At 43.1% G+C, this 144179-nt stretch overlaps 2 protein-coding genes across 2 annotated transcripts in view; one reads left to right on the forward strand and one right to left on the reverse strand.

The window, feature by feature from the left end:
- The first annotated feature begins 522 nt into the window (after nucleotides 1-522).
- On the forward strand, nucleotides 523-112351 carry LOC126248090 (succinyl-CoA:3-ketoacid coenzyme A transferase 1, mitochondrial). Its single transcript, XM_049948756.1, has 11 exons — nucleotides 523-708; nucleotides 37202-37310; nucleotides 46769-46995; nucleotides 51916-52172; nucleotides 66123-66291; nucleotides 68782-68899; nucleotides 69058-69277; nucleotides 69498-69573; nucleotides 71123-71293; nucleotides 99390-99583; nucleotides 111962-112351. The coding sequence occupies exons 1-10, from the start codon at nucleotides 607-609 to the stop codon at nucleotides 99546-99548; spliced, it is 1608 nt and encodes a 535-aa protein (XP_049804713.1). The 5' UTR covers nucleotides 523-606; the 3' UTR covers nucleotides 99549-99583; nucleotides 111962-112351.
- A 30402-nt stretch (nucleotides 112352-142753) lies between these two features.
- Nucleotides 142754-144179, reverse strand: part of LOC126248091 (ATP-binding cassette sub-family G member 5) — a 157958-nt gene continuing 156532 nt past the window's right edge. Inside the window, exon 11 of the mRNA XM_049948757.1 lies at nucleotides 142754-144179. This exon is cut by the window's right edge and continues 808 nt beyond it. The gene's annotated coding sequence lies outside the window, so the exon portion shown is untranslated.

Consider the following 144179-nt stretch of genomic DNA (forward strand, 5'->3'; position numbering starts at 1 on the left):
ATTTGGACATGAGCTTCTCGAGAGAAGTATATAAAGCTCCGCCAGTTAAAGGTCAAATTCAGCTCAAGGGTAATGAAGGAAACCAGTATCTATGATGTTTGTGCATATATCAGCGATAAACAGGGGATTCAGACCACTTTACCTGCTTTGTCCTCCACACTCAGAAATGTGTAGAATTAGTCAGAGAAGATAATGAGAACTGGAACACTTTTCTCATGAAAAGTTAGTTGTTATTTGGGATGAATATAGGCAACTACGCTTTTAGTTGTAGGGTATATTTTCGAAACCTTTTTTGTAAAGTACACTGTAGGTCCTAAAATTGCATAACTGTCGCAGGTATTTCGACAAAACATGAAAATTGTGGGAACTTACACGACTTTAAAAATTTCAGTGACAAAGAATTTCAAATTTCGCGCGAAATGAATCAAACAGTTTCTTGTCCTCAAGGTGAATTTAAGCTTTCGCTGTCTGCCACCAGGATGTGCTATGAACTTCAGGCGCGAGGACAGCCGAGTGCAACCGATCGGCTCACCCGATTGGCATGAAGATTTGCTGTCTATAGACGCAGCTGTGTTTGCAGCGTAGTGTGGGTCGGTAGTGCTGTATATGAATGTTTTGACTTCGGAAATGTTGTTTGTTACAAAATCTGTGGTGGAATTTGTTGTTACTTCCGCCCGAAAGAAGTTACTCATTTGCTGCACGACAAAGGTAATGTATTCACACGATTTTCCAGTTTAGTGTCGGTAAATAATGTTATTGGCATTCGTACATAAATACCAGTGAACATACCTCAACTCAAGGAAACTATAACGCCGGTTTAATTGAATATTGCTTAGTTTTACATTGCTGTGAAATTATTTGGGTGTATCGAAAACTGTCCCTTTATTTTGCAAGTAATACTAGGTACTGCTGAACAGGTTGTAGTGGTTATGTAACAATTGTTGTTGCTTACCACATTGGTGGTGGGATTCTAGTTTTTTCTTTTTTTAAAATCCGTGTATGTTTATAAATAGCTGTTTTTATATGTAAAAGAAGAAAGCTAAAATTCATATAGTGTTTTTTCACAACCATACTGAAGCTGAGACGCTTGAAAATATGTGCGCGTAATTAATAATGTGTGTGTGTGTTTTATCTATATATATTTCTAACTGCATTTTCAGTTTTGTTCGTTTAGAAGCAGGCCTGTCTTGTTAAGGACAAATTACAGCAGATGATTATATGTATTTATCAGATGTAGAAATTGTTTTTCGAGACCACAGTCGGTCTGAACGGATTTTTACACTCGGGCCTTGTATTTCCGTTGGGAACTCATATGCATTATGTAGATAAATATAACCACAACAATATTGTAAATTGAAATCAGGCGTACAGATCAACAACAAATAACTACAATACAATTTCAGGAACATAAGGTATCTACATAAATAAGTTTTCGATTTATACATATTTTTTATTCATTAGTTGCTACTTTAGGAATTATACTGCCCCACCTGGTAACAGCAATTGTTACTTTAGACAGTAAATATGGAATCAAATAACAGAGCCTCTTGCTCTATTATTTTCGACCGCGCCAACTGTTTTTCGCAACAAACCAGCCTTTATCTGAACAGTATTGAGAAATAAGGTACCATGGAATAAGTCATACGAAAATGAACATAACAACGAACGTTATCACAACAACCATAGTAAAATGAATGGTGTTGTGTAGTAACTCACCACAGCTTAGGAAGTGATATATGTAGCATGAACTTTAGACGCCATCGTCGTGGTGTACTCCCACGACCATAGCCTCGTCAGTTCATGTTACTTGCAGTATGCAGACTGTAATAAAATAATCAGTGAATTGGAAAAAATTGGTACCTTAAATTTAATCTTCAATATATTATCTCTTCCTCACCATGTATATGATGGCTTTGTCATTAAGTCTATTCCTTACCTATAGCATTGTTTCAGTTGTTGGAAGTGCCTTCTGAGCATTATCACATTCTATATTTTATGACTCAGGATAGTATTGCAGTTGTTACAGCAATGGACTTACAGTTCTGACAAGTGATGTTAGAATCCCATGATTAGTAAACAGTATGATACTGTGGCCTCAGCCCAGTGTCATCAACACAACGGAGAGACGAGCATCAACAAATGACCTGTGGACACTGTCACTAACAACCCCGAAGTTTAATCAAAACAAAGACTAACAAAGTAATTGTATCACCATGGGAATAGATTTTTAATGGCTTTTTTCGTTATCATCACATTGCATTATGTTAAAGACCTGAAAATATCATACCATGCAGGAAGAAGAAGAGGTTTCTCACGTGCGACATAATTATTGTCTTTCCTTCATTATTTTGCCTAACATTTATCCCACCTAGTTCAGGCAAATTTTATTATTTTAACTTATTGGCTGGATGCCTTCCTGGTACCACAGTCGTCAAGGGAACCTAAGGGAGGGAAGTTATGTACACTGTCTCTATATAACACAATCATTGTTCTTTGAATTATTGTGTTTTAACTGTTTTGAGATGGAATTTGACGAACAGTCCAGGTATCAGTCCATTGTCTGTTCAAAACTAGACTATGGGTGTTTCCTTTATGCATCTGCACATCCGCTCCTCTTCTGGTGTCTCAATACTATCCACCATCATGGCATCCGTTTGGAAACTAGCGCATTTTACAGTATTCCGGTTGAGAGTCTGTATGTCAAAGCTGCCACTGTCATACCGCCATGACTTTCTGCTTGGCAGATACGCGTGCCGTTTGTCTGCCATGCTTGGCCACCCATCCTACACCTCCGCCTTCGATGACTCCTTTGACCACCAGTCTAGGATGTGTCCCTCTTCTGTGTTACCTCCTGGAGCTAGTTTTCGCCTCTTTCTCCGGCACTGTAACTTCACACTATGTGCCACTTTCCCGATCGGTGTTTATCTTTCACCACCTTGGCTTTGTGCGGCAGCCCGTGTTCACCTTGGCCTTCATTCACTTCCTAAATACACTACTCCAACATGGAACTTCACGATAGTACTTTTGTGTATACTGATGTCTCTCAGACTGACCTTGGTGTCAGGTATGCCTTTGCCATTGACACCACTGTTTTTCAGTATCGGCTTCTGGACTGCTGCTCAGTATTTACAGCAGAGTTCTTCTTCTTGTATCAGGCCATGCAGTACATCCGGTGGCACAGGCTTTTCAGTTGCATCATCTACTCCGACACTCTGTGTCCTTAGGAGCCTCAGTGTGCCGTGCACGTCCAACCCTTAGTGCAACGGGTCCAGGGGAGCTATCACTTGATCATTTTTGATGAAGCCACTGTGATGTTTATGTGGGTTCCTGGTCACGTCGGTCTGATGGAAAACGAGGCTCCTGACGCTGCTCTCAAGGCTGCAGTCCTCGTACCTCAGCCCACTAGTTCTTATGTTCCCTCAAATGATCTCTGTGTTGCCATGTCAGCAGCTGGTGTTGCTTTGGCATCACTGCTGGTCCTCCCTTCATGGGTACAAGCTCCAGGTTATTAAGCCTCTCCCAGTGGCTTGAATGATCCTACCACTTTGTGCTCATTGCGCCGAACCTTTGACAGTCCACCATTTCCTGATGGAATGCCCTTTTTTAACCACTCACATTCTCATTTGTGTTTGCCATCTGCATTATCAGCTGTATCAGCTAATGATGCATGCGCTGTTGACTGCTTTTTACTTTTTATCCATTTTGAGAATGTGGCGAAGGCCATTTAATTTTTAGTCCAGGGCCTCCATTTCTCTATGGCGTATTTTATAGACCTTTCTCCACATCTCTGTTTTTATCTGTCTTCTCATCTGTCAGTTCGGATTAATGTGTAGTCATTTTTAACTCCTCTCTTTGTCTTCATGTTCTACAGTTCTGACAGCGGCCATTATGATCCTAGTTGTTTTTGCATCCTAAAACAAACAAGCACTGTTTTAGATTAACACGAGAAGAAAATTTGATATGTGTGTGAATTTACATGGAGTATATCAAAGGGCACGTTACTCTGTTAGCAATTAGTCCCCATCTGGTGACGCGACATTTGTTGCAACGGGCTATTCCACCTAATGTGCATCACTTCTCATACAGCTTTTGCGATCTACTACAGCTCTCAACGGACCAGCCTTCTTGAACGATGTCTTCAAGGATGTCTCGATCGCCTCCACTCTTGGAGCATCGAAACCGGCTTCCGTTTTTCTCCCAGTAAGACCGTTTGTGTTAATTTTTGGCAACGTAAGGAGTTTCTTCCACCCTCCTTACATCTAGGACCTGTCAACCTTCGTTTTCAGATGTCGCTAAATTCGTGGGTCTTATGTTTGACAGAAAACTGTGCTGGTCCTCCCACGTTTCCTATCTTTCGGCTCGCTGTTTGCAATCCCTCAACACCCTCCGTGTCCTGAATGGTACCTCCTGGGGAGCGGACTGAGTGGTCCTTCTCCGCCTCTATCGCGCCTTAGTGCGCTCGAAATTGGACTATGGAAGCATAGTCTACTCCTCTGCTTGGCCGTCTATTCTTCGGCGTCTCGACTCTATCCACCACCGTGGATTACGTTTAGTGTCTGGAGCTCTTTACACCAGCCCTGTGGAAAGCCTTTATGCTGAGACTGCTGAACCTCCGCTGTCCAATCGGCAAGCAGTCCTTCTGAGTCGTTATGCTAGCCATCTGTCTTCCATGCCTGCTAATCCGGCCCATGACATTTTTTTCGACGCCTCGTTGGATGTAGGGTATGCAGGCCACCCTTCCTCCCTACTACCACCGGGAGTCCACTTCAGTCAACTGCTCCATTCTCTTTCCTTCCGCTTTCCTAAAACCTTCTTGACAACTTGGGGTACAGCACCGCCTTGGCTCCATCCCCGGATCTGCCTGCTCTGTGACCTTTGTCGATTTCCCAAGGATGGTACCCTTTCACTTGTCTATCGTCGGGCATTTGCTGCTCTATGTGCACAAATGACGGAAGCCACATTTATTTACACCGATGGCTCGAAAACATCGTTAGGTGTAGGGAGTGCCTATATTGTTGGCGACACCCCAAATCACTTTTGGCTTCCCGACCAGTGTTCGGTTTATACTGTGGAGCTTTACGCTGTTCTCCAGGCTGTCCACTACATCCGCCGCCATCAGCGGATACAGTACGTTATCTGCTCGGATTCTCTCAGCTCTCTCCTCAGTCTCCAAGCTCTTTACCCTGTGCACCCTCTGGTCCACCGGATTCAGGACTGTCTGCGCTTGCTCCACCTGGGGTCGTCTCAGTGGTGTTCCTCTGGCTCCCGGGATATGTTGGTATCTGTGGAAATGAGGCAGCTGATATAGCAGCCAAGGCTGCCGTCTCTCTTCTTCGGCCAGATATTCAATCGATTCCCTTCGCCGATCTATGGAGCGTTTTATGTTGTCGTGTTGGTTTTTTATGGCACGCACATTGGTCGATGCTTCCCCATAATAAATTGCAGGACGTGAAAGCTCTTCCTTGTGCTCGGATCTCTTCCTCCCGAATGCGTCGTCGGGAGGAGGTAATTTTAACTAGACTCCGGATAGGGCACTGTCTTTTTAGCCATCGACATCTTTTAAGCGGCGATCCTCCCCCACTCTGTCCCCACTGCTCTCAGCTGTGGACGGTAAGACACCTTTTAATTGAGTGCCCCTATTTTACTCCGTTACGTGCCCGTCTACAGCTGTCGCCTGATATATCGCCGATTTTAGCAGATGACATACGCTCGGCCGATCGCGTTCTCGAGTTTATTAGTGCCAGTGAAATGACGTCAGTCATTTGAAGCTTTTTTTGGGAACAACCAACCCCTTTCTGTAGTGGATTTTTAAGCCTTCCTTCTGCTTTTAGTTCTCCAATTTTATGACTTTCGTTCCCATTGCTGCTGGGTTCCATTTTCGGTTTTTTACTGTTTCCTAAGTCACGGACCGGGCGCTAATGACCGTAGCAGTTTTGCGCCCTAAAACCAAACCAAAACAAACAAACAAACAAACTCTGGTCCACCAGATTCCGGACTGCCTCCACTTGCTCCACTGGGGGGATGTCTTGGTGGCATTGTTGTGGCGTAACAAGCTAGTCACGCCACACTGAGGAGGAAGCCGAAAGGCACGCGTACACACACGCCGACTGGCGTCAAGTCTGGAACAGGATAAGTTATGACTGCTATAAAGAAAATACGTAGCTTTGGAATATACTTAACTTTTATAGCTTCCTTTGGTACATCTCTCTTGACTATACAAATGAGACTCGTAAGATACATGAACTGTTACAATTGGCGCCTTGCTAAGTCGTAGCCATTAACTTAGCTGAAGGCTATTCTAACTGTCTCTTGGCAAATGAGAGCAAAGGCTTCGTCAGTATAGTCGCTAGCAACGTCGTCGTACAACTGGGGCGAGTTCTCGTACGTCTCTCGAGACCTGCCGTGTGGTGGCGCTCGGTCTGCGATCACACAGTGGCGACACGCGGGTCCGACATGTACTAATGGACCGCGGCCGATTTAAGCTACCACCTAGCAAGTGTGGTGTCTGTCAGTGACACCACAGGCATTCCTCTGGATCCCAGGCCACGTTTGTATCCGCGAAAATGAGTCAGCCAATATAGTGGCCAAGGCTGCAGTCTCTCTTCCTTGGCCCGCTGTTCGCATGGTTCCCTTAGCCGATCTACAGTGTTTTATGTCATCATGTTCCTCTTATGGCACGCACATTGGTCTACACTTCCCAATAATAAATTACGGGACGTAAAACCCCTTCCATTTGCTTGGACCTCTTCCTTCTGACCTCGTCGTCGGGAGGAGGTAATTATAACTAGACTCTGGATAGGGCACACTGTCTTTTTAGCCATTGGCATCTTTTAAGTGGCGATCCTCCTCCACTTTGTCCCCACTGCTCTCAACCGTGGATGGTGAGACACCTTTTGCTTCAGTGCCCCTATTTTAATTCGCTATGCGCCCGTTTACAGCTGTTGCCTGATTTATCTTCTCTTTTAGCAGATGACATGTGCTCAGCCAATGATGTCCTAGAGTTTATAAGTGTCAGTGAGATGACATCGGTCATTTGACACTCTTTTTTGGGGAAAACAACCCCCGCCTTCAATGGTAGTTTTTATGATTTCCTCCTATTTTTAGTTTCCCTCCTTCGTGAGTTTCGCTCCCATTGCTGCTGATTTCCCTTTCGGTTTTTTACCCTTCGCTAAGCCACAGAATGGGCACTTATGACTGTAGCAGTTTTGCGCCCTAAAACCATAAAAAAAATATATATATATATATTGGACCATGGGGGGAGGGTATACAGAAAACAATTTTGGAATCTAGTGGATGCAATGGTGTGAAACAATTTGCGTCCATGACGTGCAAAAGGCTTCTTTAAAAGCTGACCAGTGAAAACGATTGTACTTCTATTTCTGCATTTGTAATGTTCAAGTGCAGATGTTTTGTAGAAGACCTACTGTAATTGCTGTGAGTGAGTTAAAACGCCATGTACCATATGATGCAGACTACATTTGGCAAATAGAGATAGATACACCTTGATCCAGAATCAAACCCTTGACCCAAAACGTGATCCACTGCACCAACTGCATGTTGCTGTGCCCATATGCTGGCAGAGTTAGTTACCATACATGTGATCAGTGTTGCCAGATTACCAATGTTAGATGTCCATTTACTACTGGAAATATGTGTAGGACAAAATTTTATGAGAGACATTTTTGTATTGCTAGTACATGAGGAATCAAGCTGCAAAGTCAAAGTGTGCGAATTTTTCTTCTCCCAGGACAGATGATGTCTGCCTACACTACAATACTACATCAGCATATGCTGTTGAGCACCAGTTACAGAGATCCGTTCAGAATCCACAACACTGGGACCAGAAACATGGCTTCAAATTCTCTCAATTAAAAATATGAGTTACGCATTTCTGTAGGCTCATAATAGCCCATGCTCACACTGAGTGCTACCTACATAGTAAGTTACTAGAAATGCCTAAATAATACTACTTTGTGGGTCTTCTTCTAGACAGTAAACTAACGTAGTTTCCACATGTATACCAAACTAAAATAAACTTTATGATGCTCAATGTAGTGCAGTTCCTGTGTAGCACCAAATGGAGAGCAGATTGCACTATTCTCGCATAATTTTACAAGTCAGTAGTTCTGTCGTGCCTGTACTACGGGGGTACGTTGAATACAGATCTGCCACTCTGTTGGTATTACGCTTACTCAGCTGTGTCAACTGCAGTGGTGTGAGGCTAAAGACTGAGCTTATTGTTTGAGCCCCATCAACAGTCTTCTAGCAGAGGCTAAGAATCTGGTGACAACAATTACTTGCAAATTGTGCTGTATCAATTCTCTGTACACCCTATTATCCAGTTGTTTTCACCACTCTCAGTATAGGCTGTTTACAAATCAGCCCAGAGCAGGCAAACTGCCTTGGGCATGACTGTAAGCTCTGAGAAACGATCTCCAAATTCCTCTGCTGGTATTTGCAATATTATCTCTTCCTGCTGCACATTCATGGCAGCCTGTGGTACGTCTAGACCTGCTCCACAGGCCAAAGGAGAACACACATCCAACAACATTCCCTGTCCCCCCTGCGGGTCTGGGGTAAGAATAGGCCCGAGGTAATCCTGCCTGTCGTAAGAGGCGACTAAAAGGAGTTTCAACCGTTTCGGCCTTCCATGTGATGGTCCCCCTTGGGGTTTGACCTCCATTTTTCAAAATTCTACAGAAGTACGAGCCTTTTGGGGAAGGACACCTTACGTGGTGTACCACTGGTCCTAAGTGCACTAAGACCTTGGCACTCAGCATTGCACCGGCGTTGTAACCATACCCACTATTCCTCAAATTGGGCCTAAACGCCTGATGGGTTGTCCAAGTTACGCCCATAGTGCATCTCCATCTGCACCAGCGATCATGATGGACTTTCCATGGCACCAGAAATCCAGCACGGTAGCCAGCCCGTTGTGGTGGGGTCGTCATGTACCCTCTAGGTTGTAGCCCCCTGACAACACAGGGATCGTACTGCCGATACCTGAGCTGCACCCTCCCCACGTCGGCCAAGGAGTAGATGCCCGTCTCCTTGGGGCATCAGGACTCCTGGCAATGGTCATCCTGCCAGGTGGCCCTTGCTGCGGCTGGGTGGCGCCCGTGGGGAGAGCCCCTGGTCGGAGTGGGTGGTATCGGGGCGGACGTTTCGCAGATGAAACGTCAACACGTATCAGGTCGCTCTGCGGCCGAGTCTTTCAAAAGAAAAGGTACCGTTTCTAGTTCTGGTTCTCCTGCCCTTTCCCCCTTGGCCACTCCATGGGAGGAGGGACAGGCCCGCCGGCTTGGGTCGAAGTACTTCCCCCGCTATTTGGTCTGTTCTCGAACCGATGGGGGGACATTCGCCACCTCCAAGCCCATGTTCTTTGTTCAGCACATTGAGGACATCTTCGGGGAAATCGAGGCTCTCGGCAAGATGCGTTCAGGGTCGGTTCTTATCAGGACCACCTCCGCCACACAGTCGGTGGCGCTCCAAGCGTGCGACCGCCTAGGGGACATCCCAGTATCCATTGTCCCACATCTGGCACTAAATAGAACGCAGGGGGTTATTTTTCATCGTGACCTCCTGCTACAATCTGATGAGGAGCTCAGGGCCAACCTGGAGCGCCGAGGCGTGCATTTCGTCCGGCGAGTCCAGCGCGGCCCCAAAGACCGTCGCATCGACACCGGGGCCTTTATCCTCGCCTTCAAGGGGGACGTTCTCCCGGAGAAGGTAAAGGTGATGTGCTACCGGTGCGACGTGCGACCTTACGTCCCGCCTCCTATGCGGTGTTTTAGGTGTTTGTGCTTTGGGCACATGTCGTCACGGTGTGAGGCTGAGCCCCTTTGTGGCGATTGTGGACGTCCTCTTCGTGAGGAACATACATGCACCCCACCACCTCGGTGCATTAATTGTCCTGGCGTCCACTCGCCTAGATCCTCAGACTGCCCCGCATATCAGAAGGAGAAGAAGATACAAGAAATCAAAACTTGGGATCGGCTCTCTTATTCTGAGGCCAGGAAGAAGTATGACCACCTCCATCCCGTGCCATTGACCACTTCGTTTGCCTCAGTTGTGTCCACTCCTTCCGCGGTATCCTCACCCCTATCCTGTTCCCCCTCCGCCTCCTCCGCCCATCAGGGGGCTCTGCCTCCGCCTCCCAAATCCCTCCCTTCCAAATCCTCCTCCCCTGTGGCCCCCACCCCTTCTGCCCCAGGGGCCACCCTTCCTCCTCCTCCTGCCCCCACGCCACCTGAGAAGCGATCCTCTTCTCAGGCGTCCATCGGGGAAACGTTCCGGACCCCAGCTTCCGAGGTCCGGCGTTCCAAAACGGACCCCGTGCGTGAGGACCTTCTTCGGGTCCAGCCCACCATCCCTGTGCCTCCTCGGCCTTCCAAGAAGGCCTCCAAGAAGTAGTCTCTATCCCCCTCTCCACCCCGGCGCATTTCGTCTGACGCTCCATCCGTGAGTCGCTGCTCCCGGCCGTCCTCAATTTCGCCGGGACGCTCTGCTGCCAGGCGCTCAGCTGGCCTTTCGTCGGCAAACGATGCTGCCCCTCCTACACAACCAGGGACAGCGGCCGCAGCTGGCGACGAGTCGATGTAACCGGATCCGCCTCCCGTCGGTTGTAGCGTTGTTCCCTCGCAACCTGGACCTCCGCGGCCGTCGAGGTGACCAGCTCTTTCCCCGTCTCGTTCTTCCAACTTTTTGACTAGCGATGGCGTTGTTTCATTGGAACATAAGAGGTATTCGATCTAATCGGGAGGAATTAAAACTGCTCCACCGCCTGCACTGTCCGCTCGTCCTTGGTCTCCAGGAAACCAAGTTGCGCCCGACTGACCGTATTGCCTTTACCCACTATACCTCGGAGCGGTATGACCTCACCCCTGTGGACGGTGTCCCAGCTCATGGTGGGGTCATGTTGCTCATTCGGGACGATGTCTATTACCATCTCATCCCATTGACCACTCCACTCCAAGCAATAGCTGTCCGCATTACTCTTTCTGCTTTTACTTTTTCAGTTTGTACCATCTACACTCCACCGTCATCTGCTGTTAGTCGGGCTGACATGATGCACCTGATCGTTCAGCTTCCCCTGCCGTTTTTATTGTTTGGCGACTTCAATGCCCATCATCCCCTTTGGGGCTCTCCTGCATCCTGTCAAAGAGGCTCACTCTTGGCGGATGTCTTCAACCATCTCAATCTTGTCTGCCTCAATACTGGCGCCCCGACTTTCCTCTCGGACTCTACTCATACCTACTCCCACTTGGACCTCTCGATCTGTTCTACCACTCTTGCCCGTCGGTTCGAGTGGTATGTCCTTTCTGACATCTATTCGAGCGACCACTTCCCCTGTGTCGTTCGTCTCCTGCACCACACCCCATCCCCACGTCCTTCGAGCTGGAACATACTGAAAGCTGACTGGGGACTTTACTCCTCCCTGGCGACCTTTCCGGACCACGATTTTCCCAGTTGTGACAGTCAGGTCGAATACCTCACGGCTGTTATCATCAATGCTGCCGAACGTTCCATTCCTCGTACTACTTCTTCTTCACGTCGCGTTTCCGTCCCCTGGTGGAACGAGGCTTGTAGGGACACTATCCGTGCTCGACGACATGCTTTACGCAACTTTCGCCGCCAACCTACGTTGGCGAATTGTACAAATTGTATTGAATACAAACGACTCCGAGCGCAATGCCGTAGAGTCATCAAAGAAAGCAAAAAAGCTTGTTGGGCCTCTTTCACCAGCTCCTTTAACAGTTTTACTCCCTCTTCTGTCGTTTGGGGTGGCCTGCGCCGGCTGTCGGGCATTAAGGCCCACTCCTCGGTACCTGGCCTGACCTCAGGTAATGAGGTCCTTGTTGATCCTGTGGCTGTCTCCAACGCCTTTGGCCGCTTTTTCGCGGAGGTTTCAAGCTCCGCCCATTATCATCCTGCCTTCCTTCCCAGGAAAGAGGCAGAAGAGGCTCGGCGACCTTCCTTCCACTCGCTGAATCTGGAAACTTATAATGCCCCCTTTACTATGCAGGAACTCGAACGTGCACTTGCACTGTCCCGGTCCTCTGCTCTGGGGCCAGATGCCATTCACGTTCAGATGCTGGCACACCTTTCTCCGGCGGGCAAAAGCTTCCTTCTTCGTACCTACAATCGCGTCTGGACTGAAGGTCAAGTCCCCATGCGTTGGCGTGACGCCGTTGTTGTTCCTATACCCAAACCTGGGAAGGATAGACACCTTCCTTCTAGTTACCGCCCCATTTCTCTTACAAGCTGTGTCTGTAAGGTGATGGAGCGCATGGTTAATGCTCGGTTAGTCTGGATTCTTGAATCTCGACGGCTACTTACTAATGTCCAATGCGGCTTTCGTCGCCGCCGCTCCGCTGTTGACCACCTTGTGACCTTGTCGACATTCATCATGAACAACTTTTTGCGAAGGCGCCAAACGGTAGCCGTGTTCTTCGACTTGGAGAAGGCTTATGATACCTGTTGGAGAGGAGGTATCCTCCGCACTATGCACAGGTCGGGCTTACGCGATCGCCTGCCCCTTTTTATTGATTCCTTTTTAACGGATCGAAAGTTTAGGGTACGTGTGGGTTCCGTATTGTCCGACGTCTTCCTCCAGGAGAACGGAGTGCCTCAGGGCTCCGTCTTGAGCGTAGCCCTTTTTGCCATCGCGATCAATCCAATTATGGATTGCATTCCACCTAATGTCTCAGGCTCTCTCTTTGTCGATGACTTCGCGATCTACTGCAGTGCCCAGAGAACATGCCTCCTGGAGCGCTGCCTTCAGCGTTGTCTAGACAGCCTCTACTCATGGAGCGTGGCAAATGGCTTCCGGTTCTCTGAAGAGAAGACGGTTTGTATCAACTTTTGGCGATATAAAGCGTTCCTTCCGCCATCCTTACATCTCGGTCCCATTGTTCTCCCATTCGTGGACACAACTAAGTTTCTAGGGCTCACGTTGGACAGGAAACTGTGTTGGTCTCCACATGTCTCTTATTTGGCGGCCCGTTGTACACGTTCCCTTAATGTCCTCAAGAGTTCTTAGCGGTTCATCTTGGGGAGCGGATCGCACTGTCCTGCTTCGCTTGTATCGGTCCATAGTCCGATCAAAGCTGGATTATGGGAGCTTCGTCTACTCGTCCGCTCGGCCATCCCTCTTACGCCGGCTCAACTCCATCCACCATCGGGGGATACGTCTTGCGACCGGAGCCTTCTACACTAGTCCTGTCGAGAGTCTTTATGCTGAAGCTGCCGAGTTACCATTGATCTACCGGCGCGACGTACTGCTGTGTCGGTATGCCTGCCGGCTGTTGTCAATGCCCGACGACCCCTCTTACAAGTCCTTCTTCGACGATTCTCTCGAGCGTCAGTACGGGTTGTATGTGTCTGCCCTGCTGCCCCTCGGAGTCCGCTTCCGTCGCCTGCTTCGACAATTGGATTTTGCCCTCCCTACCACCTTCAGAGAGGGTGAAAGCCCGACACCACCTTGGCTCCAGGCTCCGGTTCGTATTTATCTTGACCTCAGCTCACTCCCGAAGGAGGGTACTCCGGCTGCAGTGTATTGCTCACGGTTTGTCGAACTTCATGCTCGACTTGCCGGTCACACCTTTATTTACACCGATGGCTCCAAAACTGACGATGGTGTCGGCTGTGCCTTTGTCGTCGGGGCCGCCACCTTTAAATACCGGCTCCTCGACCAATGTTCCAGCTTTACGGCCGAGCTTTTTGCTCTCCATCAGGCCGTTCAGTATGCCCGCTGCCACCGCCATTCATCGTATGTACTCTGCTCTGACTCACTCAGTGCTCTTCAGAGCCTTGGAGCTCCCTATCCGGTCCATCCCTTGATTCAACGGATACAGCAGTCCCTCCATTCTTTCGCTGATAATGGTGGTTCTGTCAGCTTTCTGTGGGTTCCCAGACATGTAGGAGTGCCTGGGAATGAGGCTGCGGATGCTGCAGCCAAGGCTACAGTCCTCCTGCCTCGGCCAGCCTCCCATTGTGTCCCGTCATCTGACGTTCGTGGGGATGTATGTAAGAGACTTGTGTCGTTGTGGTGGGATGCTTGGTCATCCCTCCAAGGAAACAAGCTCCGGGCAGTAAAACCGCTCCCAACTGCTTGGACAACATCCTCCCGACCATCTCGGCGCGAGGAGGTCTTTCTGACCAGGTTGCGGATTGGGCATTGCCGGTTTAGCCACCGCTACCTGCTCTCCGGTGACCCAGCCCCGCAGTGCCCTTGTGGTCAGGCATTAACAGTGCGCCATGTTTTATTGTCGTGTCCCCGTTTTAGTCAATTTCGTGTTGTCCTGTCCCTGCCATCTACTTTACCGGATGTTTTAGCTGATGACGCTCGAGCAGCTGCTCGTATTCTGCGTTTTATAACTTTAACTGGCTTGTCCAAAGACATTTAACCTTTTTACTTATTTTATCTGCATATTTGTCAGGTCCTTCTGGTGTCCCCCCATCCCCTTGAGTTTTACCAGATTCCATGTGCTCTCACAACAGTGACTGGGCGCTAATGACCTCAGCAGTTGAGCGCCCTTAAACCCAAAAAAAAAAAAAAAAAAAAAAAAAAAAATTTCCCTGTGTTGTTGTTGTTCTGCAGCAAGGGGGCACATCTCTTTTGTGAGTATGTACTTGCACAGCACTATTTCCCTGTCTATGCTCAAAGTCTGTCCTCCTGCTGTTCTCATTTTTCTTGTCTGGCTTTCCACTGTCTGGTCTTCTTGGAGCTAATCGTGTTTGGATTTGCTTTATGATTTTGGACATCCTTTTCTTTCCTCTCTTCTGACACTTTATACAACTTTTAACACTCACTATATGACCCCCAATGTTGGGTTTGACCTACCATTCTTGTTCCAGACCCCTCTTTGTTTCAACCCACATCATACTGAATCCACCTCCCAGGAGGTCTGCAGCTCTTTGTGGGTACTTGTTTGGTGGGCATGGGTCCCCAAGCTAGTGCAGCATTTATTCTTTTCTGGACTGCTTTACCTTCCCCTTCCTTCTCGTTACCTGTCCTCCTTCCTTCTCCTTTGCTCCCTTCTGATTCCCTCTCTTGGTGTTCTTCTTTATGTCGACCCGGCTATCCTCATGACTTTTCTTCATCTTGCATTTTTGGTTGGTTTCTTTTCCTCCTCCTTTTTCGTTTTTCTTTTTTGGTCCCCCTCAGGGGTTTGACTTCCACCTCTACATTTGAAATCTGTGGTGTGAGCCAGGTGGGGAAGAATTCCCTCCCTAGCATCTTTGGCATGGGTTCCTCTCAACCCCTCCTCCTCCTCCTCCTCTCCCTTTTGCCTGTCCCCTCCCTCCCCACCATAGCCCTTTCACCTCCTTGCTATGTCACCAGCTTGGTAGCGCCAGTCTGTGTGGTGGGGCTGTTAGGTACCCATCTGACAGAGCGTGCCCCCCCCCCCTCACACCACAGGGATCACACCCCCAACACCACAGGGATCACACTGCTGGTACCTCCACAGTGAATGTCTTGTGCATGCCTAGGAGTGGTTGCCCATCCTTTCAGGGCATCTGAACTCCCTGCAGTGACCATCCTGCCAGGCGACTGTTGCTGGGTGTCACCCACAAGGCGAGCCCGTTAGGAGTGGGTGGTACCAGGGTGGACATTTGGCACATGAAATGTGTTAAACTCTCTGGCTGCTCTTATGTGGCCACTTCTATTCCTCGACATAGTTCTGCCTCAGTTTCTGTTTCTGCCTTCGTGGCCTTACCCTCCTTGGCTACCCCATGGGAGGAGAGCCAGACTGCTGGCTTGGGGCGAAACCCTTTCCACATTTCCTGGTCTGTACCAGGACCAACGAGGAAACTTTTGCTGCCACCAAACCCCTTTTCTTTGTGGAACATATTGAGGACAAGTTTGGTGAAGTTGAGCCGTTAAGCAAGATGAGACCTGGCTCTCTCCTTATAAAGACAACTTCTGCCAGCCAGCCAGCCTCCCTCTGTGCCTGCGATTGTTTAGGAGACATCCCCATGCCTATTGCTCCTCACAAGTTACTCAATATGACACAGGGTGTAATTTTTCATAGGGACCTTCTCCTCCAGTCCTACAATTAACCTAGGGCTAATCTGGAACGACGTGGCATCCATTTCATCCTGTGTGTCCAGATAGGCCCTAAGGACAATCGTGTGGACACTGGCACATTCATCCTGGCATTTTAGGGAGATCCCCATCCTGAGAAGCTCAAGGTAATAATGTAAAAATGCGCCGTGAAACCATACATTCCACCTCCCATGCGTTGCTTCTGTTGCCTCAAGTTCACCCACATGTCCTCGCGATGGGATGCCACTCCCATCTGTGGTGACTGTAGCCACCATCTTCATGTGGGAAGCCCCTGCACCCCACCACCTAACTATGTAAACTGCTCTGGTCTCCATTCTCTCCACTCACCAGTGTATCCAGTATATATAAAGGAAAAAAAAAGAATTCAGCGAATAATGATCCGTGACCGTCTCGGCTACTTTGAGGCCTCTAAGAAGTTTGACAGACTTCACACTATAAATCTCTCCTCTACCTTTGCCCCAGTTAAGTCTTGCCCTCCTCACCCGTTCCACTTACCCCCTTCCTGGCCCCCTTCCCTTTCCTCACCCTCAGTGGCTCCTGTTCCTTACCCTCCTCCTCCTCCTCCTCCTCCTCCTCCTCCTCCTCCTCCTCGGCCAGGGAAGACATCCCCTTCTGTGACTGTTGCTAAGGATGGGGTTCCCTCTTGGAACACCCCTCCCCATTGTTCTCAGGACAGGAAGCTTGCACTCTCAGTTCGGAGAAGATACCTGCGTTCAGAGGGCCCCAAAGCCCCTCGCGCTCTGTCCAATCTCAACGTCATGGCCACCTATTCCCTTACCAATAAAGCCTCCTCCCTCCCCCCAAGGGAGAAGAAGAAGAAGAAGAAGAAGAAGAAGAAGTAGAAGTCAAAGGTTGGCACTTCCCCGGGGGACTTCACCCCCTCCTTCTCATCCCGAATCACCCCCTGTAGGTCCGGAGCTTAGAATAGGACCGAGGTGTCCCTGCCTGTCGTAAGAGGTGACTAAAAGGAGTCTCTCACTTTTTGGCCCTGTAATTTCAGGTCCCATTTTATGGTTTGAACTGCCACTTTCCAAGTTATATGGAAGTGTGGGCCATATGGGGAAGGATGCCTTACGTGGTGCATGAGTTATCCATGGTGCCCTTAGATTCGACATCCTGAACCTCTTGTCATGGCTTTGCATCTCCACCTGCAATTCAATGATTTGGGCGAGGACACTTTCTGGGGTATGTCATCTTATTCTGTTGCCTCCTGTCCCCTTTCTTCCCCATGACAATATTGGATTTCTCTGCACCCAATATCCAGCAATAGCTAGTCTGTTGTGGTGGGGCCATTATGTAACCATTTGGTGGTAGCCTCCCTGACAACACAGAGATCGCACTGCTGATGCCTGAGCTGTAAACTCCCCACATATGCCAAGGAGTAGATGCCTGTCTTCCTGGGGCATCAGGACTCCCAGCAATGGCCATCATGCCTGGTGGTCTTTGCTGTGGCTGGGTGGCACCAGAGGGGAAAGCACCTGATTGGAGTGGGTGGTATCAGGCCGAATGACCCGCAGTGAGCAGACTGTGCGTACTCTTGCTGGTGACTGTACAGCGCCAGCAGTCTCTAAACAGGGCAAGATCAAGAACAATGCTGACAGATATGACCCGAAATCGTTTCCCTCCCTCGCTATACCATGGGAGGAACGTAGGGCTACAGAAAGAAGAGAGCCATATTTGCCTTGGTATTTAGTCTGTAGCAGAATGGACGGGGACTCCTTTCTACCTACGAAGCCTCAATTTTTTGTTGAACATCTTGAGGATAAGTTTGGGGAAGTGACAGCACTGTCCAAGATGAGAAGTGGTGCAGTCTTGATTCAGACGGCATCCCTAGCCCAGTCCTGGGTGATATTCCTGTTTCAGTCACTCACCGTAAAAGCCTCAACATGGTCCAGGAGACTATTTTCCATTGCAACCTCCTCTTGCAGTCTAATGACGCGCTCCACGACAATCTAGAAGGCATGGTGTTCATTTCATCCGGTGCATTTACAGGAGACCCAAAGACAACAGGCTTGCTACCAGTGCCTTCATTTTCACCTTTGAGGGTGATTCATTGCCTGAAAAGGTGTAACAATGACGTTTGTGTAACAGTGCCTTTTGCTACAGCTAAGACATCATCCACTGTAGCCCTCAGGGCTGCTTGACTACACCTGCTTCCCTAATGGTCGAGGCCCCCTCACACACACACACACACACACACACACACACACACACACACACACACACGGTCGGGGGTATTGACTCCATCCCCAACATCAATCCCCAACTCCCTGCCAGAGAAACAACACTCTCCTCCCCCCAGGGGACCCACAGTCCCTTTCGTGGGTACGTGTGTGGCACGCACAGGGACCTGAGCTATTGCATTCTCCTTCCTTTTTCCAGGCTGCATTACGATTCCTGTTCCTCTCCTTCCCAGTCTTTGCTCCTTTCTCCCTGCCCACCTTCTTTCCCTCTTGGTGGACTTCTTTATATCGACCTGGCTATCCTCCCATCTTTGTTTTAGTATGTGCTATTGTTTAGTTTCCTGTTTCCATCTCCTTTTCAACATTTTTTAGTCCCCTTGGGGTTTGACCTCCATTTCCAACATTTTTTGTTCAGTGTGAGCCATTTTGGGATGAACTCCCAACCTAGTTTCCTCTCCCCCTCCCCTCCCCTTTCCCTTGCACCCTGGCCCCCTTCATGTTAGGTCACCAGCACGGTAGCGAGTCTGCGTGGTGGGGCTGTTAAGTACCCACTTGGATGAGCCCCCTGACAACACAGGGATCACACTGCTAGTACCTGAGCTGTTAATGCCTTGTGCATGCCAAGGAGTCGATGCTCATCACTTAGGGGCATCAGAACTCCCGGCAGTGGCTGCCATGCTAGATGGCCCTTTCTGTGGCTGGGTGGCGCCCACGGGGTGAGCCACTGGTCGGAGTGGGTGGTACTAGGGCGGACACCTTGCACGTGACGCAACAGAGGCTTCAACATCCCGGCCATTCTGTGGCCGTCTCTAAGAGTGATAGTAGACATGACACTCTTTCTGATCCTTCGGCCTTCCCCTCCCTGGCCACCCTCTGGGAAGAGGGTCAAGTTCTCCAGCTTGGGTTGAAGCCTTTCCTTCTACATATGCATATATACTCTGCTAACCACCAAGCGGTGTGTGGCAGAGGGCACAATTCGTGCCAAAGTCATATTCTCCCCCCCCCCTCCCCCCCTCCTCTGTTCCACTCTCACTCTCGGATCGCGTGAGGGAAAAAAGACTGCCTGAATGCCTCAGTACGAGCTCTTATTTCCCTTATCTTTGAATGGTGATCATTGCGTGATTTGAAAGTTGTTGGTAATAATATGTGCTCTACATCCTCGGTGAAGATTGGATTTCAGAATTTAGTGAGCAGCCCCTTCTGTTTAGCGTGCCATCTATCAGCTAGAGTGTCCCACTTCAAACTTTCTATGAGATTTGTAATGCTCTAGTGAAGGCTAAATGTACCAGTCACGAATCTTGCTGCTCTTCTTTTAGCCTTCTCAATCTCTTGAATCAGACCCAACTGGTAAGGGTCCCACACAGACAAACAGTACTCAAAGACTGGACTAACTAACGTATTGTAAGCTATTTCCTTTGTTGAAGGACTGCATCACTTCAGGATTCTACCAATAAACCGCAATCTAGAGTTCGCCTTATCCGTTACTTGTGTAATCTGATCATTCCATTTGAGATCATTTTGAATAGTCACACCCAGGTACTTTAGACATTGCTGCTTCCAAAGACTGGGCATTTATTTTGTACTCGTACATTAATTGGGATTTTTGGCTTGTTATACGCAGAAGGTTACACTTACTAATATTGAGAGATAACTGCCAGTCATTACACTGCGCATTTATTTTCTGTAAAGCCTCACTGATTTGTTCACAACTTTCGTGTGATACTACTTTCCTGTAGACTAAGACATCATCGGCAAACAGTATAAGGCCGCTGTCAATACCATCAACCAGATCATTTATGTAAATCGTAAAAAGCAGAGGACCTATTATGCTGCCCTGGGGCACGCCTGAAGTTATGCTTGTTTCTGTTGAAGTCACCCCGTTCAGGACGACATACAGTGCGAAACTGAGTCGAATGCCTTTCGAAAGTCGAGAAATATGGCATCAACCTGGGAGCCGGTATCTAGAGTCTGTTGTACATCATGCACAAAGAGGGCCAGCTGTGTCTCGCATGACCACTGTATCCTAAAACTATGCTGGTTTCTACAGGTGAGCTTCTCAGAGTCTAGAAAGATCATTATGTCTGAACACAAAATATGTCCCATGATTCCACAACAAATCGATGTCAGTGAAATTGGCCGGTAATTATGTGCATCCGATTTTCTACCCTTTTTATAGATTACTATGACCTGGGCCTTCTTCAAGTCCCGTGGAACTTTCCACTGTTCCAATGATCTCTGACAGATGATAGATAAGAATGGTGCTATATTTGTAGCATAGTCAACATAAAATCTTATGGGGATACTGTCTGGGCCAGATGCCTACATGGAGTCTAAGGATCTTAACTGTTTTACAATCCCAGATACACTAAACACTATGTCAGCCATCCTTTTGTTTGTTCGATAATTGAAAGGGGGAATGGTGCTGCAGGCCTCTACCGTAAAAGAGTTTTTGAAGGCTAGGTTTAGAATTTCGGCCTTCTGTTTATCATCATCAGTTACATTACCCGTGCTGTCAGCAAGAGAAGGTATTGAATTATGTGTAGCGTTCATAGATTTTACGTATGACCAAAATTTTTTGGGGTTATTTTTAGAATCTGCAGATAAAATATTGCTTTCAAATTTGTTGAAAGAAACTCTCATTGTCGTTCTGACAGCTGCTTTCATTTCGCATAATTTCTGTTTGTCGGCGGGGCAGTGACTACGTTTAAAACGACTGTGCAAAATTCTCTGCTTTCTCGGCAACTTCCTAATATGTTTTTTGTACAAAGGTGGATCCTTTCCCTCACCTATACTTTTGCTAGGCACATACTTCTCTAGCATAGGGTGGATAATACCTTTAAATTACGGGCAAAGATGCTCAATATCTTTGTGTCCAGTGTCCCGTTGTGACTATGAAGATATTCATTAATGACACTTTTATTTGCTTTCCCAAACAAGAAAACTCTATGCTGTTTTTTTCCAACTTCCTCTGACATAGAAGCCATGACGACATTATAGTCGCCAATTCCCTCGGTACCTGGTTTGTACCAGGACAGATGGCGATAGTTTTGCCACAACCAAGCCTTTATTTTTCGTGGAGATGATTGAAGATGAGTATGGTGAAGTGGAATCCATGAGTAAAATGGTGTCCAGTTCTTTGCTCATAAAGACATCTTCTGCTGCCCAATCTGAAGCCCTGTGTGCTTGTGACCATCTCGGTGACATCCCAGTCTCTGTTGCACCCTACCAATCTTTGAACTCAGTTCAGGGTATCATTTTCCACAGAGATCTTCTCCAAACTGACGAGGAGCTCCGTGCAAACCTTGAGCGGCAAGGAGTCCGATATATCTGCCATGTACAGCGAGGCCCTAAAAACAGTCGCACCGATACAGGTGCCTTTATCCTGCCCTTTGAGGGGGATACCCTCCAGGAGAAGGTAAAGGTGATGGTGTATCAGTGTGATGTAAAACCTTACATTCCACCACTGATGAGATGCTTTAAATGCTTACGGTTTGGACACGTCTTCCCACTGCACCAATGATCCCCTCTGCGGTGACTGTGGGTGCCCCTTCCATGAGAGGAGTTACTGTGCTCGCCCGCCAGTGTGCGTCAGTTGTAATGTGCAGCATCCTCCACACTCGCTAGCATGCCCGGTGTATGTGAAAAAACGACGGATTCAAGAGTACGAGACTTTGGATTGACTTACCTACACCGAGGCTTGTCGAAAGTTTGACCGGCTCCATCCCGTGCCTCTAACTTCTACTTTTGCTTCAGTTATGTCCATTCTCCCTCCTCCTCTTCCAAGCCCTGCCCAATTCGCTCCACACCTTCACCCTCACCCTCACTCTCCCACTACCCCTCCCCATCAGTACCCATACTCACCCCTTCGGGTGCTGCTCCCCCTCCCCCACTGGAGAAGCGCTCCCCATCTTCGGCAGCTGCTGGTACTGGAGCTCCCTCCCGGGACTTCTCTTCCTGGCACCCCCCTGAAAGGCAATCTGCAGCTCCACATCGGCCGTGCGACCCGCGGCCGGTGGGTGCCAAGTTTGCCAGGCATAATTCCGTGCCCGACCTCGCTGCAATCTGTCCTTCTCTTCCTTCACAAGAGAAGAAGCAGAAACACAAGAACAAGGGCAAGGCCCCTCTAGTACCCACTTCTCCAGCCAATGAACCAACAGAGTCTGACCCCACCTATATGGACATTACCCCATCCTTATCAGTGACAGATGGCAACTCGGCGGTGTGACTGGCTCCGGTCCGTTCGCTTCCCATTTGGACTCCAGCTTGAGAATCCTCCAGTGGAATTGTAATGGCTATTTGCGTCACCTCCCAAAGTTGCAGCCCCTTCTTTCCTCCTACTCTGCTGCATGCATTGCTCTCCAGGAGACCTATTTTGTCAGTTCTTACTTACACACCCTTCATGGGTTCCACACTTTCTGTCGAAACCGAATTGGCCCCTTGTGGGCTTATGGTGGTGTTTGCCCCTTGGTCCGCAAGGACATTGTTAGTAAATGGGTTTCCCTCCATACCACTCTGGAAGCAATTGCTGTCAGGGTCCATCTGGCCACTCCAATCACAATCTTTAATCTCTACCTCCCGCCTGACAGACTGCACACAACCCTTGCCCTAACAACCCTTCTTCAACAACTCCCTTCTCCCTTCCTACTTCTCGTGGACTTTAATGCCCACAACCCTCTTTGGGGTAGTCACACGACTACTGCCTTGGGCAGGACAGTTGAAGCTGTTCTGGCAGGGCTTGACCTCTGTCTCCTAAACACTGGCACTCCCACGTACTTTAGTGTGGCACATGGCACTTTCTCTGCCATTGACGTCTTCATCAGCAGTCCTGGCCTTCTTCAATCCATTCATTGGGATGTCCACGATGACTTATGTGACAGCGATCATTACCAGATTGTTTTGACCTTCCTTCAGTATATCTTGCTCTGTCACCCTCCCGGGTGGGCCTTCTCTAAAGCTGTTTGGGGTGCCTTCTCTGCTACCATCCCCCGTTCTACCACACACTAGTATTGATGAGTTTACACAAACTTTGACTGCTGCCATTCTTTCCGCAGCTGTTTCAGCCATCTCTTCTTTCTCGGGTCCCCCCGCCCGTCGGAAAATGGACCCTTGGTGGGCTCTGTAAATTGCTGCAGCCATAAAAGACCGCCACTGTGCTCTTCAATGCTTCAAGCGGCACCCTTCTACTGCTCTCCTTCTGGTCTTCAGACTGTCCCGTGCCCAAGTCCGTTACCTAATCAAATTTCAGAAATGGATTTGCTGGGAACGATATGTGGCTGCCATAGGACTGCACACACCCTCTTTACAAGTTTGGGTGTAACTCAGGCGAATTTTTGGCCATTGTCCTCCAACCGGCATTGCAGGAATTTCTGTGCATGGTGTTGTCCTTACCCATGTGGACTTTGTTGCAGAGCAGTTCGCTCAACACTTTGCTCAAGCCTCTGCATCGACTCAGTATCCGCTCACGTTCCTCCTCCTGAAAGAGCACTTGGAACGACTGCCTTTGTCTTTAGTTTCTCGCTGCTTGGAGCCTTATAATGCCCCATTTAGCGAGTGGGAATTCGCCAGTGCCCTCGCCCTTTGTCCCGACACGATTCCGGGACCAGATCGGATACATAACCAAATGCTCCAACAGTTATCGGTGGCTGGCCACCATCATATTCTGACCCTTTTCAACCATCTGTGGAGTGAGGGGATATTTCCTACCCAGTGGCAGGAAAGCATTGTTAATTCAATGCTAAAGCCTGGGAAGCCACCTCTTCAGTTGGATAGCTACCATCCAATTAACCTTACCAACACCCTCTGCAAGCTCCTTGAATGCCTGGTGAGTCGGCAGCTGTTTTGGATCCTTGAATTGCGCGACCTTTTGTCATCGACTCAAGGTGGTTTTCGCTGTGACCGCTCTACGGTGGATAACTTAGTCCACCTGGAGTCTGCTATCCCGTTGGCTTTTGCCCATCAGCAACACCTCATTGCAGTCTTCTTTGACCTCCATAAAGCTTATGACACCACCTGGCGGCACCACATCCTCACCACCTTTCACCAATGGGGCCTTCGTGGTGCTCTGCCCATTTTTATCTGTAACTTTCTGTCTTGTCACTCTTACCGGGTCCAAGTTGGTTCCTCCTACAGCACTTCCCATCGGCAAGAAAATGGGGTTCCACAGGGTTCCATGCTGAGCGTGCCTGTCTTTCTCGTTACCATTAATGGACTGGTGGTGGCTGCTGGGCTGACAGTATGCTGACGATTTTTGTATCTACTTCACTTCCTCCGTCATGGGCGCTCCAGAATGCCATCTACAGGGGGCAATCTACCGGGTGCAATCTTGCACTCTATTCCATGGCTTTCAGTTTTTGGAGGCAAAGTCGCGTGCCATGCATTTCTGCCGTCACCGTACAGTCCATCCCAATCCGGACCTGCTGCTCGATGGCCAATCCCTCAAGGTGGTGGACACCCATCGTTTCTTGAGTCTGGTCTTTGTTGTCCAGTTGACATGACTCCCTCATCTTCACCAGCTGAAGAGGACATGCTGGTTGCATCTCAATGTTCTTAGATGTCTGTGCAATACCACCTGGGCTGCAGACAGCTCTATTCTCTTGTGGTTGTACAAAGTGCTGATCCAGTCCTGTTTAGACTACGGGAGCCCTGTCTATGGCTCTGCGTCACCTTCGACATTGCAGATACTAGACCCCATCCACCATTGTGGGGTACAACTTGCAACTGGTGCCTTCTGGACTAGCCCCGTGATTAGTCTTCTCACAGAGGTGGGGATTCTACCGCTGTGAATTTTGTGCCAACAGCAGCTGATATCTTATGCGCTCCGCATTCACTACACCCCAAAGCACCCTAATTATGGTCTCCTTTATCCAGACATGGAAATTAACATCTTGCGGTGGCGGCCACATGTGGGCTTACCATGACTACCTGCATTCAGTCGCTCTTTTCTGAGCTGCAGCACTTCCCTTTACTGCCTCGTTTCTCCACTCACACACGTACCTGTTCGTGGAGCGTCTCTTTGCCACAGCTCTGTCTTGATCTCTCCATCAATTCAAAGGATTCTATCCCTCAAGAGGACCTTCGCCACCAATTCTACTGTCTCCTCAGTTCATTCCAGGGTTTGGAAGTGATGTTTACTGATGGCTCCATGGCTCTATGGTTGCTGGTCACACTGGTTATGCTTACACCTATGCGAGACACACGGAACTTCATTCCTTGCCAGATGGCTGTAGTGTTTTTACTGCAGAATTGGTAGTCATCTTTCGCGCACTATACCATGTCCGCTTCTACTAAGGACTGTCCTTCACTATCTGTATTGAGTCCTTGAGCAGTTTTCAAGCTATCGGCCAATGCTTCCCTCGCCACACGTTGGTTATAGCTATCCAGGACTACCTTTCTCTCCTTGATCAATGTGGATGCTCAGTGGTTTTCATTTGGACCCCAGGCCATGTTGGGATCCCTGCAATTAACTTGCCAATCAACTGGCTACTAACAGGCCATCTCTTGCTAGCATTCTGGAAATAGACCTTCACTTGTCATTACATTGTCAGGTTTTGGGACTTTGGAATGCAGAATGGCACACTCATTCTTCGCCAAACAAGCTCAGGGCGATAAAGGATTCTACAACTATGTGGCGGTCCTCCTTGTGGGCCTCTCGTAAAGCCTCTGTCATCCTTTGCCGGCTCTGCATCAGCCATACTTGGCTGACTCACCGTTATCTCCTCTGTCATGATGACCCCCCTCTCTGTTGTTGTGGATCAATGTTGACTGTGGTTCACCTCTTACTGGACTGTCCTGACTTAGCTGCTCTGTGACGGACTTTTAGCTTTCCTGACTCGTTACCCCTGGTGTTAGATGACAATGCCTCAGCGGCTGATATAGTTTTACGATTTCTTTGTGATTGGGGTTTTTAGTGCTTTATTTAAGGGTGAGACCTCCAACCTTATCGGTGGGTGGAGGGGATGGCAGGCTGTCTTGCTCTCCCCTTCGCCCTGACTGGACTGGCTTCGACTGGGCCTCTGCCTTCCCACTCCTTTCTATATGGGGGTCTGTTTTATCTCTAATGTGTATCTTGTCTACCTGTGCTTCTTCCTTCATGCCCCTGTCATTAGTCACTTTCTTTCCCTCCTCTCTTCTTTTGCCTTCTTCCTTCCGTCTCTGTTAATAATTTGTAATTTTATGGTCATTGTAGTTCCCTCTTATAGTGTGAGGTTTTATCGGTTTTAGTTATTCCAAGGTCGGAGGGACTGATGACCATGTAGTTTGGTCCCTTTCTCCAATCCAACCAACCACAACACTCTACTCCAATGTCTCCCACCAGGTTGGGGTCCCTTGAGATGCACTCGTGCCAAGATTCTGCTGATCTACACCTGGACACCAGCCAGTGGCTGAAGAAGCCACAGGTTGCTGGTTGTAGAGCTTGAAGTTCCTGATCTGTCCCTGTAAGTAGGGCAGATAATCTGTCGCAGAAATCAGTCATCTGAGTAGAAGAGGAACAAAAGAATACCTCCAAGACAGAGGAGATTCCAGTGGTCCCATTTCGCTGAAACCCACATGTTCCACCTCAGTACCCAAGACGGAGGTCCTGGTGGCCCCTGTGGCACCGGATTCCACCACATGATCTGATTTAGAACCAATATGTATTGTATCCTTGCTACCAGTGGCAGCAGGTGACCGTAGGGCACGACTTGCCTCCTTTGTCTCTTCACATCCTGCACAGGATACCAATAGCCTGATGTCCAGTAAAACTGTAGTGGTTTTTTTCCACCACTTGGCTTGAGCTACCTCATGTCTAATGTGTTTCCCCTGCTTTCTGCAATGACCTCCAGGAAACTTGGTTCCCACCATTTATGAAGCCCTATCCAGTGTGGCTATCAGAACTACTTTAAGAATGAAGCAGACTATGAAATAGTGTCAGGCAGAGTTAGCATGTACATTCTGGACTCTGTGTACAGCAGAACACATGCTCTCAGTGCGATTTTAGAGGCTGTGGCTGTTTGTGTGAGGATGTCTCTGAACTTTACTGTTTGTAAGTATGTACGTATGTATGTATCTCTCTCACATTAGTTGAGTATCTCAGACTGCATTGTCTGCATTGTTTCTTAAGAGTCCCCCCACTCTTCCTCATTTTTGGTGACTTCAATGCCCACACCCTTTTGTAGGGTGGAACTGTGACCATAGGCCATGGTAAAGGTATCAAAACGTTGCTCACAGAGCTTGAACTTTCTCGTGAATGCTAGTACTCGCCCCCTCCCCCCATACACTTCAGTGTATCATATGGATCGTATTTGACCATTGGACTTTCCATATGCATCCCTGGTCCTGTCCCCTTCACCCATTTGAAAGTTCATGATGACCTGTGTGACTGATTATTTTCCGATCATCCTGTCCCTCCTTCACACTTAGCATCATCCCCCTTCAGGTCTGGGGGTTAGAATAGGCCGGCAGTATTCCTGCCTATCCTAAGAGGCAACTACAAGGAGTCACATGTTTTGGCCTTTATGTGATGGTCCCCTGTAGGGTTTGACCTCAATTTTTCAAAATTTTCCCAAAGAGCAAGCCAATTGGGTAAGGGTACCTTACATGGTGCATCATGTCCATTGTGCATTGATATCTGTAGCCCACTTTCTCATCGTCGCATTGCAGTCCTGCCCATTCTCCATCTCCTGGGTGAGGAGACCTTCCTGGGTGCGTTTTCCACCATGCACTATGCAGTGTCACTTCTTCTTTGCACCTCATATCCCGCATGGTAGCCAGTCCGTTGTGGTGGGGCCGCCATGTACCCTGTTGGGTGTAGCCCCCTGACCACACAGGGATCGCTCTGCTGATGCCTGCGCCATAAATACCCTATGTATGCCAAGGTTTGGATGCTCATTCCTCTGGGGCATCGGGACTCCCGGCAATGGCCATCCTGCCAGGTGGCCTTTGCTGCGGCTGGGTGGCACCCGTGGGGAGGGCCGCTGGTCGGAGTGCGTGGCATCAGGGCGGATAACACGCCATGAAGCGTAGTGCGTCATCTCTTGCTGGTGGTCCGCCACCAGCAGTCTCTAAGTGGGCAAAGTCTAGTTATAATGCTAAAAAATATGACCCCAAATTGTTCCCCTCTGTGGCCACACCGTGGGAGCAATGCCAGGCTAAGGAAGGCAGTGAAGCTTATTCACCTCAGTACCTCGAATGTACAAGAGTTGATGGGGAATCTTTCATGTCCATGAAGCCTCAGTTTTTTGTGGAGCATTTGGAGGACAAGTTGGAGTAGGTGGAGGGCTTGTCCAAAATGAGATCTAGGTCAGTTTTGATAAAAACAGCACCCTCTGCCCAGTCACGGGCATTACTCGCTTGTGACAAGTAGGGTGATATTTCTGTTGCCATCACACCCCATAAGAGCTTAAATATGGTCCAGGGTATTATATTCCGCAGGTACCTTCTTTTGAAGTCTGACAACAAGCTGTGTGCCAATTTAGAGCGGCGAACCTTCTGGGGAACCTGCCAGGTCTGTCTGAGTGGGCCCTTATTTCCCTAGCTGCTCATGGGACCGAGAGGGAACCCTCGAAATCGTCATCTTCTCCTCCCAGTGGGAAGGGTGTATCACCTGGGAGTTTTCACACCCATTCATCCAAAAGAATGAGAGAGGCTAGTCCTCCTGATATAAGAATACTTTGGACTGCAGTAAAAGGGCTCACAGAGTCATGAACAACAATGTGTTTCTGGTGATAAAGGGGACATTTGAAAAAGTGTCTCCCTTTTATATCCATAAGGGCTTGGAAAGCCTTGCTGGAACATTAAAATCTATAAAAAGATTCTGTAATGGCTCATTGCTGGCGAAACTAACAAGTCAAAGCAGGTAGACCTTCTTAAGAAATTGCAGAAACTGGGTGACTATGATATCATTGTTGAGATGCACACCTCTCTCAACTCCAGTGAGGGCGTTGTCACATGCACATATATGATGGACACAGACGTAGAAGAACTGACGCAAGAATGCGCATCCCAGGGAATAGTTGATGTGGAGCAACGAACGCGCAGAAATAATGGAGCAACTGAAAAGACTGCTTTGTCATATCTGCATCAAGTGCTCTGGGAACCACCCAGTCTGGAACTGAGACTGCCATGTTTTTGCTGAAGAATGCAGAATACAGGAGATAAAAATGACCAAGCGGATCCCCTATGCCGAAGCCGAAAAAGAATATAAGGCAATGAAAGACCTTATCCTTGCCATCTCATATTCTTCCATGGTGCAGACACTTATTCCCAAGGCGGACGCTTCAACACAGACGATGCCTAGTGTGCCTGTATCCACCACAAGCACCTGTACTTGCACATGTACATGTCAAGGGAAAAAGAGTAAGGACAAAGCAATCCAGGCAGCTGCACCAGGAAAGACTGATAACAGTTCCTCAGCGAGCATCCAGAAGGTTCAAGAAAAGCAGAGTGCCTCTCAATGCCCCCTTTGCTCCTCATCCTCAAAGGGACAGGGTGCAGGGAAAGGCTCACGATGTTTGGGTCAAAAGCTGTCCCGAGTGCCATCAGACGTCATTCTTTCCCATCTGACTTATGAGGAGGATGCCTTGGATCCAGGCAGCTCCCCCACTCCCCCTTGCTCTTAAAGTACTTCACCTCCCCAGTGCAAAGATAGGGGTAAATTAAACCACACCAATGACATAGCTTCCATACTACAGTGGAACATGAATGGGTTCAGGATTCATGTGGAGGAACTGAAACACCTAGCACAGGCATGTCCCTTGTGCTTTTGTTTACAAGAAACTCTCTTTAAAGATACAGATGTCCCTGTGCTACAGGGATATACGCTATACCACAAGGATTACCTATTGGGGGAATGAGAGGTGTTGCAGTGTTTGTCACTAATGCACACCACTCCTCCTCTCCCCCCTTGGCTACTGACCTGCGAGCAGTTGCCGTTCAAATTCATTTGTGTCGAAGGATCACTGTTTGCTCACTGTATGTACTTCCGCAAGATGCTCTAGACTCTGAAGCTCTCACGGATCTTAACACACAACTCCCATGACTGTTCCTCCTCCTGGAGGACTTCAATGCCCATCATGCCATGTTGGGCTCGACCAATACTTGCCCTCGGGATTGGGTTTTGGAGGGCCTCATGACGTCTCATGAGCTGTGCATCCTCAACACGGGTACTCGCACACATTTCTCTACTGCTACTGGGTCAATCTCAGCCATCGACATCTCTTTTGTTCTCCCGCCCTCACTGATTGTTCAGTGGGAGGTCACTGACAACTTTCATTCCAGTGACCACTTCCCCGTCCACCTTACCTGCTAAATGGCTCACCACCTGAAGTTAAGCCCCAAAATGGATGGTCAGCAGGGCTAACTGGATGCGGTTCAGCCAGCTGGCTGTGTTCAAACACTGCGACAGCATCTGAAAATGGGTGGACCGCATCACGAGTGATCCATCCCACAGTCCTCAGGTCATCGTAGGTGGACAGGTGAGTGCCGTTCCACAATCAGGGAAAGGTGTGCAGCTCTTCGACATTTTAAATGCCGACCAACAGCAGACAACCTTAGGGTCTTTTGAGTTGCGAGGGCCAAGGCACGATGCGTCGTTATTGAGAGTAAGAAAAGGTTATGGCAAGCATTCCTGGACTATATCAATCTTTCCACTTCTTTTATAAAAGTATGGGAAGCCATCCCGAGGATTTATGGTAAACAGAGCCGTTTACCGATAGTAGTAGTGCTGAAACAAGGGTGCCTCCAAACAACACCAAGAGACATTGCTCAGATGCTGGCCGAACATTTTGGACAAACTGCTGCCAATGCAAACCAGCATCTGGCGTTTAATCGCTCTCATGCGACTGTAGAGAGGGAAGAGTTGGACTTCAAGTCCAACAGTTCTGAGGCCTACAACTCCCCTTTCTCCATGTGGGAGGTTGCATTGGCACTGACTGAGATCCGTGACACTGCACCCGGTCACAACCAAATCTGCTGCTGCATGCTTTGAAATTTGCCAGCAACATCAAAGGAAATCCTTCTCGAATGTTTTAATCTAATATGGCAGACAGGTGAGTTCCCCAACTCATGGAGGGAGGCAGCTCTAATTCCTCTCCTCAAACCAGGAAAGGACTGCACATGTCCCAGTAGTTATCGGATTATCACCTTAATGAGCTGTTACGAAAGACCCTGGAGCGAATGGTTAACCATCATCTAGTCTGGATGTTAGAGACCAGGCAACTCCTTAGCCACTCTCATTGTGTATTCCGAAGATTTTGGCCCACTTTCGACAATCTGATTCTTGTAGAGGCGGCTGTTCAGCAGCTTTTCCTCTGTAAGCATCACTGTGTAGGCATATAGTCTTAGATATCAGTAAGTCATACGATACTACTTGGAGACACCGTATTCTTCCACAACTGCACCAATGGGGCTTTCATGTCCACCTCTCCATCTTCATACGGTCTTTCTGTCAGCGTTTGTGTGTGTGTGTGTGTGTGCGCGAGAGCGCGCGCTCGTGTGTGCGCGCGCGTGTGCATTTTAATCATTCTCGTCGTCTTTTTAATTTGCCTGCCTTGAATATGGGGGACACCATCCTACAATTTAGAGACAGTGCAGTTTCTGGGCCTCATTTTTGACTCCCAGAAGGCACTGATCATCATGAAGTGCCTTAGCCACAGGTCTTGGAGAGCGGACAGGGCGCGTCTCCTTTAGTTTTATCGGGCTTTTGTGTGTTCGCGGCTGGTCTATGGTTGCACGGTGTATGGGTCAGTGAAACCCTCTTACTTGTGGATCGTTGACGCTGTCCATCATGAGGGGATTTGGCTGGCCACGGGTACTTATCGGACAAGTCCCATACGTAGCATCTGTGCTGAGGTGGGGGAACTGCCGCTTACCATCTGGCACCAGCTCCTCGTGGTGCATCAAGTGTATAAGTTCCTTGCACCTCCAACTTCACCTGCACACCATACTGCTGCTCGTCCACCTCTGGAATGCCTTTTTTCCAACCATCCACAAGCCGCAGTGTCATATGGGATCCGCATGCAGTATGTGCTGGAGTCATTGTGGAGCCAGTATGACCTCAACCATCTGCCACCCTGGTTACTGGAGAGACCCAGAGTGATTTTAGATTTGGTGCAGTACAGGAGAGATAGCACTCCTGTTTCTGTTTTTAATGTGATATCCTCTGATATTTTATCTGAGTGCCACAATCATATAGTTGTTTTTACAGATGGGTCTAAGCACGGGCACTCTGTTGGTTGCTCTGTCATTTTCCCGGATGGTGTTCTCAAGGTCAGACTGCCTCCAGAATTTACCGTCTATGACGCAGAATTATATGTGATATTGCGAGCACTGGAGCAGATGAGATGTTCTCCCGGTGTTAGAATTCTCATCTGCTCAGATTCTCTGAGCGCCCTTTACTCTCTCAAACGTTTATACACAGCTGATACAGTAACCCAGAATATCCAGGATGCCCTCCTACAACTACGACGACTGGGGTAGGAGGTGTCTTTCTGCTGGGCACCTGGGCATGTTGGAATTGCAAGAAATGAAAAGGCAGATCAAGCAGCCAAGGAGGTGTGTTGTGATCCTCTGGTATTTCAGTGTGCTATCCCTGTGCATGCTATCACCTCACTGTTGAGGTACAAAGTCATGTGTCGATGGGAATACGAGTGGCTGGGAGTGAGCAATAACAAGCTCCATGTTGTCAAGACCACAACTCTGCCATGGAGTACTTCCTTCCAACCACATCGGTGGTACGAGGTCCTTCTTATTTGTCTTCGCGTAGGCCACAGCCCTATGACACATGGGTTCTTACTCCGGCGAGAGGACCCTCCAATGTGTGGTGCTTGGGGCGTGCAGATCATGGTGCACCACATTTTATTGGACTGCATTTTGCGGCGGATTTGTCGGCATATTTGCCGTCTATCTTATGTAATGATCAAATGAATGTGGTTAGGGTTTTAAAGTTTTGTGAATTGGCTAATATTTTTAACAAGATTTTAGGGAACTGTTCTTAATTTTTCAAAGGGTGGCTGGCTTACCCTAGTTTTTTTGTAGGTGGTCAGCCAGTCTCATTTTTCTGTGCTTTTCTTTTAGTTCTTCTGTGTTTTAATTTCTTGATTAGCTCTCTTCCCTCCTAATTGGGTTTAGTGCATGTGATACAGTGTGACTGTGCAGTCATGTTGAGTGCGTGTGTGTACAACACTTTTAGTTCATTTCCATATTCGTTTGTGTTCACAAGTTTAAGGGCGCTGATAATGTCACCGTTGGGTGCCCATCAGATCCAAACGCACATTTGTGTTAGGAGTTTGTTGTGTACTGTGCGGGAATCTGCTTTCATGTGCAATGTAAATATGAACTATGTTGAGTCTATTTTAAATGTTAACAGAAAAGTAAAGCTTTGAGGACAGGTCGTGAGTCTTGCTTGGGTAGCTCAGCTGATAGGGCATTTGCACATGAAAGGCAAAGGTCCTGAGTTCAAGTCTTGGTCTGGCACACAGACTTAATCTGCCAGGAAGTTTCATATCAGCACACAGTCCACTGCAGAATGAAAATCTCATTTAGGGAACAGAAACTTAAATTACCGGTAAAAGTTAGCCACAAAGGAACTAGAGCCTCAGAGAACAGATTCTTTGATGGAGAGAGTGACGAAATCAAATAAGTGTGACTGCGAGCAAACATTTAGCAAGAAAGTGTACAGGTAGCACAAGTTGTTGTGTGGGTGCAGCGTAAAAATATGACTTTCAGCCGGGAAGCAAATTCATGGACTAATACATCTATTAGGGACCTTGTACATTTGTCCGAAAAAATTGAAAAGCATGAAAACTCCCACTTGCGCAAATATGCAAAATGGAGAGTTGCGAAAGCTTAAACATTATTTTGTTATTACTCTAAACTGTACTTAATTATGTAGAAAACAATGAAATTCCACAAAAATATTTCTTTCTTTTGTCAGATAAGTTATGTGTACTATTATTATTATTATTTCTTTACTTTCTCAGACGTTAAGTCTGGTTAAAAATGGAAAGTGACGCGGACCTTGATCAAGCGTCACTTCCTTTTAACTGTACGGTATGTGTTATATTGCATTTAGGAACTTTCGGGTAATTGAACATGTATCAATAATTACAGATTTCTGTAGTTGTATATATAATTTTGCATGTAGCTGTATTGCATTGATGTACTGGTGGATATTGTGTGGTATGACTCCTGTAGTTGATAGTATAATTGGTATAATGTCAACTTTATCCTGATGCCGCATGTCCTTGACTTCCTCAGTCAGTTGGATGTATTTTTCTCCTGTTTTCTTTTGTATATTTGTTGTATTGGGTATGGATATTTCGATTAGTCGTCTTAATTTCTTCTTTTTATTGGTGAGTATGATGTCAGGTTTGTTATGTGGTGTTGTTTTATCTGTTATAATGGTTCTGTTCCAGTATAATTTGTATTCATCATTCTCCAGTACATTTTGTGGTGCATACTTGTATGTGGGAACATGTTGTTTTATAAGTTTATGTTGTAAGGCAAGCTGTTGCTGTATTATTTTTGCTACATTGTCATGTCTTCTGGGGTATTCTGTATTTGCTAGTATTGTACATCCGCTTGTGATGTGATCTACTGTTTCTATTTGTTGTTTGCAAAGTCTGCATTTATCTGTTGTGGTATTGGGATCTTTAATAATATGCTTGCTGTAATATCTGGTGTTTATTGTTTGATCCTGTATTGCAATCATGAATCCTTCCGTCTCACTGTATATATTGCCTTTTCTTAGCCATGTGTTGGATTATTATTATTATTATTATTACTACTACTGTTAGTATTATTATTATTATTGGCAGTGGCTGTAGTTGTGTTGTTAAGCATGACTGTCATAGCAGATGCTATTAATTTCACACTCTCAGATTTAACTGAATCTAAAAATTTGTGAACACCCGGAATGTATACTCAAGAGCTGCCGCTGCTTGTCAGTATTTCCTGACTGTTAGATATGTGGTTAATCCACTATCATTAGGCACTATGTGGGATATTGGGCATCACATGTCATTGTTATATTCAAGGGCCAACCAAGTTGTATGAAATGAGGCAAATTTGCACATGAGAGGTCCTCTGCTCATCATAAGTGAATATTTCTTTTAGAATTGTGCTGCTTGTTATTGTGACTGCCCAATATTTTCTGAGGAGAAGAAAATCCAGGAAGTAGAGATAAATAATTGACTAGCATTTTCTGAAGTAAAAAAAGGAAAAAAGGCTTAAAAACTACTTGTTTTTGTTTTTATGCTCACATTTGTAATCAAAATTCTGCTACAGAAAAGGGAATTCCTCATCGTGAATTCATTCAGCTTACACTCTCCCTTCAGCCTACAAACAGAACCAGAGGAAAAAGCGGAGATAGAAGCTCACAGTTCACAGAACCATTGCATCAGGCAGAAAGAAAATAAGGAATAAGTACAAAGATACTGCCATTTGAAAGAAATACAAACTATAAAAAAAATGGTCAAAGCCACGAAATTAAGGATTATTTACAGAATTCTTCAGGAGTTTACTCACTCACAAAAGATATGAAGATTTGTGAACAGGCCAAGGGAACTAATAAGTACCTGAGTCAATCCTCAGCTGAAAGACAAAGGAAAGAAAACTATCTTACTGTTAAGACACCCGTGTAGAACACAAGTGGTTTCAGGACCCACAGTCTCAAGACTTTTTGTTCAGTAAATTCCTTGTGGCTCTGCGTTCAGGTGACGCAGTTTGAAGACTCTTGAAAGCCCCTGTGTTAGACAACTTTGTCATCCACAGAAAGAGAGAAAAGAGAAAAATATGGAATGCTTATTTTGTAAATGATATAAGCCATTCCACACTTCTCCCCATAACTACAATCATGCAAGTGGTTGCAGTCAAAGACCATGTGCCAAGTAGAGTTGATTGGTGGGTTTGTTGTTTGGTTACCTAATTGCAGGTTCCAAGGGTCACATAGAGTGATAAGGTGTAATGATGTTGAACTAGTCAGTTTACATAGTCTAAAGTTAAATGGTATTCAGATACTATGTCATTTTTGGCACATCAAGCATCAGATGAAAATTCGTTCTATTGATGTACATAACATGCAGATGAGGCTCTGCAACCTCCAGCTGCAGGGGTCAGGCTGTGAATAGAACAGAAAGCTGCTCAGAAGGGTACTGAGCAAAAAGTGAACTAGACACAGTACGCTGAACTGGCAATATTTGTATATAGGAACAGATTCCAGGAATGAATGGATTAACCTGTAGATTGTCAGTGCTGCTCTTACAACTGTTAATGAAATAATGAAGGTATGACAAATTTATCTCGTGGTACAAACACATCTGGAAACACTTATTCTTGTGCTGCCTTTGCACTTGGGACACTAAAGATGGAAATAATTCCAAAATGTGTCATTCTACGATCAATAAAGTCATTGTTCACCTGCTGTATGACTCTTTATGCGACTTAACAAGCTTAATGACAAATCTACGCATAACTGTTAAGGAAGCTGTGTTCTAAAGCATTCAGAGCAGCACACTTAAGTGAGGCGCTAAATATTTAGAGATAGCCAAAGATTGCTTTCAGAATCTGCTCTGAAGACAATGTGCATTAAGTGAAATACTCACTGACAGTTGTAATGTATTTACTTTATTGTTGCTGATTACTCACTGTATACAACTAGTAGATTTTCAGTTGTTTGAGTGTTAAATCTTGTTTTTGTGTGTGTGCTAACTTAATCGCACACTTAAGAGAGAATTGCTTGTGCAATGTGCACTAGAACATCATTTGTACTCTCCAATTTATGTATGAAAAATAGTGAAGTGTGGTTGAAAAATCTAAATCTTTTGAAGAAATTGTCTATTTGTGATTCACAATCAGTGAATAGAATTTGTTAAGGAAATTAAATGGCAAAACATTATGCTGTTTTAATATATCAATTTCCAAGAGAGAACTAGAGATAACTATATGAAATGTATAATTTATTCTGTTGCAGCTATTATCTCGTTCACTGTCTGCTAAAGCATCTGAGTCAAATAAAATATATGCTAGTGCTGGAGAAGCTGTAAAGGACATTCCAGATGGAGCTAAAATTTTAGTTGGAGGTAATGTATTAATATGTATGCTCTCTCTCTCTCTCTCTCTCTCTCTCTCTCTCTCTTTCAATCTGAGCACCGGCTCACCCAGCCAGTTTTAAGGGGACTTGCAGCTTAGCAAAGTGAACCATATTGCAGATTGACTTTTCATGTATACAAAACACTGTCATATGTAACTTAATTGATGTGATAGTTAAAATCCTACCTATAGATTTTTAGTCTGACACTTATTTGCTGAGTCACGAAGTTACCGCGTAACATTGAAGATATTTATTGTGCAAGATTTGTTTTAATGTGTTAGTCGCGTTGACCAGGTTGGTATGCAAAGGTCGACTCCATGGCATTACTTAAAATTATTTGATTAAGTAGGATTACTCCTGGTCTCCTGGTGCATAAGTGATTTGAGCATTGGGATTACTCCTATGGAATCAAATAACTGTAAGTAGTAATGCCACCAATTTGACTTTGTGATTTTATGACGTAAAAGAACTCTTAGATAGCTCGCCACATTCAGTGCTTACTTGTTTTGATAATTTTTTGTGTCTTGCCACAGCTACATGATAACTCCGACATTGCTATGAATGAATACTAAAAACTGTACCATGTGGTGATGAGTTACCAGGTGCACTGAAGCATATAATGGGAACATAAAAATTCTGTTGCCATGAAAGGTGAATTGTTGCAGTCGTTACTGAAAACTTTTATTTATCACAATTACAGTGTTCCACATCTTTAACGGAGAGATGATTTAACTCACATTCAATGGTTCACTCGCTTCCCTCTTGACTGTGTAAAGTCACATATTCATTATTCATTCAGGAACTCTCACACTGTTGTGTGTGACTGAAGGTATCAAATAGAATTGCCGTCAAGGCAGTGAAAATTCTAGTTCTGCTTCTGTAAGTCTGTAGCCAGCATGAAACACAGTGTGCGATTCACTTGGTTGAGTTATACCATCTGCAATATGAAACAGGTATTAATCAAAAAGTGGAAAATCTGGACTGGAGTAATGACAGTTTTATGAAAAGGATAGGTTACTACTCACCGTGTAGCGGAGATCTTTGGTCACAGATAGGCACATCGAAAAGACTGTTAAACAAGTAAGCTCTCAGTGAAAAGGCCTCGTTCCAAATTAGACAACATGTACATACACACTCACAAAAATGCAGCTCGCACACACATGACCTCTGTGTCTGGCTGCCAAGGTCAGACTGGTCTATCCTTTACATGCATGCATTAATGTTAATAGTGAAACTGGTAGCAGTGAGATATTGTGAAAAACTTCTAAACAAGAGGGTCAGAGAGCAAAAAATCGTTTTTAGAGTTTAAAAAATCATTAAAAACTATTACAACATAAATAAGTGAAAAGCTATTATGTATATCGATAACGAACACATCAGTCTGCGACATAGGTGGAAACTGAACTGAAGGAAGGTTGTCCACACACTGCGAATAATTTGTATTTTCCACCATACAGATATCTTCGGGTCATGGTACTATCTTCGGTTACCCTATACTACTCTCCCATTGGCTGTCTCAACCTTGATACATTGCCAACATCTGATCTGTATAGCACATCACTACAGCATATGGACACCTTGCAGTGCAGTTTCACCTTAGTGTCTTGTTGCATTGAAAATATTCAGAGCTGAAACTGGTTTATAAAATGTCCCTCTTTTTGCCTCTGCACATGCAACAGTAAAAGATGTCATCCTTTAATTGTGTAAATTGTACAGTTTGCAGAACCAAAAATTATGGAAAGGATTTCATTGATGAAATTGTAAATATAGGAAACATAAGATATCTTATTGCTAATTGGACAAGTTTCCATGTGTCTTAAGCAGGAATGGCAAGGTGTGACAAACATTTAAGAATCGATGGGAATGGTGTTTGCTCATGGTTTTGAGGTTCACTGGACGTAAGGATTCTCTTCTGTACACTGTATATTGCTGATAACAAATTATGAGCCAGCAAATTGGTGCTTTCTTTTCCAGTGTATTGGGCCTCAACCATTTAAAGTGAATAACATTACTTTAACAGTCTATTGCTATTGTATTTGTTGACACCTCCAAGAAATTCATACAAGAGAAGAAATTAAAATATAGGGGTGCTATATAATATTTAAATATAATTATTCCAAAGAATGTAGGTAGTTTATATTATGTATTTAACCTGATCTGGTTGAGGCCATCAGGCCTCTTACATCAGATCAGGGTTTCACAGTAGATGTGTTGTTTTAGTGCAGACTGGCTTGGTGTATGGTCATGAAACCTGCACAGTTATTTTGAGAAATTGGTTTCTTGGAAACATTTTTGTTCACTGCTTCTGAGCAGCTCGTAGGATAAGTGTTTGGAACAACGATGATAATGTACACATATGTGTATGGGAATAATGGCATCAGAGACGAGTGTGCATCTGGAATACAATTAGTCTGTTAAGCTTGCGCACTGATAAAGAGCCCACTGACCTGAAATAATTGCTAAAGTAATCAGAATAGCTAAGCAAAAAATGGATAAAAATGTAAGTGCTTGTGTGAAACTGCAGAGAAAAAGTTTCTGCAGTTGAAAGCAGTTGGCATTCTTCTGGTGTGGACTTCCTAAGGGAAAAGTGTGCATTTCTCCAGTTTTAATGTCGGCAATACTTTGTTGGTTGCATATCAGAGAATTTAATGTAGTTCATATGCCTCTAAGCACAATCAAAAGTAATTACAGCAGAGATGCATGGACCACAAGCTGCATCCAGCCCACCATTGATCTGATTGTGGCCAGCGCAACACATTCATTCTTGTATTATTATTATTATTTTCATTTTCTGCACATCTTTCATTCCCTCCCAAAATGGAGAGAGCAATATCTTGTAGAACTTCGTTCTTATTTACCCAGTTTACCTAGCATTGGGGCAGAGATGTCCTAATTGGAATAATAACTTGTCTTGTGGCTAGATATTTCTGATCTTGCAGTTCTTACGTAGTAACAATAAGGAGTTTGCAGCCTGTGATACTGGCAAGTCTTTACACCCCTTCATTATGATCTGTTTTGTTGCCATGAATTTGTGACAGATTTCATTGTGATTTTCAATATCACACAAAAATTATTTTCATATTTTTCACAAGTAAGTTAATGTATCATAATCGTGAGGTAAACGTAATATACATGCAAACAAAGTCGACACTCGGCATGGTGTCTGATGAGAGTGGCTGTACATGGGAAATGCCTTAGCGGTCGCTCCCAACAACCAGGTAGTTATCATTATATTGTGATGATAATAGTTTAAGGCTGGATACAATGGGGCAAAACAAACCTCGCTTACCACCTACATGACTGAGGACAGTATGTGGGCGGGGGTGAGGGGGGGGGGAGATAAGCAACAATGTAGAGTGGGATATTCATGAGGAAAGGAAAATAGCAAGAGGAAAAACTATGATGGAAAGGAATTGGGAAAGAGGTGACCAAGGATGGGCAGAAGATGTGCTCAGGAGATGGTTACCATCTGTGCAAGTCAGTGAAACTGGTACTGTGGGATAGTCCAAATGGCAAGCATGTTTAAGCAGCCATTGAAGCCGGTGTTTTGATGTGTAACAGGTTCAGCAATTGGGCTGTAGAGCTTGCAATTAGCTACAGTAGGCAGTGGCCTGTTGTGCAGGTAGACAGCTGGTCAATTGTCATACCTATGTAAAATTGTAGATAGTAGTAACAACATTGCTGGCAGGTGATGTAACTGCTTTCACATTTTGTCATACCTTCAGATATTGCACATAGAAAGTGATATGCTTCTTGAAAATAGGAAGGGTTGCACTATAATGGAGTAACCAGCAGAGGTACCAGTGGAGCTATATTTGCAGACTTCTTTAGACAAATAAGATGTGGCTGTTATAAAGTTGTCATTGTGAGTAGGAAAATGAATTTAGGGGACAGATTTTGGTTGAACCTAATTTTTTTATGAGTTGTTGTATACTGTACTGTACTATACTTCTGAAATGGAATCATGGTGACAAGGTTAGTAAATTAAATATGTCAGAAAGCTGCCAGAAACTATAATTGCTATAGCTAAAGAACACATTTGTGAACTCCTTGCCAGCAGGAAGGTTATTAAGCCAGAAATTATTTTCAAGTTATTAATTACTGTTCACCCTCTGACTGTGATGTTGAAATCACTGGGAAGGAATTTGCTGAGGCAAAATGAAGACAGTTTGGAGGGGCAAATTTCTGGAGAGTTAGACGGAGGCTGCAAGAAAAGAGGGGAGGAGGTAACAGTTAGAGGGATATTTATTGTGGATAAAACAAGGTTTTAAAGTTTATTTTGGACAGTCTTTGGGCAATAAGATGAGTGGCAAAGAAACATTTCCGTTGAAGAGAGCAAATAAAGGAAATCAGTTCCTTGACCAGGTCCACATGGTTAAACCTGGATTTGGCGGCTAAAGGTGAGTCTTTTTGAGATTTACACAGGGCTCAGATTTTTAGGCAGTAAGTTGATGACAATCTGTCTGGAAAGGGTATTTGGAAGTTGAGCTTTTGTGAGAAGTATCTACAGCCACAGCCATACTCTACAAACCACCATGAAGTGCATTGCAGAGGGTATGTTCCATTGTGCCAGTAATTATGGTCTCTTTCTGTTCCGTTTACTTATGGAGTGCAGGAAGAACAATATAAGGAAAGCTTCTGAGGCAGAGTGGATCAGCAAGGCAGGGTATGGTGTTACAATGGGTTGAAAGGAGGGGTGCATGGGAGAAAAGAGTTCTTATGGTGGGTAGTGGTTTTACCTGATGGGAGTAGAATATAATGGTAGCACAGGAAATTAGTTGTTCTGCTGTCCAGAACATAAACACCCACTAGTAAATCTGCTACCTGTTACATCTCAAGAAGTTCCTACACTATGGATACCACACTGTTGGGAAGCTGGAGCTATGTGCATATGCTGATAATCTCACATGAGGTTTTACAGACAATATCTAGTACAGGTAGTTCATAAAGATATCTACTACAAAGTTTCTTCTCATCCCCACAATTAGATTATAGTTTTCGTTCCATAGACCCAAAAATGAGATGAGTTTCGTGGGTGTGGAACAAGTTGGGAAGTATAACATAAAAAACATAAAACATTTGAATATAATACTCACTTTCCTGATCACTTGTCAGGAGATTGTCAAAATATCTGAATACATTACAGTAAACTGGAACTGCTAATATTTACAGAATTAATACACTGTCAGAATGAAACACTGTTGTGCACTTTCAATAAATTTATCATCATCTCAGCCTTTTCTCACATCATGTGGGGTCGGCGTTGCTTTGCTGTATCCTTCTCTTCCATAAATGCCTATCCATTGTCTCTTCTCTAAGCCATCCTTTCTCCTGTAGGTCCCCTGCTACCTCGTCTTTCCCGATAAACAATGACAAATTCTTAAATTGTTTCTTAGAGGTATTTAATGAATCATTTCCTCGTAGATATAAGCAAAAGAAAGTTAATGGTAAACTCAAGTGGATTACAACAGGAATAAAAATTTCTAGTGCCAGAGAGAGAGAGAGAGAGAGAGAGAGAGAGAGAGAGAGAGAGAGAGAGAGAGCTCCACAATGAGTTAAAATCAAACAGAAATCCGGATTTTGCTACTTATGTCAAACAGTATAAAGCTGTATTTAGGAAAGTTGTAGTGGCAGCTAAAAAAATGGCAAATAATAAATTAATATGAGAACACAGAAATAAGACAAAAGCAGTTTGGTCAGTTGCTCAGTCTGAATTAGAAGCCAAAGTAAAAATTCATGAGATTTTGAAAATTAGACATGAAAATGAAATTATAGTAAACCCTGTTCAGATGTCAAGTTGTTTCAATGAATTATTCCTAAATATAGTAATAATCGGATGTGGATATGACATTCTATCAGGGCATCACAAATTTGGAAAACAGCCAGAACACATCTTTTAAACAATTTGAAAAAATCACCCAAAGGGATGTGGAAAAGGAAATATTGTCTCTAAAAAACAAAACCTCACATAGGTGGGATGAAATAACATCATCTGTAATCAGGTATGTCTACGATATTATTTCTCAACCACTGTCAACTATTATAAATCAATCTTTTGAACAGGGATGCTTTCCAGATCTATTGAAGTATGGTGAGATCAAACCTCTATTCAAGAAAGGATCAACAGAAGATCTGGGGGAATTACCGCCCTCTCTCTCTTGCCGGTCTTCTCCAAACTGTTTGAAAAGATTGCAGCAAAACAAATTAATAACTTTCTTACTGTAAATGATATAATTTTTAAAAACCAGTTCGGATTCCAACAGGTTAAAAGCACTGTGAATGCTATAAATGAGTTTATCCAAAAAATATGCCCACGTTAGATAAAGGTAGAAAGGTCACAGGTATATTCTGTGATCTGACTAAAGCATTCCATTCAGTGAACCATGCATTACTCCTCCACAAATTACAGATGTATGGAATCGGGGACACTGCTTCAAAATGGTTTAGCTCTTACCTGGCAGGTAGGTAACAAAGAGTAATTTTAACTTCAAATGGAACCAATTATTCATCAGACTGGAAAAAAATTTCCCCAAGGAGTCCCCACAAGGTTCGATATTGGGTCCCTATCTGTTTCTCTTTTCCGTAAATGACCTACCACTTGCTATTGATGTTCATTCAGTCTTATTTGCTTATACAACGTCAGTTCTAATTGAAAACAAGGTATCTGAAAATATTCCAGAAAAAGTCAAAAATACTTTAGAAAAACTTGAATCTTGGTTCTATCAAAATGGACTAAAACTAAATGTAACTAAAACCAAAATGATGCAATTTGAAGCTAAATCAGTAGAAAGGAGCGAAATAAAGATAACTTGCAAATATCAGGATATCACAGAAGCAAACCACGTGAAGTTCTTAGGCCTAAATCTTGACAAAAATTTAAATTGGAAGGTACACATAGATTACTTAGCAAATAAACCGAACAACTTAGCATTTGCAATGTGTATTTTGTCAGGTGCCACAAACATGGATACCAGAAAGATAGTTTATCACTGCTACTTTGAGTCAGTTATTCGTTATGGCATAATCTTCCGAGGAAATTCAGAAAATGTCACTAGGCTCCTAGTATTACAAAAGAAAGTAATTGGAAACGTTATGTTGCAAAAAAACGGGAATCCTGTCGACCACTGTTAAAAAATTTAAAAATACTATCTATCCCGTCACTTTACATATATGAGATGGTGGTGTTCCTATATAAAAATCAACATACACTAGACACTTCCCGTTTTGACCACAACTACAGCACTCGCCACAGAGAGAACTTCAGATTTCCAACACATCATTTAAAACTTTATGCCCAAATGCCAGAGTATATGGGGTTAAAAATTTTCAATAAAATAAAAGGCAGTAATATATTTAAAATGGAGATGGGTTCACTGAAAAGATTGCTCTTTACTCTTCTGACGGAAAAGTGTTAGTATTCTGTCGATGAATTCATTGAGGACAGCTTCATAGTCTGAACACGGGGATTGTATTACATGTATTATTTTATGTACATGTGTAGCTGTAACTTAGAAATGTAAAATATAATGTAAACTTTTGTATTTCCCTTAAAAAAGTGAAAAAGTTTCTTTTGTAAACCTTGACATGTCTCCTGTACATCAAATCAAATGATTTGAAAATTGTACGTAATGAGATGAATAAACCACGTATCACATCTCTGTATTGGTCTTCCTCTTCTCCTTGATCCTTTGATTTCTAGGTCTTCAACTCTTCTCCTCACGTAGTACGCCCGTCTTCTCTGCACATGTCCATACCACCTTAGCCTACTTTCTTGGATCTTCTTCCCTGTGGGCCCTACTTTCACTGTTCCCCTGATGTACTCATTCCTTACTCCCTGCGAGTCCGGGGGTTTGAATAGGCCTGAGGTATTCCTGCCTGTCGTATGAGGTGACTAAAAGGAGTTTCACACGTTTCGGCCTTAATGTGATGGGGCCCCTGTAGGGTTTGACCTCCATTCTTCAAAATTTTTCCGAAGAGCAAGCCAATTGGGGAAAGGCAACTTACAAGGTGCATTGTGTCCATCGTGCATTGAGATCTTTAGCCCACTTTCTCGTTGTCGCATTGCAGTCCTGCCCATTCTCCATCTCTTGGGTGAAGACACCTTCCTGGGTGTGTTTTCCACCATGCACTATGCAGTGTCGATTTCTGCGTCAACGATGACCGTGGACTTCCTTGCACCTGATATCCAGCACGGCAGCCAGTACCTTTTACAGCCTTTTCTCACTCATTTTCCATCCATTTACTCTCCTGATCTTGCACCTCATAGTTCATTCCCTTGCAAGATCTGTACCATACACCCACCCATGCAGCCCACTTCAGTCCTGTCACAGGCATTTCCTATGCAGTAAAAGTGTAATTAAATATGGCAGCAGCCACATCTTCTGTAATGTGCATTATAGTGAAAGTTCTCCTGGTTTTGAACTGTTGTGCACGTCAATATCAGTCACCACTGGTAGCGAATCAAATTTAGTCTCCTTCTGGGCATCTTGCCGTGAGTAACAAAAACCAGTGTTAAATACTCTTCTCTGTAGGTCACTGTGGCTTACTTCAGTGGTGATATAATTTCATTCATTGTTTACTACAGCAGCACACAATTGACTCTTATGTAAACTGAATGTGAGAAAGGAAAGGGAAAGAACTAATGATATCAGCTGCATGGAGACCTTGTGCGGCTGCATGAATGAACATAGCCAGATTATATCTAATCACAGACTTGACCACCTAGTTGGTGCACATTATAATTTCATTGACTTTTATCAGTTGCTTAAACATCCTTAGTATTTGGATCCTGCCTCCCTCCCCATTCCTGGCCCCATTCCTTCTCTGAACTGCACAGAGTGAAACTGTCCTTCCAACAAAAACTCCGTTCTCACAATCCCCCTTGCTTAAACCTGTGTTAGTTCCCATCTGCTATATTCCAATCCCTGTCTGTTACTCTCAGTTCTTGCTATATCCCATGCCAGTTCTCTCATGCCCAAAATGTTTTACTCCTCTTTCTTCCTCTTCCCATCTCCTTCCTCACATCTCCCTTCCTCCTGAGCTTTTTTAAATTGCTACTCATATTAATCTGTGCTATCCTACTGTTCAACATTGCCACTGGTGGTCCTGTCCCCTCTCCTGCCTTCCAGTGCTACTGTACCCCTTCCTTTCCTTTGTGGCTTCTCCCCTACCCTGGTGGTTCACACCTTTGTCCCCTCCACCTGCTACCAGCTGTCTGTGTTCCGAAACAACATACCAACTGTCATTGTTACTTAGACTCCAGACCAAATGCAAATAATACAAAATTATGCATAAACCTAATGTTTTGATAGTTTGCTAGTATTTGAATTTTTGTGCAAGTGTCTTATTGACCCATATGTAATATTGAGACATAGTGAACAGAACTACTTTTTAATCTAAGTAAAACATTTTTCCCATCGTATGACACTGGGTTTTCCATTGTTCAAGGTTTTGGACTCTGTGGAATACCGGAAAATTTAATATCAGCATTACTGGAGACAGGTGTGAAAGATCTGACCGTTATAAGCAATAATGCTGGAGTAGATAACTTTGGCTTGGGACTGCTGTTAAAAGAACATAGAATTCGGCGTATTATAGCATCCTATGTTGGTGAAAATGCAGAATTTGAAAGGCAGTATCTTGCTGGTGAATTGGAAGTTGAACTCACACCTCAGGTGAGCAAGAATGTTAAGAGTGTATGCTGCCTACTGATGAGTAACTATTCTATTACAATTACTAGTATATTTATAGTCTTCGATTACATTTTGTACCATAATCATATTTTTTCATGTATGATACACTGTATTAATATATACCAGCCATGAATATGTGTGTTTCTCAAAGTTACTCCTCACATTAAATAACTAAATCTATTATTTGAATGTTTTGTGAAATACACAAAAATGTCATTCATATTTCTGTCAGCTCACCATGAAAATTGTGGACAATTCATTGGGTTCAATATGAAGGCTTGGCAGTCTCTCTTGTTTTCAGCTGGTGAAAGAAAAAATATTTTCAACCACAAAATGTTGCATCTTTATAACTTGAATTATCATAATAGAAAAAGTGCTACTGAACTGAACTACAATGCTTATTGTCGCTAATGGTAAAGACTTCTATTAATATTAGCTGTTGATGCTACATCAAGGAATCAAGTTTTGCCGAAAGTCTGTCACACAGATGTGTGCTATTTTGTAAAAATTTGTTAAATTTTGATATTGAACTGCCTAGTCATCAAATTTCCTCTTCCTCATCTTGAAAATGCTGGGATGCTTCCTTCAAAAGGGTGCAGCTGCTTTTGTTCTCCACGCTTCCCTAATCTGAGCTTGTACTCAGTCTCTAATGACCATGTTGTTGACCCATACCCGTTCATTGGCTATTATTACAATGGGATCACCACTCTCAAAGGCATGTTAAAGCTACTGCCAGTTTCCCTCCAGGAAGGAATCTGTGTACCCCTTCTGTCTGTTTCTAGTGTAATCATTTTTTGAAGTGTTATCTTAGGTGCAATGTGGGAAACAGCCTGGCATTTACCAAGATGAATGTGGAAACCCGCATAAAACCCACATCCAGACTGGGTGGCACACCAGCCCCTGTTGTTAGTCAGCAGTGGGGATTCGATCTTGGAGCAGTGTGCCTCCCTGTGTCCCAGAAGCTGGTGCTTTAATGCATGTGACTATCTGGATGGGTTACTTCAATTAGTATTACTGCTGAAAAAATTGCAAGTGCAAGATAAACTTCTTAATTTTTAAAAATTTTTGTCAAGTATTAAATATCCTCACTAGTAGATGGAAGTGATTTTTAGATGGAAGTGATGTATTTCAAATATTGTGATGAATGAGAAGGGGTAAAAGAACTATTAACAGTTGTTTGTATAAATATATAGAGGGTTATAAGTAACTAAGTAATTCTGTCTTTGATATTCAGTGGCTGTTGATTACCTGTTTGTGAAAACATGTACATAAAGATTAAAGCATATTTCATTGAACTGGAAAAATATGTAAGAAGTTAGGAAAACTGTCTTTCTCATTTAAATATAAACAACAAATGTTTTAATGTATTTAGATATCAACTATGTTATTGCAGTTTTCCCAAATCACTTCAAGTGAATACAGGGGCAATTCCTCAGAACAAGTTATGATGAATTTTGTTTAAGGTAACTGCCCCAGCTGAGCTCATCCACCATCTCTGATGACTAGGGATCTTAAGACTTCACATTTGTGATAAATGAGAATTTGCTTCAAAATGTGAATTTACTTAAAAATGCTATTTCATAACTAATTGTATCCAGATAAACTATTTTATCAGAGGCAGCTTGAAATAGCTTTATTTTCTGTGTAGACATATTAAAAACGTGACATACTTTCATTTGCTGATATTGCACATTTGTTCAAACACAATTTGGAAAGATAATGTGCATAACAGTGCATTTGCAAAGTAAAAATGCCATGAACACAATGATGTATCAGTGTGCTCCGTGCTCTCATGACACATTGGTTGTTGGCAGTTGAATGGTCTGTGTGGCAATTGAATGGTCTGTGTAAGACACACGCCGCGTAATGCAACATAGGGTTTCAGCTGTGGGACCTAGCATTGTAGAACAAAGAAATGCATATGTTTGTCTGCTAGCTCAAATTCAAAAGTTGATGTAACAGTTTTAGGCAGCAGGTGTTTTGAACTGTAGATGCTTCTTATACCAGTAGATGTCAGGCCTGAACTACCTTGTTTATGACACTGCCATTATCAGTAAGCTATTGCACACCAGCCGTTACCAAACATTTTGTGTTGTGCATTGCTCATTGTTTTCCTTTCTTACTTCATTAATTATAGTTTGTTTATGCTTGTGTTTGACTGCCAGATTCTTGTGTTCATACTCTGCACTACAGTAACTGGAAAACAGAACCTGCCAACGTGTTTCTACCATGCCGAAAATGTTTCCCTAACATGCAAATAGTTATAATTGTTCTCTGTGATCTCTAAGTACCTTGTCAGTTCAATCTGTAGCATTGTCAAGTATGGGTTGCATGACTGTGAATGCCCATGACATGTCGAAATCGATGTTGTGCAGATTTTTTTAATGAACAAATTGGATGGGAAAAGAAAAATAATGTTGAGAAACACTTTAAATCAGAAAAGCACTCTGTTCGCTGGTGGGAACATGCTGCTGCTTTACAACAGAAACAATCAGTTGTTGAAATCTCACATAGAGCCAACAGAAGAAAACAAGCAATGACCGTTTTGGAAGAAAACTCTTGAAGTTTTTGCAAAAGCAAATGTTCCAGTAAAACAGCTCCTCAATCACCACTTCTTCTTTTACAGTCAATTTCAAAGCACTAAGGCTTCATCTTCCAGCATATAGTGTGACAACCTTTTAAGTTTGTATATCTCTTCAGTTACAAACAAACAAAAAATAATAATAATATTGAAGCTACATTGTCTGGTCGCTACTGATCATACTGTCAATTCTGAAAAATATGCAGTATGTGCTTATTTATTTATTCACATACAGAGTACTAAAAAAAAAAACTACACCCCCCCCCCACACACACACGCGCGCGCGCACACACACACACACACACACACACACACACACACACACACACACACGCTGATTAGAGAGCATGTAAAATATATGTTTTTCTTTAAAACAGTGTTCATTAAAAAGTTTTCCCTATATAGGCGGAAAAAATTCGTCAGATTTGTTAGCATTGTTTCTGTCTTTGTGCCAATGCTCTTATTTACTGGTGATAGTTGAATTCAACAGGAAAAAGTCAGTATAAGATTTTTGTTGGCTTTTCCTCTTAACAAGACAACATAAGTTCCACATTTACAGTGTGACGGTTGATGGTTACTGTTGACTTTGTTGGAATATTTGGCACTTTAATTAATGATATTGATATTGTAAACACAAAGTAGTACGAGTACATGTACCACTTAAGTGAAAACAGAGAGAATATTTCGTTGCTGATGATGTAACTAAGAGTACCAACAAAAGAATAGCATCCATCAGACTTGAGAAAATACATCATATGTACTGAATAGCATGTATGATGGTATGTCAATAATTATCTGCAAAGTAGTTATAAAATTTTATTCTAATCAAATAGGAAACTTACAAGAATGTGATTTTTCAACATAATCTCCTTGTGTTCAATGCACTTGTCCATCATTGTACAAGCTTTTTGATGCCCTCATACAAGAAGGTTCTCATTGGAGCTGTGAGCCAGGAATGCACCACTTCTTTCACTGCTTCATCCGAGGCAAATCAACGGCCCCTTAATACCTGTTTGAGTGGACTAAACAAGTGATAGAAGGGGCAAGATCAGAACTATATGGAGAATGATCCAGTACTTCAAATTTGAGTTTCTGGAGCGTTTCAGCAGTATGCAGACGGGCGTTGTCGTGCAACAACACAACACCTTTTGACAGCAATGCTCGGTATTTGCTTAGAATTGCAGGCTTTAGCCTGGCAGTAAGCATCTCAGTGTAATGTACACTGTTTATTTTTGTGCCCCTTTCCCCATAATGTTCCAGTACTGGACCTTGTGCATCCCAAAAACCCGTAAGCATCAGTTTTCCTGCGGACTGTAGGGTCTTGAACTTTTTCTTGCACGGCGAATTTGGATGTTTCCATTCCATACTCTGCCGTTTACTCTCCAGCTCCTAATGATGGATCCATGTTTCATCACCAGCAATGACCCTAAGAAGTTGTCCCCTTCATTACCATAGCAATACAAATGTGTTTTGCAGATGTCCAAGTGCATTTGTTTGTGCAACTGTGCGAGTTGTTTTGGGACCCATCTTGCACAAACTTTATGAAACCCAAGTCTGTTGTGGATGGTTTCATAGGCAGAACTGTGACTAATTTGCAGACAATATGCCACTTCGTCAATAGTTAATTGTCTGTCTAAGAGAATCATTTCACATGAACACTCAATGCTTTCTTCATTTGTCGCGGTAAACGGTCGTCCGGCTCCTTCATCGTGCATAACACTTGTGCAATCATTTCGGAATTTTTCAACCCATTTGTAGCCACTCCGTTGTGGCAAAACACTGTTCCCATACTGCACCGAAAGTCTTCAGTGAATTTGGGCCCCTGATACACCTTCTGGTCACAAAAAGCAGATCACTGAACGTTGCTCTTCTTTGGTGCAAATAGACAATGGAGCAGCCATGGTTAACAGTGTGGCAGTGATAACAGAACTAACCTGGCAGCCTGAAACTTGCAAAGATATAACAACAAATAAATAAAGCATGCATTATCAATGTAGAACAACAGTACTACCAAAATAAACAAAAATGTAACTAAATTGCAGATAGTAATTGACTTACCCTCGTAACTGAAAGAAGTGTTGTGGATGTTGTTCAGCTAAGAAATGAAAAGCACAGCACACAGTTATTTGGGCTTTGTGTATTTCATTGTTGTTCTCTGTTTAAGCAGCTTATTTAAGACTTATCTGCAGTATTCAGAAATATATACTCCTAGAAGGAACAAACAAACAAATTTCAGCTCTTTATCCTTTGCTCCTACTAATGTCATCATAGTGGAACTGCCAGGTGTAAACATAAAATAATGTTATCTGTTGTATTTTCAGGGAACTCTCGCAGAACGTATCAGAGCTGGAGGAGCTGGCATACCAGCCTTTTACACACCCACTGCTTATGGGACATTAGTCCATGAAGGAGGTGCTCCTATTAAATACTCATCTTCTGGGAAAGTGGAAATAGCAAGCAAAAAGAGAGCATCTGCATCTTTTGATGGGAAAAATTATATTTTGGAAGAGGCAATAACTGGTGATTATGCAATTGTAAAGGCCTGGAAAGCTGACCCTGTTGGAAATCTAATATTTAGGTATACTTATGTTTTATAACCATTACACATTCGTAATACGTGTTCATTTTTGCATCTTGATCATCATGGGGCCCCTTAAAAATGACAGGACACGCATTATTTACAAAAGTGTAAAAAATGGGGTTTTACTGTATTTGTTAATACATAAGCTATCTAGATTCTTATACATGCTCACTGACTCTCAGCATTCTAATTTTAGCATCTTTTGCACACGAATACTGTTTTTATCTGTTCATGAAGTTTGGTTGAAATGTTTTAAGAAAGTCAAGTATTTCTTTACCAGCCTCTAAGAGTATAAATTTGGCTTATAAAATACTAGCTTGTGAAACTGAAGGATTTTATAATCAAAATATCCTACATATTTGTTGGCCAAATACCTGACGGGAATATTAAGTCCTTATGTGGGTAAATGCCCTCATCACATCCGTAATTCTGTGGATTTTGTTAAACGCCTTGATAGCTTCAGGTTGGATGAGTCGGATATCATGGTGAGTTTTGACGTCGTTTCCTTGTTTATGAGGGTACCCCTGCGAGAGTCACTAGAATTGATTAGTCAGAAGTTTGACGAGAAGACCAATGAACTTTTTAGGCATGTCTTGACTTCCACGTATTTTCTTTTTAATGGAGAATACTGTAGTGTCGGCAGACTTGCCAACACTACGCACACTAATTGAAAGAGGCGGTCAAGATGCACGCGCTAACTCACGAAGGATGGAGTGAGGTCTGAAACAGGAGACTTAATGAATGCTATAAAGAAAAGTACGTAGCTCCTTTGGTACTTATCTTTTAATCCATCCTTGTATACATCATTCTTGATGAGACATCTGGAGATTGTGGCGATACAAGTGAGACTCTTTAGATACAAGCTATCTAAGGCTAATGGCGCCTTGCTAGGTCGTAGACATGAACTTAGCTGAAGGCTATTCTGTCTCTCGGCAAATGAGAGCAAAGGCTTCGTCCGTATAGGTACTAATGGACCGCGGCCGATTTAAGCTACCACCTAGCAAGTGTGGTGTCTGGCAGTGACACCACAAATACTACGAACAAACGGAGGGAGTCACCATGGGTAGCCCACTCTCACCACTGGTAGCTAATTTGTACATGGAGAACTTCGAGGAGGAAGCCCTGTCGTCACCCGAATGGAAATCTACTTGCTTTTTCCATTACGTGGACGACACGTTCGTCATCTGGCCACATGGTATGGATAAACTCCTTGACTTCCTTACGCATCTAAACTCCATACACCCCAACATCAAATTCACTATGGAGACTGAAACGGAGGGTAAACTACCTTTTCTTGACGTCTTGGTCAAGAGAAGGCCTGACGGCACCCTAGGTCATGGGGTGTATCGGAAGACAACGCACACTGATCTGTATTTGCACGCAGACAGCTGCCACCACCCTTCACAGAGGAATGGGGTACTTAAAACTCTAGTACATAGGGCGCACACTATCTCTGACCCAAAGAGTCTACCCCCAGGAATTGGAACATCTGAGAACTGTATTTCGAAAAAATGGGTACTAAGAGTGGCAGATTCAACGTGCTCTCCGCCCAACCACTACAGCACAACCTGTGGAGATGGATGAAATCACGAGGGAGGAGGTAGGCACTGCGTTTATTTCATATACAGGCGCACTCGCCCGCATTTTGAAGCAACACCAGGTCGGAACTGTGTTTTGTCCTCCGAATAAAACTAGTGCACTGGTGGGGAGCGCCAAAGATGACCTCGGTTTGAGGAAGGCCGGCGTGTACCGGATTCCATGTCAATGTGGCAAGTCGTATATTGGTCAGACGATGCGTACCGTCGAGGATCGATGCCTTGAACACCAGAGGCACACTCGACTGATGTATCCGAGCAAGTCGGCGGTCGCTGAACATTGTCGGAAAATCACGCTATGGAGTATGAACGCATGAGGATTCTGGTACTGACGTCGAGATACTGGGACAGCGTTGTTAGAGAGGCCATCGAAATTCACACCAATGACGACCTCATAAACCGTGACTGTGGCTATAATCTTAGCAAGGCTTGGGAACCAGCGATTGGGTTAATCAAGAGTAAATCGAGCAAACGTATAGTTGTGACGACCATGGCGGACAGAGCCATCACACCGACGTCATCTCAGACGCCGTCGCAATCTGTTCCACTGCGCGACCGTGACACGGGGCGCGGACGGAGGAGGGAGTGCGCCGTGGGTGGAGGGTATTTAAATCGGCCGCCGCTGCAACCGGACCCAGTTCCCCCTAAGCAGCCATAGTGTAGGGATCTCCGTACCGGCACGTTCACAAGAGCTCAGTCCGTCGGTTCACCTGATGGTGGCGACATGTATGATCGCTGAAATATTGTGCCCGTTGGACACTGTAGACCGGCAGTACACCTGTGGATATTTTGATTATCAAATACGCTGGGAAAAACTCAAGAATCACATGAAGGATTTTAGTTTCCCTGTACACATGTGTGAATAATGATCTGCTTTCCAATTTATGTCTCAGAAATCAAGCATATAGATGGTTAAAACACAAAAATATATATGGAACAAAGCTTGACGAATAATATGATTAATTTCACTATATGGCTACACTCCATACAAATACTTTCAGAAACGACTTCCTGACATTCAAATCTGTACTCGATGTTAACAAATTTTTCTTCTTTAGAAACGCTTTCCTTGCCATTGCCAGTCTACATTTTATATCGTCTCTACTTCGACCATCATTAGTTACTTTGCTCTCCAAATAGCAAAACTCCTTTATTACTTTAAGTGTCTCATTTCCTAATCTAATTCCCTCAGCATCACCCGACTTAATTCGACTACATTCCATTATCCTCGTATGGGTCATGAAATTCTGATACTCTTGGAGTATCCTCTGATGTCTTGTTTCTTTTATGACATAATGTAAGATCTTTTAAAGTTTAACATGTACGAACATACAGGCTTCCTACATCATCACAGCTGCATAAGTGCGATGGCGCCTGTTATCTGGTGCTCTCTGGCAACTGCTGAAACGAACCTATTTGTAACACATCGCAGGAAAATATTGTGAATGATGGTTTGAAAAGCATTACCTTCAAAGTAAATTTCCTTTTACGCAAGTTGAACTCTGAGCGAGAATGAATGATGAATTTCTTAAATCAGAGAGTGTTTGACTCTGATTTAAAAATAAACTCTTTTGGTGACGAGCCATTTAGATGAATTTCGAGCCTAGAAGATCAGACATTAATGTCGTTATTGAAATTTTACTGGCGCATGTGTGTGATGTATCTTAAAGTGTAATACGCGCATAAAAGACTAACATTATATGTGAAAGCTCTGCTTCTCTTGCAGTGTATATATTTTGTATATAAATTGTATAAGGCCAATGAAAGAAACAATGTGGTGTGTATCTAACTGCAAGTACCGTCTCAAAAAATTATCAAAATGTCCCTAAGCGCGCGCATGCACCTTAAACATATTTTCATTTAAGAGGTAATAAACTTACCACAAAACATGTAAATGTACAATACACTTAGGTGCAATATGACAATTCTTGGATTATTTTGGCCATTCATCATCAAAGGGAAATCAGCTCACAACTCTTATTTACATTGATCACATTACTGCACTGAAAGTGATCAGAAGCTTTATTCACTTGGTCAGTTTGTGAGGTTTAATATGTATTCTTTATGAACAGTTCAGTATGTGGAGAAGTTATTTCAGGTATTTGTCACAGTTTTACCAATAACTAGTACATAATTGTCTTTATTTTTCTGGAGAGATTAGTACAGAAATGAAACAAAAGGTTTATGTAAGACTTACAGTAAAGAATGTTATCACACTAATTATCAAAACGAACCATTATACTTCTGGTGCTGAGCGCCGCAGGTGTCAAATCTGCGCCAGACGGCATGGAACTAAATGACCATTAGAGGTCTCTGCAGCAGTCGTGCTGTAAGCCATGGCTGCGCATGCTCCTGGCCCCGAGTCTAACGCGAGGCCACCACTGTGGAGTACGTGGTCCCAGTGGCCAATAGCGATATACCCTGTCATGTATTTAAGCGGCTGCATCTCACTAAGCGAGGCTGTCTGGTATCCGCGTTGATTCAGTTGACATCTTGCTTACAGACATCGTTTTTACGTTACGTGTGCTAACTTCCCGTTTATGAGTGGGTATTGTTTAGGTTTCTTGAGGTTGTCTCTTGTGACCCTGTTCCTTAATACTTTGTTGCTGTTCTTGGTGTCTTGCTCAGTTGTCTGTCGTTGTGCTTGTGCTTCCATTCCCATTTGTCCGTCTTGTTCGTTTGCGGGCCGCCCCCCTTTGGTCCCACCTCGTTTTCGTTAGCGGCAACCACACGACAGGAACTGTCATGGTTACAACAATACTGTTAACAGGATTGTGAACTAGTAGTGTTGTCATATGCATCCATTGAAATTAGGGAGCATTTTGCAACACTTGGAGTTTCTGTGAAGGTGGGTGAAAGTAAGGCAGGCATTGACTGAGAGCATCACACATGTGCTTGTTAGGAGCAAGATAGAGATAAATTGTTGACCATTTTGTACTTACAAGGAGAGGTCCCTAGCAGTGAGTCAGACTTTCTGAAATCATCTGTACGGCGATGCAGGTTAGGGGCCCATGTGCCAAACCATGCAGTCATTCACCCTGATGGGTCTGCATTTGCAAGTAATCAAAATTTCCTGTGATGCTCTAAAACTTTAGATGAGGGCTGTGTAACAAACTGGTTGTGCAGGGTGCAATTGCTCTGTTTTTCTTCCTGTCAGTCTTTTTCCATGTGGAATCTTTGTTGATTTGATGTTATGTATTTTTATCTATTAACTTCGACTTAATTTCTTCAGTTTTAGCATCCTATATTTTTGTCCATGTTTTTACCTTCATTATATCCGATCCTGATTTTGCTTGAATTTTGTTTTATTTATAATCTATTTTTACTTTTAAATCTGTATCTGCAATACTTTGTCTGTAGTGCAATAAGAATTTGTTTTAAATGTTTGTATGACAATTACCATCCAAAATATTTTTGATCTCTGCACAGTCATTACAAATATATTATTTTGTCTTTCATTTTTTGACTGATACATCAGCAGTTCTAAATGTGTAAACATTATGATAGCTAAATAAAAATAATTTAATTCATATGCTCATGTATTCAAAGAGGAAAAAGAATAATAGGAAGGAAATGAGGAGCAATTAAAGGAGTTACCTGGTGTTTAAAATTATGTGACAAAGGAATAAAAATTAAAAATATAGGTTTAACCCAGTTAATTGAATAAAAATAATTACCAAAGCCATTCCAATAAAGACTTAAAAATAAAAGATGAGATTTTAACCCACAACCTCTTGCATGTGCAGCTTGTACATTAACCATTACATTGCACAATCAGTCTGTTGCATTTCCTCGTTATGAAAGCTGTAGAGATCCAAGTGAAATTCTGAAATTTTTTTGTCGTCGATTACTCACAAAAGAGGCCCCACTAGGGTGAATGCCTGCAGGGTGTGATACCTGGAACCTTGACCCACCTCATTAGAAAGACTATTTCAAAAAGTCGTTCCCGCTGCTGGGGACCTCTCCTTTAAAATGGAAGAGTCCAGTATTTTAGTAACTGACAGGTTTGCTTTTTGCGTCATTATTATGGACTGCTTTATTCGTAGGATATTGGAATCTGTCACATATTGGGTGACTGATATTTTTAGTTTTTTGGAGAATGATTTCTTCTTAATAAACTAATGTTATATGGCAGTCAATGATGCAGTCACAGAATTTCTGGATGAGTGTAACTCCACATGGGAGCATATGTAGCTGTGTATTTATTATTGTTCTTGTTGGAAGAGGTATCACACCATAGCTGATGAGAGTAGATCTTTTGACAGAAATCAGTATAAGTATGATGTTGGATTGATACTCATTTGCCCCAGTCACTACCAACCTTTGCTTTCAATACTGTGCACAAAGAGTATCATTATTGTAGATATCAACAAATCGAAACTATTTCAGCTTCAAATACATACAACATTTTTGTGATCTTTGTGTGTTATGTCACCTTTTGTTTAAGTGTGTGTAGAAGCACTGTTGTCTACTAACTGTGGTTGACTGTATTGGCTGCTCTTAAAAAAAACTGTCAGCACTGGCCACAGCTATTTGCCTTTTAATGAAACAGCTACTTCCCTCAGCCACCAAGATGTAAGTCTTCTTGGAGTAAACAACTAATATTTTATCAAAGGTATATCACCCTTAACAACCACAACTGCACCTAACTACTGCTCAATTTCAGTGGCCCCCCTGCGGGTCCGGGGATTAGAATAGGCCCGAGGTATTCCTGCCTGTCGTAAGAGGCGACTAAAAGGAGTCCCTCCCCCTCAAGGGGGTAGTTAGCGCCTGCGTCCGGAGACGGACGGTTCCACGACCTCTATTTGCGGTCATTTTGCTTTTTCACTTCTCGTTTCTTCCTTCCTTTGGTTGGTTCCTTTCTTTGCTCTTCTCCACCTCACTGTCTTCCTTATTCTTTCCCCTGCAAAATCTCCTTGCCTTCTCATTGCCTTCTTCTCCTTGCCTTCTCATTGCCTTCTTCTCCTTGCCTTCTCTGGCCTCCGCCTCGGCGTTTGAGACAGTCTGTCCTCTCTCTCTCTCTCTCTCTCTCTCTCTCTCTCTCTCTCTCTCTCTCTCTCTCTCTCTCCCCCCCCTCTCCCTCCCTCCCTCCCTCCCTCCCTCCCTCCCTCTCTCTCTCTCTCTCTCTCTCTCTCTCTCTCTCTCTCTCTCTCTCCCCCCCTCTCTCCTTTTTCCTCTTCTTCCTTCCTCCCTGTGCGCGCCTGAAGGCCGACCCACGCGTTCACACGCGTAGCCGGTGACGGGGTAACGCGTAATTCCCCGCCCTGGGTAGACACGTAAGGCACGCGCGTACCCCCTGGTAAAGGCCAGGCCCGGGGAGGGGTGATTGCCTGAGCTGATACCTTCTGACCATGCCGATTGGTCCCTCCGTCTGTTTCTCGGGTGGTGTGACCTGAGGTGTAAACATTCACCTAAGGCGGGAGTGCCCTCTGAGAGGGTCCCCACAAGGAAGGAGCGCGCCATCGGAGACGCTGGCAATCATGGGGGATTCCTCCCTGTGCGCGCCTGAAGGCCGACCCACGCGTTCACACGCGTAGCCGGTGACGGGGTAACGCGTAATTCCCCACCCTGGGTAGACACGTAAGGCACGCGCGTACCCCCTGGTAAAGGCCAGGCCCGGGGAGGGGTGATTGCCTGAGCTGATACCTTCTGACCATGCCGATTGGTCCCTCCGTCTGTTTCTCGGGTGGTGTGACCTGAGGTGTAAACATTCACCTAAGGCGGGAGTGCCCTCTGAGAGGGTCCCCACAAGGAAGGAGTGCGCCATCGGAGACGCTGGCAATCATGGGGGATTCCTCCGCAATGGATTTCACTCCATCTCTCTCGACTTCTGCCCAAAAACGGAAACTTGACCAGCTACCAGTGACAAAAGTACTACCGCATGCCCCACAGTTCCTCGTCGTTTCTCGATCTGAGGAGGGAAAGGATTTTTCCTCTGTCAACCCTTTCGTTATCCAGAAGGGCGTCGATGCCATAGCCGGATCTGTCAAATCTTGTACCAGGTTGCATAACAGTACCTTATTACTCGAAACTGAGAGCGCCTTTCAGGCACAAAAACTGCTTCGGGCCACACTCCTGTACACATTCCCTGTCAGGGTGGAGGCTCACCGAACTTTGAATTCATCTCGTGGTGTGGTCTATACTAGATCCCTCGACGGCTTGACTGACGAGGAGATTCAATCTTTCCTCGCTGAGCAGGGCGTGACGGCTGTCCATAGGGTCATGAAAAAGGTCAACAATGACCTTGTACCGACCCGGACACTTTTCTTGACCTTCGATAGTGTTAAGCTGCCATCGCGCATCAAGGTGGGCTACGAGGTCATTTCAGTTCGCCCCTATGTCCCGACACCTACGCGCTGCTACCAGTGTCAGCGTTTCAATCACACTCGACAGTCTTGTTCCAATGCGGCTAAATGTGTCACTTGTGGCAGGGATGCCCATGAGGGTGACTGTCCACCTCCGTCTCCTCATTGTGTGAACTTTCAGGATGACCATGCCGCATCCTCCCGCGACTGTCCTGTCTATAAGGAAGAACGCTGTATCCAAGAAATTTGGGTCAAAGAGAAAGTGTCCACCTCGGCTGCTTGCAAGCTATTGGCTAGTAGGAAGCCCACGCTGCTCCCAGCAGGGAAATACAGTACTGTCCTCGCCTCTCCTCGGACTACCAGGGAGGTGGCAACCCAGACATGCGATCTGACCTTCACCACCACGGTCGTCCGTTCGGCCAGTGCTAAGATCGCGCGGTCGACGTCTCCTCTTCCTCCCATCACCCCACAGACACCAGCCCCTTCATCAGCTTCTGCTAAGACGAAGACCCAGAAGTCAGATGCACGGGCCTTCAAGAAGGAACCGTCCCGTGCAGACTTCCTCCGTACCTCGACCTCCCAGCCTTCGACCGGTACTTCCACCAAACGACCTTCCAAGAAGGCACATAGGAAGCACAGTTCTCCTTCTCCGCCACGGCGCATTTCTTCTCCTGCGCCACCCAGCGGTTGCCGCCCCAGGCCGTCCTCCGTTTCGCCTGGCCGCACCGCTGGTAGCCGAACATCTGGCCATTCACCGGCGGAGGAAGCTCCCCCTCCCGGCCATCCTCCCAAGATGGCCGATGAACCTATAGACCCAATGGACGATGACTGTCCGCCTACTGATAGCGGCGGCAGTGCTCGCTCGAAGCCAGGCCCTCAGCGGCCTTCGAGGTGACCCCTTCTTTCATCGTCTTTTTTTTTTTCTTACGATGGCACTTATTCACTGGAATATTCGCAGCATTCGCTCCAACCGAGAGGACTTGAAGTTGCTACTCCGCTTGCACCGTCCGCTCGTCGTAGCCCTCCAGGAAACGAAGCTACGCCCATGCGATCAAATTGCCTTGGCACACTACACCTCTGTGCGTTTTGACCTACCCCCTGTGGTAGGTATCCCGGCTCATGGAGGGGTTATGTTGCTGGTCCGGGATGATATTTACTATGATCCCATCACGTTGCACACCGGCCTGCAGGCAGTTGCCATCCGCATTACTCTCCCCACTTTTACATTTTCCATTTGTACCGTTTACACTCCATCGTCGTCTGCCGTTACCAGGGCAGACATGATGCAACTTATTGCTCAGCTACTTTCACCATTTTTGTTAACTGGAGACTTCAATGCCCACCATCCCCTTTGGGGCTCTCCAGCATCCTGCCCGAGGGGCTCCCTGTTAGCAGACCTTTTCAACCAGCTCAATCTTGTCTGCCTCAATACTGGCGCCCCTACTTTTCTTTCGGACACATCTCACACCTATTCCCATTTAGATCTCTCTATATGTACTCCCCAACTTGCACGCCGGTTCGAGTGGTATGCACTTTCTGATACATATTCGAGCGACCACTTCCCGTTTGTTATCCATCTCCTGCAGCATACCCCCTCTCCGTGCTCATCTCGTTGGAACATCTCCAAAGCAGACTGGGGGCTCTTCTCTTCCAGGGCGACCTTTCAGAATCAAACATTCACAAGCTGCGATAGTCAGGTCGCACACCTCACGGAAGTCATTCTCACTGCTGCTGAATATTCCATCCCTCACCCTACTTCTTCTCCACGTCGCGTACCGGTCCCCTGGTGGACCGCAGCATGTAGAGACGCTTTACGTGCTCGTCGACGTGCTTTACGCACCTTTCACCGCCACCCTACAGTGGCGAATTGTATCAATTATAAACGACTACGTGCACAGTGTCGTCGTATTATTAAAGAAAGCAAGAAAGCCAGCTGGGCTGCTTTCACAAGCACCTTCAACAGTTTTACTCCTTCTTCTGTTGTCTGGGGTAGCCTGCGCCGGCTATCTGGCACTACGGTCCACTCACCAGTTTCTGGCTTGACGGTCGCGAATGACGTCCTTGTGGCCCCTGAGGCTGTCTCCAATGCCTTCGGCCGCTTTTTCGCAGAGGTTTCGAGCTCCGCTCATTACCACCCTGCCTTCCTCCCCCGCAAACAGGCGGAGGAGGCTAGGTCACCTAACTTCCGCTCCTCGAATCGTGGAAGTTATAATGCCCCATTCACCATGCGGGAACTCGAAAACGCACTTGGCCGATCACGGTCCTCCGCTCCAGGGCCTGATTCTATTCATATTCAGATGCTGAAGAACCTTTCTCCTGCGGGTAAAGGTTTTCTTCTTCGTACTTACAATCGCATCTGGATTGAGGGACATGTTCCCGCATGCTGGCGCGAGTCTATTGTTGTCCTGATTCCTAAGCCGGGGAAGGACAAGCACTTGCCCTCCAGTAATCGACCCATCTCGCTTACCAGCTGTGTCTGTAAAGTGATGGAGCGAATGGTTAACTCTCGATTGGTTTGGCTGCTCGAGTCTCGACGCCTACTTACCAATGTACAATGTGGATTTCGTAGGCGCCGCTCTGCTGTTGACCATCTGGTTACCTTGTCGACCTTCATTATGAATAACTTCTTGCGGAAGCGCCCGACCGCGGCTGTGTTCTTTGATTTGGAGAAGGCTTACGACACCTGTTGGAAGGCGGGCATTCTCCGCACCATGCATACATGGGGCCTTCGCGGTCGCCTCCCTCTTTTTATTCATTCCTTTTTAATGGATCGACAGTTCAGGGTACGTGTGGGTTCTGTCCTGTCAGACACCTTTCGCCAGGAGAATGGGGTGCCACAGGGCTCAGTTTTGAGCGTCGCTCTCTTCGCCATAGCGATCAATCCAATAATGGATTGCCTCCCAGCTGATGCATCAGGCTCCCTTTTCGTGGACGATTTTACCATCTATTGCAGCGTGCAGCGTACGTGTTTCCTGGAGCGCTGTCTTCAGTGTTCTCTTGACCGTCTTTACTCGTGGAGTGTCGCCAATGGCTTCCGTTTTTCTGCCGAGAAGACGGTCTGTATTAACTTCTGGCGCTACAAAGAGTTTCTCCCACCGTCCTTACGACTCGGTCCCGTTGCTCTCCCATTCGTGGAGACAACAAAATTTTTAGGTCTTACATTTGACAGGAAACTTAGTTGGTCTCCACATGTGTCATATTTGGCTGCCCGTTGTACCCGTTCTCTAAAAGTCCTCCGTGTTCTCAGTGGTATGTCGTGGGGAGCGGATCGAACCGTCCTACTTCGCCTATATCGGTCGATCGTCCGCTCCAAGCTGGATTATGGGAGCTTCGTATACTCCTCTGTACGGCCATCCATCTTACGCCACCTCAACTCCATACAACATCGGGGTTTACGACTTGCGATCGGAGCGTTTTATACTAGTCCCGTCGAGAGTCTTCATGCTGACGCTGGTGAGTTGCCACTCACCTACCGGCGCGATATACTGCTCTGTCGGTATGCCTGTCGGCTACTGGCAATGCCCGACCACCCGTCTTATCGTTCCTTTTTTGATGACTCTCTCGACAGTCAATACGGGTTGTATGTCTCTGCCCTGCTACCCCCTGGAGTTCGCTTTCGTCGCCTCCTTCAACACCTTAATTTTTCACTCCCTGCAACCTTTCGAGTGGGCGAGAGCCACACGCCACCTTAGCTCCAGGCTCAGGTTCGCGTCCACCTTGACCTCTGTTCGCTCCCGAAGGAGGTTACCCCCGGTTCAGTCTACCACTCCCGTTTTATCGAACTTCGTTCGAAGTTCATTAATATGACCTTCATTTATACAGATGGCTCTAAGACCACTGACGGGGTCGGGTGTTGTTTTTAGTGTCGGGGCACAAAGTTTCAAATACCGGCTCCATGGCCTTTGTTCGGTCTTCACAGCTGAGCTCTTTGCCCTCTACCAGGCTGTCCTTTACATCTGCCGCCACCGACATTCTGCATATGTCATCTGCTCCGATTCCCTGAGCGCTATCCAGAGCGTCAGTGATCCGTACCCGGTTCACCCTTTCGTGCACCGGATCCAACGCTCTCTTCAGCAGCTGGTGGACGTCGGTTCTCCGGTTAGCTTTATGTGGGTTCCTGGCCATGTCGGTATCCCTGGGAACGAAGCTGCAGATGCCGCGGCCAAGGCTGCGGTCCTCCAGCCTCAGACAGCTTCTTGTTGTGTCCCTTCGTCAGATTGTAGCAGGGTAATTTGTCGGCGCATTTTATCGTAGTGGCATGCCGATTGGGCTGCACTTACAGACAACAAACTTAGGGCCCTGAAACCTCTTCCCGTGGCTTGGACGTCCTCCTCACGCCCTTCTCGGCGGGAGGAGGTCGTTTTGGCCCGGTTACGAATTGGCCACTGCCGGTTCAGCCATCGCCATCTGCTGATGGCTGCGCTGGCGCCGTTCTACCCATGTGGGCAATTGCTGACGGTCCGCCACATTTTAACGGTCTGTCCGGATTTTAACACCCTGCGTCTTGATCTTGGCCTGCCATCTACTGTAGAAGCCATTTTAGCGGATGACCCACGAGCAGCTGCTCGCGTTCTTCATTTTATCAATTTGACAACCCTCTCCAAGGACATTTGATTCTGCTGTTTTCTTTTTCTAATCCTATGCCTGTCAGTCTGTCTTTTATCGTGTTTTCCGTTTCGTTGCTGTTTTAAACTTGTGACTCGCGGTGCATTCCTCACGTAGTCTGGGCGCTAATGACCGTTTAAGTTGTGCGCCCTAAAACCACAAAAAAAATTTCAGTGGTTTTGGGTGGGTGAAATGTATTTTTGGTTTCCTCAAGGGTGTTGCTTACTGAGAATCATTATGTGGAGGATATACATCTCTGAACATAAATTACTATCCCCTTAGTAGATTTTGCCCAAAGGGGCAGCCCTTCACACTCTCCCAAATGTTCTCAACCTGCTGATTTGTGAAGACTATTTCATACTACATAGATCTTAATCATTTGTCTATAACATTATTTGACCTTCAGTGAGAGCTACCCAGTGATAACAGGGAAGACTGTGGATTTGCCCAACCTGAGGTAGGTATTATTGAGTTGGACAGTGTTGGCATTGATGTGGATTGTGGGAGTTAGCTCTCCCCACAGGTTTGGCTTGGAGGGGCAGTTCGTCATGCCCTCCTAAATGTTAACATTGTTACACATTCCCAGCAAAGATTCTCACAAATTTCAGTAGAACATAACATTGTTTTAAAGAAAAATAAATCGGCAACTGGACTTGGGGGCAATTATACTGCCACAATGCTCCACTGGACCTACATCCAGGAAGTGAAGGCTGCAAATCCCTGTCAAACTACCCATGTTTTTTTGCGGTTTTCACAAATCATTTAAGGTGAAAGTTACACTGTTTTATTTGAAAAGTTCATTGCTGATTTACCTCTCCATCTTTGTCCAATCTGAACTAGCCCTTGGTGCATAATAGCATGATTGTGAGTAAGATGTTACTCTCTTCTTCTTCTCCTTCATCATCATCATCATCATCATCATCTTCATCTTAGTCTTCTCCTTTTCCCCTTTACCCTCTCATTCTCTTTCATGTGCTTCTTCCATTAAATACTTGGATGGATGGATGGATGGATGGATGGATGGATGGATGGATGTAGTTGGTGAAGAATTATAAAAGTTGCCTTTTACCACAATCTGCCAGGTGTTCATAGAGTTTCTTTAACAGGTTCCACCTGATAAAAGGACAACCTGTTTTATTACTTTGCATTGTTGGCATGATTGCTAGAACTGTTAAGAACCAAAAAGTATTCTGTTAAAATCTGTAAAGAATGTGTATCATGTTTAAAGGTCAGGCCTCTGAATATGCTTGATGACCAATTGAAATGAAACACGTGAAGAGATGAGTTGACCTTCCTTCCTGTAAAAAAGAAACATCAGTACAGACTTCTTCAGTTTGCATATTTTAAAATTTCAGTTAATTGTAAAACTATTTTCATTGTATTTTGTAGAAATCACCTCAAACTGCGTGTTGCATAAAAATTAATCTTTCTTTTTCTTTTAGGAAGAGTGCTCGAAACTTTAATCCAGCGATGTGTAAAGCTGCTCGCCTGGCCATTGCTGAAGTTGAAGAGCTAGTGCCACTTGGTGCAATTCCCCCAGATGAAGTTCATCTTCCTGGTATTTACGTGGATCGAGTAATTGCTGGACAGAATTATGAAAAGAGGATAGAGGTAAAAAAAATGCAAATCATTGGCAGAAGTAACACAATAAAAATATATTCTGTTTGCTTTTTATTGTTTGAAAACTCTTTAAATCATTAGTCTAATAGCATAAGCAGCAGTTTACTTAAAATAATGCTTTGTATTTATGATTTCCAAGAATTTGTTGAATATATTGGGGAACAGTGGTAGAGCTTTAGTATCTTATATGATATGCTCTCTTTAACTTTAAACATATCTATATTAATTTTCTTGCTGGTATTCACTGTTCTCTGTTGCTTGTCCAGTAGTTTAAAAGTGTTGATGTGTTATTTTATTTTCTTGTTCAGTATAGTTTTGTTATACTGTGGTGGTCAATATATTACTGGACAGTGGTGTGCTTATTAACATACCTCAAAGACAGTTGTTTGAAATTACGCCAGTTGTTAGGAACGTCTGTATCTGTACTGGACTGTTGTTATGTAAATTTTTGACCACACATTCCACTGAGCTTATAATTTTCTTATCTCTTGAACTGAATTGAAATGATTTGTATTCTACGCAATGTACTCAATGCTTAGCTGCAGTCTTTTAGAGGCCAGTGAGGGCATTTCATGGAAATTGACAGACAATATGTGTAGCAGAGTTATTTATTTGTCTATGATTGGCAGCATTTTTTTAGCAGAGTTCTGAGATTTTCAGTTATTTATTACATAATTACCATGCTAAAATATCGTTGTCCATATGTAGAGCTTCTATTAAATGATCATTTGACAAAAATGAGTTCAGAAATAAGGTAGTCCTAACACAGCCTGTAGCCATTTCTGGAGGAAGGTGCCACCCGGTAATCTATTTATTTCCCTCCTCTGACTGCTCAAATGAACAGAAATGGTATAGAACTCAGTTTCTTCATCCACTTAGATTCATAAGAAACTTCTGGAGCATGTAAAGAATAAATTCAGACAATTATATTTAGATGCCTTGGATTTTGCCTGGTTGATTCCATAAAACTGTGCACAGTGTCTTCACAAGATCTTCTTCCCAAGTGTCAATAGCTACATCTAAAATTATTTTGCTGTAGGTAAAGGAGAATTTGGAAAACATAACAGATAATTTTGACACTTATTTGCTTCATTAATAAAATAAAGATAGCACATCTGTTATGCTGCTGACTCATACACTAAGAAATACATTATATGGTGCAGCCATAAAGCTAACAACTTCAAATCAATAACCCTTGTAGATTTTGGCATAGTTGGATTAATGATGTTAGAAATTAAATAAAGTAATGCTATAACTGTGGGTGTCCTACAGAAGTGAAGTTGACCTTTAAAATTATTGTAAGAATATTTGCAATGTAGGAAAAATACAGAGTGCTACTTATCGTAAAGAAGACATGTCAAGTTGCAGATAGGCACAATTAAGACACTCACATATAGCTTTCGGCCACAGCCTTTGTCATTAAGAGACACACATGTACGTCCCCCTCTCCCCCCCCCCCCTCACCACACACACACACACACACACACACACACACACACACACACACACAACTGCCAAATCCAGTGTCTTGGGCTGGAATGCAAGATCACGTGGGATGCAAGCAGCAATCTGGAGGGGGTGGGAAAGTGGAAGGGGAAGGGATAGTAGTGTACGGGTGGGGGGAGAGATGAGTGCTGTCTGTTGGAGTGTGCAGGGACTAGGGGACTACACTGCCGACAGGTGCAGCGTCAGGAGTTTGTGAGACAGGAAGGTGGGGAGAAAAGGAGCATAAAGGAGAGTAGTGGGGAAAGATGGGCCGATGGGTTGGCAGTTTGCTGCAAATATTAGGGCGGAAGATGAGAATGGGGAGACAATGATGGGACAGAAGGGGTGGAAACTTATCCTTAAAACATATTCTCCGCTCCCATAATAATCCCGGCCACAACCTATGGTAAAATATTGTCACCACACCCTCTGCCCAACAGTTTCCACCTCCTCTGTCCTATCATCCCCTCCCCATTCTCATCTCTCACCCTGTTTATTGCTGCCCCCCTCCCAATGCATCTGCCCATCTTTCCCCATTCCTCTCTTTTTTTCCTCATCTTCCTGCCCCACAACCTCCTGATGCTGTGCATGTTGGCAGTCTAGTCCCTGCATACTCCACCAGACAGTTCGTCTCTCTCCCCACCCGTACACTACTATCCCTTCCTCTTCCCCTTCCCCTCCAGATTGCTGCTTGGATCCCACGTGAAGTTGCATTCCGGCCTGAGATGTTGGAATTGGTGGTCACATGCTATGTGGCCAGAAGCTGCCTGGAGTTTCCGTTGTAAAAATATTTGAGTCAACATGATAACCATAAGTTAATTTTATAACTGTGCTTCCATTTGCATTTGTAGCTAACAGTATCAGTAGCTTTAGATGATTTTATGAGTGCTGTGTTATGAAATAATTCACAGCAAATTGAGTGTAATAGAAACAAAGTTGCTCATTGTTGACAGTAAGTAGTAATTTTGATTCTTACTGTGGTTTTGTGTTCTACAGCAGTTAACCTTACTGAAAAAATCAAAGAGCTCTTCTGCAGCAAGTTCAAGCCCAGCAGCCGCAATGCGTGAAAGAATTATTAGGCGTGCTGCCCTTGAATTCAAGGATGGCATGTATGGTATCCTTTTGAAAGTGGTCTGCTAACTATTCCCTTTTCTAGGTCAGAATAGAAAGCAATTTGTAATCTTCGTATGCCAATCTTCCTTGTTTAATAATTAATTTCTGTATAACTGTATTTAACATTACTTGGGAATGTGTCCTTAATAATATTTGCAGTTAATCTTGGTATTGGTATACCAATGCTTGCCAGCAACTACATTCCTGAAGGTATGTCTGTTTGTATGCAGAGTGAGAATGGTATATTAGGGCTAGGACCATTCCCAGCTTCTCAGGAAGAGGTTGATCCAGATCTGATTAATGCTGGCAAACAAACTGTGACAGTTCAACCTGGAGCATCATTTTTTAGCAGTGATGAGAGCTTTGCAATGATAAGAGGGTTTGTATTTTTTCAATGTACAGTAATAATGGAGAGATGCCGTCTTATATGAATAATAGCCTTCAATTAAAGCCCACATTTTTTAAAATTTTTTTTTCTTGTCATGATAGCAGTCTTATTTTTTTACGGTTTTGATATTATTATTATTATTATTATTATTATTATTATTATCATCATTATCATTATCATTATCATGTTCTCTCTTTTTATATTAATTTAGTGGACACGTTGACCTGACTATCCTTGGAGCCATGCAGGTCTCACAGTATGGTGATCTTGCTAATTGGATGATACCAGTAAGTATTCAGCAACTAACTGATGATGTTACATACTGGAGTTAAGTGTATGTGTTTCGATGTGGTGGTGGTGGTGGTTATGGTTATGGTAATCCTTTAAATTTTCTAAATTATTTTGTCTTTGGTCATCTAGCTTTGTTGTGGTTATCACCACTGGGTGTTAAAGACTGTGTTCTGTAATTTCATTACAAATGTTACCACTATTTCCCTTATTAGTAAATTATGTTGTGTCCAAAATTTAAGAATTTATCAAACTATCGTTTTTCCCCTTGTAATGGCTTGATTAAAGATACTCTGTATTACTAAAATGCTTACCTGGAACCCGGTACCAGCTTCAGCATAGGGGCAACTTAGATTAGATTATTTTGCATAATTATAGGCCGAATTTAAAAAATTTAAAATGCTGTCATAATCTACTCATTGAGAGATGCAATCTGATGTTAAAATTTTAACGCAGTAAGACAAATATTACAGTTACAAATTGTGTGTTTGTCTTGAGGCAGCGTAACTAATAGTGCATAAATACTCATACTTCATCTGGTATTTAAAATTCAGAGCACTTAGTGGCTTCAAACAAAGGTTTCACATCATTTGAAACCTTTTCTAAACTTTTTCTCACTGTTTTATACATTGGAGTTTGATTCTTTAAAGAGCCAGGGGTTTTGCTGGAATGTAACTAAACCAATAAACTACATGGTAAATACCATCAATTATCAGTGTGACAGTGTTATTGTGTGTGATCACTGAAGGATAAATTATGATAAAAATTCAGAATATATCTCTCCGTCTGCGGCATAGTGTATGCCATAAACATTATTAAAATGAGTTAGACCAGGTCTCAATCCTGGTCCTCAAGTTTCACATAAAACACACTACCAAACTGAGCTCTTGAATCCTACTTCTCATACCAGTTTGAAGCTTCAGTCGGCCAGTATCTTTATGCTTTCTTATATACTTTGCAGGAATGTAAGCATAGTTATGGTGTAGAATAGTTTAGCTTCGGCTATATCTTATTACAAAAATTCACATAAAAGTTCTGGAAATGTGCAAGCTTTCAGAGCCAGTGGCTCCTCCTGGCAGAAGGTTCGAAAGGGATGGAAGAGGAGTGAAAGAAAAGGACTGGTGACTTTCCTTCTCATCCTTTCTGGTAAGTCTCCTCCAACTCCGGGTCCTGGGTGAATTTTCCCTAACTGTCCCTTCTTCTTAAACCTCACCAGTCCTTTTCCTTTATTCTTCTTTTCCCCTTCAACCATTATGCCAGAAGGCACCACCCCTGGCTCCAAAAGCTTAATATTTCCTGAACTTGTGTGTGTGTTTTCTCCTGCCACCACTTGGTGAGTAGATTCTTCGTCTATTATATTTTTAAAGAGTGATTATTTTTGTTGATATACCATTTATTTGGATGTCTATATAGCTTGAAGATAAGTTGTCCTCAAGCAGAAATGGAATGGATCATTTGAAGTAGCAGGAAAAAATACACAGTTTGCTCATCAAAATTTGATAATGACATAATACAGATAAATCAAATTTGCATTATGTCTTGTTTCAGGGGAAGCTGGTGAAAGGAATGGGGGGTGCAATGGACTTGGTAGCTGCCCCTGGAACAAAAGTGGTTGTGACTATGGAGCATACTGCAAAAGGAGGTGCACACAAGATTCTGTCACAGTGTACATTACCACTGACAGGGAAAAGCTGTGTAGACATGATAATAACGGAAAAGGTAAGGTGTAATAATGACCATGTTTTTAATTTTTTCATTTTTTTAGTAGAATGTTAAATACAAAATACAAAAAATAGTTGTACTACTCCATATGCACACCTTACATTGTCTTAAGGGAAGTTTATTTTAATGGTAAGTGTAAGGGAGACATTTATTCTGTACAGATTTTTGCATTGTTTTGTTTTATATTTTATTATTATTATTATTTATTTTATGGTCTTCATTGGACCACTCTAGTCAAAAATACAAAGTTGTTACACAGGGATACAATTTGGTTCAACAATAACTTAATATGATATTTAGGTAATTTGAAGTACTTTTATATCTTCCTTAATTTCTGTGATCCATTTAATGTCGCTCTAGCTATTCCACAATTTTTGTATTATTATTTTTTTACTAATTCTGTTCTCTGGAGTTCTCATCAGATGTCCAAAGAATGAGATGCGTTTCTTCCTGATTGTGCTCATAACTGGTTTTATTTTCTTATATACTGTTTCATTTTATGCTATTCTCCAATGGCCATTTATTTTATACTGTTTATTTATACAGGTCCTAATTATTCTTCTTTCTATTTTTAGTATTCCGTCAATTTCTGCTGTATTAGTTGTTTTGAAGATTTCAGCTTCATACGTTATTTCTGGTTGTGTAACTGTTTTATAGTGTTTTAATTTTGCATCTATAGATAGGCTTTTTTTGTTGTATGTAGTTTTGGTAATGTAATTTGCGTAGTTCAGTTTTTTTATTCAATTCTGCCATGATGACTTCTCATTTAGATTGTATGTTATTATTTTGCCTAAATATTTGAATTTATCAACAATTTTGATTTCCTGTTCTCCTATTGTAATTTTGTTTGCAAGTGGTGGATCAGTTAGCATAATCTCCATTTTTTTCAAATGATATTCTAAGGCCTACTTTCTCTGCTATTTCTTGAGTGATTTCATTTGTTGCCTGGCTTCTTGATGAATGGTGTTGGCTAGGAGAGCAAGATCATCACCGAATCCCAAGCAGTTTAAGCTAATATCATCTTTTGCACTTCCAATTCTTATCATCTTTGAATTGCTCTTGTACCATTCTCTCATTATGTATTCCAGTGCACAGTTGAACAGTAATGGTGATAGGCAGTCACCTTGTCTTAAGCCTGTTTTTATGAGGAATGGTTCTGAAATTTCTCCTCTAAACTTCACTTTTGATTTGGTGTTGGTTAGAGTGAGTTGTATTATTTTAATTAGTTTTGGATGGAGTCCTAGATTTCTTAAAATTTTTAATACTGAAGGTCTGTGGAGACAGTCATATGCCTTCTTAAAATCTACAAATGTTATTGCCAGAGGTTTGTTCCGTTTCTTGTAGTATGCCATAATCAATTTTAAATTAATTATCTGCTCTGCACAGCTTCTCCATGGTCTAAAACCTCCCTGATATTCCCCTAACTCCTGTTCTAATTGCTCCTTGATTCTTTGTTTTATATAATGGCACTTAGTTACTCTTTCCAGTTGCTGCCTTTTGACAGTCATTATTACACTCATTGTCAAGACTAAACTTTACAGTTTACATTAGTTCCTCACTAAAGGGTAAATTCTTCATTTGGAATACACCACTATGCATGTAATTCATGTTGTATCACCAGAAAGTGATGTGGCCCCATTTGTGCTGTCAGACATCTCTGAAATATTTATCCATTGTTTCCCATTTAATGTTCAGATAAATGCAGTGACTCTACGTTTCTAACATCAGTGCAGCAGATTTTCTGTCTGTATGTTCACCTAACACGTACCCTAGAAGCTAAAGTTCAATAATTTCCAACTTACTCGAAGTTGATAGGGAAAAACTATTTGGATTTTCTTCTGGAACAGTTACATTCAGAATTCTTGCTCTGTGCTGACAGAAGGAACACGTTGTTGTTCATAATTTTCTAGCTGTTGACCTTTATCAATAATAGCATAATGTCTAGATTATATTAGTGACATTGAGTGAGTGTTCACCAAAATATATCAATTTTTTTTAATTGCTGAAGTTGTGTATGTTTATATGTGCTACGGAACGAATAAAATAACTTTTCGATTGACAGAGTAGAATGCTGGGGTGCAGTATTGTCAGGATCCAGCCAGACATGCTTGACAGGTCTCTGCATTAAGTACAATACAGGCAACGCAGTGAGCACATGGTGCTCAATGAGGGGCTTAAATTGGCAGGCTACTGCACACTACCACTTGACTCACTGAAATGTCAGTCACACTTATTTTAATCCAAGCATAGGCAAACAGAAGCTTAGAAAAGAGAGAACCTACAGTAAAACTTTCCCAGAATCTTGGAATAGGCATACAAACAGTGAGAGACTTAAAGGAAAATAAAGAAACACAAAATTTTGCAACAATAGCTGACAAAAGGCTGTCAAAGAATAAGTACCTGAAAACAGCAACTCGTTGAAAACTAGATGCATCAAAAACTATATGAAGCACTGCATTTGTAGTTTCAGAATAGAAGCAGCACAAGTTACCATATCGGATTCAACGTTGATATAGAAAGCAGCAGATTCCATGAAAAATTTGAGGAATGGATAAAAATGTAATGCTTTATCAGAATATCTAGCCTGATAAGCCCTGCTGTGAAATTTGAGAAATTGCTGTTCAGAGTGAGAAACATAATGCTAACAAAAACACAACTTATGCTTTTTGCAGCAAATTCTCCAAAATCTTTTCTCCCAGAACAGATTTAAAATACTGATTAAACTGGACTGTAGTGGAAGGGCATGCCTATAGAACTTAACACAAGCTGCTGAACATAAGACTGCAAATTTAGTGAGTGAACACAAATTGAAGAAATTCGTTATAAGCAAATATTTAAAACAAACTGTGTGCATTCACAGGAATAATGAACTTGCCACTACATGTGAGTCACCCAGATATAGTGAATTAAATGATCGAGGAACCAGTATCACACTCAATGAGGCACTAAAATGCTTTTATCTATTATTAGTGTATGCAGAATAAAATATGTTTGATTATACCAATGTTATGACTCTCCAGAAAATGTGAACAATGATCAGAAAACAATTTCACGAAGGACAGAAAGAGAGAAAGAAGATGGACAATAGTTTGTCAAAAGTGGCTGAAAGCAAGAGATTAAAAATACTGTGTGTCTTAAGTGATATTGTAAATAATTTGTTAATTCCTGGCAAGTAATGCAGTGGGCTTTCAAATTTGGCATGTAGCATGTTTTGTAGATACAGTAAGCAGCAGTTTCTGGTAAAAATGTGTATTTTGGATTATTCATGTATTTGGTTATCCATGCAGGCTTGTGAATGCCTTAACCTCAACAACTGGGAGCTTGCTGTGTTACAAAAGTTACCGGTTGCCTCTTGTAAACAAAACACACTTGAGCTAGGATGTGTCCAGACAGAGGGATAGTGTATTGAATGGTAAATGTGTGCGTCACTTTGTTCCTGTCGTGTTTTTTGAGGAAAATAGTTTGGATTCCTCTGACAGCCAGAGTCCTGTTGTAAACCGTCTGATACTGACACCCTGAAAAAAAGGAAAAAACCAAAATTGAAGTATTTTGTCAGAGAATTGTAAAAATAGAGAAAAATGAATTCTTAAATACCCCACAATAAATACCTGTCTGGTCAGTGTTGATAACAAAATCTATGTTTAAATTTGGTATCAGTTTTAACATCTGGGTTTGAAACGTGTCTGCAGCTGGCAACATTTTTTTCAGTTGTTGCTGTTTCTTTTCTTGAAACAAATCTCATCACTTTTCACTGGCGAATCCCATATTTATTTTTGAAACTATGAACCCTGTTGGGTCGGCAGACTTGCCAACACTACGCACACTAATTGAAAGAGGCGGCCAAGATGCACGCGCTAACTCACGAAGGATGGAGTGAGGTCTGAAACAGGAGACTTAATGAATGCTATAAAGAAAAGTACATATCTTCTGGACTACTTAACTTTTAATCCTTCCTTTGTATACATCGTTCTTGATGAGACATCTGGAGATTGTGGCGATACAAGTGCGACTCTTTAGATACAAGCTATCTAAGGCTAATGGCGCCTTGCTAGGTCGTAGACATGAACTTAGCTGAAGGCTATTCTAACTGTCTCTCGGCAAATGAGAGCAAAGGCTTCGTCCGTATAGTCGCTAGCAACGTCGTCGTACAACTGGGGCGAGTTCTCGTACGTCTCTCGAGACCTGCCGTGTGGTGGCGCTAGGTCTACGATCACACAGTGGCGACACGCGGGTCCGACATGTACTAATGGACCGCGGCCGATTTAAGCTACCACCTAGCAAGTGTGGTGTCTGGCAGTGACACCACATTCCTCCCCCGCAAATCGGCGAACGGCCGTGTTATAGGGCTTCCGCCCGCCGTGGGGAGGACCCCATGTTGACGTATGCGATGAGGTGGGGAGCCTAACAACAGGCGAGGCTGTGCCACCCGCACCCGGCCATTCGGTCCGAGGGGAGCTAGGAAACGCCTGAAAACCTAGTCCAGGGTGCACGTCAACATGCGGTGTATGCGCCCGTAGAGAGACAGGAGGGGCCGAAGGGTCGACCTCCATGTGGTCGGGGCACCCGACGGGCGAAGACGACATCTGGTCCGGAGCGGGCAAGAGTTCCGTGGTGGAGGACAGCCGGTCACGGGAAGCGAGCGGCGGCGCGCGACCCAGGGAGGCGCCAGGCGGCTGCAGCGACGCGTCCACTGCTGGCGGCGCCGGCGGGAGAACAGGCGGCGGCGGCGGCACGTCGCCATGACGAAAAATGGAAGGCATCGTCGGTAACACCTGGGGATGAGGCGAGCCAGTAGATGGGTCCCCAGGGCGCTGACCTGACGGCACCGTCGCTGAAAGCAGACGGGGAGCGGCAGAACCCAGGCGACGACAGAGGCGCAGCTGATTGAGATGCCGACGCACCTCACCAGAGGCCCCCAAAACCAAATACATCGCGCGGCCGAGGCAGCGAAGAATGCGCCCTGCGAGCCAACGCCGTGAACCGCGATAGTTGCGATAGAAAACAACGTCGCTAGGAGCAAAAGCAGTAGTCTGCCGCTGCACTGGAACCTGATGCGGCGGATGCAGCAAAGACATCAAGGTTCGATGAGGACGACCATGAAGCAACTCAGCCGGCGAGCGACCATCGCGGGGCTGAGAGCGATACGAAGACAAAAAGAGCAACAATGCGTCCTCCCTAGAATGCGACTCTTTCAACTTCAACATCTGTGACTTGAAAGTCCGGACCAATCTTTCAGCGGCACCGTTTGACTGAGGCGAAAACGGCGCGGATGTCAGATGTTGAATACCAGTGGCCTTGCAGAATGACTGAAATTCTGCGGACATGAATTGTGGGCCATTGTCGGAAACAATAGTCTGGGGAAGACCTTCAATGCAAAAAATAGCGGACAACGCTTGGATGGTGGCAGATGACGTCGTGGAAGACATCCGGACAACAAAAGGAAAATTACTGAAGGAATCCACCACAACCAACCATCGAGCATTCCAGAATGGACCAGCAAAATCGATATGTAAGCGTTGCCAAGGGGAAGTGGCTTTCGGCCATGCAAAGAATTTCCGTGGCGGGGCGGATTGTTGTTCGGCACACGCCACGCAAGAAGAGCACATATTCGTAATCGCAGCATCGATTCCGAACAAAGTACAGTGCTGACGAGCAAGTTGTTTCGTTCGCACTATACCCCAATGTCCGTGGTGAAGAAGCCGTAAGACAGAGGACTGTAACGAACGTGGGACCACGACTCTGGAGTGATCATTATCCGAACGCAACAACAAAACACCACGCCGTACAAAAAGTCTCGCCTTGTGAGCAAAAAATCGGCGAACCAACGGATCCTCGATCCGTGACTTTGACAAGGGCCATAGCGTAGCAACAAAACGCAAAACAGTAGCAAGGACAGGGTCAGCAGCTGTGGCTGTAGCGACACGACGAAAATCAATCGGAAACGATTCGACCACGTCATCGGTTTCCGAATCAATGAACATGCAAGCTTGGGATTCGAAATCGTTTAATGTTCTTGCGACCTCATCACGCAATGCGTGAGGAACATTGCGCGCTCTGAAAAATTTCGGTTGCGCGTCCACTTTGAGTTCCAAATGTGCTTCATAGTTCTTAGCGCAACCAAGGCCTGGTGCAAAAATGTCTGCAAATTCTTCACAAAGACTAGCAACACTGGCGGAAGGCACAGTCTGATTCACTGATAGGACCTGATTTACGAGAGACATGTTAAACACTTGAAATAAATCTAAACCAAACAAGTTCACTGCCGTAGAAGAACGAAGAACGTAAAATGACACAAGTTTTGTTTGTCCTTTGTATGTGGCAAGAAGGCTGCACTGTCCTAACACAGGTATTGTCTGGCCTGAGTAACTATTGAGCTGAACATTTGCGGCACGCAACGGAGGTGCGCCCAGTTGTTTGTACGTGTCTTGATTGAGCAATGAAACTGCAGCTCCGGTATCGAGCTGGAACGGTATCACTTTGCCTCCAAAGTCTAAGTCTACAAAAAGTTTATTGTCCTGCTGACGACAAGAGCGACTTTCACGTGCAATTTGAACTGATACAGGTACAGAAGCACTTGCGACTTTACGGGATTTCCGGCGACGTCGACGCACACGTTTTGTGGGACGAACACAGTCACTGTTAGATAAAGTGGCACTGGACGGTGTGGAATTAACGACATGAATGTCCATGGGCGAAGGTCCACGAGCCTGATTGTGCCTGGTTTGATTCCGGCGCGAAGCAAAGGGCCTGGAATGGTTTTGATTGTCTGATCTTAGCTTTTTCTGGCAAACACTTTGAACATGTCCTTTCTTATGACAGTAAAAGCAAATAGCTTGGCGTGATGGGCAATTTTCACGCGAATGTCTAGTTGCACACCGCGGGCATGATTTGAGCATGGCATTGGCATGCTTACGCGGCACACGTGTTTGCGAGCTAGGCTGCAGCTGCGCTGACGTGCGCGAGGGCCGTTTAGCGTCCCGTGCCGCGCGCCCGGCGGGCCGGTCAATGCGACACACTGCTGGCGAAGTTTCAAATGATTCCTGAGCAAAGTCAAGTGTGTCTTGCCTATCCAATATGTCTATCACTTGTTGAAGGGAGGGATTAACTAGTTTCAAAATCTGTTCCCGTATGCGAACATCAGAAACGTTCTGTGCTATTGCATCACGCACCATAGTATCTGAATACGGAAGTCCACATTCACATTGAAAATCACAATCCCTAGTAAGTCCTTGCAATGTTGCAACCCACTCCCTATTAGTCTGACCGGCCGTACGTTTTGTACGAAAGAACGTATACCGTTTGGCAACTACATTAACTGTTTCTTTGAAATAGGCATCTAAAGCAGACAAAATTTCTTCGTAGGACAGAGTTGCGACGTTGCGTCGGGGAAACAATTTCACTATCACACGGTAGGTGGACACACCGACCCAAGAAAGCAAAAACGGCTGCCGCTCATTACCTTTCATTACCTTGAATTCTGTAGGCGGCTAGATGGAAGCCGAACTGTCGAGACCATTCCGGCCAGGTCTCGTGGGCCGCGTCAAAGCTACGAAACGGAGGTGCAACTGCTTGGTGTGGCTGCGGTAGCGATGAAGCGGCGGCGGCCGCATCGGGTTGCAGTGCACGTTGACCCTGGACGAGCTGTCCAAGGGCATCCAATAACGCCTGCGTCTGCTGATTCTGCAAGCGATAAAATTCGGACAGTACATCTGGCGAAGCCATGACACAAGGAAATGTAATCAATTAGAAAGAACAAGATCCTGATTGATCCGCGTCGCCAAAATTGTTGTGTCGGCAGACTTGCCAACACTACGCACACTAATTGAAAGAGGCGGCCAAGATGCACGCGCTAACTCACGAAGGATGGAGTGAGGTCTGAAACAGGAGACTTAATGAATGCTATAAAGAAAAGTACATATCTTCTGGACTAATTAACTTTTAATCCTTCCTTTGTATAAATCGTTCTTGATGAGACATCTGGAGATTGTGGCGATACAAGTGCGACTCTTTAGATACAAGCTATCTAAGGCTTATGGCGCCTTGCTAGGTCGTAGACATGAACTTAGCTGAAGGCTATTCTAACTGTCTCTCGGCAAATGAGAGCAAAGGCTTCGTCCGTATAGTCGCTAGCAACGTCGTCGTACAACTGGGGCGAGTTCTCGTACGTCTCTCGAGACCTGCCGTGTGGTGGCGCTAGGTCTATGATCACACAGTGGCGACACGTGGGTCCGACATGTACTAATGGACCGCGGCCGTTTTAAGCTACCACCTAGCAAGTGTGGTGTCTGGCAGTGACACCACAAACCCATCTGTCAGAAGCTTTAAATTGAAAATCTGTAAACTGTTGTGCTGCTGCTAAAGCCCATGCTTATAAATTCCATGTAGTCACTTGCTGATAATTCTCTCAGGCTTCAACAAAATTATCATACATCCAGGAACTGATTGCTGCATACTTATCAGATTGAGTTCTCCATTTTTTTTATATTTCTTCTTCCAATTGGGGTAAACATTCCTTCTTTCTTAACCGGCTGCATTCTTCATTTTGTCATGTTTGTATTTTCCTGGTGGGATGAGGCTTTGTGATATTAACAATGTTAATTTTGTAATCCTAAGAAAGTATGCTTCTCTTGCCTTCTTTTCTTCTGGTTCATATTCATCCGATGAGCTGTGGTCTTCATACTTCTCGAAAGGTTCACCTTCACAGTTTTCATTTTCATGAGCAAGTTCATCATCAGTCACAAGTATTTTTTCAGCCAACATGTCCATAATACTTCGGTAAATTTCTTCACCCATCAACATTGCTTCATGAGAAATTGTCGTTGAAGATTCCAATGCAATCACGTTATTTGTGCCAAGCAAGCTTTCATAACAAACAACCACATCTTTTAACATCACCTTCAATACTTCATTGTATAATAAATCTGCAACTTATAATACTTTCATTATTTTTTCCTTGATAGATTTTTTTAAATTCAGAACATTGTAAAAATTCCGATAATATTTCACAGTACAGAAAGCTCCAGTCTCTGCAAAAGTCGGGAAAGGACTGGCACTATAGCAGGTAAGGCCCATTGCTCGATTAGTTCCATGCAGGCCTTGACACTTCCTGACTGTCTGTCTGTTTGTATATACAATAGGGCAGTAGTGATACTCTGATTTTCTATGAAGTCTCCAGTTCCTCAAATTTACAACAATATTTATAACTTTTCCACAGCTTAAAATATTGCCCATTTTTGTAATAACATAGGAATGACAGTAATTACTGCTGTAATTTACTTCCATTGACAAGGCATTTGAAACTATTCAACTTTTAAAAAAAGATAGTATTGATGAGTGTAATTCAAATTTTAAGTACCCTGGGACAGCCATTTCATAAACAAAATAAAATTATTTATGATTTAATTGATAATACATCAGTTCATTAATTTTACTTAAAAGTTGTTATAATTTTTCAAACAATTAACAAAACAAAATAAAATTGAGCCAGCAGGTAGGATCAAACCCAGATCGGTCATACAACATTCTAGAATGCTACTGATTAAGCTGTTTCACCTGTATGATGCACTGCTATTTCTGATGGTATATGAGGTGCATATGAGCTACACTTAAAACTTTAGAGCCTTTTTTCTCGGAATTTTCTAGATAGTGTACTTTAAGACTTCTATGAGTCTTTGATGTCTACTACCGACCTGTGAAGTCTCATCCTGAACTGAATTTCAGAGACTGGAAGGTCCACTTGTTAGTTATTTCTTTGTTTTTGAAACTTCCTATAGTAAAATTATTGTTATAGTTTGTGATTCAATCAAAATACCTGTCTACATTTTTTAATGTTACTAATGCTTTATATGTCACTTTTTTTCTTTTGGAGTGCTTCTTCATGCAGATATTTTGTTAGGAATTCGTCTATTTTTGTCAAGCCACAGTGAGGTAATGGTGGTGCACAGCATTTTACTGTTGTTGTTTGATTTCGTACATTAAATGTATGTGATAGATTCTGCGAATACTTTTCAGTGCATGATCTATAGCAGCACACACACACACTGCACATTTTGAGGACCACATATGGACTCATGGAGAACTTAATGTTAATCAAAATAATATTTAAGATATTCAATTATATTTTAACCAAAAAGTCTGGCCATCTTCAAAGCCACCTAGAATGGAAAGAAGTTGCTAACTCCAGTGTCAGCATACGTTTAAAGGGGGTGCCTAACTGCTACTACAGAAACTTAACACAGAGGAACTATATTAATCAGTATGTTCACTTTATAACTATTCCCCTTGAAATGTGGGTTCTATGTGACGAACAAAACTCAAATTAGTATAATTGAGAGTTGATTCACATCTATTCAGAGACGTTTGTATATTGATGGAGCTCGATATTCGCAAATTGGACACCTAGAGCCATTAAAACAGCTCACAGAGTCGAGAGTGCAAGGAGACTGAATGAATGTATAAAGGTTTTCTTCTCATTTTGTTAAAGAATTTCCTCTAGCAATTTTCAGCTCCATGGGAAACGAAAACTTTGAGTGGCCTTGTACCCACCATGATTTGAAGTTGCAATCCCCACCACTGTCACATTGTAACGTGTGCAGAACCACTGAGCTAATGAGGCATTGTTGGCAGCAGCGCTATCATATCGCAAGATCAGTCAGTGAGCCTCATGAGGCACCATTAAACATAAGAACAGCTGACTTACATACAGAAAAGAATACATGGAGTTCAGAAATGAAACCTTACTTCTCAGTGTCTCACCTTACATGAAGATTATATAGCATAAATCATTGAGCAGGGAAATGAATGTCAAATGAAGTTAGCAGGTCTATTCAGGGCCATGCACTCTCACAGTGTTGCCAAATATTTGTGGTGATGTTGCCGCTTCCTAGCTGGTCTAGGAGAAGCCATGTAGCGAAATGCTAGACTGACTCGTCATATTGGTATCTCCTGACACATTCTAACGTCGCCTTTTAGACTATCTGTATGTAAAACATCCAGCATTTCTCAGTTTTTAAGCTTTCCAGTGTGGAAGTGGGCTGTTAATCCCAGTGTTATATAATATCAACATAGTGATATCTAAGCTAGTGGCAGGTTAGCTCGTGGAAGATATGGCATGTGAAATATGGATGTGTATAACTTTCCATCGTGATTACAGTTTTAATGAAACAGAAACAAATAAAACATATTGATAGTTAGAATGAAAGCTTATTTCAGTGGAATAAAAAATAACTGGAAATCAACCTTATCCCATATCGTGAAACAGTAAGGTATCAAACACGTTGCACCATGAAATTGGCTATGTATATTGGTGGGGACGGAAGCAAGAAGAACCGCAGTTTACGAATTATTCGGAGCCATGCAGTAATCAGTTCATTTCAGGATTCAGAAAAGAACAAACTGAGAAATATGCTAATTTACATGGAAACAAAACTGGAGATGTGGGCAATGTGCGTTTCAGCACCTTCATACATTTTTCATGTTTAGATCTATATGTATGTAATGCACACTAAATAGCCTCTTAATTGCTTTCGTAATGTTTCCTCCTTGTTCGGCCACTTATGGTTCCTTCAAATTGTTGTAGTGACAGATGTTTCTGTGTTCCTGTATATACTCCTTATCATCACTACTAGTTTCGGGCACTGCCCAGTCTCAAATGCATCTATAGGGAGAAACATGGAGGTATGATTTTCGTTGTTTAAAAAATCATGCGCCATGCATATTTGTGCAGAAATATGCATGGTACCTGATTTTTGAGACGATAACAACGATGTGTCCACATGTCACTCTTGATGCACATGAGAAGGGGCAGTGCCTGAAATGAGTAGTGTATATAAAAATACAGGATACATAGCCTGGTGGAACAATGTTGTTTTTTTAATTTATATGTGTTGTTGCTTGATATTTGGAAAGCACAACACTATGCCTGCACCCAGTGTGGTATAGGTATTGGATAAAGATTGTCAGAAGACTTACAAACTGCATTCAAAATCTAATGTCGCAAGTGAAACACACACTTGATTACCTTGAATTTAAATGCTACTTTACATAGCTGTGTAGATAGAAGCAATATGAAACTTTAAGTTATCCACTGGTATAATCCATTTGAATAGTAACACAAATGCAGTCTTCCAATTACAATTGTTACACTATAACCAGAAGCTTTGCCTAGAGTAAACTGTGGTTATTGTCACAAATTCACAGGTATCTGCAGCAGGTGCAGAGATCATACTGCACATTCAATTGTTGAGTAATATACTGCTTCAGTTACAAAGTTCTGCTTGCCTCACTGTCCTTCCATCAACATCTTTGCTCATTGGGCTACTCCTATTATCCTGAATACAAGACAGTGAGGTAAATAATAAATCGTATTGTGGATTCACATGAAAAGTTTGAATGTATGGCTCATGAAGCAGAAAAAATAGAAGACTTATGGAAATGTGCTGTTGTGCACTGTCAAACATTTTACATCGCTAGCTCTACCATCGGTAATGGATTCTAACAAGCTTTTTCAGTGCTTCTGTAATTTTTCCAATCTTGTTTGACACCGAGATGCTGAACAAAATACAGATTCTTGTCACTGACAATTACCTCAAATCTTTTCAGAGACTCTCGCACATTTTGTTGGTGACGTAATTTTGTACTCACAAAGCAGATATGACTGATATCTCCTGCAAGGTGCTAGGACCCAACTGAAACAGGGGGTTTCTTAAGATTCATCTCTGACCTTCGATGTGACAATTGGTGGCTCAATTAAAGAAATAGTGAAAAGGATTAAACCTGCATCATCAGGTGGATTTTCGTGTATTAATATGAAATGTGTGTTTTTTGTTACACTTCAGAGTAACCTGTAGCACTATCTCTAGTGATCAGGCCGCTTTCTTTGTCATAACATAACACTTCGTAAACAGTGACTGGTAATAGCACAATGGAATTAATAAGATACAGTTGCAGAAAATTTGGAACCTGTTTCGAAAGAAACTACCATTTAGAAAGTGATGGTCAGAACTAAATACAGGCATGCTGAAAGCTGTTCATTGTTGTAGAGCAATAAATAATTTTAGCTGCTAGTTGCTGTGTATGGCGATTCAAAAATAATTTCTGATGAAGGGCATGATGACAAGAAGTCCTAGAATAAAACTCTGTTGGTGGTAAAAATGCATGCATGGAAATGGACTATTCGGTGGAAGCATACGCACCTGCTGCCTGTGATAAAGTTTAAAATGCATCCTACCATTGGGCTCCACATGATGCAGCAGAATCATAAAAATGTTTATGCAGTAGCCATCAGAAAGATCGCGGGAGGCGCACATCAGCATGGTGCGTCACGGACGGTAGTTGCCGCAAGTAGAGTCCCGTCCACCAGAGGGCACACGAGAATTCGGACATGACCTCTGCCGGTGGAACAACAACAACAACAACAACAACAACAACAACAACTCAGGCAGCACGGGTCGTGCCCAGTCAGTTAACATCGGGCATGCCTAGGACACAGTCCCGGTCTACGCTAAGTGAAGTGCGATGTAAAACGTGAACAGTGTTACTACATAATTGGCGACGGGTAGGGTCATTCTATCGCGTGTTGCGTCGTTGTTCCAGTTTCACAGCTTATCCACGGCATGGAGGATTTAGTGCGGGTTTTGGTTGAGCAGCAGACGGAGCTCATGGCCACCATGAAACAAGTGCTTCTGGCGTTGCTCTCACGCAGTCTGCTCCAGCGCCGTTCTTCCTCCCTTTCTCCCATATGACGAGACGGCGGAGGATTGGGACGCATATGAACATCGCCTTCGGCAGCATTTCCAGGCGTTTCATGTTGCCGATGCCGAGGTATGTCGTGCTCTCTTCTTGTCTTGGATATCTCCCTCGCTGTATCAAGTTTTGCGACAGCTAGCGCCGTTGCAGGAACCCTCGTCCTTGTCTTTTGACGCGTTGTGTTCATTGCTGTCTTCATATTATCGCCGCCGCACGCATGTTGTGGCGGCTAAGGTCGAGTTCTATCAATGCAAGAAACAGCCCCATCAGTCTTACTGGGCGTGGGCCTCTACCTTGCACGGTCTTAGTCGCAAGTGTCATTTTGTCATGGAGCAGTCGCGAGAGTCGTATGCCCACGTTATGGTACGCGACATCATTGTTCGTTCGGCCCCTGATAGGGAGGTCCGGCAACGGGCCCTGCAGTTAGATGACCCTTCCCTTGAGGAAGTCCTGTCCATTGCTCAATCGTATGAAGTCTCTCACGCCGCAGGTCAACAGTTGGAAGCGTGGTGCGACGTTGCGGCGGTTCAGGGCGGCGCGTCCGCGTCCACTGTGTCCGGGGTGGACGACGTGCGAGCGGTACAATCTGGCCGTTACGGCCGCTCCCGCACGGCGCGTAAACAGAGTTCCAGCCGCCGGCCCCTGTTGCTGTCCTGTGCGTCGTGCTATATACATCACGATCGGTCAGAGTGCCCCCAGCATTGGGCCTTTTGTCGCAAATGTAATAAAAAAGGTCACATTGCTGAAGTTTGCCGCTCAGCCTCAAAAGAATCGAAGGAAGCAGGTACAGAGGACATGGACGTTGACATTCAGGCAGTTTCATCGGGCCAGGCTCCCGACGCATCGGCACGCAAACTCTTTATCGAGGTGTCTGTTTGGTCGCGCCGGTTACAACTGCAAGTAGATACGGGCGCGGCAGTTTCGTTGCTGAATGCACAAACTTATTCCGACCTTGGATCGCCCCTGTTGGCGCCAGTTTACCGGCGTCTACGCGGTTATGGTAAACAGTTCATTCCCCTACTGGGTCAATTCACTACCGACGTGACTTACAAATCAGTCACTCGGCCTATTACTTTTATTGTTGTCAGTGATGCGAGCTCCACTAACCTTTTTGGCCTGGATGCCTTTCAAGCTTTCGGTTTTTCTATCGCTGACACCATACAGTTGGTCTCTGAAGACGTTCCCTATCAATCATTGGAATCTTTGATCTCAGACTTTTCAGATATCTTTGAGGAGGGCCTGGGGTGTGCTTCAGACTTTGAAGCTCACTTAACGTTGAAGGTGTCGGCTCACCCGCGTTTTCTACGCACGAGGCAGATCCCCTTGGCTCTCCACCCTCAGGTAAAAGAAGAGCTAGACTGGCTGACAGCCCTAGGGGTCATTCTTTCCATTTCTTCTAGTGAGTGGGCTTCTCCCCTCGTTAATGTCAGGAAACCCTCGGGAAAATTACGTCTTTGTGGCGATTTCAAGGCCACCATTAATTCCCAATTGGTGGTGGACACCTATCCTTTGCCTCGTGCTGATGAATTGTTCTCCGCCGTGGCGGGAGGCCAATATTTTTCGAAAATCGATCTTTCGGAGGCTTATCATCAGATACCACTTGATGAGGACTCCAAACGGCTGACGGTCGTCAACACCCCGTTTGGCCTTTACCAATACCAGCGGTTGGCCTTCAGAATATCCAGTGCCCCGGCAATATTCCAGTGTTATCTTGAGCACGTCACGTCGACAATCCCTCATTGTATTAATTACCTGGATGACATAATTGTCACAGGCCGCTGCACAAAGGAACACTTGCACAACCTTCGCACCCTCTTTCTCAAATTCAGGTCTGTGGGCTTGTGTTGCAACCTGCGTAAGTCAAACTTCTTCCAACCGTCCATTGAGTATGTGGGCTACACCATCTCTCGGCACGGCGTCCAGCCACTAGGAAGTTTGGTCCAAGGTATCGTCGACCTTCCTCGGCCCGCTTCGTTGAAGGAGTTACAAGCTTTTTTAGGCAAGATTGCCTATTACCACCGGTTCATTCCCAGGGCTTCCACCATAGCCCGCCCCCCTGTACCGTCTTCTGCGCAAGGGTGTTCCTTTTGATTGGTCGCCTGCATGCGAGCAAGCGTTCACCTCGTTGAAGAGCCTCCTCACGTCAGTGCCTTGTTTGGCTACTTTTGACCCCCATAAGCCGTTGGTCCTGGCTACAGATGCTTCGCAGTATGGGGTGGGGGCGGTCCTGGCCCATCGCAATGCGGATGGTTCCGAGCAACCACTCGCATTTGCGTCTAAAACTCTTAGTCCCGCGCAGGCCCATTACTCCCAGGTGGAAAAAGAGGCTTTGGCCATTGTCTACGCTGTTACAAAGTTTCACCCTTTCTTGTATGGCACGAAGTTTCAGTTAATCACTGACCACAAGCCGTTAATATCGTTATTTGGCCCCGCCTCTCACATTCCGGATAGGGCGGCCCAAAGACTACAGCGCTGGGCCTTGTTCCTCTCTAAGTACCATTATGACATTCATTTTCGCCCTACCGGACAGCATGCCAACGCCGACGCTCTTTCCTGTCTTCCGGTGGGCCCGGATCCTAAGTTCGATCGAGAGGAGATTTTGTGTTTTCATTTGGATGTGGCGTCCCGCCAATCGGTTGATGGCTTCCCGATCGCTAGTTCTAGAGTCGCCAGGGAAACTGCAGCTGATCCGGTTCTCCGGCACGTAGTTCGCCTCATTCAGCAGGGGTGGTCATCCCGCCCTCCAGGCCGGGCCTCGGACGCTCTTTGTAATTATTTTATTCTACGAGACCGCCTCTCGGTCTTGGAAGGAGTTCTCCTTCTGGCTATCAATGATACAGCTCCTCGCGTGGTTGTTCCTGCAAGTTTACGAAGGGAGGTCCTCACGTTAATACATGAGGGGCACTGGGGTGTTTCCCGTACTAAAACCTTGGCTCGCAGACATGTGTACTGGCCCGGTATTGACAGAGAAATTGAGCACTTGGTGGCCGCCTGTTCCCAGTGTGCGAGCCAACAAGCACCTCCCAGGGCAGCGTTCTCTTCATGGCCGCCGGCAACCCAAGCATGGGAACGTGTTCACATCGATTTTGCGGGCCCGTTTCTCAATGGCTTTTGCCTCATTGTCATTGATGCTTATTCCCGATTCCCATATGTGGTTCGCTGCTCCTCAACCACTTCAGAAGTTGCAATCCAGACACTAGCAAAAATCTTTTCTGTGGAAGGTCTGCCAATCACCCTGGTCTCGGACAATGGACCGCAGTTTTATTTCGCAGACCTTCCAGGATTTTTGTAGGCGCTTTGGTATTCGGCACGTTTGCTCTCCCCCCTTTCATCCACAATCGAATGGGGAAGCCGAGCACATGGTGCGCACATTTAAGACACAGATGAAAAAGTATGTGCACGAATTTCCTGCGGAGGAGGCATTGACGTTTTTCCTGACGGCATACCGGGCCACACCAATGGGAGAATGCAGCCCCGCAGAACTCCTCAACAGGCACCAACCTAGGACTCTGCTGCACCTCCTCCGGCCTGGTCCTCGTCGGTCTTCGCAAAATGGAGTACCTGGCTTTCCACTGGGTGTGTCGGTCTGGGCACGTGGGTTTGGTCGCAATCCACGTTGGATACCGGCAGTGGTCCTGCGCCGAAATGGCCGCCGGCTCTATACCTTGCAGGTGGGGGACCGGGTGGTACGTCGTCTCCAAAATCAGCTACGTCCACGTTTGGGCACCCACCCTCCGACCTCTCGGGCACCGGCTTCCCCATTGCCGGCACCCGTGTTGGTTTCTCAGGGGATGTTACCGCCTCTCCCCACTATGACTCCGCCGCACTGCGATGGTTCTCAGCCTTGGCAGACTCCAGTAGCTCCAGCACCGGCATCGCCATCGCCATCGTTAGAGGTGCCCCAGCGAGAGCCGGCCCCCCTCGCTGGCCCGGTTTCTCAGGAGGCTGGTTCACCTGTGGTCGTCCCTTCCCCATCGTCCCCGCCACTGGGTCTTGCCCCTCCCAAGGTGGAACAGGATCAGGAGTTAGACAGCTTGTCGCCCGTTCTGTCCCGGGCTCCAGTGGTGGGACGACGGGGGCCTCTTTGTGTGGGTCACTTCCAGCCATATTCGTAGGTTCCGGCTCGAGGGTTGGCAGATCCCCTCGACTCCAGCCTTCCAATGGACGTGGAGGTCATCGCTCCTGCCCGACGCTCCACCTTCCGATGCAGTGGATCACAGTGGCTTCACCCCCCCCCCCCCCCCGAAGGAGGAGGAGTGCAGTAGCCATCAGAAAGATCGCGGGAGGCGCACATCGGCACGGACGGTAGTTGCCGCAAGTAGAGTCCCGTCCACCAGAGGGCACGCGAGAATTCGTACGCGACCTCTGCCGGTGCAACAACAACAACTACTACAACTACAACTCAGGCAGCACGGGCCGTGCCCAGTCAGTTAACATCAGGCATGCCTAGGACACAGTCCCGGTCTACGCTAAGTGAAGTGAAGTGCGACGTAAAATGTGAACAGTGTTACTACAGTTTAATTTACCCACTTCACAGTAATACAGGTTTTATGTCGTAAGAAGTAGAAATGATTATGTGCTTTTCGAAAAACTCATTTACCTATGTAGACATTAAAGTCTGGTAGCATCTGGGAAGGTTTATTTTTTTCTGAGTAGGCACTAGAAGATTTGGAGTAATGCAGATTTGTTTGTTTTGTTGGATTTGAATATCAGGAATCAGTTTCTGGGCAGTCAGATGATTTGATTAAATCCAAACCCAACTATCATCTTCCACATCACAATTACTGCCCCAGCATTCATGTTCCCGCCAACGTAACTACAGTAGGTGGCTCTGTCCTAAATTTCTGTAACAGCAATTAGATACCCCCTGCAGACATTTGCTAACACCGGCAATAGCAACTTTCTTCCCCGCTTGGTAGCTTTAGATATGAACAGTTTTGTTGGTTTAAATATAATTGAATATGTCAAAACCACTTTCTTAGTGTTAAGCTCTCCATGAGTCCATATGTGGTCCTCAAAATGTGCAGTGTACCTCCTCGTTGCAGATCTTGTGCTGCAAACTAATCACACAGTTTGTCACAAGCATTTACTGTGTAGAACCAGATGATGACAGTGAAACGTATTGCACCACCGTTACTTACTGAGGCTCGGGAGAAACACACGAATTCATGACAAAATAATTGTATGAAGAACCGCCTCTAAAAGGAAAATGAATGAGATCTAATGCATTAATAATAACATTAAACAACATAGTGAGGTATTTTAATTGGATCACAAACTATAGAAATAATTTTGTGCAATAGATGTGTGATAGAAAAGTCATGATTTTGAAAACAGTTGTATGCCTCCATTGCTGTTGTGTGTGAAACGCAAATCATGGACATTTCTGTTGGAGCATCACTCGACAATATTAAAGCATTTTATACCACCCAAAGTGATTAGCAGTAGCAGGCGCCTTTGGTAAGGGGAAAGGGAGCACAGCATTGCCGCAGCAGCAGAACTGGTAAATGCGTTCTTGATATTGTGGCATGTGTGGCATTCAGAGGCAGAGACTTCCTCCAGGAAGTGCCACAATATTTAGTGTTGCCAGATTGTGCATATGGCTGGACTTGGAATATTTATCGGTGTGCCCAGGTTATATGCCCTGGCTCACGATTAGAGCAGAATTAGGCTCTGCAGCGGCTGTCCACTGGCCATGTTTTATGTCAAAAAATGTACCTCTTGCTATCCAATTATGCACTCTGTGAGGGGCACTGCATTGTTCCCCCTCCGCCTTCTTGACTTCTTCCTTTCCTGCTCCTCTTCCAATACTGTCACCAAAAACAAAGTTAGATAGTTAATATACTGCAGTAAGTCCTTAAAAGAGCTAAGGCTGATTTTGTTCCCTATCCTTGTCAAATCTGTGATAGGACCTTTTTATAGGTTAGTGTGGCAAAATTAATGTATTATTCCCATGTCATCCAGATACATAAATATTCTTTCTACTTGCAACCATATCAAAACTGAATAAATTTTTTGAAAGTGCTTGGAACAGCCTTTATTTCCATGGGCTTCCTTTTAGCTTGACCAAATGAGTTGTCCAGTTGAATTCAAAAGTAAAATTCATGAAAAGCTCATAAATTTTTATTAGAATACTGGAGAAAGGGTCAAAGTATAAATGCCATAAATAAAACACCAGAAACTCTGGAAGGAATATCAACAATGTAGGAAAAAGACAGATTGCTACTTACTGTAAAGAAAACTCATTAAGTTGCAGACACACACACAATTAAGACACTTACATTAAGCTTTTGGCCACAGTCTTCATCAGTAAAAGACACACACACACACACACACACACACACACACACACACACACACACACACACACACACACACACCATTCATACACACAACAAACATGCACACCTCATGCACACATGACCTGCAACTCCAGCATCTCGGGCCAGAATGTAACTATCACATGGGGTGCAAGCAGCAATCTGAATGGGGCGGGGAAGGGGAAGGTATAGTAATCTACAAGTCGGGAGAAAGATATATGCTGTCCAGTGGAGTGTACAGGGACTAGAATGCCAACAGGCGCAGTGTCAGGAGGTTGTAGGATAGGGAGGTGGGGGGGAAAAAAGGGGCAAAAAAGGAGAGGAGTGGGGAAAGACGGGCAGATGCAGTGGCAGAGGGCAGCAAATAAACAGGATGGGAGGAGATGATAGAACAGAGTGGGTGGAAACTGTTGGGTGGAGGGTGTGGGGACAGTAAGTTAAGATGGGTTGAGGCTGGGATGATTACGGGATTGGAGAATGTGTTGTAAAGATAATGCCCATCTGTGCAGTTTAGAATAGCTGGTGGTGGAGGGAAGGATCCAGATGGCTCAGGTAGTGAAGCAGCCATTGAAATAAAGTGTATTATGTTCAGCTGCATGTTATGCCACATGGTGGTCTACTTTGTTCTTGGTCACAGTTTGGTGGTAGTTGTTCATCCTGGTGTGCAGCTGATTGGTAGTAAGACCAATATGAAAAGCTGTGCAATGATTGCGGCAGAGCTGGTAAATGACATGGCTGCTTTCACATGTGGCCCGGCCACTGATGGGGTGGGATAAACCTGTGACAGAACTGGAGTAGGAAGTGCTGGGTGGGTAGATTGGGCAAGGAATATGATCCTTGTGGCAAGGGGTTAGGATTGGGAGTGGCATAGGGATTGACTAAGATGTTGTGGAGGTCGGGTGGGTGATAGAACACAACTGTAACAGGGATAGAAAGTATCCCGGGTAGGATGTCACTCATTTCAGTGCATGATGATAAGTGATCAAAGCCCTGGCAAAAGATGTGGTTGTTGTTAGTCTGGTACTGAGCGCCGCGGGTTTTGAATCGACGCCAGATGGCATGGACCTCGATTACCACTAGAGGTCTCTGCAGCTGTCGTGCTGTAAGCCGTGGCTGTGCGCACTCCTGGCCCGCATATATTGTGAGGGCGCCACTGTGGAGCCCTTGGTCCCAGCAGCCAATAGCAGCGTACCCTATCATGTATTTAAACGCCTGCCTCTCTCAGTGAGGCAGTGTGATACTCGCGTGAGTCTCTAGATATCTCACTTACAGACATCGTGTTTATTTTGCTTATTTCCCTGTACTAGTGGACATTGTTGACTTCGTGAGGTTTTCACTTGTGACCCCATTGCTTCTTGCGTGTTGTTGTTGTTGTTGTTGTTCTTGGTGTCTTGCTCGGTTGTCTGTCGTTATGCGTGTCCATCCTTTCCCGTTCGTCTATCTTTGTTGTTCGCGGGCAGCTCACGTTCAGTCCCGCCGCGCTTTCATTCATGGCCATCCTGCGATCAGAACGGTCAAGATTACAACAGTTGGAGTCCAGGGTGGCACTGTGTGATGAAGGAGACACTCCTTTGTAGCTTATTCTTGAAGGTGGTGGGAGGATTGGGGATGTGAGGGGATATGGCACAGGAGATCTCACTGCAGATACACCATTTCCACGTGGCCAGACTGTATGGGGGAGATTTTTTGATGTAAAATGGATGACAGACAAACATGTGGTTCCTGAAGAGGGGCAGCAGCCTTTTCAGTAGTTGCAGGGGCAACAGTCTGGATGATTGACTGATCTGGCCTTGTAACATTAACCAAAACGGCCTTGCTGTGCTGGTACTGCGAACGGCTGAAAGCAAGGGGAAACTACAGCCGTAATTTTTCCCGAGGATATGCAGCTTTACTGTATGATTAAATGATGATGGCGTCCTCTTGGGTAAAATATTCCGGAGGTAAAATAGTCCCCCATTCGGATCTCCGGGCGGGGACTACTCAAGAGGACGTCGTTATCAGGAGAAAGAAAACTGGCGTTCTACGGATCGGAGCGTGGAATGTCAGATCCCTTAATCGGGCAGGTAGGTTAGAAAATTTAAAAAGGGAAATGGATAGGTTAAAGTTAGATATAGTGGGAATTAGTGAAGTTCGGTGGCAGGAGGAACAAGACTTTTGGTCAGGTGAATACAGGGTTATAAATATAAAATCAAATAGGGGTAATGCAGGAGTAGGTTTAATAATGAATAAAAAAATAGGAGTGCGGGTTAGCTACTACAAACAGCACAGTGAACGCATTGTTGTGGCCAAGATAGACACAAAGCCCATGCCTACTACAGTAGTACAAGATTATATGCCAACTAGCTCTGCAGATGATGAAGAAATAGATGAAATGTATGATGAGATAAAAGAAATTATTCAGGTAGTGAAGGGAGACAAAAATTTAATAGTCATGGGTGACTGGAATTCGTCAGTAGGAAAAGGGAGAGAAGGAAACATAGTAGGTGAATATGGATTGGGGGGAAGAAATGAAAGAGGAAGCCGCCTGGTAGAATTTTGCACAGAGCATAACTTAATCATAGCTAACACTTGGTTCAAGAATCATAAAAGAAGGTTGTGTACATGGAAGAATCCTGGAGATACTAAAAGGTATCAGATAGATTATATAATGGTAAGACAGAGATTTACGAACCAGGTTTTAAATTGTAGGACATTTCCAGGGGCAGATGTGGACTCTGACCACAATCTATTGATTATGAACTGTAGATTGAAACTGAAGAAACTGCAAAAAGGTGGGAATTTAAGGAGATGGGATCTGGATAAACTGAAAGAACCAGAGGTTGTAGAGAGTTTCAGGGAGAGCATAAGGGAACAATTGACAGGAATGGGGGAAAGAAATACAGTAGAACAAGAATGGTTAGCTCTGAGGGATGAAGTAGTGAAGGCAGCAGACGTTCAAGTAGGTAAAAAGATGAGGGCTAGTAGAAATCCTTGGGTAACAGAAGAAATATTGAATTTAATTGATGAAAGGAGAAAATATAAAAATGCAGTAAATGAAGCAGGCAAAAATGAATACAAACGTCTCAAAAATGATATCGACAGGAAGTGCAAAATGGCTAAGCAGGGATGGCTAGAGGACAAATGTAAGGCTGTAGAGGCTTGTCTCACTAGGGGTAAGATAGATACTGCCTACAGGAAAATTAAAGAGACCTTTGGAGAGAAGAGAACCACTTGTATGAATATCAAGAGCTCAGATGGCAACCCAGTTCTAAGCAAAGAAGGGAAGGCAGAAAGGTGGAAGGAGTATATAGAGGGTTTATACAAGGGCGATGTACTTGAGGACAATATTATGGAAATGGAAGAGGATGTAGATGAAGACAAAATGGGAGATAAGATACTGTGTGAAGAGTTTGACAGAGCACTGAAAGACCCGAGTCGAAACAAGGCCCCGGGAGTAGACAACATTCCATTAGAACTGCTGATGGCCTTGGGAGAGCCAGTCATGACAAAACTCTACCATCTGGTGAGCAAGATGTATGAGACAGGCGAAATACCCTCAGACTTCAAGAAGAATATAATAATTCCAATCCTAAAGAAAGCAGGTGTTGACAGATGTGCAAATTACCGAACTATCAGTTTAATAAGTCACGGCTGCAAAATACTAACGCGAATTCTTTACAGACGAATGGAAAAACTGGTAGAAGCGGACCTCGGGGAAGATCAGTTTGGATTCTGTAGAAATGTTGGAACACGTGAGGCAATACTAACCTTACGACTTATCTTAGAAGAAAGATTAAGAAAAGGCAAACCTACGTTTCTAGCATTTGTAGACTTAGAGAAAGCTTTTGACAATGTTAACTGGAATACTCTCTTTCAAATTCTGAAGGTGGCAGGGGTAAAATACAGGGAGCGAAAGGCTATTTACAATTTGTACAGAAACCAGATGGCAGTTATAAGAGTCGAGGGACACGAAAGGGAAGCAGTGGTTGGGAAGGGAGTAAGACAGGGTTGTAGCCTCTCCCCGATGTTATTCTATCTGTATATTGAGCAAGCAGTAAAGGAAACAAAAAAAAAATTCGGAATAGGTATTAAAATCCAGGGAGAAGAAATAAAAACCTTGAGGTTCGCCGATGACATTGTAATTCTGTCAGAGACAGCAAATGACTTGGAAGAGCAGTTGAATGGAATGGAGAGTGTCTTGAAAGGAGGATATAAGATGAACATCAACAAAAGCAAAACGAGGATAATGGAATGTAGTCAAATTAAGTCGGGTGATGCTGAGGGAATTAGATTAGGAAATGAGACACTTAAAGTAGTAAAGGAGTTTTGTTATTTAGGGAGTAAAATAACTGATGATGGTTGAAGTAGAGAGGATATAAAATGTAGACTGGCAATGGCAAGGAAAGCGTTTCTGAAGAAGAGAAATTTGTTAACATCGAGTATAGATTTAAATGTCAGGAAGTAGTTTCTGAAAGTATTTGTATGGAGTGTAGCCATGTATGGAAGTGAAACATGGACGATAACTAGTTTGGACAAGAAGAGAATAGAAGCTTTCGAAATGTGGTGCTACAGAAGAATGTTGAAGATTAGGTGGGTAGATCACGTAACTAATGAGGAGGTATTGAATAGGATTGGGGAGAAGAGAAGTTTGTGGCACAACTTGACTAGAAGAAGGGATCGGTTGGTAGGACATGTTTTAAGTCATCAAGGAATCACAAATTTAGTATTGGAGGGCACCGTGGAGGGTAAAAATCGTAGAGGGAGACCAAGAGATGAATACACTAAGCAGATTCAGAAGGATGTGGGTTGCAGTAGGTACTGGGAGATGAAGCAGCTTGCACAGGATAGAGTAGCATGGAGAGCTGCATCAAACCAGTCTCTGGACTGAAGACAACAACAACAACAACAACAACAACATGGATGACAGCTGTTAAAATGTAGGTACTGTTTGTGGTTGGTGGGTTTAATGTGGACAGAAGTGCGAATGGAGCCATGTGATAGTTTATGCAAGTGTCTTTTAATGTACCTGTCTGGAACTTTAACATGTCTTCTTTACAGTAATTTGCAATATGTCTTTTCCTACATTGTTGAAATGTCATAAATAGATACATATAGGACTTGGTACATTTAACACTTTCACTACCATATTCATTACATATGATGCACATCAGTTTTCTGTTTTCACCATGTGCATCATATTGGATTACGTGAGGGGTCATGAGTGTTTGCATGTGCTGAATATACAATCACAGCTGTGCTGAAAGAAAATGGGTGCTACATTCTACTGACCAGTGAAAAAAGTTCTGTGATGTTGATTTAGTAATGGCAGCACTGGATGACAGGCAATTTCCACGTGATTACAGTGTAGCATCGATGTGTGTTCCTTACCAGTACTGGCATTTTGTTTACATATGCAGTGTTGTGTAGTTCTTGTTTCCAGCGAGACATTGTGGTTGTTTGATGAATAATGAATTCACAAGAGGATCGAATCTGAAAATGGTTGGAGGAATAGAGTTTGTGTTGAATCACTGTTTGGAAGTGGCAGTTATTATGACCCAGACTATCATGCTCCTTACTTGAGCGAGAGTAATAGTGAAGATGAAGTAATTCCATTGAAGAAACAAAAGAAACTCATGCTGGATACGAATGATACATCCACAAATGAGTCAAATGAAGGTTCATCTTTCATTGACGAGTACAGTGAAAGTGAGCTGTCACCTGAAGATGTCTTGTACTGATGGGCTCGCTACTGCACGAATGAAGTGGTCTGATGTGCAGGCAAATATAAACAATTTTTTTTTTTTTTTTTTTTTTTTTAGTAACTGTGGCGTAGTCAATCCCTTTTGGGCAGTCTACCTGCAACAAATATTAATCCAGTTGATCATCTTCCCCCCCCCCCCCCTCCCCCTTGCTGAAGAATGTGCAGTTACGTAGTGAAGGAAACACTGTTATGGTGAACAAAAGCTTGTTAGTGGAATAATGCAGGGACATTATTACCATAATCAAGACTGACTTTATGGAGTGATATCAGCATTGATGATTTCAGGAAACTTACAGGACTTACGTTGTGGCTAGGGCTTGATAAGCCAACAATGGAGGGTTTTTGAAGCGAAAATCCGCTTTACAAAAACCAGGTGTCTTCTACTATGTCCTGAAATATGTTTGATTTGTTGCTTTGTGACAGTGAAAACATAGATGAACATGAAAAAGTGTTCAAAATTAGAAGATTGTGAACTGTCTGAACACAAAATTCCAGGAAGCTTTCATTCCAGGTTAAACTGTTCATACCAATGAAACAGTGGTTCCATTTGGTGAAAGGTTACACATTCATCAGTACATTTCTGGAAAACATTTTAAATACAGGATGAAATGATACGAAGTGTGTGCTGTAAGTGGACATACTTGGAATGTTAAAGTGTATTGTGGAAAAGACATTAATGCTATAGACATAACAATTGTCATGGAGTTATTGGAATCACTTTTGAATTCTGGAAGGACACTCTTTGTAGATAATTTCTAAACTTCTATTAACTTGGTGCACATTCTGCTAGAAAAACAAGTTCATCTGGTTGGGACCCTCCATGAAAAAAGAAGGGGAAATCCAAAAACTATTATCATAAAAAATTGATGACGGGGGAATGGTGGTTGTGGAAAGCAACACAAAGGTGATTGTTAGAAAATGGCATGACAAGAGGGACATCATTTTTTTTGACAACCAAACACAAACCTTAGCTTGTGACAGTGAAAACAAGGAGAGATGAAGTGAAAAAACCAAATACAATTGTGGATTACAATACACCCAGATCCTTCAATGATTTTCAGATCAAAAGAAAATCTATGGAAGTCAATGAAGTGAAGTGGTTCTTCAAAGTGGCCTTTGAATTACTTTTCAATACTACTCTTATAAATGCTCATACTTTGTATGTTCAAATTACAACGCAAAAATCGGTATAATTGCTTTCCATGAGGCTCTCGCAAATTAGTTGCTTGGGATTGACAATGTTAAGGAGACACCAGTACTCACAAACTGGATGAAACTGCAGTGAGACGACAATGTAACAACTGTTACCAGAAGCAGATTGGTGAAAGCATAGCAAGCAGTGTCATTGAAATGTCAAATTTGCCCTCTCAGAGTTTGATGTGCATGGACTGTTTTTTTGCAATGTACAAATGTCTAAAAATATAAGTTTTTTATTTTGTTAATTGAAGCAATTATATAACAGGTAATGGAGTTTTTATTTGCAATAATATCTTTATCAGATACAAGTGTGTGTCACGAGTGATGCATAGGGCCGTATAAAGCTTCTAGCTGCATCGTAAGTTTAAAATGAGCCATGTGCATCATATTTGATCACACCATATTTATCAGGTTAAAATCATTTTTTTACAATTTCATGAATGATAAGATATACTAGCTTTCAATTTTCTAAAATAATATTAAGGAAGAAAGTCATGGCCAAAGTAAAAAAAATACCAAAATTCAGCACTCACTTTCGGGAGGACGACAGTTCAATCCCGCATCCGGCCATCCAGATTTAGGTTTTCCGCGATTTCCCTAAATCGCTCCAGGCAAATGCTGGGATGGTTCCTTTGAAAGGGCACGGCACGGTCTGATGAGACCGATGACCTCGCTGTCTGGTCTCCTTCCCCAAAGAACCCAACCAAAATTCTGCCACCAGTCAAAGTGTTAATAGAAACGGGTTATATAATTATATGGAATTTTTAGCATGCATGTAGCAATGGAAGCAGTTTTGTTTTCAGCCATTAGATATTTTTCACCATCTGGAGAATTTGCAATTTGACTAAATGATTTTTGTCCATAAGTATGTAAAATTTGGAAGATAACCCACATTCAAAAGCTGGAAGATGCTACTGGATAGGCCACTTAGGTTTTTTTAGTGTTATTTGTCCACTTACTGAAATTTAAGTATCCATTATAAGTAAAATTTATCTGTTGGATTTTGTTAATAACAAAGATTTTTTTTCCCTAGGTGTATATATTTCATGTGTTTTATGAAATGTTGTAGTTCATCAAAAATCTGTTATAGGGTGTTTTTGAGGTTGATGCAGAAGATGGTTTGACACTAGTTGAAATTGCAGAAGATACAACTGTGCCAGACATAATACAGGCCACAGGATGCAATTTTGAAGTATCATCAGATCTGAAACCAATGGGCAGAGTGAAAGTAAATGTTGAAGATGAATGACACCTCTTATCAGATGCCTCACGTAAAGACAACAGGTATAATGACTGCTGTAATTTGTTTTCTCTAATAGATGATTGTTATTCCTTTGTTTTTACACCACTAGGATGTGTTTGTTTATTTCTTGCTGGAGCTGTTGTCTGAAGTTATGTTTCATCAGTTGGAATATCAATGAGAAATTATCCATATGTCTACATTTTTTATTTTTTGCTTTTGTGACATATTTATAGGTGCATTGCAGAACAGGGACACAAAATACGTGAAAAGGTCGAAAGTCCTAAACATTAAAAATTTCATTCAGAGATGAACGTAAGTACAATGAGCAAAAAGTTCGCAACACTGAAGTTATATCTGGGAGAGAATGGAACCTATCCGACAAATGACTAATAGTGGTATAGGTAAACATTTATTGTCAGAGCTTGTAAAGAATAAATTCTGAAGCTACCATGTGTCAGAGTAGAAAAATGAAGACATTTTTTGTAGGTTGTCTTTGTGAAGGCTGCTTTGTGCTAAATCTGTAGTAGACCACCATTTACAGCCCAGGTGAGCTGGCAAACCACATACAAGACACACTCCCCATTGCACCCCCCTCAGATTTAGTGATGAGATGTCCCTGGAGATAGTCCATCAAAAACTGACCAGATATCAAGCATGAAAACAGAAAGAAGGTGTACTGAACTACGAAAAAATAATTAAATTAGAAATAGTGAAACGTTAAAGTTAAAGATGAGCAGCATCGATCTTAGTTGAATGGGGCACTTCCCTCCCTGTTGCTCCCGCACCACCTACTTCGGGACGGGAGCAACATCCCCCCAACCATTGAGGATTTCAGTCCCCACTTCTGTGCCAGAGAAGCATAAGGCTTCTTTGACTCCTCTCACTAGAAAGGAGTCCTTTGGGTCACTCCCTTCCCAGGTTTCTGCTAGTGGGAAAGATGACACTTGCCAGTGGCTGAAGAGCCCAAAAGTAGCTGATCATAGGGCTTCACGCTTATCCTCAGTCCTGGAGACTGAATCAGTGAAGTCCTCCCAGCCAGGGAAACATAAGGAGCAACGAGAGACATCAAAAAGAAGGTCCCCAAGACCAAGGGAATGGCAGTTGCACCCACACTACCACTATCTACAAGCTGTGCGTCTGTGGATAAGGTGGAGATTCTGGCAGTTTTTTTCACTGCCTGGCTGAGCTACAGCAACTGTTAAGCTTTACACCTGCTTTCTGCTTTGCCCTCCACGGCAATGCGGACCCCCTGCCCTCCGCGGCTATAAGAGATACTACAGGAACCCTAGTGACTATAATCGAGTGTCTGGTGGAGTTTGCGTTTATGTCCTAAACTCAGTCTGTAGTGAGACTGTGCCCCTTCAAACCCGTCTTGAAGCTGTGGTTGTAAGAATAAGGACTACACAGGAAATTACTGTCTGCAATGTATATCTTCCTCCAGATGGTGCAGTATCCCTGAATGTATTAACTGCACTGATTGATCAACTCCCTAAGCCTTTCCTACCTTTGGGAGATTTAACGCCCATAACCCCTTGTGGGGTAGCACCATGCTTACTGGCCAAGGCAGAGATGCCGAAACTTTACTATCTCAGTTTGACCTCTGCCTCTTATCTTAAATACTGGGGCCGCCACACATTTCAGTGTGGCTCATGGTAGTTACTCGGCCATTGATTTATCAATTTGCAGCCCAGGACTTCTCCCATCTATCCACTGGAGAGCACATGACGACCTGTGTGGTAGTGACCACTGCCCCATCTTCCTGCCGATTCCCAGGTATCGGGCCCATGGATGCCTGCCCAGATTGGCTTTAAACAAGGCAGACTGGGAAACTTTCACCTCTGATGTTACTGTTGAAACTCCCTCACACTTAAACATCGATGTGATGATTAAGCAGGTGATTACAACAATAGTTTATGTGGCAGAAAATGCGATCCCTCGCACTTTAGGGTGCCCCAGTGAAAGGCAGTCCCTTGGTGGTCGCTGGAAGTCGTTTAAGCAATTAAGGAGTGTCGGCAAGCTGTACAGCAGCATAAGCGGCACCCTTCCCTGGAGCACCTCATAGCCTTTAAACGGCACCATGCCCGTATTCACCAACTTATAAAATGATGGAAGCAGGAGTGTTGGGAGAGATATGTCTCAACCATTGGGTGCCATACGTCACCTTCGCAAGTCTCGGCAAAGATCAAATCTCTTTTCGGGTACCAGACCCCACCAGGTGTTCCTGGTGTTAACATAAATGGCATGTTATCTACTGACACAAATGCGATTGCCGAGCACTTTGCTGAGCACTATGCTCGAGCCTGTGTGTCAGAGAATTACCCCCCAGCCTTTCTCACTCTCAAACGGCGGCTGGAAGGGAAAGTCCTCTCGTTCACTACATGCCATAGTGAATCCTATAATGCCCCATTTACAGAGTGGGAGCTCCTCAGTGCACTTGCACATTGCCCCGACACAGCTCCTGGGCCAGATCGGATCCACAGTCAGATTATTAAACATCTCTCATCTGACTACAAGCGACATCTCCTCATCATCTTCAACCAGATCTGGTGCGATGGCGTCTTTCCATCATTATGGCAGGAGAGCACCATCATTCCGGTGCTCAAACCCAGTAAAAACCCTCTTGATGTGGATAGCTATTGGCCCATCAGCCTCACCAATGTTGTTTGTAAGCCGCTGGAGTCACATGGCCTACTGGCTCCATGTAAGGGCAGGTCCGCAGGGTCGCTCTACCACTGATAATCTTGGGTCTCTCAAGTCTGCCATCCAAATAGCCTTTTCCAGATGCCAACACCTAGTTGCCATCTTTTTTGATTTACGAAAAGTGTATGACACCACCTGGCAACATCATATCCTTGCCATATTATATGGGTGGGGTCTTTGATGGCTACTCCCGAGTTTTTATTCAAAATACTCCATACTTTCTATGTCCAAGTTGGTGCCTCCCAAAGCTGCCCGCATATCCAGGAGAATGGGGTCCCGCAGGGCTCTGTATTGAGCGTATCACTATTTTTAGTGGCCATTAACGGTCCAGAAGCAGCTGTAGGGCTGTCTGTCTTACCCTCTCTGTATGCAGACAACTTCTGGATTTTGTACTACTCCACCAGTACTGGTGTTGCTGAGTGGCACCTACGGGGGCCATCCATAAGGCGCAGCAGTCATGGGCTCTAGCCCACAGTTTCCAGTTTTCGGCCGCAAAGTCATTTGTTATGCACTTCTGTCAGCGCCATACAGTTCATCCAGAACCAGAAGTTTACCTTAATGACGATCCACTCACTGTAGTGGAGACATATCGACTCTTAGGCCTCTTCATCTTCGTCAGCTTAAGCGGAAGTGCTGGCAGCATCTTAATGCCCTCTGCTGTCTGAGCAACACCAACTGGGGTGCAAATCGCTCTACGCTGCTGCAGCTCTACAGAGCCCTTGTTCAATCCCACTTTGACTATGGGAGTCTGGGTTTATGGTTCAGCGGCGCGCTCATCGTTGCATGTACTCGACACAGTGCTTCACTGTGGCGTTCGCCAAGTGACAGGAGCTTTTAGGATGAGTCCGGCGACCAGCGTCCTTGTGGAGGCTGGAGTCCCTCCATTGGAGGTTAGGCATGCACAACTGCTGGCCAATTATGTCGCGTAAGTTCGTAGTTGTCCTGCACATCCGAATCACTGTCTCCTTTTCCCACCCACAGCAGTTCATCTCCTGCATCAGCAGCCCAGCTCAGGGCTTCCAATTGCAGTTCGTGTGCGATCCCTTCTTTCAGAACTGGAGTCCCTGCCTTTACCACCTGTACTTGAGGTCCATTCACGTACACCTCCATGATGATGTACACCTAGGCCATGGCTTCATCTGAACCTTTTACATGGTCCTAAGGACTCAGTTAAGCCCGTGGCTCTCCGCTGCCATTTCCTCTTGATTCTTGACAGGTACCAAGCCACGAAGTAGTTTACATGGACTGCTCAATGGCTGATGGTCACGTCGGCTTCATGTATGTCCATGGAGGACATTTTGAACAGCATTCCTTCACCGATGGCTGCAGTGTTTTCACTGCCGAGCTGGTGGCTATATCTCATGCTCTTGAGCACATCCGTTCATCCCCTGGGGAGTCGTTTCTTCTGTGTACTGACCCTCGTCATCCTTTTGTAGCAACCATCGAGGATTCCATATATGCCCTGCAACGGTCTGGTCGTTCAATGTTGTTTGTCTGGACCCCAGGTCAAGTCGGAATCCCAGGCAACAAACTTGCTGACAGGCTATGCCGAAACCACTTGTGGAGATCGGCTTCTCTGCTACTGACCTGCATTCAGTACTACGCCACAAGGTTTTGCGGCTTTGGGAGACGAAATGGCATAACCTCAGCATGCACCACAAACTGCGTGCCATTAAGGAGATTACGAATGTGTGGCAGTCCTCCATGTGGGCCTCTCGCAGGGACCCTGTGGTTCTCTGCCAGCTTCACATTGGCCGTGCTTGGGTGACACACGGCTACCTCCTGCACTGTGATGACCCACCTTAGTGTCAGTTCTGCGCCCGGCTGACAGTGGCCCTTGTCTTGGTGAGATGTTGTTCTTTGGCTGCCCTGCGACTCACTCTTCAGTTACCAGACTCGTTGCCTGACAAGGCCTCATTGGCTAATTTAGTTTTATGTTTTATACATGATGGTGGATTTTATCATTCTATATAAGTTTTAGCGCATGTCCTTTGTCCCTTTGTGTTGTCAACTCTAATGCTTTTAGGGTGGATGTTTTAATGTGTCGCAGAGTGGCTGGTTCTCCTGTTATTGTGCTGTACATTTCCTTTCTTTTCTTCTTTCCCTTGTGTAATTATTTTTATTTTACCGGGAACAAGGGATCGATGACCTCGCATTTTGGTCCCTTCCCCCTCCCCCCCTCCCCCCTTTTTTAAATCAACCAACCAATACAAGTAGGGGAAGAAATCCCTTACTCTCCAATTACGTTGTTGGCGATAAACCGCTGGAAACAGTAGCAACTTTAAAATATTTAGAAGTAATCATGCAGAGTAACCTGAAGTGGAAATGAACACGTAAAACTCATTGCAGGAAAAGAAGATACCGAGCCGAGATTCGTTAAAAGAAACTTCAGGAAATGTAAGTAATGAGCGAAAGAAGTGGCTTACAGAACAGCTTTATGATGGATGTTAGAGTATTGCACTTTAGAGAAGATCAAACAAAAATGCAAATTTTATCATGGGATCATTTAGTAAGCACAGAAACATAACAGAGATGCTCATTAAACTGTAGGCGACATGCTACAAGAGAGACATTGTATATCATGGAGAGGTTTACTGTTGAAATTCCAAGAACTTAGATTCAGAGGAGAGCTGGGAAACATATTACAGACCCTGGTCATTTTTGCACAGAAAATCAAAATTACCAGTGCTGCGAAATTACAGGTAATTGTGGACTCTCAGATTGTAAGTATTTTATTTGTAGAAACAGTTAACAACCAATCAGTTGCAGAATGGAAGGTTTATTAAAGTGCCTTTACCATGGTTTCAGTGTTTCGAAAACCATGGTCTTCAGGAGGAAATACTGACAACTGAATTGCATGTTGTGGTAAACATATGTTAAAATATAGCTGAAAGATGCCTGTCAATACAACCTCTATCACAACGTGTAAGCCAGTTGTCAGTATTTCCTTCTGAAGAAGACATTTTTATAAACACTGAAACCATGGTAAAGGGGTTTTAATAAACCTTCCATTTTGCAGCTGGTTGGCTGTTTACTATTTCAACAGAAAGATTTCACCCAACATTTGCTGCTCCAACCATGTTCAAAATTTTAAAAAGACAGCAAAATAACTGTTTATTTTATAGCCAGTTTCAATTTCCCCTCCCCCGGTATAGCAGTTGTTATTTACTGATTTTGGTGTCTCTCTTGCCAATTCTTCTATTCGTTTTTGACTTCTTATTTTTGAAGTACTGTATGTTCGTTGTTTTTCTCTCATTTAGCTGTTTTTGTGTTATGCTGAAATGAAAATGAGTTTCAGTTTTATTGACAACACAGATCACATTTATTGAAATTTCTGGAAAAAAGAAACCATTTACGTTAAACCCTTCAAATCCAATAAATTGAAGGAAAAATGTCTATGCAACCACACACTGTGGAAAAGTTTTTCAAAAGAAAGTATTGTCATAACTTGAAAGTTCTCTTCTGAAACACAATCCTGTTAGTAAGTCAGCACTTTACTATTATGTGGAACCAGACACCTGTATTCTCTATTTTTCCTTCAAAGTATGAGACAGCTCATTGCTTCCACATTTCCTGCTGGCAGGGAAAGATGCTTTTCCACTAAATTACTTAATAGGAATAGATATCTGTTTATAACATCTAAATGACTGAGATCCACCATTCTAGGTATACTTAATGGCATGTTTGCCATATTGGCATAAGTAGAGTTCATCATTATCATCCCACGGTTGCTAGGGCTGTGAAAACAGACTTGCATGGATCTTGGGCCATAAGAGTTGCTAGCTTAGTATGAAGGTGCAATTCAGTGTTTCAGGTATTTCCTTCATGTCCACCTGAAGTATCTGTCGCATTATGTTTTTCAGCAGTTTGCTGGTTTCATCACAAAACATTCTTTTTGTGGTAATGAAGGAAGTTTTTAATTTGGAATAGAGATAATAGTTTTATTCGGTGACTTTTTAAATATCAAATCATACTGAAAATTGTGGAGTTTGGAAAAATCATTAATGTGATGCATCAATTAAACTGCATATTTTTCTATTAAACAAGTATAAACACAAAAAGCGCCAAACATGGCACTCTACGAATTTGTAGATCAATATGGTGCCTGTTCAGTTTGCTTTTATCTTTTATCAGCAAACCACAACACAGGACACAAAAGTCATGCAAACATATTTCCATTGGTATAACAGATCGCAGAGAAATGCTGCAACACATGTGGCATGGACTTGAGTAATGTCTGAAGTAGTGCTCGGGGGAATTGACACCATGAATCCTGCTGGGCTGTCCATAAATCCGTAAGAGTACGATGGGGTGGAGATCTCTTCTGAACAGCATGTTGCAAGACATCCCAGATATTCTAAGTAATGCTCATGTCTGGGGAGCTTGGGTGGGCAGCGGAAGTGTTTAAACTCAGAAGAGTGTTCCTGGAGCCACTCTATGAATTCTGGACGTTTGGGGTGTTGCATTGCCCTGCTGGAATTGCCCTAGTCTGTCGGAATGCACAATGGACATGAATGGATGCAGGTGATCAGACAGTATGCTTAGGTACATGTCATCTGTCAGTCGTATCTTGCCCCATACCATTAGAGAGCCTCCACAAGCTTGAACAGTCCCCTGCTGACATGCAAGGTCCATGGATTCATGAGGTTGTCTCCACACCTGTACACATCCATCCACTCGATACAATTTGAAACGAGACTTGTCCAACCAGGCAACGAGTTTCCAGTTATCAATAGTCCAATGTCAGTGTTGACAGGCCTAGGTGAGGGGTAAAGCTCCATGTCGTGCAGTCGTCCAGGGTACACAAGTGGGCCTTCGACTCTGAAAGCCCATATCAATGATGTTTTGTTGAATGGTTCGCACAATGACACTTGTTGATGGCCCGGAATTGAAATTTGCAGAAGGGTTGCATGTATGTCACGTTGAACAATTCTCTTCAGTTGTCGTTGGTCCCGTTCTTGCAGGATCTTTTTCCGGCCACAGTGATGTCGGAGATTTGATGTTTTACCGGATTCCTGATACCCACAGTACACCCGTGAAATGGTAATATGGGAAAATCCCCACTTCATCGCAACCTCGGAGATGATGTGTCCCATCGCTCGTGCGACAAGCTCATTTAAATCTTGATAACCCGCCATTGTCACAGCACCAACCTATCTAACAACTGCCCTTGTTGTCTTATATAGGCATTGCTGACCACAGCACCATATTTTGCCTTTTGACGTATCCCTGTATTTGAATACACATGCCTATACCAGTTTCTTTGGCACTTCAGTGTAAGATGAATATCAACAAAAGTAAAACAAGGATAGTGGAGTGTAGTTGAATTAAATCAGGTGCTGCTGAGGGAATGAGATTAGGAAATGAGACATTTAAAATAGTGGATAAATTTTTCTATTTGGGCAGCAAAATAACTGAAGATGGCCAAAGTAGAGAGGATATAAAATGTAGACTGACAATGGAAAGAAAAGCATCTCTTATGAAGAGAAACTTGCCAACATCAAATAGAGATTTAAGTGTAAGTCAGTCTTTCCTGAAAGTATTTCTGTGGAGTGTAGCCATGTATGGAAGTGAAACAGGGGTGATAAACAGTAAAGACATGAAGAGAATAGGAGCTTTTGAATATGGTGCTACATAAGAATGCTGAAGACCAGATGGGTAGGCCACATAACTAATGGGGTGGTAATGAATAGAATCTGATCAGATGGTAGGACACATTCTGAAACATCAGAGTATCACCAATTTAGTATTGGAGGGAAGAGAGTGAGTGAGTGAGTGAGTGGTGGGGAGGGGGGGGGGGGGGGGGGGGGAGAGAGATCATAAAGGGAGACAAAGATATGAATATAGACAGCAGATTCAGAAGGGGAGGAAGAGGGAAGTTTTCCAAAACTAAAGACATTTAAACAGCATTTCCTGAGTGGCTCCATGATCAAGAAGTGGGTTTCTGTTGTCAAAGAACTGAGTAATTGCTATTATGTTCTGGCAGTTGTTTAGAGCCATGGCGACAATATTGAGAAATTTTCTTGTATCTGGTCACTTTGAAGTGAAGTGCAACATTCAATAAAAGGTACTTGGTCTGCTATGATAATGTGTAACTTACTTTTTGAAGTCCCCTCGCCTTCAGTAGTTATTTACCTGGGTCATTTGAAGTTGTAGAATCTATAAGAATCCATCATAACACAAACAAAACCTTTACAAAAGATACCGTACCAGCAGTGGTTGCTGGAGCTGTAGAATTTATTTATAAAGAAAAAAAAACCTCTTGTTGAAAAATATAAGAAATTGAGATCTACCAGTGGTCAGCTGCAAGTTTTCAAAAGTGCGGATGAAAATGCGGGGACCATGTAGTGTTACTGTAAATTCGATGACTGCATGTTTTAGCAAGATATTAGAAAGATTATTACCAAATACATAGAGTTTGATTATTTGTATAGGATTTTTTAAGTTGGAACAAATTCATCTGTGTAGTAGTCATCCATTCACAGTGGCATGCAATGCATGCTGACAGACATTGAGAACTGGTCATTATCGATAAGTCGCAGATAGGTTTACCCCACCAATGTTCATACTATGCATCGTAGCATTGTACAGATGGCTCTTTCTGTTGTATATAACATGTGACTGAAATTGGAAGCTTAACAATCAGGTCTGTCGGTTTTTTGTCATCATTGCCCTACTGTCTCTCCGCCTATCAGAATTTACACTACCCCCCCCCCCTCCCCCACCCTGTTTCCCTACTGCATCTTCTCAGGATGCCCTCCCATCCGTCTTAGCAGCCACTCAGAAAACACCCCCCACCCCCCAGAGTCTCTCAGGTGCACACACCTCTTTGAGTCTCTGATATCACACAACACATCCTCCCCCCCCCCCCACCCCCCCCCCACCCTGCCCTCTGATTTTTCAGGTTTTTTAGGCTAGTCACTAGGCTGAGTGTACATGAGAACAATTGTACATATCATGCGACCACACTACTTAAGATTAGTCAAGTTGAAAAATGTGGTTTTTAACTCGTTCTTAATTGAAGAACCAAACGTTGGAATGACAGGTAGTTTCCATGCCAAATTATTCTATGAAAGTTCACTTTCAATATGACCCCACTACTTTCTTTTTTTCTACAAGGAAAAGAAAGAGGGTTTTGTAGGGACTATTGTTTGCAGTGCTATTACTTAGTTGTCGAAAGTATTTTAATGTGACTGCAGCTGAATTTGTTCACAGTAGAAAGTACTACCCTTCCATTTGATTAAAGATGTACTGTGCACTTGTTCATCAATGTATTGACAGTGTTTAAACAGTATACAGTGACTGCTTACTTTTAAAAATGGCATTTCTGCAGCAGATATTAATTGCTAATTACAGAATGCTTATGGTAATAGACACATGACTGCAAATAGTGTGGCAAGAGTCGCTGGTCTGCTATTGCACAAGAAATCGGGAAGGCTGTAAGTGACGATTGTTAGTTGACTCTCATGAAACTACATACAGGGTGTGATTCAAAAGTTTCAAGACTTAACTCAGAACTAGAAATTTATTGGACATTTAAGTACACCAGACTAAAATTCTTCAAAATATGATCCTTCAGCATAAACACAGTGCTGCCATCACGTCTTCCACTGTTCATAGCCCTTCCTGAAGGCCTCAGGCATCATCTTATCAACAGCTCTTGTCGAAGCCTGCTGGATGGAGTCGAATTGCTTCCCTTTTAGGCCTGTCTTGGTTCGGGGAAAGAAGAAAGTCACTTGGAGCCATGTCGGGGCTGTGTAGGGTGGCTGCGGTGTCACATTGAACTTGACCATAACTTCGGCAGCAGTGCACGACGTGTGAGCGGGCACGTTGTCGTGGTGGAGAATCAAATTGCGTTTGATTGCCGGGCAGACATGGTGAACTCAATCCCTCAAGTGGTGGAGCACTCCAGCATAAAAGTCGCCTTTGACATTCTGTCCACGAGCAACAAACTCTTTGTGAATCATTCCAACAAAAAAAAAAAAACCCACTTCACACACGACGGAAGCAGTGTGCCATTCTGAGCTTTGATGCTTTGACTCACGATCGTACTTGTAGACCCAGGTCTCATCACCAGTAACCACTTCTACAGAAGGTTCGGATCAACATTCAACTGTTGGAGCATTTCGTGGCAAACAGTCATGTGCCGTTTCTTCTGATCCACCAACAAAACTTTGGGCACACACTTTTCGCATCATCAAATTCTCCGTCACAATCCTCCACACTGTACTCTGACTGAGTCCCAGATCATTAGCAATTAATCTAGTACTAAGACAATGGTCATTGTTTAAAAGTTCCCGCATTCTCTCCAAGTTTTGATCCGTTTGGCTTAATGATGGCCTCTCAGAGTGGTCGTCGTCTACAACATTCCCACGCACATCTTTGAAACGTTTGTGCCACATGAAAACCATTGCACAGGACATGGCTTCTTCCGTAAAAGGCCTCTTGAATCATACCAAGAGTCTCCATGACGGTTTTTTTCATTCGCACGCAAAACTTTATTGCATAACACCACTCCATTTTTGCCTCTCCAACTTTTCGACTGAGGTCAATGACATGCACTCACACTGCAAGCAATGCGCACTCTCCAGGGTTCTGGAGGCAACTGCCGCAATGTTTGTTCGTTCCCTGAGACCCCCCACAACTTCCCCCACCCGACAGAACCAGTCTGCGTGCGCTCCTCTATTCAGAAATGAATCAGTCGTGAAACTTCTGAATCACAACTTGTATGTTTCTTCACATCTTTTGATGGTCTCTACTTTTGCTTAAACACATGAAGTGGTCTATAATACTTGCCACACACAAGATTAGTGCAATATTATTCTATAGACAGTTCTTATATAAATTAAATTGAGGAATTCAAAACCCGTAAGTATTCATTGAATAAAAGTGTCAATGAAGATAAGAGTTCCACAAAACTAAAACTGTAGCAAATGGACGTTGAACAACAATTTTTTTTTTACATTCTGAATGTGGTGTCACTGCCAGACACCACACTTGCTAGGTGGTAGCTTAAATCGGCCGCGGTCCATTAGTACATGTCGGACCCGCTTGTCGCCACTGTGTGATCGCAGACCGAGCGCCATCACACGGCAGGTCTCGAGAGACGTACGAGAACTCGCCCCAGTTGTACGACGACGTTGCTAGCGACTATACTGACGAAGCCTTTGCTCTCATTTGCCGAGAGACAGTTAGAATAGCCTTCAGCTAAGTTCATGTCTACGACCCAGTAAGGCGCCATTAGCCTTAGATAGCTTGTATCTAAAGAGTCTCACTTGTATCGCCACAATCTCCAGATGTCTCATCAAGAACGATGTATACAAAGGATGGATTAAAAGATAAGTACCAAAGGAGCTACGTACTTTTCTTTATAGCATTCATTAAGTCTCCTGTTTCAGACCTCACTCCATCCTTCGTGAGTTAGCGCGTGCATCTTGGCCGCCTCTTTCAATTAGTGTGCGTAGTGTTGGCAAGTCTGCCGACACAACACTGAAGATACTGCTTCTTCCAGTAGTGACAAAATTCTGGCTTTCACTGTAGCAGTATGTACACTAAATTTACTCCTACAATTACTGAGTGAAAAGTCCCATTATGAAATACATTTCTTGTTGTTTAGGATACTGAATATTAAATTTTTCAGACATTTTATGAGAAAAAACTCTATTCTTAGAGAGGATGAAATTTCAACTTGTGTAAGATGGGCGTGATTCTTGTTTCAGATTCTGCTAAATCAGTACTGAACAAATGGCAGATTCCTGTCTTACGTGGTCATGATGAAGAGAATAAGATGGTGATGATGATGATGAGATAAAATGGTGATTATAATTATAATGATGATGAAGAAAATAGGATGGTGATAATGACTGTAAAATTGTGTTTGTATGCAACACAAAACAACTTGGTAATTGAGTGAATGTTGAGAAAAATTTCAGTTTTGAAAATGGCTTAACATTTATAAAACCAGGACTGAGTGAGTGGGTGTAGTTACTTTTGTTATTTCATTGGAGAATTGAACTAGTTCTTTGTCTTAAGACTAAGCAATTTGTAATAAATGTTCCAAGTTGAAACTTGGTTTTATTGTTATATAAAAGATGCAACTACCACAGCAATTTGTGGATTAAATTGGTCACTGAAGTCAGTCATGCTCCCATTAACACATGTGTTACAGTTTTCCTTTTTGTAACATTATCACACTGTTGAGATCATTTTGATATTTTAATACTGTCAGTTGTCATTTAAATCTCATGATGGGACATGATATTTTGTTTTAGCCTGATAAATTTCATTTTTGACACTACAGTATGTATATTAATAAAACAATGACATTTTACGTGAATAAAATAATCTACTTTACCATAACTGCGAATTGCTGCTTCATTTCCATTTTGTAAGATTTTTAAGAAATGAACTATATTGTAAGACTGAGAGAAACTATAAAGAAATTTAACTTTTGTTATGCCTCGTTTGTATATGAAAGCAAGGTGTTGCTTAAGATTATGAAAAAATATTGTTACAAAAATCTGTATTTTTTTATAATAAAGTTGACTGAAGAATTTTAGATACTGCAACTGCTTATATAGTTTCATAGTTACTTTTAAGCATTTCCACTTTGCACACTTCAAAATAATGTACATGTCTTACATTGGTGACAGCTGTTATTTAGAATTTTTGGTAGCTATCCTCATTATTCCTGTACAGTCCTTTTGTTTAAAGCAGTGGTAAATATCAGTGGAGGAAAAATCTGTATGATCACAAAAACTTAATATATTAAACCAAGTGAGGTGGTTAACATTCTGGATTCATATATTGCAGAAGTACTAACAAGTACTCTGTTATCATGCTGTCTGGCCTTCTTTCATTGTGTGAACATTTTGCCTTAAGAGAGAAGAAAATAACGGAATGGAATGCTAGACTAATTGGGGGTGGGGGCAGGGGGGGTTAGATTTGTCAGAAAGTCAACCCAGATCAGACCTCAGCGAGCTAAAAATTTCACTTCTGTGAGACTGGAAAGATAATAAGGAGCTACTGCCTAGAAACAGGTTTACCCTGGTATTGCCTAAGCAACCCGATAGATGAATATGTCTCAAACATAGATTTGCTATGTGTGTGGGGGTGAATTGTTTACATATAATACATTTTGCACACCTCAGTAAGGAGGGGGAAAAAAAAATTGGGAGAGTAAGTTGTAATACCTCTGATTGTGATACTTGTAAACCAAGAAAGGAATGTTGTAGCAGATAATTTCTTTATGAAATCAGTTTAAATAAAGGCTGACAGCATTGCTTTGACCCACAAGAAGCAACAAAAATTCTCACTACCTCTACACCAAAAGTAAAATCCCTATAGCAGTCTGACTACTTTCAGAAATGATTCAGAGATCCAACAACTGGACGGGAAAACATAAATCAGTCACAGTTCATACACCACCACCACCACCACCACCACCACCACCACCACCACATACCTCTCGGCAACTTTGCTGATAATCTCCACAAAGATAAGACTAGAGTTTAAAGTCAAAAGGAAAAACATCACACACATAAACTCCACAGTCAAATTTCCTTCAAAACAAATGTAATTTATTTGCTTCAATGAAATTTGAGTGAAGTTGTGTGTGTGTGTGTGTGTGTGTGTGTGTGTGTGTGTGTGTGTGTGTGTGTGTGTCCTTGTCCCTCTCATCATGGGATGTGGGTGATGGGGTCTTCTCCAGCGTATACCTCTCCTCCCCAAGGATGCTACTGGCCATTAAAATGACACCACCAGGAAGGATATTAGCAATGAAACTTTTCTTACGGTGCCTATGCAGTATAAGGAAGGATATGTAATTAAATTTGTAGGTTGTTTGGAGTATTTAGCACTAAGGTGTCACCTTTGGTGAGGGCCACACCTACTCTGACCCAGCTGGGCATCAAGTGAAAGTGAACTCGGATGACGGATTCAGTCATATTATTCCATGCTGCTTTAACTCTGTGCTAGAGTTCATGAGTTGTAGTGGCTGGTGTGTAGTGGCAATCCGGTCTCGGCAGCCCGTAACTGGACGTTTTCTGTTGTTAAGAGAATGCGGCACGTGCTGATGGGAGCAAAAGGCACATACTGTAGTCAGGACACTTGTGTCTAGGGACTGCAAATCTGGTGATTTGGTGCCAGTTGTGTGCACTCGCTGGCCTCAGATCTGCAGCTCTTAGTGTTTTCTGTTGGCAGAGAGCAAAAGCTTGCGTTAGTCTATATACTGTTTGCAGTTTTTGGTTATTGTGTGTTTATGTTAATACATCTTTCATTTGGGAAATTTGTACACTGCAACATACAGCAATAATAAAAACTTACATTGACACATCTGCTGCGAGCATCCAGTTGGCGATGGTGAAAAATTTATATGTATGTAACGTAGGTAATCCACTCCCAGAGTAGACTCTCTAAAGCAACACAATGATGCTGCCTACTGAATGGAATATGGGAGTAAAGTGCTTTATATGTACTTAGCTGTCCCAAACTATCTACCCGTGATCTAGGGGTAGCGTCTTTGATTCATAATCAAAACGTCTTCGGTCCCGGGTTCAATCCCCGCCACTGCCTAAATTTTGATAAATAAGCAGCATTGGCTGCCGAAGACTTCCGGTATAAGAAGTCAGCCTCATTCTGCCAACAGCCTTGTCAAAGAGGGCGGAGGAGCGGATAGAGGTTCAGGGCACACTCTTGTCCTAGGGGTGGGAAATTGCCCCTAAAGGCGGAAGAATCAGCATTGATCCACGACATGAGGATGCAGAAGGCAATGGAAACCACTGCATAAAGACACGTAACGTGTATCCACAGGACATGTGGCCTGTAATTGAAGAAGTGTCATGATGATCTCTCCATTGGCAAAAGATTCCGGAATAGTCCCCCATTCGGATCTCCGGGAGGGGACTGCCAAGGGGGAGGTTACCACGAGAAGAAGATTGAATAATCAACGAAAGGATAACGTTCTAAGAGTCGGGGCGTGGAATGTCAGAAGCTTGAACGTGGTAGGGAAACTAGAAAATCTGAAAAGGGAAATGCAAAGGCTCAATCTAGATATAGTAGGGGTCAGTGAAGTGAAGTGAAGTGGAAGGAAGACAAGGATTTCTGGTCAGATGAGTATCGGGTAATATCAACAGCAGCAGAAAATGGTATAACAGGTGTAGGATTCGTTATGAATAGGAAGGTAGGCCAGAGGGTATGTTACTGTTAACAGTTCAGTGACCGGGTTGTTCTAATCAGAATCGACAGCAGACCAACACCGACAATGATAGTTCAGGTATACATGCCAACGTCGCAAGCTGAAGATGAACAGATAGGGAAAGTGTATGAGGATATTGAAAGGGTAATGCAATATGTAAAGGGGGACGAAAATCTAATAGTCATGGGCAACTGGAATGCAGTTGTAGGGGAAGGAGTAGAAGAAAAGGTTACAGGAGAATATGGGCTTGGGACAAGGAATGAGAGAGGTTGTTGTTGTTGTGGTCTTCAGTCCTGAGACTGGTTTGATGCAGCTCTCCATGCTACTCTATCCTGTGCAAGCTTCTTCATCTCCCAGTACCTACTGCAACCTACATCCTTCTGAATCTGCTTAGTGTATTGATCTCTTGGTCTCCCTCTACGATTTTTACCCTCCACGCTGCCCTCCAATGCTAAATTTGTGATCCCTTGATGCCTCAAAACATGTCCTACCAACCGATCCCTTCTTCTAGTCAAGTTGTGCCACTAACTTCTCTTCTCCCCAATCATATTCAATACCTCCTCATTAGTTACGTGATCAACCCACCTTATCTTCAGCATTCTTCTGTAGTACCACATTTCGAAAGCTTCTATTCTCTTCTTGTCCAAACTGGTTATCGTCCATGTTTCACTTCCATACATGGCTACACTCCATACAAATACTTTCAGAAACGACTTCCTGACACTTAAATCTATACTAGATGTTAACAAATTTCTCTTCTTCAGAAACGATTTCCTTGCCATTGCCAGTCTACATTTTATATCCTCTCTACTTCGACCATCATCAGTTATTTTACTCCCTAAATAGCAAAAAAAAAAAAAAAAAAAAAAAAAAAAAAAGACTAATTGAGTTCTGTAACAAGTTTCAGCTAGTAATAGCGAATACCCTGTTCAAGAAGCACAAGAGGAGGAGGTATACTTGGAAAAGGCCGGGAGATACGGGAAGATTTCAATTAGATTACATCATGGTCAGACAGAGATTCCGAAATCAGATACTGTATTGTAAGGCGTACCCAGGAGCAGATATAGACTCAGATCGCAATATAGTAGTGATGAAGAGTAGGCTGAAGTTCGAGAAATTAGTCAGGAAGAATCAATACGCAAAGAAGTGGGATACGGAAGTACTAAGGAATGACAAGATACGTTTGAAGTTCTCTAACGCTATAGATACAGCAATAAGGAATAGCGCAGTAGGCAGTACAGTTGAAGAGGAATGGACATCTCTAAAAAGGGCCATCACAGAAGTTGGGAAGAAAACATAGGTACAAAGAAGGTAGCTGCGAAGAAACCATGGGTAACAGAAGAAATACTTCAGTTGATTGATGAAAGGAGGAAGTACAAACATGTTCCGGGAAAATCAGGAATACAGAAATACAAGTCGCTGAGGAATGAAATAAATAGGAAGTGCAGGGAAGCTAAGATGAAATGGCTGCAGGAAAAATGTGAAGACATCGAAAAAGATACGATTGTCGGAAGGACAGACTCGGCATACAGGAAAGTCAAAACAACCTTTGGTGACATTAAAAGCAATGGTGGTAACATTAAGAGTGCAACAGGAATTCCACTGTTAAATGCAGAGGAGAGAGCAGATAGGTGGAAAGAATACATTGAAAGCCTCTATGAGGGTGAAGATTTGTCTGATGTGATAGAAGAAGAAACAGGAGTCGATTTAGAAGAGATAGGGGATCCAGTATTAGAATAGGAATTTAAAAGAGCTTTGGAGGACTTATAGTCAAATAAGGCAGAAGGTATAGATAACATTCCATCAGAATTTCTAAAATCATTGGGGGAAGTGGCAACAAAATGACTATTCACGTTGGTGTGTAGAATATATGAGTCTGGCGACATACCATCTGACTTTCGGAAAAGCATCATCCACACAATTCCGAAGACGGCAAGAGCTGACAAGTGCGAGAATTATCGCACAATCAGCTTAACAGCTCATGCATCGAAGCTGCTTACAAGAATAATATACAGAAGAATGGAAAAGAAAATTGAGAATGCGCTAGGTGACGATCAGTTTGGCTTTAGGAAAAGTAAAGGGAGGAGAGAGGCAATTCTGACGTTACGGCTAATAATGGAAGCAAGGCTAAAGAAAAATCAGGACACTTTCATAGGATTTGTCGACCTTGAAAAAGCGTTCGACAATATAAAATGGTGCAAGCTGTTCGAGATTCTGAAAAAAGTAGGGGTAAGCTATAGGGAGAGATGGGTCATATACAATATGTACAACAACCAAGAGGGAATAATAAGAGTGGACGATCAAGAACGAAGTGCTCGTATTAAGAAGGGTGTAAGACAAGGCTGTAGCCTTTCGCCCCTACTGTTCAATCTGTACATCGAGGAAGCAATGATGGAAATAAAAGAAAGGTTCAGGAGTGGAATTAAAATACAAGGTGAAAGGATATCAATGATACAATTCGCTGATGACATTGCTATCCTGAGTGAAAGTGAAGAAGAATTAAATGATCTGCTGAACGGAATGAACAGTCTAATGAGTACACAGTATGGTTTGAGAGTAAATTGGAGAAAGACGAAGGTAATGAGAAGTAGTAGAAATGAGAACAGCGAGAAACTTAACATCAGGATTGAAGTTAAGGAATTCTGCTACCTAGGCAGTAAAATAACCAATGATGGACGGAGCAAGGAGGACATCAAAAGCAGACTCGCTATGGCAAAAAAGGCATTTCTGGCCAAGAGAAGTCTACTAATATCAAATACCGGCCTTAATTTGAGGAAGAAATTTCTGAGGATGTACGTCTGGAGTACAGCATTGTATGGTAGTGAAACATGGACTGTGGGAAAACCGGAACAGAAGAGAATCGAAGCATTTGAGATGTGGTGCTATAGACGAATGTTGAAAATTAGGTGGACTGATAAGGTAAGGAATGAGGAGGTTCTACGCAGAATCGGAGAGGAAAGGAATATGTGGAAAACACTGATAAGGAGCAGGGACAGGATGATAGGACATCTGCTAAGACATGAGGGAATGACTTCCATGGTACTAGAGGGAGCTGTAGAGGGCAACAACTGTAGAGGAAGACAGAGACTGGAATACGTCAAGCAAATAATTGGGGACGTAGGATGCAAGTGCTACTCTGAGATTGAAGAGGTTAGCACTGGAAAGGAATTCGTGGAGATGAAGAGGTTAGCACTGGAAAGGAATTCGTGGCGGGCCACATCAAACCAGTCAGTAGACTGATGACAAAAAAAGCTGTCCCAACGCGTTTTGAATGCTTCAGCTTTGTTCTTTGATCCGTGATATAAATATCTGTGAAGAAAATTGTGAATTTTGTAATGTAAATCAGTTTTATGAGTGGAAGCACAAAGTAGGAAAATATATTCTTGAATAAGTTCCTACATGCACAAGGACAGTTGGTTAAAAGTGCAGATGAAAGCGTAAAGGTATATTTTATGTGCCACAGCTTTAAATATTAAGCAATAATAAAATTGGTGGTCACTGCCCATCTAAAATGGACAAGACACTTCATTCACCTGGGGAAGTTAGTTATCCTCTGTAGCACATATGGGGGTAATCTGTTGAGATAGGCTGTTTCAAAATTTGAAAGGAAGGAAATAGCTAGGAAAACAGCAATGAAGATTCCACTTGACCACATTCTTGACTGTTTTGCATATCTGATTCAAGATAGTGGTTTGCAGCATCATAACTTCTTGTCAAGAAAAGATGCACACAACATAGCTCAAAGTTACAACCTAAAGTCTGAGGCTACAAGACACACAAATGATGGTAGTAGAGTAGAACCTTGGGCGAAGGAGATGGAGGAAACAGCTTCTGTTCTCCAATTCTACAAGGTGGAAGGTGGTGTATCAGAAGAATAGGATCTGTGAAAGGATTTAATTTTAATAATAGTGAATGATGCCCCAAAAGGTATGTTATACAAATTTGGAAGTAACTATTTGCATGGAGAGCACCTCTGGTTTAACTGAATACAGTTTTGAACTAACAACTTCACTGGTGTTAGGTGAATTATGGCAGGGACTCCCATGTTCATTCATGTTTCCCAAAAGAGATCTTAAAGTTATGGAATTGTTTAAGTGTCATAAAAATTCTTATAAGTGTTCTCCAGACAAACGTATTGGTCTGATATGGCAGACGTGTTTTTCAGAGCATGGTGCAAAGTAATGACTCCAATCAAACATTGTTCTGTCTGTGGCACACTGACAGAGTATGGAGAAAAAAATTTTAGTGTGGTAAAGGGATATAGCAATCAAGTACAGGCATGTAAGAATCTTAGGACATTAGTGGGAATTTTAGAAAAGGCTATACTTCGCATGAAAACAGACTCGTACATTTCAAAATTTGGGACATATTTTGGAAAAAAAAGGAAAAAAAAAAGTAAAAGACCATATGTGCAAATTGGGCATATTGTTACTGACAAAACACTGGCCTTGACACAAACATGCACTTGGAAAGAATGTGTGGCATGATAAAACGTATATATTTGAAGGGAAAGAAGAGCAAGTGACAAAATGTGGCCATTCATGTGCTTATGCATTACTTGCCAGACAAATTATATGACAGGTTGCTACATTTGAATAAGGGAAAAGTGACATCTAAAGTGTCAGCCATAAGACAATGGCACAAATCTTCACTTGGAGCTTACATCTAAACATATGATTTGTGATTTGTGCAGATGGAAAGTAGCAACAACCAATAAGAAGACGTCATCAAACAGTTTGAAGACAATCTGTGCAAATGTGAGCTACATTGTTCCTAGAATGAAATTTTCAATCTGCAGCGGAGTGTGCTCTGGTATGAAACTTCATGGCAGATTAAAGCTATGTACCAGACCGAGACTCGGAACTTGGGACCTTTACCTTTCGTGGGCTGGTGCTCTACCGACGTTGTTCCATCTGCAAAGCCTGAATTCATAAATTCATATGCAGCTGTGTTGTCTCAGCCATTACATTGAACATGTGTAAACACATTCATTTAATTTGCTATTTACAGCTGAAAAATTTGTTGTGAATCTGACAAGCAAGATGTTTCTGTTGTACGAGTTGTATTTGGGTGAAACTGTTATATACTGGGCTCATTTCGAGTCCATGAACACACTGGTGAAGATCCAGTCTTAAGGAAATGCACAGTTTTTGCGCAATAAGGCCACGTATTCGTGAGCCATATGTCCATTTTGCAGGCAAATGGCAGTGTTAATTCGTGACAAAAATAAACTGCGCAACATACTGTACAGTATGTAATAGGAAAGATGGTTTACACACTAATGGACACATTTGTTTACATCCTTGAACATATATGCAAGCATGCATAATTATATGTACAAAGGCTAAGTCAGTGTAAGGTATGTTTCTACAAATGCAGACTTGTACTTTTTTTTTTTTTTTAATATCTTATGGGACTTAACTGCTAAGGTCATCAGTCCCTAATCTTACACACTACTTAACCTAAATTATCCTAAGGACAATCACACACACCTATGCGCGAGGGAGGACTCGAACCTCCGCCGGGATCAGCCGCACAGTCCACGACTGCAGCGCCTTAGACCGCTTGGCTAATCCTGCACGGCACTTGTACTTTTCTATTGTAAAATGGCACTTCTGTATTGGTGTATTTTGCTGCATCGTATGATGGTGTCGATTTGTGATAATTAGGTCTTATTACCAAATGTTCTGGGCAGAACATTTGAGAATAGCATAAATAGCTAATAACAGCACTGTCTTCACAGTGTTAGATACTACAATCCCTATTTCCTACTAGTATCATTGATTCTAGTATGAAACTGAGATTCGTTATAGATTCCTCTGTCGCAGGCATAAATGATCAAGTCATTGAAAACAGATGAACACATCTGGTGATAAACTACTGAATGAAGTTCCATTATTAACACTTGACCATGTAATGTATCTTGCAGTGCCTCCAAAATAAATTTATTTCTAATACAACCTTCAAGCATGCAAACAAAAAGATACCGAGCGAGGTGGCGCAGTGGTTAGCACACTGGACTCGCATTCGGGAGGACGACGGTTCAATCCCGTCTCCAGCCATCCTGATTTAGGTTTTCCGTGATTTCCCTAAATCGTTTCAGGCAAATGCCGGGATGGTTCCTTTGAAAGGGCACGGCCGATTTCCTTCCCAATCCTTCCCTAACCCGAGCTTGCGCTCCGTCTCTAATGACCTCGTTGTCGACGGGACGTTAAACACTAACCACCACCACCAAACAAAAAGTTTTCATGGCCTGAAAAAGTAGACATCTAATGGCTGGATGTATTTAGTGGTTCATGGGGGGGATTAATTTTGCCATGGCAATGGCACGTGTGCGGGTGTGCATTGTCTTGATTGAAGATGACTTTCTTCCTTGCTAAACCAGGCCTTTTTTTCACATATCTTTTGTTGCAGTTTGTCCAGGTGGTTAGAATAGTATTCTCCAATAATTGTGTGCCCAGTGGGGAGATAATCTACAAACAAAATCGTCTTCGCATCCCAGAACCCTGATGCCATGACCTTTCGCACTGAAGGAATTGTCTTTGCCTGCTTTGATTGTTGTTTTGTTTCTGGGTTACAGTAGTGCACCCAAGTTTCATCTGCGGTCACAAACCGGTGGAAAAACTCTTGTTCATTTCTCCTAAAATGGGCCAAACATGATACCGATATATCCATTCTCATGCGTTTTTGATCCAGCATCAAGAGTCACTACACCCATCTTGCACATAAATTTTGTGTTCCTAATTCTTCAGTTTAAATGTGATATACCCTTTCAGATGACATCTGGCTATCATGAGCAATTGCACGCACTTTCAATTGGCGATCCTCCATGGCCATTTTGTGCACTTTTGCAATGATTTCTGGAGTAGTGACAAATCTTGGCCGACAACTGCGCGGATCATCACCTAAGCTCTCCCAATCAAATTTAAATTCATTTGTCCACTTGGCAACAGTTGAATATGAAGGAGCAGAGTCCCCCAGTGTATTCTGGAAATCAGCACATATGTCGTTTGCTTTCGTACCTTTCTTTGCAAAGTACTTAATCACTGCTCTTTTTTAATTTTTTTCCTTCTTTGCAAATCACTACACTGGGACAACAACAGGGCCATATCACTGCCACAGCTCTCTTCCAAGAGCACTGACATGGCACATCTTTACAGGCAACAGTCCAAAGAATATCACATGAACATAAAACTTCCTGGCAGATTAAAACTGTGTGCCCGACCGAGACTCGAACTCGGGGCCTTTGCCTTTCACGGGCAAGTGCTCTACCATCTGAGCTACCGAAGCACGACTCACGCCCGGGCGTGCTTCGGTAGCTAAGATGGTAGAGCACTTGCCCGCAAAAGGCAAAGGTCCCGAGTTCGAGTCTCGGTCGGGCACACAGTTTTAATCTGCCAGAAAGTTTCATATCAGCGCACACTCCGCTGCAGAGTGAAAATCTCATTCTGGAAACATCCCCCACGCTGTGGCTAAGCCATGTCTCCGCAGTATCCTTTCTTTCAGGAGCGCTAGTTCGGCAAGGTTCACAGGAGAGCTTCTGTAAAGTTTGGAAGGTAGGAGACAAGATACTGGCAGAAGTAAAGCTGTGGGACCGGGCGTGAGCCGTGCTTCAGTAGCTCAGATGGTAGAGCACTTGCCCGCGAAAGGCAAAGGTCCAAAGGTCCTGAGTTCGAGTCTCGGTCGGGCACACAATTTTAATCTGCCAGGAAGTTTCATATCAGCGCACACTCCGCTGCAGAGTGAAAATCTCATTCTGATCACATGAACAACTTGTTGTGCTAGTGATGACCTCTCATAGTGATTCCAAGAACTTTTCAAACCACCCTCGTATTTCTGCTCAAAAGTCAGATTTGCAACAAAGCAGAAAATACAGACTATAAACAAAATTATTGATCATGTAATGTAATGTAATGTAGTGTTAGTGTGGTAAGCAAGATTTTCATTGTCATTAAGTTGGGTCACAGCTGCCTGAACTATAGGTTCCCAATGTGTGGAAGAGCGGGATAATATACTAACTTCCTGCCTTGTGGATAATCACTATCTGACAATAGTGACTCCAGTAGCATCCATACTAGGTGCATGGTCGTAGGTTGGTACAACCTGATGCCAGACATACAAGTCCCTCCTAGAGATGCTGTGTAATGTGACAATTCCCACCTTCTTTCTCACTCAGGACATCGCTGAACTCAGTGACCTCCTTGTTGGCAACAAGCTGTAGATTTTGTGCCTAATGTTTTCTGTTTACGAAGACTGCCAACTTCAGTGTTTTAACCTATATTGTGTTACAAATTCTGTATACTGTAATTGTATGTTTTTCAATAATAAGTCTCTGTGTTTTATTTACACCAATGGATATGATCGGAATGAAGAGAAAAACTCATGTGTTGTATACAGTGGAGAAACAAATAGAGCTAGAAAGAAACAAAAACAATTAATTATTTCAGACTTTTTTAAACAGGCAAAAGTTTTATTGTTTTCATTTCATATTTTGAACAAGTTAAAGAGAATGACAGTAAGGGCAATTTATTCATTTTCACTTGGGTTACCTGTGATTTCCTGCATTTTACACTTTCCTGCATTTTACACTTTTTTGTGTCAGTCTGCTGAAAAGTGTAAAAAGGGGTTTTACTGTATATGTTTTAGGATGCTGTGCAATAATCTCAAGTGTATATCCATGTTGGGGCCCTTGTACTGGCAGTGGAAAGAAACTTATATTGCACTAGTGACCTTGTAGATTTCTTTGAAAATTCCAGTACATATCAAATTCAGAACTGTACAGGTCTTCTTAGTGCAAAGCCACTTCTAAAATTCCCTGGAATGTTTCTTGATTGTTGTGTGCCATTAATGCTCTTATAGCCTTATATCTTTACTTGTTTCTATCATTCCTTTACCTTTCACAGGACTTATTCCATACCATAAACAGAACAACCTGTGTTTTGATGGATTCATATGTGCACCTTAAGTCACATTTGCAGTGTCTTATGACAATCAAAACACTTCCATAACCTGAAGATTTCCTCAGTTTAAATACACATGCCAAACCCCTGGTATACTTCAAATACTATGAGTAAAGTTGTCAGCTCAAAACTATATTGCACTGACCACAAAATTTTCCATTGGTAAAATTCTTTCAAGACTTTTTTTATCTGGTACTATTTTTGTGCTTTGTGCTCCCTGCTGTATGATCAGCATCTAGCACAGTAAGCTCTTTATCAGCATGTACAGTAGCGACAATAAGTATTTTGACAAACAAATTTTCATAAGGAAAAAACTTATTCAAAGGAAACTCTTTATAATTATGGCACTTGATATTGTTTTTCTCGATATTGTGTTTCTCGATATTGTGTTACTTGTGCTAATGTCACATCACAAGGAACATTGTGTTCCATAACTGGCAATATCACAATTAGTTTTACAGCTTTAGACTTGGGGAACTTGAATCGGTGTACACAGCCATTAGAATTTTGTTGCACGACTTTTCTTACCTTAATTACAGCCGCACAGCATGGAGTAACAAGGGCAGCCAAATGATCTTCTGCCATTCTTTAACAAAAGATTGCAATGATTGGTTGTGGCTGGAGAATTTTTGTTGTCTTAGCCTTCGATCAAATTCCTGCCACAGGTATTGGATCGGATTGAGATCTGGGCTTTGACTAGGCCACTTAAGCATTCTTCCTTGCACCCATCCCAAAAATTCTGTGATGAGCAGAGGGGTGCTTAGGTTTGGTGTCATGATGAAACTACCAGTTTTGTCCCATTTTTATCATTGTGTAATCTCCTCTCTCCTTCCTTCTTCCATCTAATGTCCACATTAAACAATGCCCAGTCCAAGTAATTAATAAGCAAAGTCTTTTATGAAGATTTGAGAGGATTGAAGATTACAATACACTTTCAAGTTTACTTAGCTTGTCATGCTGAGATGACTCCAGTTCTTCTTGACTAGGGGGCTGATTCTTGAAGCTGAAAATCCATCATCACAGTTGATTTGAACTAAATAAATTGGAAGATTGTTGTTGCAGAATTTTTTACGTAAATATATTTTCCACTGGTTTTCTCACATTGTGGTATGTCATACGGTATTTTGGTTTTTCTCATTAACAAAACCGAAGTCACAATGTTCGCACCTATTGTACAAAAATATGTCCAATCACATCAGAGGCAAGCTTACAACTCCCACACTCTGTGGAAATAACCATATTCAAAAGGGTTTACAATTTTTCTTAACAAATGAATTCCTACTAGTTTTCATTACATTATTAATTTCAGTACAGGATTTCATAATTAATAATAGAAATTTTAAGTGTGCAAATAATTCATAATTTCAAATGCTTCTAAAAATAAAAAAGGTTTTAACTGTACATTCGGAACTAATACTTATCAATTAGGACATCGAAACTAAAATATTTTTATAAAGTAATTCCTTTTCATAAATTTTAGCTTGAAATATAGCATACTGTGTATAAAATTATATGAAAGTTTTCAGAAAAGCAATTGAGATAACATTAACTTGTCCAAAATTCGAAAAATATCACTGGTATTGGCAATTACTGTTGAGGAAAAGTAATGCTAGAGGATGATGTCCTGTTACAATTGGCATGGGCCAACTTGTGTTTTCAAGATTTCACAGTATTTGAAATGATCCACAATAACTTAATGGGTACAGGGGACCAACACCTGAATGGAAGAAGTACCCCCACACCACAAAATCCAGACAGCCATGTGTAACAGTGGATACTCGGTACTGTCCATCGTTTCTTGCATTGATTAGTCTTCATACATATCGAATCCCACTGAAAGAAAAGAATTGAAACTTACTTTGATAGCTACAGAGAGCACACGACCACTGTTGACATGACCTGTCCTTATGTGCTCTGGCAAAATCAAGTCGGGCTTTCAAATTCTTTGCTGATGTTAATGGCTTTTTGCTAGCACGCCAGCCATGAAGATTAGACTCACTGAGAATCAGTTTTACAGTACTGTTTGATATTTCCACATTGTGGAATTGACGCATCTCTGTGTTTATGTCAACAGCAGTCTTTGACATCAACCTTACAAGATTCTTTGTTTGTGGTATGACTTTGCTGCACCTTCCCATTCTATGTTTATTATCTGTGATCCCTGTTAATCATTTCTTCTTATTCCAAACACTCACAATTTTTTTCGACAAATCGAAATCCTGAGCAACATCTGCCTTAGACTGACATCGCTGTGGGGCATCAAGTACCACATTTTTGAGGTCTACTGAATACTCTTTGACCTTCAGCATGTTGTGAACAGTGTAGAAACAAAACAGAAGCTAATGTAAGTCAAAGGTGTTCAACGTAATACTTGTGTAGGCATTTGTTTTCTGAACGTAAACCACAGTGCCAAAATAGTTTTGGACTGACCACAACATTGTCAATGTTGTTCTTACCTCCACTGTGCTGAATCCTGATACATGTATTTATATGAATGCATGCCACTGCACAGTGAACTGAGATGGGCCGGATAGGCAGAGGGGCCCATGATGCACACCCTAGTGGCGAAAACGTGTTTATCAAGATACTTATTGTCGCTTCTGTATATAAATGTACAAAAAGTATATCTGCATTAGCTGTGTTGAAAATTGTTTGTGATTTGAGTTGTAATCAGTATTTTTGTTGGGTTTTTTAATGATTTTGATATCAATTGATGTTGTTGAAGTATACCAAATTGTGTAGTGAAGAATGAAATAATGCATAAAATGAAAAGTATTATGTGCTTTTTTGGAATTTAAGAGTGCAATACTACTGAAACTATTAGCGGTAGAAACAGTTTGCCCAATTTTAAAAATATTTGAAACTGTATGTAGTTTTTGTCAAACAATAGTATTGTATCGGTCTTGCTCTAATAAGAGAGTGTCTTTAAGCTAACTACCCTATATCACAAAGCCTATCAGACTCATGGGCAGTACATTAATAAATACTCCCTGCATCTGCAGGATACTATTGGCAGATTCATTACACAGAAAGAAATGCTACATAAAAAACAAAGCTACTTATAATCTGGTATAGTTGGATGCAAACTGCTCGAGAGAGGTACTTAAAGCTCCATTAATTAGAGATCATGTTCAGCTCCAGGTCAATAAAGGAAACCAGAGTCCATGATTTTAGTATGGTCATTGGTGATAATCGTGATATTCAGAGCAAACTGACTGTGTAGTCCTGTGCAGTCAGAAGCAAATACAGTTAGTTAAGATGGTAGGAACTGGAACATGTTTCTCATAAAAAATTATTCATAGTTTGGGGAGAATTTAAACTTCCAGTGTTTGTAGTTTGTGAAGTCCATTACTGTGAAGTTTGTCCTAAAAGTAATGTTAAAAACTTGTTGAAAGATAACTTATGAGACTTTGATGATAGCACACAACCACTGATCTTAACATGTCATAAATGTAATGGCTGCTTCCAAATTACTGCCTATGCAAACTTGAGGTGAGCATGTTTTGTACCCAGGTGCTGGGCCCATATGATGATGACGGATGCTACCTGGCAGTGTTCATTCTCATTGGAGATTCCACATTTGGATATGTCCATCTCGATATATGGAGAACTAGAACTTGAACTTCACTGAAAAGACAATAAGGTGCCACTCATATGTCCAGTGTTGTCATTGGGTGTGCCATCGTCAGCACACCTCTCTGCTGCCATGTTGAGGGAATCCACAACAGTGATCTACACATCATCTCACTGTCTGTATGGATCCTTTTCTTATTGTAAACAAGCCCATTTCCTGAATCAAGGTTCATGATGCGGCTGTGCGCTCTCACCCATCTGAGTGAATAATATGTCTGTTTTATATTACGGACCTCTGGTACCTGCCTATTCCATATTTGTGTGGTACTGTGGGATCCCAGCCAATCTAAGCAGAATATCTTTGAAATGATAAACTACAGCCTCAGGAGACCATGCTCCTGTCACTATTGAATTCCAACACAACCTTTTAATGACAACCAACATTAAAATGTGATCTGTGAATGAAAAACAGGCTGCGCAATCTTTCCTTATATATAGAATGTAGATGGTAATATTCTACATGTACATCTACATGATTACTCTGCAATTCACATTTAAGTGCTTGGCAGAGGGTTCATCGAACCACAATCATACTATCTCCCTACCATTCCACTCCCGAACAGCACGTGGGAAAAACGAACACCTAAACCTTTCTGTTCGAGCTCTGATTTCTCTTATTTTATTTTGATGATCATTCCTACCTATGTAGGTTGGGCTCAACAAAATATTTTCGCATTCGGAAGAGAAAGTTGGTGACTGAAATTTCGTAAATAGATCTCGCCGCGACGAAAAACGTCTTTGCTTTAATGACTTCCATCCCAACTCACGTATCATATCTGCCACACTCTCTCCCCTATTACACGATAATACAAAACGAGCTGCCCTTTTTTGCACCCTTTCGATGTCCTTGGTCAATCCCACCTGGTAAGGATCCTACACCGCGCAGAAATATTCTAACAGAGGACGAACGAGTGTAGTGTAAGCCGTCTCTTTAGTGGACTTGTTGCATCTTCTAAGTGTCCTGCCAATGAAACGCAACCTTTGGCTCGCCTTCCCCACAATATTATCTATGTGGTCTTTCCAACTGAAGTTGTTCGTAATTTTTACACCCAGGTACTTAGTTGAATTGACAGCCTTGAGAATTGTACTATTTATCGAGTAATCGAATTCCAACGGATTTCTTTTGGAACTCATGTGGATCACCTCACACTTATCGTTATTTAGCATCAACTGCCACCTGCCACACCATACAGCAATCTTTTCTAAATCGCTTTGCAACTGATACTGGTCTTCGGATGACCTTACTAGACGGTAAATTACAGCATCATCTGCGAACAACGTAAGAGAACTGCTCAGATTGTCACCCAGGTCATTTATATAGATCAGGAACAGCAGAGGTCCCAGGACGCTTCCCTGGGGAACATCTGATACCACTTCAGTTTTACTCAATGATTTGCCGTCTATTACTACGAACTGCGACCTTCCTGACAGGAAATCACGAATCCAGTCGCACAACTGAGACGATACCCCATAGGCCCGCAGCTTGATTAGAAGTCACTTCTGAGGAATGGTGTCAAAAGCTTTCCGGAAATCTAGAAATACGGAATCAACTTGAGATCCCCGGTCGATAGCGGCCATTACTTCGTGCGAATAAAGAGCTAGCTGCATTGCACAAGAACGATGTTTCCTGAAACCATGCTGATTACGTATCAATAGATCGTTCCCCTCGAGGTGATTCATTATGTTTGAATACAGTATATGCTCCAAAACCCTACTGCAAACCGATGTCAATGATATAGGTCTGTAGTTCGATGGATTACTCCTACTACCCTTCTTAAACACTGGTGCGACCTGCGCAATTTTCCAATCTGTAGGTACAGATCTATCGGTGAGCGGGCGGTTGTATATGATTGCTAAGTAGGGAGCTATTGTATCAGCGTAATTTGAAAGGAACCTAATCGGTATACAATCTGGACCCGAAGACTTGCCCGTATCAAGCGATTTGAGTTGCTTCACAACCCCTAAGGTGTCTACTTCTAAGAAACTCATGCTAGCAGCTGTTCGTGTTTCAGATTCTGGAATATTCCATTCATCTTCCCTGGTGAAGGAATTTCGGAAAACTGCATTCAATAACTCCGCTTTAGCAGCACAATCGTCGGTAACAGTACCATCGGCACTGCGCAGTGAAGGTATTGACTGCGTCTTGCCGCTTGTGTACTTTACATACGACCAGAATTTCTTCGGATTTTCTACCAAATTTCGAGACAATGTTTCATTGTGGAACTTATTAAAGGCATCTCGCATTGAAGTCCGTGCCAAATTTGGCACGTCTGTAAATTTTAGCCAATTTTCGGGATTTCGCGTTCTTCTGAACTTCGCATGCTTTTTCCGTTGCCTCTGCAACAGCCTTCGGACCTGTTTGTGTACCACGGGGGATCAGTTCCATCTCTTACCAATTTATGAGGTATGAATCTCTCAATTGCTGTTGCTACTATATCTTTGAATTTGAGCCACATCTCGTCTACATTTGCATAGTCAGTTTGGAAGGAATGGAGATTCTCTCTTAGGAAAGGTTCTAGTGACACTTTATCCGCTTTTTTAAATAAAATTATGTTGCGTTTGTTTCTGGTGGATTTGGAAGAAACAGTGTTGATCCTAGCTACAACGACCTTGTGATCACTAATCCCTGTATCAGTCATGATGCTCTCTATTAGCTCTGGATTGTTTGTGGCTAAGAGGTCAGGTGTGTTTTCGCAACCATTTACAATTTGCATGGGTTCGTGGACTAACTGCTCGAAATAATTTTCGGAAAAAGCATTTAGGACAATCTCTGAAGATGTTTTCTGCCTACCACCAGTTTTGAACAAGTATTTTTGCCAACATATCGAGGGAAGGTTGAAGTCCCCACCAACTATAACCGTATGAGTGGGGTATTTATTTGTTACGAGACTCAAATTTTCTCTGAACTGTTCAGCTTCTATATCATTGGAGTCTGGGGGTCGGTAGAAGGAGTCAATTACTAACTTAGTTCGGCTGTTAAGTATAACCTCCACCCATACCAATTTGCATGGAGTATCTACTTCGACTTCACTACAAGATAAACCACTACTGACAGACACAAACACTCCACCACCAATTCTGCCTAATCTATCTTTCCTGAACACCGTCTGAGACTTCGTAAAAATTTCTGCAGAACTTATTTCAGGCTTTAGCCAGCTTTCTGTACCTATAACAATTTCAGCTCTTGTGCTTTCTATTAGCGCTTGAAGCTCAGGGACTTTCCCAACACAACTACAACAATTTACAACTACAATTCCGACTGTTCCTTGATCCAAGCACATCCTGTATTTGCCATGCACCCTTTGAGATTGCAGCCCACCCCGTACTTTCCCAAGGCCTTCTAACCTAAAAAACCGCCCAGTCCATGCCACATAGCCTCCGCTACCCGTACAGCCGCCAGCCGAGTGTAGTGAACTCCTGACCTATTCAGCGGAACCCGAAACCCCACCACCCTATGGCGCAAGTCAAGGAATCTGCAGCCAACACGGTCGCAAAACCATCTGAGCCTCTGATTCAGACCCTCCACCCGGCTCTGCACCATAGGTCCGCAGTCGGTTCTGTCAACGATGCTGCAGATGGTGAGCTCTGCCTTCATTTCGTTAGCTACAATGTGAGGCTGCACTGAAATGGTAAATCATTTGCGTATCCAAGTGCGAAGTACACTTGTGCACCGATGTGACGTTTATTGCACACAAATAATTTCCTGCAATTTTTACACATGTATCAACAATGCTAAATATTATGTTTCCTGGAAGTAAGTAGTGGACAGCAGTTCTGTCTTGAATTTCTTTTAAACAATAATTTAGCTTTTTGTCACGATATCTGTGATGAGTTCAAGAAGGCCAACACTTAAGTACTCTCTATCATTGCCTTGTGACCGACTTTTTGATTCCACTTTGAACAACTAAAATGTAGACTGTAATTCTTCTTAGCACTTTGCTTGCTGAAGTGACAGTAAGCAAAAAAATAAAACAATAAACTAAAAAATGTAATACCATAGTATCTTAAAGTGAAACGCCAATGTGATAGTAATATATGTATATGCATGTTATTTGCTCAAAGATTGCATGTGTGTTACACTGAGGTGACACAAGTCAAGGGATATCTCCTGAAATCATGTAGGGCCTCTTGTAAGGTGTAGTGCAGCAACTCGATGTGGCATGGACTCAACAAGTTGTTGGAAGCCCCCTGCAGAAATGTTTAGCCCTGCTGCCTCTATAGCCATCTGTGATTGTAAAAGTGTTGCTGGTGCAAGATTTAGTACATGAATCAACCTCTTGATCATGTCCCATAAATGTTAAATGGGATTCATGTCAGGCAATTGGGTTGGCCATATCATTTGCTCAAAATGTCCAGCATGTTCTTCAAACCAATTGTGAATGACTTTGGCCCAGTGATATGGCACATTTTCATCCAAAAAATTTTCATCATTATTTGGGAACATGAAGCCTATGAATGGCTACAAACGGTCTCCAAGTAGACGAACACAACCATTTGTAATCAATGATAAGTTTACTTGGAACAGAGGACCCAGTCCATCAGTCGTCTGACTGGTTTGATGTGTCCTGCTACGAATTCCTCTCCTGTGCCAGCCTTTTCATCTCAGAGTAGCACTTGCAACCTACGTCCTCAATTATTTGCAGGATGTATACCAGCCTGTCTTCCTCCACAGTTTTTACCCTCAACAGTTCCCTCTAGTGCCGTTGAAGTTGTTCTGTGATGTTTTAAAGGATGCCCTATCATCCTGTTCCTTCTTCTTGTCAGTGTTTTCCATATATTCCTTTCCTCACTGATTCTGTGGTGAATCTCCTCATTTCTTACCTTATCAATCTACCTAGCTTTCAACATTCTTCTGTAGCACCACATCTCAAATGCTTCTATTCTCTTCTGTTCCAGTTTTCCCACAGTCGATGTTTCACTGCCATACAATGCTGTGCTCCAAACATACATTCTCAGAAATGTTATCCTCACATTGAGGCTTATGTTTGATACTAGTAAACTTTCTTGACCAGGAATGCCCTTTTTGCCTTACCAGTCTGCTTTTTATGTCCTTTCTCCATACATCATGGATTATTTTGCTGCCTAGGTAGCAGAATTCCTCAACTACTTCTACTTCGTAATCACCAATTATGATAAGTTTCTTACTGTTCTAATTTCTGCTACTTCTCATTACTTTCGTCTTTCTTTGATTTACTCAACAATCCATATTCTGTACTCATTACAGTGTTCATTCCATTCAACACATCTCATAATTCTTCATTTTCACTGAGGACAGCAATGTCATCAGTGAACCTTAACATTGATATCCTTTCACCTAGAATTTTAATTCCACTCTAACTTTTCTTTTGTTTCCATCATTTCTTCTTTGATGTATAGATTGAACAGCATGGGCAAAAAGACTACATCCTTGTTTTACACCCTCTTTAATCCATGCTATTTTTTCTTGGTCTCCCACTCTTATTGATCCTCCTTGGTTCTTGTACATATTGTATATTACCTGTCTTTCCCTACAGCTTACCCCTATTTTCCTCCGGATTTTGAACGTCTTGCACCATTTTAAGGTGCTGAATGCTTTTTCCAGGTCAACAAATCCTATGAAAGCGTCTTCATTTTTCTTCTGTCTCGCTTCCATTACCAACTGCAATGTCAGAACTCCTTCTCTGGTGCCTTTACCTTTCCTAGAGTCAAACTGATCGACTTCTCACAACTCGTCAATTTTCTTTTCCGTTCTTCTGTATATTACCATCAGCAACTTGGATGCACACTCTGTTAACCCTGCAGCAGGCGTGCTTCAGACTGTTGCGTCAGCGGCCGCGTGTGGCACACAGTGCCGCCTACATTTAAATACATAAAAAAGCAGTTTTTTTATGTTTTGGTGGAATTAATTATTTATTGTTTATAACATCATTCTTAACAGCAACTTTTAATATGATCTGTATACATATATCCAAGGTGCATGGGAAAATTAAAATTGTTACAGAATATCTGACACGCGTTTCCAGGATATTTCCTAAGTGCTACTTTAATAACAAATTCTAAATAAATTATAACCACAGATATGATTCGATTGTTTACCATTGTTAAAGCAAGTTTTACAAAAACATGTAATATGTATAAAAACTTTGTGGTAATAATAAAGAATAAGGCAGTCAGTAAATACATATCAAGAATCACACACTTTCTTCCTCTGGAGAAGCTCTGCAATCATTACATGTGACAACACTGTGGCAATGTTGCTTGCAAACGAATCTTTTGTAGCTATTGCCAGTGACAGCAATTTTATTATTTTTTTTTTACCACCACAAAGATGGCACCTCCCACACCTTCTTACAGTCTCATCATGATTGGCGGGAATTGATTGATGAGGTGACAGAAATCCTTGAATATCTCGTGGTAGAGTAGAGAGCTGAGCCCTTTCTTTCAAATGGCAGTCCATCAGAGCCAAGGCCAGGTTTGTTAGGTAGGTTCTTCTTCTGAATCTTCTCTCTGGATTGTTTGCAAGAAACAAGACCTGGGAATTTATCCCAGCAATATCCAGATAACGAAAAAACAATGCAAAGGGCCATCTTCTTGTGATGCTTTGTGTAGAGTAGGATGTACACATATAATCCACAGTATCGACTCCACCTTTTCTTGCATTGTAGTCCAAATTTAAAACAGACTTGCCTGTAGCGGTGTCGATTTCAGCAGTTTCATACATTGACGACAGGAAAAGCACAGCCTTGTTCCTTTTTGTTTGGCACAAAACAAGACAGAAGTCATGTTGAAACCTGAAAAGCCAATTTCCAATTTCTCGCGATCTGTTGGGGAAAAATTCTGGAAGAATTTCCTTCTTGTTCTTTTTCAATGTTCCAATGAACGTTAGCCCATTTTCTAAAAGATGCTGGGCTACAGGGTAACTACTGTAGTAGTTGTCCGTAGTTACATTCCTGTGAGTTCCCTTCACAATATGCGTTGGCTGGTTAGATGCAACATATGGTCCAGGATTCTGTCTGCCACAGTATAGTTCAAAATTAAAAGTATAAAATGTCTTGCTATTGCACAATGCATACAACTTCAATCCATACTTAGAGAGCTTATTGGGCATGTACTGAACAAAACCACAATGTCCACGAAATGGGACAAGCATTTCGTCTATGGTTGTGAACTCCCCTGGACTATAGTTGTTTCTGCAGTTGTTCAGAAATGCTGAGTGGAGATTGCGGATGGCAGCAAGTTTATCAGTTGCTAGTCGTGCTTTTCTTGTAAAAGTATCGTCAAACCTGAGTGACCGGAGCAAGAACAGAAAGTGCTTGTAGCTAAAAGCTGCCCTTAGAATAATCATTCCTGTTCCATTTGATGCCCACAGTTCTAATACATTTGTGCATCATCCTTTCTGTACAGCAATGAGAAACAGTGCTCCTAAAAGAGCCGTTATTTCAGAAGCAGAAGTAGTTTTGCAATCTCTAACCCTTGAGTAATTCACAGATGATCTCTTGTTATTTATGTACTTGTTTGTGTTTGCAACGACATAATCAATTATCTCAGAAGCAAACAATGACAAAACTTTCAATTTCAGTTTTAGCTTCTCAACCATTGCATTTCGGACCAGGTAAGACTTTAATTATATTCTTACATTTTGGTTTCCCTGGTAGTGCTAATGGATTATTTATCCACAAAGTTTCTTGGTCCTTACCAATATAAAAATGGCAGTCATCATGTGGCATTCCTTTCACTTCATTCCCGTCAATGCATGACTGCTCAGATTCACTATAATGATCTGCAGTTTCAATTATTTCTGCTTCCTCGTCGCTGTCAGAGAAATCTGCGTAATCTTCTCCGTCAGATGATTGCAGAAGAAGATGCTCAATTTCTGCTGGTGTTAGTCCTTTCCTTTGTGCGGACCTGGGAGATAGTAAAATAATTCTAATAACACAAAGCAATGTTAACAACTGAATCATCATTCACCCATAGAGTTGTAAAACAAAGCTTCTAATCATCAAAACATTCCACAGTGGTATGGCTACATGCCGTCTTGGTGCAGTCGTCCACTTCACAGGTGAGTCACAGCTGTTATGGTGGGTATAATGACGGCACAGTAATGCAGTTTGGTGCGTGACTTAACAATCAAAGCATATCTAGCACCACTGTTGTGTGCTCGGTGCGCTGACGTAATTATTGAACGAAAACAAAATTGGCAGCACTGTATGCCGCCACACGCCCGCCGCAGGGTTAAGCTGATTGTGTGATAATTCTTGCATTTGTTGGCTCTCACAGTCTTGAGAATTGTGTGGATGATGTTTTTCTGAAAGTCTGTTGGTATATCACCAATCTCATACATTCTACACACCAACATGAATAATCATTTTGTTGTCACTTCCCCTTTTGATTTTAGAAATTCTGATGGAATGTTATCTATGATCTTCTGCCTTGTTTGATTTTAAGTCTTCCAAAGCCCTTCTAAATTTTGATTCTTATGATGGATTCCCTCTCTCTTCCCTACTGACTCCTGTTTCTTCTTCTGTCACATCATCAGATAAGTCCTCCCCCTCGTAGAGGTCTTCAATGTACTCTTTTCCACCAATCGGCTCTCTCCTCTGCATTTAATGGTGGAATTCTCATTGCAGTCTTAATGTTACCACCTCTGCTTTTAATCTGACCAAAGTTTGTTTTGACTTTTCTATGTACCGAGTCAGTTCTTCTGACTGTTTTTTTCCCCCACATTTTTTCATGTAGCCATTGCACCTTAGTTTCCATGAACTTCCTATTTATTTCATTCCTAAGTGACTTATATTTCTATGTTCCTGTATTTCCTTAATCATTTCTGTACCTCCTTCTTTCATCAATCAACTGAAGTATTTCTTGTGTCATCCATGGTTTCTTCACAGTTACCTTCCTTGTACCTACGTGTTTCTCTCCAACTTCTTTGATTGTCCTTTTCAGATATGTGTAGTCCTATTCAACTGAAATGCCTACTGAGCTATTAATTTTCAGAGTACCTGTAGCCCCAGAGAATTTCCAGTGTATCTTCATTCCTTAGAACTTCCATATCTCACTTCTTTATGCATTGATTCTTTCTGACCAGCCTCTTAAACTCTTCATCAGTACCAAATTGTGATCAGAGTCTGTATTTGCACCTGGGTATGCCTTACAATCCAATATTTGATTTCTGAATATCTGCCTGACCATGATGTAATCTAACTGAAATCTTCCTGTACCTCTATATTTTTCAATTATACCTCCTCCTCTTGTACAGGGTGGAGCAGAGGAAACACATTTTTCACTATTGAATGACTGGGACTTGGTTTGATAAAAATAATAAAAACAAGCATTAAGTGATAGATTTTTTAATGCAGTTTTGAAATATACATACTTTAATTAGGTTTGAAAAATAATGTCTTAGAGATGATGTCCTTCTTGCTGGATACAAATTTGGATCATCTCCCAAAAGTTATGCACGGCTCTCTCCAACACTTCATTCGAAACTGTTTCAATTTCCTGACGAATCGAATTCTTCAGGTCAGTGATTGTGCGAGGCTTGTTCATGTAGACTTTTGATTTTAAATATCCCCACAAAAAGTAGTCGCATATCAACAAATCAGGTGAGCGAGGGGGCCAGTAAACATCACTATATCTCGAAAAAACATGTCCTGGGAACATTTGTCGAACCACTTCCACGGATGCTCTGGCCATGTGAGCTGCGGCACCGTCTTGCTGAAACCATATTTCTCTCATGTTCACTTGACGTCTTTCAAGTTCTGGATGAAGAAAGTTGTTTAACATAGCGCGCTGATGTCACAGTATCTGCAGTTCCTTACTTTTCAAAAAAATAGGGTCCAACAAGCCCCATCTTTGAAATGGAGCACCACACTGTTACTTTTAAACTGTGGAGAGGTATTGGTGTAATTCATGTGGGTTCTCCGGCACCCAATACCAACAATTTTGAACATTGATGTAACCGTCTACATGAAAATGTAGCTTCGTCACTCATGAAGACTGTAGCACCTGCATCTTCCGTAAAAATTTCGTCCATTACACGACAAAACTCTCTGCGCTGTAAAAAATCCCCTCCACTAAGCTGCTGAACGATCATTATCTTGTACAGGTGAAACTTAAGACCATCACGTAAGATGCGGTGAAGCAAATGACGTGACATACCTAGCACTACAGCCTGTCATCTAGCCGATCGTTTCGGGCTACTAAGAACTGCCGTTCTCACTCGGTCTACATTTTCCAGAGTACGAACTGAATGGGGAAGACCTGGTGGTTTCTTTTTCATCACAGATCCAGTACTTATAAATGCTGCAACCCATCAGAGTACAGTATTTCAATTGGGCACTGCACCTCGACGTCCAACTCTAAAATTTTGATGGAAAAGATGTTGCACAGTGACTATGGAATCATTGTTTCTAAAGTACTGCTTGACAACGAACACACGGTGCTCTACGCTCCAATGCTCCATAGCGACTGAAACTACATTGTATGGGCAGTGTGCCACCATTCATTCAAGGTCAGTACCCCCTCTCGTCGCCACGTACTAGTGGTTCGAAAAACGTGTTTCCTCAGCTCCATCCTCTACTTCTTGAACACAGTATTCGCCATTACCATCTGAAAATTATTGCAGAACTTAGTTATTTCCTCTGTCATTCCTAGTACCAAACTCACATCCTCCCATAACTCTTTCTTCTACTTCACCCCCCATAACTATTAAATCTTCATCTCCCTTTACATACACGTTCAATATCCCCATATACTTTCTCTGTCTCACATCGTTTGCATGCAATGTCGGCATGTATACCTGAACTATTGTTGTCGGTGTTGGTCTGTTGTCGATTCTCATAAAAACAACCCTATCGCTGAACTGTTCACAGTAACTCACTCTCTGTCCTATCTTCCTATTCATAATGAGTCCTACTCCCATTATACCATTTTCTGCTGCTGTTGTTGATATTACCCTATTCTCACATGATCAGAAATCCTTGTCTTCTTTCCATTTCACTTCACTGACACCCATTATATCTGGATTGCGCCTTAGCATTTCCCTTTTCAGATTTTCTAGCTTCCCTACCATGTTCAAACTGCTGACATTCCATGTTCAACTCATAGAACATTAACTCTTCCACTGGTTATCCAATCTTTTTCTCAAGGTCACCTCCCTCTTGGCAGTCCACTCCCAGAGATCCAAATGGGGGACTAATCAGGAATCTTTTGCCAATGGAGAGACCATCATGACACTTTTTCAATTACAGGCCACATGACTTGTGGATACATGTTATGTGTCTTTAATGCAGTGGTTTCCATTGCCTTCTGCAACCTCATGCTGTTGATCATCGCATAGTCTTCCACCTTTTAGGGGTAGTTTCCCACCCCAAGGGCAAAGAGTGCCCTGAACCTCTGTCTGCTCCTCTGCTGTTGACAGAATGAGGATGACTTCTTATGCTAGAAGTCTTTGTCTGCCATTGCTGCTGATTTTTGTTCAAAATTTAAGCAGTGACAGGGTTCAAACCCGGGACAGAGGGCATTTTAATTACTGATCAAAGACACTACCCCTAGACCAGTGCTTACCAACTGAAATCGGAACCAATCTGACCAGGTCAATATTTTCCAGTCGTCTAGGGTCCTACCGATATGGTCACGAGCCCAGGAGAGGCACTGCAGGCAATGTCATGCTGTTAGCAAAGGCATTTGCATTGGTTGTCTGCTGCCATAGCCAATTAATGCCAAATTTGGGCGCACAGTCATAACAGAGGTAGTCCCGCGTTTTACCTCAAGACTACAGTCGTAGTCAAGAGTGACATATTCAGACTGCAGTCAAGACAGTATGTTGGGAATAGTTATAATACATGGATAGATCACCAACAAAATAGTAACAAAAGAAAAATTTTCTTTAGCTAAAAATGACCATAAAAAAGAGAGGCTGACAGCAGGTAGTTAGTTGCTGGAGAACAAAGGTAAATCCATAAGCAAAAGAGTGACAGATTGGCTTCTACAGATGTAATTAGAACAGTGATCTCTGCATTAAGTACTGCAAAGTGATGGAAGGAGAATGCACATGTAAATTTCCAGTTTATGACCTGAAAGGTGTATAGGAGGTGACAGAAACTTCATTAAAAAGAGCTATAAAACCAAATCCTAAAATCTGATTGAAAAATCATGCTCAATGAAAATATGCATTGGTCCTTGTAAGGGCATAAACTCCCCACTCCCCCCCCCCCCCCCCCCCTCCCCGCAGACACAATAGTCACAGTAGTTGCTTGCTGGAGGTTTTGTCAACCCTAGACTTCTGGAGCAAGTCATCTTTGATGGAAGATCACCCACAATTGTAGCATTTGACACAGAGCAGATGACACGCACAGTTCATGAAAGATGCATGGAACACTATAGCTTTTACAGTCTGATAAATCAGTAATGGCAGAGCACTACATCAACACCAGTCAATTGATGAAGTATGAAAATGTCAAAATTCTAGCATTTTGGGACTAGGTGGTGAAAGAAGCAGTTAAAATTCATTAAGATATTGGTTTCAATCTGGATAAATCATGGAATGTGGCACTTTCTTTAACAAACTTGCAACGACATCACTACAGTGCTGCTAATAATGATACATTGATATCCCAGCATGTATCGGCCAGTCACAGATTCAGTTTGTGCATGCTCTTTGTTGCTGATCAACATAGCTGGCACGTGTGGTTTAAAACTATGTAGTGAGTATTGTGGTTTCAATCCATTGGCTCATTCTGTAGATGGCTGAAATATTAGAAGAGGAAATAAGTTTCTGCAGCTGCACTCCTGAAATTTAATAGGTTGAGGGATTATACTGGCCAAAATGTTCACTAATTCTTGACGCTGGTATTCACTGCTGCAAGTAAGTTTCTTCAGTATGAGAAGGTATTTCACACTATAGGAGAGACTTTCTGCTCATGAAGACATTGGTATTGCAGAAAATCACATACATTGAAATAAAACCACTTGTAATATATGTTATACTATTTTCAGTTACCATGGCATTAATTATAACTCAGAGCTGAACATGCAGTCCTTCCCCTTTCATTTTTTTTCCAAAACTAAATAACATGAGATTGTGTGCACTTCTGTTTTCTGGAACAGGCTGGCTACATGCTTCTATGAGGAGGGCTGTGGGCTTTTCCTCATTTCCAGTATTGTCGTATTGAATAATTTGATATAAACTGCTCAGAAAGCTTTTGCACTATCTTCATTACCTGCATAGTGCAAGATTTTTATTGGAAACCTTTTCATCAACACTCTTGCGATCACAGAAAATTACTATGTATGTATGTACGTACCTGTGTAATGAAGGTAAAAATATACCTCATTCTCGGTAGAGCTCACGTCTCTCCATTCATGAACAGGACAATGTGGCTTGCGTGCACCATTCACTCAGTCAACAAGCTTAGAATAGACATTTAAAGCTTGGACAGTACCTGCATTGTCATTTCACAGCAAGCAGTTTTATTAAGCACATGATGTTGCCTGCTGAAGTGGATTACACTACAGCTACATCATTTGAACATTCAACCACTATTGAGGGATAAAAAACACTATGTCTGCCTCATAATGGTTACCTGCCATCACCAACACCAGATAATTAACATTGCATACAAATTAAAGAGAATGCAACAAAATCACACACTGCCACTTTGGAGGCAACTAGGAGGCCTGTTTTGACCTAAAAAGTATACAAGTCTTCACCTAATCAATCTGGCCTCTATGCATATATTATGAACAGAAAAAGCCCCTGATGATCATCGTAGAAGAGTGTGGAGGTGAGCAGGTACCAATGGATGTCTGTCGCAGAGATGTGGAAGAGTTATGTTTGTGGCAAGTATCATGTATTGATTTCAGACACCTCTCATTGCTCTTGATGGTAATTTGAGGGCTGTGCAGTATTGGGACAGGATCGTCCAACCTATTGTTCAACTCCACATTCAATGTTTTGGTGATGGGTTCATCTTTTATGATGATAATGAATGAGCACACCATACCCACTTCATGAACATATTTATGCAGGAGACAAGAAGCAACCAATTGTAATTGTCTGCTATATCTGGAGACACAAACACAATTGAGCCCATGTTAATGGAGAAACATTCATTACCGAGCAGCACATTTTGATTACACATATTTGAACAGACTACCATTATTGTGATGACCATTTTATTTCATAAAGGTGTTTTTTTTTAATTTTTTGTTTCATATGGCTCATTCTTCCATTCTCTGATTTCCTTGAATCTGAGCCTCCACTCAGTTGCAGATATTCAGGTGGCAGAAAACTTTTTGAGTACTTTTATTACTCAATATTATATTTCTGAAGTTGTTTCTGTGGTTTTTAGTGTTCTGGTTATGAATGAAAGCATGTATCTAGATGTGTTTTTGAATACACACACCATACAAATAGTCACTGGAACATATGTATCAGACTGTTTCCCTCTTACATTATGTTGTCCACTATGCAACAGTTTGTATAAATTTATTGTGACACCAGCTGCTTTACTTAGAGTGACTTATTGATGTATACAACTAATAGACATAGCACAATGCAGTTGGTGCAGGCTCAAGAATATGATATTAACATGACTACATATAAACCATTTTATCCGGTAAGTATTATTCTGTATGTGCATATTTCAAGATAACTGCTGTAAAACTATGTGCTTAAAGTTAATTATATTTTGCAAACTTCTGTTGATAGTTGTTGAGAGAGGTCAGGCAGTAGTTACAAGACATGGAGATGTTATGCTAGATTTATTCATGAAAGAGAATACCTTTCAATACATACAGTTCTCAGAAAAATACAAATACAATATGAAAATTTTATAAATATTTTACACAACAACACAAGAATCTCTCTCTTCCAATTTATAAAGAGTACTGTTCTGATCTGGTTGAGTTTATCCAATTGATTAAGTGTAATACATATTTAATACATCCATCCATCCATCCATCCATCCTTCCTTCCTTCCTTCCATCCATCCATCCATCCTTCCTCCCTTGCCCTACCCATTATGTAAGTGAAAAAGTCCAGGTGTATGAAATGAAAAATATAGGAATGTAACATTTCTCAACTGATTCTTATATGTCTTTTCCCACCAGTTGTCCAGATTGTTTTAAATGAGAAAACCTGTTGGGAATTAAGCAAAATGTTTTCTAAATGGTGGATGCTGTAGGAAAGTAGAATTACATGACACTATCATTTCTAAGTTATTGTAAGTACTGCATCTGTAGTATCACTCAGAGATTGTGGTGTCATGCCAAAGTCAACAATGCATATCGATACCACAGATGCTAGTGAGGTTCCACTGCAAATGGCAATGATGAATCAAAGGTACTCCTGATGCCAACACCTCTCCTCTCAGCACAGCAGCAGAATGTTTAGCCGAGCTTGGAAGAGCTTTCCCCCAGTTCGAGACCTCAGCTACAGCAGTCAACATCAATCGGGTAGGACAGTGACAGTTAAAAGTTTCTGATGAAATGTACTTTCATAAATGATGCATTTTGTACTGCAAAAGGATAGTTTGTTAACCTGTGCATCAAGTGATGCTTTCATAGTCAATGGCATTTGTAAATTATCAAGCAGTCCTGGGGCAAAGAACTGTGTCAAAGTTAAGTAAATCATTTATGCAATAAAGTGAACTAATATTTCACGTGTTAAGTTTGATGAGCCTTCTCCCACAGCAATCAAAGAACCCACAGTTATGGCCAGATGACCATAGTTTCGTCTGGTCACAACAGTTTGGATCCTGAAAACTTCCTGGCAGATTAAAACTGTGTGCCCGACGGAGACTCTAACTCAGGACCTTTGCCTTTCAGGCAAGTGCTCTACCATCTGAGCTACCGAAGCACGACTCACGCCCGGTACTCACAGCTTTACTTCTGCCAGTATCTCATCTCCTACCTTCCAAACTTTACTGAAGCTCTCCTGCGAACCTTGCAGAACTAGCACTCCTGAAAGAAAGGATATTGCGGAGACATGGCTTAGCCACAGCCTGGGGGATGTGTCCAGAATGAGATTTTCACTCTGCAGCATAGTGTGCGCTGATATGAAACTTCCTGGCAGATTAAAACTGTGTGCCCGACTGAGACTCAAACGCGGGACCTTTGCCTTTCGCGGGCAAGTGCTCTACCATCTGAGCTACCGAAGCACGACTCAAG

Source organism: Schistocerca nitens, chromosome 3 (genome assembly GCF_023898315.1).
Source record: "Schistocerca nitens isolate TAMUIC-IGC-003100 chromosome 3, iqSchNite1.1, whole genome shotgun sequence".
Classification (NCBI taxonomy): domain Eukaryota; kingdom Metazoa; phylum Arthropoda; class Insecta; order Orthoptera; family Acrididae; genus Schistocerca; species Schistocerca nitens.

Excerpts from the sequence above, each read along its gene's own strand:
- LOC126248090 (XM_049948756.1), top strand. The coding sequence starts at position 607 with ATGAATGTTTTGACTTCGGAAATGTTGTTTGTTACAAAATCTGTGGTG. Across the intron at positions 46,996-51,915 it reads AAGTTGAACTCACACCTCAG|GGAACTCTCGCAGAACGTAT; the intron begins GTGAGCAAGAAT and ends TTGTATTTTCAG. Across the intron at positions 71,294-99,389 it reads ACATGATAATAACGGAAAAG|GGTGTTTTTGAGGTTGATGC; the intron begins GTAAGGTGTAAT and ends AATCTGTTATAG.